The sequence below is a fragment of the Oryx dammah genome, unplaced genomic scaffold (genome assembly GCF_014754425.2).
Source record: "Oryx dammah isolate SB20612 unplaced genomic scaffold, SCBI_Odam_1.1 HiC_scaffold_8, whole genome shotgun sequence".
Lineage (NCBI taxonomy): Eukaryota > Metazoa > Chordata > Mammalia > Artiodactyla > Bovidae > Oryx > Oryx dammah.
In genome coordinates, this window is record NW_024070192.1 from 27,870,970 (window position 1) to 27,983,742 (window position 112,773).

The following is a 112,773-nucleotide window of genomic DNA, read 5'->3' on the forward strand; positions in this document are numbered from 1 at the left end:
AGCCCTCACTGTGGCCCCATGGTGAGCACAGCCCTTTGAGCCCCTGCTTTCAGGGTGAGTGTGTAGAGCTGAGGGTATAGATGCCGGGGCCCAGGGGCTTCTAGTGCCTTCAGATCCTGGACCAAGCAGAGTCACTCTTGCTTGGCCGAATTCTTGCTGTGAATACCTGGCAAGCCACACAGTTCCTCATTTAACAGGGAGAGGAGAGTCTATAGGGAGCAAGTGAGGGGCCAGGGCTCAGGCCTGCAGGTTGGTGACAGGATGTGAAGTGGAGATGAGGTAAGCAGAGCTTCCCTGTGGTCTGGCCAGTTGAGCCTGCAGGGGTAGCTACTGGGCTGGGCAGATGGGCCCTGGCCAAGCTCTGGAGCTGAGAGGAAGGTCATCCAGAGCACATGGGAGGGGCAGCTCCCTGACTCTCGGGTCACAGGATGGGCGCTTGTGTGGAGGACTGCGAGAGACTCCCCACTGCCACTGTGACAAAGCCAGACCTGGGTCCTTCCGAGTCCCTGAGTACTGAGGCCCTTTGCCTTGCAGGACTGAGGGATGAGGCTGGAGGACGGGGTGTCCAGCCCTTGGAGGTCCTGCTATGTCTCTGGCTCTGGTTTCTGTCCCTGTACAGTGGTTCCGTGCCATGCCATCTCTGAGACTGTCCCCAGGCAGGTGGGGGGCCCTATATCCGATTCCCTGAATCAGACTGTCCCCAGCCCTCTGCTGGGGCACCAGTGTCTCGGCCATGGGCCGAGTCCCATCTCTGCCCCTGCCCAACCCTGCATATAGTAGGTGCTCTAACATCTGACTCCAGCCCCTCCCATCTGGGCAGCCCATCCCATTTCCACAATCCTGTGCTGTGGTGAGGGAAACTGAGGCCTGACGTCACATCCATTCATTCAGAAAACATCTGCGTGTCTGCCTGCTGAGGGTATGAGACCGTCTGGTGTGTGTCACACACACGTGAGGTTTCTGTAGGTTGTGCTGATAGGTGCACAGCACCTACATTACCAATAATGGAGCACACAGCACTTGTAAGCTCTGTTTAGTCAGTTGTTGCTCACAGGATGCTTGTATTTGTTTTTGTAGAATTTTTATATCTGGAGCTCACCCGTGGTAATTCAGCCACGATATGGTGAATGGAGTTGTACTCTATCTGCCTGCATTGCTTTCCTGTGGCTGCAGCAACAAACAGCCACAGACCTGGTAGCTTAAAACAACAGACATCGATTTCCTCACAGTTTGGAGGTCAGAAACCCAAAATCACTACCCCTGGGCTAGAATCTGCCCATTCAGATTCAGCTGTCTCCAACAGTGCCTCATGGCTGTCGACATTGCTTAACTTGTGGGCACACAACTCCAGTCTCTGCCTCTGTGGCCACATGGCCACCTCCTCTTCTGTGTCCCACACTTCTTCTGCCTCTCCCTCATTAGAGCCCATCTGAATAACCAAAAATAATCTCCCCATGTAAAGAGCTATAATCACATCTGCAAGATCAAAAGAAGTGTCAATTTACATTCTGGACACCTCTCTTCCCAATAAATGTGTCACTAAATTTGATACATGACCTATGACCTCTCATCATTGAACAAACTTACTTGGGTTGAAATGTTTCAGTCAACACTACTTTCCAATTTAATCTGCATCATCAATACCTTCTTCATTGAAGTCTTAAGTTTAAACCTGTGCTGTCTAACATGGCAGCTGCTTGGCAGCCACTGGACAGCCTCGCTGAAATGTGGCTGGTTTGAACTGAGAGGAACTTGAAATGTCAAATATACACCAGAATCTGAAGAGTTGGTGCAAAAAAAGGATGTAAAAAAAATATTATTAGTTACTTTCTACTGATTACATTGAAATGATAGTATTTTGGACCTACCTGGGTTAAATAAAAATATGCTATTTAATTTTAACCTGTTACTGTTTTAAGTCTGGCTACTAGGGAATTTAAAATTACATATGTGGCTTGCATTGTGTTTCTGTTGGGTGGCACTGGTCTAGAAAATGAAAACCAGCCTGGCTGTGGTGGTGGCCTGTTTCCGTGGTGTGAAAGTCGCTCAGCCATGTCCTACTCTTTGCAAACCCATGGACTATACAATCCACGGAATCCTCCAGGCCAGAATACTGGAGTGGGTAGCCTATCCCTTCTCCAGGAGATCTTCCCAACCCAGGAAAGGAACCGGGGTCTCCTGCATGGCAGGGGTAGTCTTTACCAGCTGAGCCACCAGTACTCCCTTCGGGCAGACTTCAGCTGTCAGCGGGGTGGCTGTGAGCATTACTACGGTGTTCCCATCACACAGATGCTGTTAGTGAAGGAAGGGCAGCAGACGAGAAAAATAAGAAAGGAAGCGCTTAGTTCTGAACTTTTCCTTTGTTTTTAACTTTTAAGTAACAACTGTCTTTGACAACTGACTCACAAAAATTCGTAAAAGGTAATAATTGGCTGTTGGGAGCGGCTTCACATGGAGGGTTTTGAGCAGTGGAGCACTTGGGCAGATCTAGGGTCCTGCGGGCTGCAAGGCTGAGTGGTAAGTAGCAGGCACACATTAAGAGATTTCAGAGGCTAGGGCCCTCCAGCTGGGTGCTCCCTGGCGCACTTCCCCTGGTGCCCACAGAGCGGCAGCAGAGCCCCAGTGTTGGTGCCTCAAGTGGGTGGGGGTGGGGGGACAGCCCTCCTTTGGTGTAGAAGGGGAGCTGAGGCCCCAGGGGAACACCGAGGGCTCCCTGCTGCTGCTGCCTGGCTCAGCCAAGGCCCCAGGGGTGGGTATGCAGGGTGGCCCAAGGGCTTGTGGGTTAGGGTTACCCCGGCTCCATGGACCTCCAGAGAGTTCTCTGTGACCCACGGCTGCCACTCCAGGCTGGAACCCAGACCTAACTCCCTAACTCCTACCCTCTCTGGACTCATTGTGAGTGAGGCCCTTTATGATCTGCCTGATTTAATTCTCATCTCAAACTCTGATATATCTTACTTGGGGCCCAGGCTCAAATCCTGACATTGCCATGTACTAGCTCTGGGCAGATTACTTAACCTCTCTGATCTTGGTTCCTTCCTATGTAAAACAGGCATAGGATGAAAGGAATGACTATGGTGCCTGGCACAGATCAAGTGTTCAGTGTTAATAAATGGTAGGAGTTAACATTCACCCCCGTCTTGCAGATGAGTAAACTGAGGCCCAGAAAGATGAAGTGGCAGAGCAGGATTAGAACTTGGAGCCACAGAGAGAGAGACAAAGCACAGAAGTCCACGTTCCAACAGGTCTGTGACAGTCCCCTGGAACCCCAAACCTGACACCCCTACAGGGAGAGGGCAGGTATACCCAATCCCCCCGGTTCTTCCTGTGAGCCAGTTGAGCCACTCAGGGCCAGTGTCAGGGCTGGAGAGGGAGCCCTGGGGTGGAGGTCCGAAGACCCCTGTGTGGTCCCCTACATAACCTTGGGGGGTCACTCCCCTGTAAAAGGAGGACAGGCTGGGTCTGCCCCCACCTCCCCTGCCAGGCCTTCCTTCTCTGGGGCCCCGCACACTGTTCACCCTCTGTGGGCTGACGGACCCAGAGCTGCTGCTCCTCCCCTATCTGGGCTGAAACCCACCATGAAGGATGAGGGCTACCCCAGCTTGGGCTCCCAGTACTCTCAGTCAGCCCCCCAACCCCGCTAGAACCCTCATCATCTTCTACCTCCGGCCCTGCCCACCCACCCCACCCCCAGCCCAGATTCCACTCCTGGAATCCTGGGGCCTGCCAGGCCCCTGGGGGAGCCGCCAGGAAGAAGCTGCTTGTGTGGTTTGGGCAGCAGAGGAGGGTCGCGGCCTTAGCCGGGATCTGGGCCAGCTCCTGGAAGGCGGTCCCGCCTCCCGCAGCCAGGCTCTCCAGACCGTCCTCCCATCCTGGGCTGCCCCTGTTCGGCCTCCCTGGGGGGCTTTCTCACCACCCTTCTCCCTGCCGTCTCAGCAGGTGGCCTTGGACTTTAGCTTCCATTTCCTGTCTATAAAGAGGGTTGTCCTTGTGACTACCTCCAGTGTCACCACAAAGATCCGAGCAGATAAAGCACAAATGCAGAATCTATTGCAGTGCCTGCCTCTGAGGACACCCTGGATGCACGTCAGCCTGGCTCTGGGACACCCCTACTCTCCCCATATCCATCAACCACCAAGTCCTATGACCTTTGACTCCCAGCGTGGGTTATTTGCATTTTATATTTTTAATGCAACATTTCAACCACACTGAAAAATACTTAAGAGAAGCCACATTACCACCCACATGTGTTAACAGTTTGTCACACTTGCTTTCTGACTTTTTAAGATTCATGTATTTTATAAATTTGTTGAGTATCTGCTGTGTGCCAGGCACTGTTCCAGGCACTGGGGACACAGCTGTGAACAACAGCATTCAAAACCAAGCCTTCAGGGAGCTCATTCTTAAACTGGGAGACAAATAATATATATAGATGGTGGGTAAGAAGAGGCAGGCAGAGAGGAACAGGCTGGGGAGGCGTCGGAAATCTAGAGGCCCTGGTGGCATGAGGCGGGGAATGGGTTCCTTGAACAAGTGTCATCAAGTCAGGACTAAAAGGAGGAGAAAAGTAAAGTGAAAGTTGCTCAATTGTGTCCAGCTCTTTGCAGCCCCATGGACTGTAGTCTGCCGGGTTTCTCTGTCTGTGGAATTCTCCAGGCAAGAATACTGGAGTGAGTTCCCATTCCCTTCTCCTGGGGATCTTCCCAACCCAGGACTAGAACCCATCTTACACTGTAGGCAGATTCTTTACCATCTGAGCCACCAGGGAAGACTAAAAGGAGGGGAGGGATTTGGCAAAGCATCTCAGGCAAGGAAACAGCAAGTGCAGGTCTTCTGAGGAAGAAGCCCGCCTGGTACCTGTGAAGACTGGAGAGGTGGCCAGTTCTGAGCCGGCTCACCAGGGCAGATTCTGCCCAGCCTTGGGTTCCACTCCTGCTTAAATCATCTCATTGAGTCCTTACTGCGTTTTACAGATGGGGAAACTGATGGCCAGGTAAGATGGCTTACCAGAGGGTACCCAGCTAGCAAGAGGATGTCTTGGGATCCGAAGCCAGATCTAGGTCCCACCTCAGAGCTGGGCAGGGCCCTGGGATGGCCGAGGAGGAGGAGGGTGTAGGGAGAGGCCACCCCACCCAGGAAATGCCGAGAAGTCCCAGCCCATCCCTGGCCCGAGGCTGACCTGAGGCTGGGAGGCTGCAGGACGGACCAGCTTTCCCTTCCGGTGCTGACTCAGGTGCCCTCCTGCTCCCCCACCTCCAGGACAGGTATGGGGGTCACCCGAGGTCAAGAAGACCCTGTGTGTATGCCCTTGCCTCGGCTCCCCTGAATCTGCTCTCCTGCTCTGAGCAGGCTTGGCCCTGCTGCCCCGGGGCAACCGTGGTGATCACAGGCTGGGCCCAGGCTCTCGGGGTAGGGGAGGCACAAGCAGTCCTTGGTGCCCCAGACCTGCCCTGTGCCTCTCCTAACCCTGCCCCATGTCTCAGTTTACCCATTTAACTCCTTTCAACCTGATCAGATGGGGCCAAGCTGGGGCCTCAGAGTCACCTGGTAAAGGGCTGTTTTAAAAGTCCAGACTCAGGCCCCACTCCACGGGCATTCGCACAGATGTTGGGGAGCTCTGGCACTTTGGGACCCCTGCTTGCCTGAGGCCCTCGTCTCTCTCCCTCCTGTCTTCTCTACTGTTGAACTGCCCCTCTCCACAACACCTACTCTGGGTCAGATGCCTCTTCTGGGCTCCCAACACCCCTGGCATTCCCAATATAGCACAGCAAACTCCGGGTTGCTGTGGTCTTCACTCAGTTCTGTGTCCCTCTAGACTGGAGACTGAGAAAGGGCAAGGACCAGGGTGACAGAGGGGCGGAGCTCAAACAGCAATTACCAAGAACTCTAATGACAGCTGACTCCCACATGACACTTCCTGTCTGCCTGGCACAGTCTGGTCTCAGGGCTTTACAAATACTAATTCACCTCTTGTTCATAATGACCCTCTAAGGCAGGCAGAGGCTGAGCACCACAGAATTGATGCTTTTGAACTGTGGTGTTGGAGAACACTCAAGAGTCTCTTGGACTGCAAGGGGATCAAACCAGTCAATCCTAAAGGAAATCAACCCTGAATATTCATTGGGAGGACTCATGCTGAAGCTCCAATTCTTTGGCCACCTGATGTGAAGAGCCGTCTCATTAGAAAAGATCCTGATGCTGGGAAAGATTGAACGCAGGAGGAGAAGGGGACGACAGAGGACGAGATGGATGATATCACCAACTCAGTGGACATGAGTTTGAGCAGGAGATGGTGAAGAACAGGGCAGCCTGGCATGCTGCCGTCCATGGGGTCACAAAGAGTCGGACATGACTGAGCCACTGAACAACAAAAACAAAGGCAGGTACTAGGATTACCCACATTTTTTACAAATGAGGAAACCTGACACACAGCTTAAATGTCTTGCTCTAGGTCACACAGCTTCTAAAGGCAACTAAGGATGTGAATTAACACCTTCCTAACACTTCTCTGTGTGAGGCCTTCACTTTGCAGAAGAGGCCACTTAGGGCTCAGGTAGTCAAAATCAGCCAAGGGTGGGAGGGCAGGCACCAGAACCCAGGCCTCAGAGCATCCGAGTTGGATGCAGGCAGTGGCCGGAGAGGCCTGATGCTTCTCAGTGCAGCCAGCTTGCCCCTTTGCCTGTGACCATCTGTCTTAGCTTCCCCGTCTAGAACACCGGGCTTTCCTCCCTCCCAGGACTGTTGAGAGCACTTAATCAGCTGAAACCAGGAGAGGGTTGTGAACAGTGCTTGCCACACCTGCGGACACTCAAGCCTTGTTCTTATCATCTTCCCTCCTCTCACCTCCCTGCTTCCCAGCTCACCCTTTTTCCAGATCCAACCCCAAGGAAGGGCTGAGCAGGGCTGACATGGGTGGGGTGCCGGGGTTGGGCCTGTGCCTTGGCAGATGCCTGGGGTCACAAGTCAGGCACGCCTCCCTTGACACAGCTGGTGGGGTCTGGGCCAAGTCTGTCAGCCCCACCTAAGCTTCTGGGACCCTGAGCCCAGAGCAGCCTATTCTCAGCCTTGGAAGGGAAGGTTCAGCCTTCAGGCCATTGTCCAGATGAGAAAAGGAAGCCTGGGAGGTGGTTGGGGGATAGGCCATCCTCTCTCAGAGTGGAGGGGGTGCAACTTTGTTTAACAGTTCTTTGCGCAGGGAGGCCCTCCCTCCATCTTGGAGAAGGCCGGATCCAATCTCAGGACCAAATGCCAGCTCCCAAGGAAAGGTCTCTTCTCCCAACTGGGTCTCCATCCTTCTCTTCAGCTCGTGGTGCGCCTAAGAATCCCCCGTGAGGGCACCAGAGCTTCTTAATGTAGGATTCTGGAGGTGCAGTAGTTCCCCAGGGGCTGGGGGCAGAGGAGGGCATTCCCGACCGACCACCCACCTGGGACAGGAGCATGGTGTGGGCGGTATTCTGGCCCGCTGAGGTATGGTCCACGTGGGGTCCCGGGAAACCTGTCAAACATAATACAACTGAGCCATCACTGGGCCAGTAGCGCAGATGGGGAAACTGAGGCTGGGGCTAGGGAATGGCCGGGTCGGAGCTTTCTTGGCTTTAAGGACGGGGCTGCCTCAACCTGGATGTGCTCATCGCTGGCTCCTGGCAGGAAGGGAAAAACCTCCGCGTTGGGGAACGCGCGCTGCCGCTCAAAAACCAGTCCCCTGCTGTCCACGCCGAAGCCCCGCTTGCGGACTACAAGTCCCCGCAGGCCCCGCGCCGTGGCGCACGCGCGGTGGGGTGTGCTCGCGAGCGCCCACTGAGTGCCAGGCAGGGGCGGGGGCGGGCGGCTTGAGGGTCGTCCATTGGCTGAGCTGCGCGTCCGTCGGACAGCCCCGCCCCGTGCAGGCCCTGCCCCGCCGCGCCCGCGCCTGGCTCCCGCCCGCCCGCGCCTCAGGACCGGCGGGGCCGCGCGGCGCATCCTGCGGGCGGCGGCGGGCGGCCGGGCGCAAGATGATGAAGTTTCGGTTCCGCAGGCAGGGCGCAGACCCGCAGCGCGAGAAGCTCAAGCAGGAGCTCTTCGCCTTCCATAAGGTGCGGCGGCGGGCCGGGGGCAGCTGGCTGGGGGCGGGGGCCTGGCCGGAGCCACGTCGGGCCGGGGGAGGGGGCGCACGCCGGGCCGGGCCGCCCAGCTCTGCTCCGCCCGAGCCGCGCGCCTGCATCCCTGCCCTCCGCTTCCCCCGCTCATGTCTCCGCGCCTCGGACTTCTCTGGCTTCTCCCCGAGGGGCCTCTCCGCCTCTAAACTCTCGCTCTGGTTCCACTCGCTGCCTCTTTATCTTTTTCCTGGGGACCTCGGCGCCCCTGCGCGGCCCTTGGGCCCGATTTGTTTTGCTTTCGCACCCAGGCTGCTGGGGAGGAGTGCTGAGTGGGGGCAGATGTTGGGGGGGTGGGGCTGGGAAATCCCTTCCCGGTTCCTCCTCCCTTCCCCCACTGCCTGGGACTCCCGCCTGAGCTGTGCCCGGCCTGCCCGGGGCTCCAGGGGGGATGCCTGGCCGTGTAACCAACTGCACTTCGAATCCTGGGGTCTCAGTTTCCCTTGCGATGAAATGGGGCCACTGTCTTCCCTGCTGCGGACTCTGTCGCGGGGCAGCCGACCCACCGCTTCTGGAGCCTTGGCGGAGGTGGGGGTGGAGGGCTGCTCCTTCCTTTCTTTCCTGGGTAGGGCCAGAGGGGCCACGGGAAAGGGGCTGCCTTCAGCCCCGCCTCCCTACGCTGGTGTGTGGTTGAGAGAGGCCCGGCCTGCCCCTTGCTAACTCCCCCCAGGGGTGTCACTTCTGGCCTCGTTTTACACCCAAGCCCTCTGATCACATGCCCCCTTGCTGCTTTGGGGGCTTCGAGTCGTTATGCTCACATGAGGGTGACAAAGTTGAGGTTCACAGAACTGACGATCTGGCCAGAGACGGAGTGAGCGGGGGCTTGGTCTTTGTGTGCCCTTGTCAGTGGGATTTGACTTCAGCTTGAGAGCCAGGGCCCCTTGGAGGGGCTGCTGTAGGTCCTGAGCGACTGGCAGGAGACCCTGGTCCAGAGAGATGCTCTTTGGGCACTGCTCCTGCACTGGCCGAGGCCGAGACGTTTCTCAGGGCAGGCAGGGTTTCCCAGGTGGCAATAGAGGGTGCCAGGATCCTCGGGCTTGCTGGCCAAGGGGCCCAGAGGGGAGGCTAGTGCTCAGGGGTTCCCAGTGGCCCCTTCCTATGCTGAGTGACTGAGGGTGAGCCCCTCGAGGTGAGAGGACAGCGTGGTGGGGCAGGTGTCATGCTAAGGTGTCACTTCCTCAGCCAGGGAGTCGAGGTGTGAAGCTGGGGCCCCAGAAAGGTGGAGGGGAGGCGCTCCCCCATCTGGACCCTGGTGGCAGAAGCTGGGCTCCATGCTAAGGCGGGCAAGGCCGCATTCTGAGTGGGCAGCAGTGGTAGGAGGGGGTGGACTTGGGCAGAGGGTCTCTAGAGGGGCTGGCAGCTGATCACTAGAAAATAGGCCCCAGGGACTTCTCTGGTGGTCCAGTGGTGAAGACTGTGCGTCCACTTCCTGGGGCTCGGGTTTGATCCCTGGTCCAGCAACACCAACAAGCAAAATCAAAAAGCCTCAGATTCCCAAGTGGCCAGGGGTGGAGGGTGGTCAGGGTGAGTGTGAACTTTGGACTGTCTTGGGTCCAAATCCCAGCCTTGCCCCTGGTTGCCTGTTGTGTGTCCACTCTGTGTCATCTTAACACATACTGCCTTGAGGGGCCAGTGTCCTAGCTGGAGAGACAGTGAGAAATGAAACAGGGAGTGGGGTGTGCAGCTGGCAATGGCTGGGCTGGTGGTCAGTGCTGTGGAGGAAGTCAGGCAGGTGAGGGTGTAGAGGGACGGCTGCTGAGCCAGCGGTTGTCTCCTGAGGTGGAGGAGGGCTCCACAGTAGGGAGGGCATATGCCAGGTAGAGGGACTGTGGTGGGTGTTCTGGTCCTGAGGCAGGAAGCTTCCATGGTGGACTGGAGGAGAGCGGAAGGCCAGCAGCCAGGGGTCCATGGAAGGGAGGTCGGAGAGGGCCAGGTGGTAAGGACTAGGCTTTTGACTTGGAGTGAGCTGGGGGTCCCCGAGGGTCCTGAACAGAGGAGCAGGCTGCAGGACCTGGTCAGGTCCACTGGCGGTGCCAGTGTTTGCCACCCCAGCCTGGTCCAGTGGTCCACTCTGTCCTCAGGTGGGCTCCCCAGTGCCTGGATGGGAAGCTGAGGCTCGCACAGTGCTGTGACTTGCCCAGGGCCGAGCCAGCTGCTCAGACGACTCAGTCCTTGCCTGGATGGGCTGGGGCTGGAGAAAGACACAGGCCTCAGGGGACTAGGGGTTCTAATAAAACCTGTGTGTTGATGACGCAGTGCTCAGGAGGAACTGGCAGCCACATGTGGTATCCCACCTTGGTATTGGGGGCTGGGGGCCCAGGGGTGCAGCCCCTGGGGAGGGCTCCTAACCAGGCCTCGGGGTTGACTAGGGGCTCCTTGTGTCGGTGGGCGGGTGGGGGAACTAGGGCTTTGCCAGGAGCAGGGAACCTGGTGGGAGCTGTTCCACTGACACCGCCAGTGTGCAGCACCACCTACTACCCTGACCAGGGATGGGTGGGAACCATGTCCCCCAGTTTCCAGGTTGGAACCTGAGTCTGGGAGGTGCGTGACACCTTCAGGGACTAGGCAGGAAGCACCCTCTGTCTGGGCCCCCCTCTTCCTGTCTCTGGGGCTGGGAGTGGGGAGCAGCCCTGGTTCGGGGGAGTCAAGAGCCTCTGCCTAGCCAACCTTGGGTGTTGGTCTCTGACCACCATGCAGAGCCTGTGTGTGTGGGGGTACCAAGGACTGCACCCCACTTCAGTCTGCCTGGGTAAGTGGGGTGCAGAGCCTACCCCATGGGGCAGCTGGGGTTCGCATCTGTGCCCACGCATCCTCCCTTGCGAGCCCCATTCTGTTTGTTGTCATGGACCCAAGTGTCAAGTGGGACGGGTCTTGGCTGGGAAGGCCTGTGGTGGGGCCAGGGCTCAGGCCCTTCCTCACCCGCTGGAGGTGTGGTCATCCATCTCGCAGCTGAGGACACTGAGGTCGGGGGGCTGGGCATGCAGCAGGGACAGAGCTGGAGACTGCCTTGGGTGGGCCTCGGGTAGGGGCTGTGCCTTACAGACACCCCCACCTCCCTGCAGACCGTGGAGCATGGCTTCCCCAATCAGCCCAGTGCGCTGGCCTTTGACCCTGAGCTTCGTATCATGGCCATCGGCACCCGGTCTGGGGCCGTCAAGATGTATCCTTTGGGGTTGTGGCTAACGTGCAGGGCGCCGGGCCGGGCCCTTGGTGGAGGTCGCGCAGCTGCTGCCCTGAGGCGGCGCCTCAGAGACGAAGGGGTCCACAGCTGCCCATTGCTGCAGCCAGTTACCTCGGCAACCCTCCCGTTGTCCCAGCAGCTGTGACTGCGGAGGTGGGCCGGGGCTGGCAGCACACGGTCCCCAGCAAGGGTGGCGGGAGGACCAGGGTCACAGCAGGCCTTATGCTTACCCTGGGAACCGGGTGCACACACGTGTGCCGGCCTGAAGACACGTGTGTCCAGCCGAGGGCTGGGGGCAGTGCCAGGCTCGGCGTGGCAAGCTCAGCGCAGCCCCCACCTGGATGCTGGCCCCGCACAATGGGCCTGTGAGCCGCACAAAGGGCCATTTTCCTGAGAGCTCCAAGGGGAGGGGACGGGGCGGGGGAGGTTGGCAGCTGGATGCCTCCTTCCTGCTGTGGAGCAGCCCACCCCCACTGCAAGAGGTGAGTCCCCCAGGTGGGGCCCAGGTGCAGGGTCTGGCTGGCCACCACAGGGTGGGATGGGGTCTCCCCATCCGGGACGCGGGGCACTGGCAGGGCAGTTGTGAGTTTGCCAGCTCCAGGGACCAAGGGGAGGGGCTGGGTCTAGGTGCCCCCTTCTCTTCGGTGGACACCGAGGCATCGGTGGGACAGGGAGGAGACGGTCCCCTGGTCGTCTGCCCCAGGCTGCTGCCTGCCCAGGAGTCCCCTCCCTGCCTGCTGCTCCTGCCTCCAGCTGCTGCCTGCCTGTGGGAGCCGTGGTCCCATGGCCCCTTCTCCCTGGCACAGTGTATCTCTGCAGGTGGTGGGGTCTTTCTAGCGCACCAGCCCCTCATGCTGACAAAGGATGGGCGGCCAGATGGCCTCAGAGGAGGGCGAGCTCCCCGACCCCAGACCACTCCTACCCGTGCCCTGGGTTAGGAAACTGAGGCTGGCCACAGGGGCCATCCCACCCCCCAGTCTGGCCCGTCTCCCTGGCGACCTGGTTCCCGCCCAGCACTCCTGCCCCTCTTTTGTCCTGTTGTCTGTGTTCTCCCGGCTCCAGCTCCAAGCAACGGCTCCTGCCTTGTCTCCCAGCAACGTTGCTGACCCCAGCCTAGTCCTCCCCCTTGGGGCCCCTCGGCCTGCCGTCCACGGTGAAGTCTGAGGTTCCTGGGACACTGGCGCTCACACCGGGCACTTGTAGCCAGGCATCCACCTCTCCAAGTCCCTGGGGCCTCTCCCCACTCAGTGGGGGCTGCCAGCCCCACAAGGACATGGATTTCCTGGCCTGCAGGTGGCAGCGGCCTGTGGTTGTGGAGAGGCAGCTTGGACTCTGCTTTGCCCCGGGCTTCCTGGGCCTGGCCTGGCGTCTCTGCCCATGATGCCAATGTGCCAGGCCAGCTCTTGCGCCCACAGACCCGTGAGGCTGACACAGAGCCATGAGCTGGGCCCGGGCCAGGTGTGCCAGGAGAACTTGCGTTCTTAGGTGTCCTGCATCTGCCCCAGGAGGCAGGCAAGCAAGTCACTGGCTGGTTTTACAGATGAGGAAGGGAAGGCCATATGCTGCACTGACTTGCAGGACTGAATGGGTCTGCATCCTGAGTGCAGTGCTTCTTCCAGAGAGGAGCCCCCAGACCTGGGAGGGCCCCTGGACGGGGCTAGGTGACACCCCTCCCTGTGTCACCGGGGGCCTGATGCAGTGGTCCTGGGGAGGCGGGGCTAGGTGATCCCTGGTGTTGGTATCCTGGCCTGTGCCTGCTTTCCACCCTTGACCCATCACCCTCAGCTATGGTGCCCCTGGCGTGGAGTTCACGGGCCTGCACCGAGATGCGGCCACTGTCACTCAGATGCATTTCCTGCCTGGTCAGGTGAGCCTCAGCCCCGCTGCCAGCCCCCCAAAACCCCCTGCCCTGCCCCCGACCCCAGTCAGCTTAGTCCTGGTCTTACTCACCTGCCAGGGTCGAGTCCTGACCCTGCTGGATGACGACAGCCTCCACCTGTGGGAGATCGTCCACCATGACGGCTGCGCCCACCTGGAAGAAGCCCTCCACTTCCAGGCACCCAGTCGGCCTGGCTTCGATGGCGCCAGGTACCGAGGGGCTTGGCTGGCTGTGGCTGCCAGATGTAGTGGGGGGCCTGTGAAGGTGCAGTGGGGACAGGAAGCTGCCCCAGGGCTGGGACTCGGGGTGGGGTGGTGCACGTCGGGCTGGGCCTGGGTCCAGAGAGCTGCTTGGTGGACTTTGTGGGCGTCCGACGGGAGTCCCAGGTGAGCCCATGGTCAGCAGGGAGTGTCTGTGCCCTGGCACTGCCGGGGCCCAGGAGGCCCTGGGTTGGGGAGGGTGTGTCCCAGAGCCTGGGGAGTGGCCCTGTGCCCCTGCAGTGAGGGGGGCATCTGGGGCAGGAACTGGCCTTAGCACTGGTCCTCTGAACCCTCGGACAGGGGCAGGACAATGGCCCTACTGTGCAGGGAGGAGAGGGCAGGTCAGAACGAGAAGGGTCTCCCTGGGTTGTGAGGTGCTGGCGGGACGCCCCGGGGGGCAACGGCATGGGCGTCAACGCTCAGGGGGAGAGGAAGGGGCCTTGTGGTTCCTGGCCCGCAAGCCCTTGTTGGAACGGCTGCCGCAAGTCTGACCAGGTCACAAGATGCCCATCCAGCTCAGAAACAGGCTTGTCCTGCTTGGGCTTGGACCCAGCGTGGATCCGGGGTGTTCCAGCTCTTGCAGGGGAGTGATCGGGGGCCCCCTCCAGGGTTAGGGAGATGTCTGAAGACATGGGGCTTCCTGGTGGGACTTGGAGGCAGAGTCCTGGAGCTTGTGGTCCCTGCCCAGGCGGGACCTGGTTCCTGCCGCCATCCCCTCTGGGTCGGGGGAGGAGCTCCAGGGCCTGTCTCCAAGACCTGGGGACCTATTTTTATCCCTCTCCCTGCCGATGTCCTGGTGAATAATTGAGTGAGCTGGCTATGGTGTCTGCAGCCACCACTGTGGCCTTCCTGGGCGCCAGCCCCCTGCATGACCAGGGCCCAGCGAGTCCAGAGGGGCTGTAGTGAGCTGACAGTCACGGGCCCCCGTGCCCTCCCCAGCAAGTGTGCAGGCTCCCACCCTCACCGGCTTCCCCTCGGCCCCACAGTGGCCTGCCCAGCCTCACCCACATCACAGTGGTCCTGCTGGTGGCTGCGGGTGACATGGCCGCCCTGGGCACCGAGGGCGGAAGCATCTTCTTCCTGGATGTTCCCACCCTGACATTGCTCGAGGGGCAGACCCTGGGCCCAGATGAGGTTCTGCGAAGGTGAGAGGCCACCCAGCTTCCCTGCGCCCCCTCCACCAGCCCCCCGCCCCCCCCACTGGCCACCCCATCCGCTCACTCCCTCTGGCGCCTTCAGCGTGCCTGATGACTACCGATGTGGGAAGGCGCTGGGCCCCGTGGAGTCACTCCAGGGACACCTGCGGGACCCCACCAAGATCCTCATCGGCTACAGCCGGGGCCTGCTGGTCATCTGGAACCAGGCCGCTCGCTGTGCCGAGCGCATCTTCCTGGGGAACCAGGTGTGTGGGTGAGGCTGGCGGCCACCCGGGGCCTCTGCTCATGGCCGCCAAGCTCACGCCTTTCCCCCGCCCCACAGCAGCTGGAGGGCGTGTGCTGGGAGCGCAGTGGCCACACAGTGGTTAGCTCGCACAGTGACGGCAGCTACGCCATCTGGGCCGCGGACACCGGTGACTCCCCAGCAGTGCAGCCCACGGTGGCCACCATGCCCTACGGTGAGTGTGGGGGACCTGTGTAGGGTTGGCTGTGACCCCAAGCTCCAACGCCTCAGTGGGGAAACTTCAGGGGGGATGTGTGGAAGGTGGCAGGACCAGGCCAAAGGTGAGACCACCCCCTCTGCCCCACGTTGGGTAGCGTGCCTTCCCCTTGGGATGCAGGGAACAGCCGCCCAGTGGGGATGATGGAGGCAGGAGGGGAATGGGGCAGTGGTGAGAAATGTGATCCAGGGCCCTCAGGTCCCTGCCTGAGAGCCTGCAAGCGAGGCCAATGCTGTCCCCCCACAGGCCCCTTCCCCTGCAAAGCCATCAACAAGGTCCTGTGGCGAAGCTGTGCGTCTGGGTAGGTGGGGCCTACCTGGGGGTAGGGTCGTGGGGGTAGGCTCTTCCGGAGCCCCACCAGCTACTCACGCAGCTTTCTCACCCTGAGCAGCGAGCACTTCGTCATCTTCAGCGGTGGCATGCCCCGCGCCAGCTATGGTGACCGCCACTGCGTGAGCGTGCTCCAGGCTGAAACCCTGGTGACACTGGACTTCACCTCCCGCGTCATCGACTTCTTCACGGTGCACAGCACGCGGCCCGAGGATGGTGCGTACCATACTGACTCCCCCAAGGACCCAGCCCTGCGCGTCTTTGCAGCTGCACTCACCCACCCCGTCCTGCAGAGTTCGATGAGCCCCAGGCCCTTGCTGTGCTGCTCGAAGAGGAGCTGGTGGTGCTAGACCTGCAGACACCCGGCTGGCCGGCTGTACCTGCCCCGTACCTGGCCCCCCTGCATTCTTCCGCCATCACCTGCTCGGCCCACGTCGCCAATGTCCCTGCCAAGCTGTGGGCCCGCATCGTGAGCGCCGGGGAGCAGCAGAGCCCCCAGCCGGCCTCCGGGTCCTCGGTGTGTGCTGGGGGGGAAGGTGGGGCAGGGGTCCCCTGAGGGTGTACTGCAGGCTGGGCCCGAGGAAGGGATGTGGCAGGTGTAAGTAGGACACCTGCTTGGCCTTTGCATCCTGCACGTGGCACCTGGCGTGACTTCAGCTTACACCCGTCTCCATCCCCCAGAGCTGGCCCATCACTGGGGGCCGGAACCTGGCTCAGGAGCCATCCCAGCGAGGCCTGCTGCTGACCGGGTAGGTGATACCTCTCCAGCCCAGTTGTGACGGGTGTGTGAGCGCGTATATATGGGCGAGCAGGGTCTGGTGGCACCTGTGCAGGTGTGAGAAGGCCTGTCCTGGGCCTGGCGGGTGCTGACCTGCCCACTGACTCAGGCCTGGCCCCTGGTGGGACCAGGTCACCCTCTTCCACCGGGTGTATCAGGTGAAGCCTTCCTAGACTCTGGTTTAAGGCCCATCCCTCCCTCTTGGTGAAACTGAGCTCCACCCACTCAGCATGCCCCGGGACCGGAAAATCTGGGCCAGCCCACGCCGAGCTGCCCAGGGCAGGTGCCAGAGAGCCCGGCCTGGGCCTGGCGGGCGCCGACGTGCCCAGTGACTCAGGCCCCACCTTCTTGCCCAGCCCCTGCCGTCTGCCTGTGCCGGGACCCTCAGGCCTCTGGAGGTGTCCCAGCCAGCCCGCACTTTCAGCTTTTCCCGCCCTGGCTCTGGGCTGCCGCCACCGACTCGGGGCCCTGACCTGGGCTCTGTGGCTATGTCCTGGGCTGCACCCCCAGCTTCATCTGCTCCTTCCGTTTCCTCCAGGCCTCCCCAGGTTAAATGCTCCTGCCCTAGCACACTCCTCTGCTCTGGGGCATCTCTGGTCACGTGTTCTGGAGGCCCCTGGGGGCAGAACCCCCATGGTCCTCTGTCCTCTGAGTCACTTCTCCACACCTTTACTCATTTCCAGTGATATTTCTGCACGTTCTCACCCTCTCTGCGGGGAAGGGCCCAGGTGCTGTGGCCTGGCATACAATAGGTGCTCAGTACTTGCTTGCCCTATACAGTTGGTGCTTCCTGTTTGCTGTATGCAGTAGGAGTCTAGTCAGTGTTTGGCCTAGGTGCTGGGGTCCCAGTGAGCGGTTGCTGGCTGAATGGACACGAAGGGATGGGGTGGGGCCCTGGGCCTGATGCTGCCTCTCCGCAGCCATGAGGACGGCACGGTGCGCTTCTGGGACGCCTCTGGTGTGGCCCTGCGACCGCTCTACAAGCTCAGCACTGCCGGCCTCTTCCAGACGGACTGCGAGCACGCCGACAGCCTGGCCCAGGCTGCCGAGGACGACTGGCCGCCCTTCCGCAAGGTGCGAGCCCCCCTTCCCAGCCCGGGGAGCCTGGTCTGGGCTCTGCCTTGTCACCAGTTACCCTCCCACCCCCGCAGGTGGGCTGCTTCGACCCCTACAGCGATGACCCGCGGCTCGGCGTGCAGAAGGTGGCGCTCTGCAAGTACACGGCCCAGATGGTGGTAGCCGGCACTGCGGGTCAGGTGCGGCCGAGGTGTTGCCAGGGCTGTGGGGCTCGAGGGCTTCTGGCAGGTCTGGTAGGGTGCTAGAGCAGTTGGCCCGGCAGAAACCCAGAGGTGGGAACAGGGGAGGCCAGCTGGGGCCTTGGGACCCTCACAGGGTTGGGGCCGGGGCAGGAGCACCTGTGTTAAGTGAACCCTGGGAGGGCGGGGCCTGCAGGTCTTGGTCTCCATGGTGTTGCTCAGTGAGGGCCCTGGTATACAGTAGGCACTAGTCAGTGCTTATTCAGAGGATGCTCTCTAGACACTCGTGGAAGCACCCTGGCAGTGGTGTCACTGGCTCAGGCGGGGTGGGGGTGCCCTGTCCTCCAAGCTGACTGCCCCCCCCCCACCAGGTGCTGGTGCTGGAGTTGAGTGACACGCCGGCAGAGCAGGCGGTGGGCGTGGCCAGCCTAGACCTGCTGCAGGACCGTGAGGGCTTCACATGGAAAGGCCATGAGCGGCTAAGCCCGCGCCTGGGACCGTTGCCGTGGCCAGCTGGCTTCCAGCCCCGCACTCTTATCCAGTGCCTGCCACCAGCCGCCGTCACAGCTGTCACACTCCACGCCGAGTGGGGCCTCGTGGCCTTCGGGACCAGTCACGGCTTTGGCCTCTTTGACTACCTGCGCAGGAGCCCCGTGCTGGCCAGGTGGGTGTGAGCAAGCCCCTCCTGAGGTTCACAGGGGCACTGCCAGCCTCGCAGGGCCCCGCTGGGGGATGTCTGCCCCTCGGCTGCTGGACTTGTGCTTCCCTGATTGCCGGCCTGCACCCCCAGGTGCACCCTGCACCCCAGCGACTCCCTGGCCATGGAGGGGCCACTGTCCCGTGTGAAGTCGCTCAAGAAGTCGCTGCGCCAGTCCTTCCGGCGCATCCGCAAGAGCCGTGCATCCGGCAAGAAGCGCATGGTCGCCGGCAGCAAGGTGGGGCGGCGGGCAAGGTGGTCAGGGTGATGGGGGCGGGGGGCAGGATGGTGGCCTGACCTTGCGCCCCTCCAGTTGCAGGAGGCCAACGCGCAGCTGGCGGAGCAGGCCGGTCCCCAGGATGTGGAGGTTACGCCCGTGCAGCGCCGCATTGAGCCCCGCTCAGCTGACGACTCCCTCTCGGGTGTTGTGCGCTGTCTCTACTTTGCAGACACCTTCCTTCGAGATGGTGAGACTGGGCGGGTTGGGCAGCCAAGGGTGGTGTGTCCTTGGTCTTCTGGAAAATGGGTGATGGGGTGGACCCATGCCTTCTGGAAGGCTGGAAAACACTGTGTGCCTCCTGAATACCAGGCTGTGCTGGTGACAGGGTGCCCTGACCCCCAGCGGCCTCTGGAACAACCTGAGGGTGAGACTCGGTGAGTGGGTGGGGCGGGCCTTAGACCTGGGCAGAGAAGGGAGCCCAGGATCTGGGGAAAGTATGGGCTGCAGTGCCAAGGCCTAGGCAGATGTGACTCGCCCAGGCAGTGTGACTGGAGCAGAGGGCAGGCCTGGGAGGAGCTGGTTTTGACCCCAAGTGGGCAGAGCTCCGGCAGGTCCTACCTAGGGCAGTGGTGCATTGGGGTTTATGGACAGAGCTGCTGATCAATTTAACTTGGTAATGGGGCATTTCAGGCCTGCACCGACTCCCCACCTGTTCTCCATACATCGTGTATCTTGTAAACACGATTTAAACATAACTTATAACGAAGGTCATTGGGCAGCTCAGGGTATGTCTGGTGGATGTCACTTCTGGCACAGGGCCTGTGTCGAAGCCCGGAGTGTGACTACTGATGGCTGGCTACTGTTGCCCGTCACCCTTGGCCCACAGGTGACCCCATTCATCTCGGAAACGCCTTCTCAGAGTTGGGATGGGGTCGGCGTCCAGCTCGTGTGCGCGTGGTATCTCTTGCTTCTTTCCTCCTCCATCTGGGAGGGGAGCCCCCCACTTCTAATGTCATTTGTTGAGGGCCCCTTTGTCTGGGGGATCTTCCTACTGTCTACATGTGGCAGCCCGGGGAGGGGGTGGGAGGTGACCTGGTTCCACTGTCTCCCTGAGAAGCGTGGCTTCCTGTTGCTCACCTGTTTGTTGCTCGGGTATCCCCTCCCCCCAACTAAGATTGTTGCTGAGGCCACCAGGCCATTGAGGGTGCACAGTATGACTGCCCGGTTCACCTGCAACCCAGTGTTTTTAGCTGTCTACTCAAGAGCCTTCCCTTTCCTAAGGGAGTTGGGACTGTGTGGTGTGCATCCTGGATGGGCCCGGGACTTGGTGCCTGGGTGCTCTGTGGGTGGGGCCCAAGTCCAAGTCTTTGTGGGACTGGTGATGAGCTGCGTCACTGGGATGCTGGGAGAGGTCTGAAAAGGTCAGGGTCCAGTTTGATGTGCCTGTGGAGGGACCCTAGAGGTCACTCCTATGCCTGCAGGGGCCGGCCGGGGTCACCAGGGATGTAGGAGAGACAGTCCAGGATCCCAGGGCACCAGAGGGGAGGGATGGCACACATCCCCCTCACCAGCCTGTCTCCCTGCAGCGGCCCACCATGGCCCCACCATGTGGGCGGGCACCAACTCGGGCTCCGTGTTCGCCTATGCACTGGAGGTCCCAGCGGCAGTGGCGGGTGGTGAGAAGCGGCCAGAGCGGGCGGTGGAGGCTGTGCTGGGCAAGGAGGTGCAGCTGATGCACCGTGCCCCGGTGGTGGCCATCGCGGTGCTGGATGGGCGCGGCCGTCCACTGCCGGAGCCCTATGAGGCCTCACGGGACCTTGCACAGGCGCCTGACATGCAGGGTGGCCATGCCGTGCTCATCGCGTCCGAGGAGCAGTTCAAGGTGAGCAGTCTCCAAGACCCCTTGGGGTTCTCGTCTCCTGGACACCCTCAGACCCTTGGCCTGCATCCATCCCTGCTCACTGGGACCTCCTGAGAGCCTCCAGCCATGGCAGAGGCATCTTGGGGAACCCTGTTCCCCTCAGGACCCTTGAGCACTCCCTTGGGTGGTCTGGCAGGAGCTTGTGGTGTGGGGTACTGGCTTCCAACTTGACCACCCAGCGTGACTGGCTTTGCCACAGGTGGAGGGGCCTGGGAGGTTTCTGGGCTGTGGAGCTATGGTCAGGGTGGCAGCTTAGGGTGGGTGGTGCTGGGTGGAGGAGGTGGTGGGGGCCGGGCTAGACTGGGCACACTGGGGTGTGTATTGTCCCGGGCTCCGCTTAGCACCCACTCCCCACCCACCTCCAGGTGTTCACGCTACCCAAGGTGAGCGCCAAGACCAAGTTCAAGCTGACAGCCCACGAGGGCTGCCGCGTACGCAAGGTGGCCCTGGCTACCTTTGCCAGCGTGGCCTGCGAGGACTACGCGGAGACCTGCCTGGCCTGCCTCACTAACCTGGGTGACGTGCACGTGTTCTCTGTGCCGGGCCTGCGGCCCCAGGTGCACTATGCCTGCATCCGCAAAGAGGACATCAGCGGCATCGCCTCCTGCGTGTTCACGCGGCACGGCCAGGGTGAGGCGGGCCGGCGGCTGCAGTCAGGGCTTCCGGGAGGCAGGGACGTGGCCCCTTATTGTGATTCCTGCCCCCTCCTAGGGTTTTACCTGATTTCCCCCTCGGAGTTTGAGCGCTTCTCCTTGAGTGCCCGGAATATCACCGAGCCGCTCTGCTCTCTGGACGTCCATTGGCCCCGTGATGCCCCCCGTGTCAGGTGCGTGAAGGGGTAGCCCCTGGCCGGGGGTTGCAGCGCTGGGACCAAGGCTGGGCTCATTCCATCCCCCAATTCAGCAAGCAGCAGGGTGGCCCTCCCCGGTCATCCCTCTGGCCCCAGGGCTCAGGAATGGGAGGGCGGGGGTCTGGCTCTCAAGCCATGAGATGCCTGCCTAGGGTCTGCAGCACAGCCCATCTCTGCAGCCACAGGTCCCGAGAGTCGCCCAAGCTGAGCCAGGCTAACGGGACCCCGGGCATCATCCTGGCCCCACAGAGCCGTGACGGAAGCCCCGATCCCATCTGCAAAGAGGCTGGTGAGGAGACCACGTGTTAGCTGGGCAGCTTGTCTCATGGCGGTGGGGGTGCTCTGCAGGAGGCAGCTGCCCAGAGGGTCTGGGGAGGGGTTGGTTGGTGCCATGGTCCACCGTGGGCTGGTTTGAGACCAGGTCAAGTGCGGACGGGGCCTTGGAGCCCTAGATGGACCCTGTTGACTTCCTCCCTGCAGACACCGCAGAGCCACCTGAGGCTATGCTCTCACCTGTGTCCATTGACTCGGCCACCAGTGCCGACACCACACTGGACACAACGGGGGACATGACGGTGGAGGACGTAAAGGATTTCCTGGGGTGAGGAGCTGGCTGGGTCCACAGGGGGGGCTGGTCGCTCCCAACTTCCCTCCCCAACCCTTCAGCCAACCTCATACCCCAGCTGGGCACGAAAGACCGAGGAGGGCCTGACCCCAGATCTGCTGACCGCTGCCCCTCCCTGCAGCTCCTCAGAGGAATCTGAGAAGAATCTGCGGAACCTGTCAGAAGAGGAGGCTCGAGCCTGTGCCATCCTGATCAAATGAGGCTGCAGATGCGTAGCCTGGTCCCAAGTCAGTACCTCCCCAGCCTCTCCCGACACAGACCCTGTGGCTCCTTCTGTGCCGGGGTCACTGCTGCCCCCCCCCCTCACCTCGGGGTTCAGGCTGTCACTGCAGGGCCCTAGCCCCCCGTCCTGGAGACTGATGGTGGGACACGTGTGGCCAGGCTGCCTGCCCCGTTGGATCTCCCTGCCCTTCAGCTGATCTTGTTTCTCTCTGCTAGGGAGGCCAGAACTGCCAGGTCGCTCCGCCCTGCTCGGAGCTGGAGCCAGGGGCCTGGTTTTCCATGCAGACCTGCACCTGCTAACTTCGGGGTTCTGTGGGGCTTGCCAGCCTGGCCCTGAGCCGCAGGACTCCACTGGGCCCTGCCTGCAGGCAGAGGCCACCCGGAAGGTCAGGTGCCACAAGGGAGGCAGCAGGGCTCACGTCTACCACCTCCCAGGCCATGTGCCGTCCCCCCTTCTCCTTTTACAAAGAGTATTTTTCTAACGCCTGTACTGGGCACCACAGTCATTTCTAAAACTATTTTGGTACTTGCTCCTGGGCCAGCACCCTCTCAACCCCCCTGCTGCGTGCAAGTATGTGTGTGAGAGCTCCACTCGGGAACGAGGACCGAGGTCTGGCTTTGTGTGCGCGTGTGTGTGTGTGTGGGGGGTCAGGATGGGTTTCCTGTAGATTGTACTCTGGGGGACTTTTTTTCTGTCATTTTTGTTAAATTAGCATTTTAAAATTAAAAATACTGATTTTTAATATTGAAAATAAAAGCATTTAATATCTCTTAAAGGGCAGCCACACCTGCTTTATCCCTGGCAGAAGAAGGGGAGTCACACTTGAGCTCAGAATGGAGGGAGATTGCCTTGCCAGACCCCTGGAGACACTGGTTAGGGTCACCCCACTGGTGGCGCTGGGGACGGTGGCACTGGGGCACTTATCCCTCCATAGAGGTGGAGCGCGGTGGCCTTAGGCCAGGGCCTGGCGGAAGGTGCTCCAGGCGTGGAAGCAGCGGGTGAAGGCGTGCTGCTCGTTGCCCTTGCGCACGAGGCGCAGGCGGCGGGGCCGCTCGTGCTCCTTGGAGCGCATGTGCTGGATGTACACCTGAGGGGCGGGCAGGGGATTGGTGAGGGCAGCCCCAGCCTCGGCCCCTCCCCCAGGCCCAGCCTCGGGCCCTCCCCTGCTCACCTGGCAGGCCTTCAGGCTCAGCTTGATCTCCACCTGGCTGGTCTGGGACCCCACCCACATGTAGACCTGTGGGGACAGCAGGGGATGTGGTCTCCCAGCCTCAGAATGCCTCTTTAGGGACGGTCAGGCACCCAGCATGAGCAGAGTCGGGGGGTCTCACCTCTTGGCCGTTGTCTAAAAGCATGATGTCGTCGTCTGCCAGGTCATCTTGGCAGAAATCAGAGCACTTCTCAGTCACCGCGAAGTAGCCCTTCTCATTGGAGCATCTGGGGGAAGTCAAGGGTCAGGGAGAGGCTGAGGGTCATGGCAGCAGGGCCAGGACTGAGGACGCTGGGAGGAGTGGCGGGGTGACCTCACCGGAAGAGCCTCGTGTGCTTCATGTACTCAGCGTCGTCGTCGTAGGGCTTCTGTGCACCGATGCCCACCCAGAAGAAGTTCTCGGGCTCCTCGCCCTCGTTGATGACCTGGGGGGAGAAGGCTGGTCAGCTCAGGGACCACAGCTTGACCGCCCCCACCTGGTCACCACCCCCTGCCTGGCCCCCAAGTCCCCCCTCCCTGTCACCTGACCACCCGCCCCCACCCCAGTCACCTGCTTGCTGTAGGAGGCCTCAAACATGCTGTTCAGGATGTCCTCTGCCAGCTTGGCCTCATCGGGGTCTGACGCCCGGCCCACCCACGCGTACACAATTCCCTGGTTGTCCTCGCTCTCAAAGGGAACCTGGGTGTGTGGGGGTCAGGTCAGGCCCATTCTGCTCCCCATCCTGCCCCTGGGTCCCAGCCACACAAGACCCCACCTTGAGGATGAAGCAGAACTCCGAGTTGAGGAGGCTGGAGTCCGTGTTGATTTGGATGCACCTGGGGGAGGGGCGGGGAAAGTGAGAGAGGGGTCAGCTGGAAGCAGCCAGGCCCGCCCCGTGTACCCACGCCCCGCCCCGCAGCCAGGCACCGGGTGCAGAGGGCGCTGCCGTTGGTGCGGATCTGGTACAGGCTGGTCTGCAGGGTGCCCTGGGCAGCCTTCCTCTTGCCCCGGTGGATAATGAACTTCCTCTTGAAATGGGACAGGAACTTCGGGTTCTCCTGCTGCTGTGTCATACGCACCACCTGCAGGTGTGGAAGCATCAGGGGCAGCTTCCGGGACCCCCACCCAGCTCCCAGTGGGGCAAGCCTCCCCAGGAACGCCCCCCCGCCCAGGGCTCTGGGGCAGGGCCCCCACACCTCCAGCTTGCCAGGGAAGAGGCTCTCAAACTTCTTCTGCAGGCTGAAGGTGAAGGTCAGCCAGCCCATGTTGGAGGCCTCGCGGCCCTGCCAGAAGTACACGATGCACTGGAAGTCCTCCTCAGGCTGCTTCTCCTCCGCCTCCGCTGCCGCCTCCTTGCCCTCCTTGTCCTCGGCCCCCGCCTTCTCCTCCTCCTTCTCCTCCTCCTCGTACTCCACGGGGACCCAGTACCTGCAGGGTCATAGGGCGGTGGGCAGGCCTGAACCGAGGCCCCAGCACCGGGGGAGGGTCGTCTACCTGCAGAGGAAGGCCGTCTACCTGCAGAGGAAGACGTAGCAATCCTGCGTGTAGAAGTGGCCGAACTCCTCTTCCGGCAGCCGAGCGAATTTCTTGCCCTCGAGCACGAAACCCTCCATGCCGTCCAGGTCCTCGTTCCACTCCTCCATCAGCTGCTCGGCCTGCGTACGACCCCACCCATCAAGGTGGGACCGGCACAGCCGGCCCTCCCGCCCCGCGGCCCGGGGCTCGCGCCCACCTCGGCCAGAGCCATGGGCGGCTGCCGCGGCAGGAAGAGCGCCGTGAGGTCTGCCTTCATCTGGTCTTTCTTCTCAGCATCACGCTTCACCTTCCCCGAGAGCCCCGGGCCCTGCTGCATGGCCTCTGCATTGCGCGTGTAGTCCACACTCAACACGTCGTCCCAGTTCTTGAACTTGGCCTTGAACACCTGAGAAATTACAGCCGGAGGAGACGAGGTCCGCGGAGCAGGGCGGGGCCTGGGACCTGGAACGGGGCGGGGCCGGAAGGGGCGGGCTGGAGGGGTGTGGCCTAGCAGTGGGAGGGGCGGGTAGGAACGGGGCTGAGCTGGAAGCTGTGCAGGGGTGTACATAGTCTGTAACCCGTTCATGGGGCGTCAGGGCAAGAATGCGGTCGCAGGACCTCGGGGAGGAAGCCTCCAATGGCGGCTACATTCATCCGCACCTGTGCCTCGGTGCCCTCGAGGCTGCGGCTGACCATGGCGTGGCGTGGTCGGTGGAGCATCCCGCACAGTTCCTGGCCCAGCTTGAGGGCTGCAGCACGCACCAGGCGTGGGGACTTGCGGCCGAGCCAGATGAACACGTCGGACCAACAGTCCAGGATGTACACGCAGCGAGTGTCCAGCAGGCTCTGCAGCTGCGGGGCCCCAGAGGCTGGAGGTCAAGGCCAGGGTCATCCAGCAGGGAGGGATCTCGGCCCAGGGGCCCAACTCCCTGTCTCACCAGTCGCATCCGAGGCATCAGTTCCACTTTGGGCCTCTTCTTATGTTCCACGGAGAGCTTGTAGTTGATCTGTGGCAGCTCCAGGTAGCCCAGGCCCAGGCCTACCTGGCAGGAGCAAGAGGTGGGTTTAACTATGGTGGGTCTGGGGAACACAAGACCAGCTCACAGGAGTCTCTGGTTAGGCTGGCCACTGTGCTCAAGTCTACAGCCTGCTCCTCTCCAGACTAGTCTCCCTGTACCCCAACCTCCTTTCCAGGAAATCCTACCAGCGGAAGGGTTGTTAAGTCTGCCTTCCCTCTCTGGGTCCTTACAGATTTTCTAACTGGTCCCTTTCCCACCCACAACACCCCCATCTTCCCGTTACCCACAGAGTCAAGACCAGGTGCTCAGGCCAGGCACCCGTGTGCTTCTCGGCCTTCCTCTCCAGACCCACCTTCCTGGAACCACAGAGCCTGATGCTAGTTTCCATGGCCCCACTCAGACCCTGGCACTTCCTGCCCAGGAGGTGGCACCCTCTCCCCACCAAAGTCCAGAATGAGACCACAGCCACCGCAGTGGTGCAAAGGCCTGCCCATATCCTGAACCACTGATGAAACTCACCTTATACAGCTTGGGCTGGGGTGGCCAGAAGTCATCAGGCACATGCTTCTTGATCTCAGAGGGCTCCCCGCCCAGCGCTTCCCAGAACTCTGGGGGCTCCTGGCCCTGTACCAGCAGTGAGATCTCTGCCTTCCCTTTTCGCTCATTCTTGTTAATTTTCTCCGCAAAGAGCCTGAGGGCAGATGCAAAGCCTTAGTAAGGCCCATACCTCCTCAGGTGACCATGTTCCTTTGCACAAAGCACCCAAGATGTCTGGGCAGGGTGCAGTCCCCTTACCTGGCCTTGGTAGTGCTGCTCAGCGTGGCCTGGGCCCCTCGCCACACGTAGATGTCCAGCCCTCTGTCCAGCAGGAAAACAAACCTGGACAGAAGGGGTGGGAGGGGCTGCAATGGGCCACATGCAATAACTCCCCCTGTGCTTCTGACCTCACCCCACATCCCTCCTTGCTGGCCTCCTGCCAAGCAATGTGGGACAAGGGCTGGGTGGCCTCTTATCTAGAGCCCAGCTTTGTCCCCCCGACACTGGTGGGGAGAAGGTACGGGATTAAGCACGCCACCTCACATCATGGGGCTCACCTTGGGTCCAGGGAGGCCCCCTTGAGAGGCACGGGCTCCAGCTTGATGTTCTTCTTCCCATATATGCGGTACATCCTGGGGGCCAGAGCAAAAGTGGCTTGAGGGGGCACCAAGGGCAGATTTACCCCAATGCCCCCCCCATCCTCCCCAACTGAGTCCAGCTCGGTGCCACTCACACAAGCCTCACCTGGTCACATAGTGCGTGTCCTCCACAGTGTAGAAGCCACTGGCTGTTCCACCCTCAATGTAGGAGATGTCGTTGTCAAATACCTGTGAGAGGGTATGTGACCTTTCACTGAGCTGCCCCCCTACCCCCACCAAATACCACCTGTCAGGAGAAGCAGAGTTGTGTACAGATGGATCAAATACTATGAATCTATGACAATATTAAAAAAACAATGTAAGATCTATGCCTGCAGACAAACACGCTTGGGGTGTTAGTATACACACAACCATGAACCCATTTGCTCCTGTGCAAGACACAGCATGGTAAGATACAAGCGTATCAGGAGACAGGACGGCAGGTTTACAGAACATGGCAAACTGAGGTAAAAGCACCCATGATCTTGTGTAGGTGTCTGCATGTAACCAGCTGGTGGCAGGCCAACATCCCTCACTGGCCCAGTTCACTGGATGACTCTGGCCCTGCCCTTGGCCCCACCTCCTTGGTAGCCAGTCTCTTTGCAACTCTTGCTTCAATCTCCCGTCTCTGCTGGCTACACCCCCACCAAGCGGACTCCCAAACCAGCCTGGCCTCCTCATCTTCACCTGACCCAGCTCCCAACCAGTGGTCTCATCTCACTCCTCGGACCTCACCCCATCCGTCCCCACACTGGACACATCCCTGTCAGCCCCGCCCCGCCCCCGCACCTGCAGGAACTCCTCGCTCTCGTCGCCCATCTCCTCGCGCACTGTGCGGCACTCGGCACCCAGGCAGTTGCGCAGGTTGACGGCGTGAATGGCAGAGCAAGCCTTCTTGTCGAGGGTGGCCTCCCCGCCGATCCAGTAGTAGATCTCCCAGTTCAGAGAACCGCTGTCATCCAGAAAGGTCTGGAGGCCGGAGCAGCGTCTGGGTCAGCCCCTGCCAGCGGCACCGCCACGCCCTGCAGAGCTCTCCCCTCCCACCCCATCCAGAGCGATCCAAGAGACGCCCCCGCAGCCCCTCACAGCATCCAGACTCACACCTTGAGCACGATGTAGCAGTCTGCCTCATAGAACTTGCCATGGAGGTCTTCCTCCACCAGCACAGGCACAAAGTTCTCGATCTGCCAGATGGTCAAGCCAGGCAGCTGGCCCACGTCCTCGGTGAAGAACTCCGAGTAGTCAAGGCGTGGCTTCTCCAGGCCCTGGTCCCAGCGCCGCACCTTGCCCCCAGGCGCTCCAGCCTCAGCACTCTCCTGGTGGGGGCAGGCACAACACTGGCTTGACTCTGCCCATGCCCAGCTCTGGTGGAGTGGAACCCTTCTGCCCTTGTCCCCTCTCCCACCGGGCCTGGGTCCCTGCCGAGCAGAGCCGAGCCCTGGTCCAGCCGGATTACCTCCTGCTTTCTGTTTTTCTCCTGGGCCACATCTGACATGCCCTTCAGCACCTGCTTGGCCTGGTCGTCCTGGGCCGAGTCCTTGCGCCTCCGAAGCCGCATCTTGCGAGCCAGGGGGTCCTTGGGGCCACTCCCTGCTGAGTGGAGGGGCACATGGCTGACCCGGCTGGCTCTGACCTCTTCATTCCCAGGGCATCCAGCCAACCAGGGGCCAACCCCACACCCCCTATCCAGAGAGAACATCCCACCCTGTTTACAGGTGAGTAGGTTAAGGCCCAGAGAGGCATCCTATGCTCACCAGCGGCTGCCGCGGCCACCGTGGCAGGGGAGGCACCCGCCAGCCGCAGCTGGTTCTGCAGCGAGAAGTCGATGTTGTACCACTCGGAGGCACGGTCCACAGGCTTGGGGGGCATGACCAGGCTGGGGTTCTCCCGCACATCCAGGACCTGCCTCATGGGTGAGCAGAGCGAGCGCTGAGCTCCAGTTCCCCCTCAGTGCCCCCAAACCCCATCTCCACTTCTGCACCACCAGGGCCAAAGGGCCCAGGTCCCCACCCTGCCGCCTCCATGGGCCTGGTTTCCCCATCTGTGAAGAGCGGCCTCGCAGCCTGGCTGTGAGGCTTAAGTGACGATGCCAAGTGTGATGTGGATGCCGGATGCACGTCACCCCCTCCCCACCCTGGCACCCGCCACCCCTCCAGGAGCCCCTGCTGCCCTCTCCCCAGGACCCCATTGCTCGGTCTTTCCTGGGGGTCTGTCCCCACCCCTCAGTGCCAGCTGCCCGCCCGACCTCAATCTCCGTCAGGAAGTGGATGGCCTCTGGGAGGGTCACCAGGCGGTTCTTGTTCAGGACCAGCTTCCTCAGCTTTGTGCACCTGTGAAGACACAGTCGGGCCTCAGGAGTGGGCAGACAGGGGCCTTCCAGTCCTTTGGGGAGGCAGGTAGGACCAGAGGGCCTGAGCAGCCCAGCCAGTTAAGAAACCAGCCAGCTCCAAAGCGCCCAGAAGGCTGGGGGTGGGGTGAGTTTCCTTGTGGCTGAGTGACTGGAGGCCCTTTCTGTGGCTCCTACAGGGAAGCATCCTCCACTATGGCCTTCCGAGAACCAGAGACCCCTGGACACGAGCAAAAGGGCATCAAAAACCACGCTCTGCCCTCAAATTAGCTCAGAAGCTGCCAGGGGTCCTCTGTTCTCACCACCGGGGACCATGCTAGTGGGTGCTGTGACCTCAGGGAGCAGACAAAGGCAGCACAGCGTCTCAAAGGAGGCAACGGCACAGTCCCTCTGGCCTCACCCCTTGTTCCTGCAGGGTGCTTGGGGAACCCACTGGCATGAGCCCAGTGTCTTTATCCACAAATGCAACTCAACCCCTCGTGTTCTGTACAATGCACAGAGACCACGGGGGCAGGGGAGGCCCCGCTTCAGCCCAGCACCTGCAGAGGCTCTCGGGGATCAGCTCCAGCTTGTTGTTGGCGGCCATGAACTCCTCCAGGCTGGACAGCTTGCCAATGCCTGAGGGTAGCCCGTCAAAGTCCAGCTTGTTGGAATTCAGGTACAGCCTCTTCAGCTTGGTCAGTTTGCAGATGGCCGACTGTAGGGGACAGCAGATGTGGGGTCAGAGGTGGGTGCCAAGATGGCCTGTGGCCGCCCCACCCTCCCCAGACCCGCACACACAGGCAGCGAGGTCAGCTGGTTCCGGGACAGGTTCAAGGTCTCCAGGTGCACCCACTGGTCGATGCACAGGGATAGCTCCGCGATCTGGTTGCTGCTGAGATTGAGGCGCCGCAAGCCAGGCAGGGCATACAGGCACTCGGGTACACGTGTCAGGTCATTGCAGGACAGGTCCACGTCTGGGCACAGGTGAGCATGTCAGCTGGGGCCCCTAGTGGCTCCAAGGCAGCTATGTGAAGCCTGGCTACTCCAGCTCTGTGGCCTCAGGCACGTGATGGGTGGGAACCACACCCCTCCCCCTGGAGGCACCCCTCCCCCTAGAGGCTTTTAGGGAAGCAGGGTCCAGCGGCCTCCTCCTGAGGAAGGAAGGGGCTGAGGGCTCCCGGGGACCACCCACCTGCGAGGTGGCTCAGGCCCTCCAAGCTGGTGGGCAGGTTGCTCTGGGTGCGCTGTGTGTTCCGCAGGTGCAAGGTCTGCAAGGCTGTCAGTGCCGGGAGCTGCCTGTGGGGGGATGTGGGGAGACACTGCCTCAGGCCAGGGGCAGGGCCCGAGGGTGGGTGTGGGCGGGGCAGGCCGGATGCCTGGTGTTGACAGCTAGGCAGGCGGGTGTTGACCCAGCTAGGCCAGTGGGGAGGGCGGGCACCCACCGGAGCTGGGCATGCAGCAGCGGGTTCCCATTGAGCACAAGTGTCTGCAGGTGCACGAGCCGGCGCATCTGGGGGGGCAGGCTCTCCAGGCGGTTCTCGCTGAGGTCCAGGTACAGCAGGTCAGTGAGGTTGATGAAGAGCTGGTTGGGGATGGTGTCGATGCTGTGGGCAGAGGGCCAGCGGTCAGAGCTGCACTCTGCTTCTGAGGTCAGCCATCTCCCCGGCCTAGCCCAGCACGCGGCACCTGTTGTGGCTGAGGTTCAGCACCAGCATGTTCTTGGCGTTCTCCAGCTCCCGTGGGCACTCTGTCAGCTGGTTGTAGCTCAAGTCCTGGGGAGGGGGTGAGGCCGGGTCAGGGGTAGCAGGGCTGGCCCCACCCCGCCAGGCCTGCACCACTCTCAAGGGTTGGGGTGGGTGCTGAGAGGGCAGCAGAGGAGGAGGTTTCCAAGCCAAAGGGAGACAGTGGGACCCTGGGAGGAAGGGGCCTAAGTCAGGGAACTGAGCAACCTTGGACAAGGCACAGTCCATCGGACGTCTCAGTTCCTTCATTTGTACAATAGGAAAACCATGGCCCCAGGGACCAGGGCAGTGGGGGGAGGGTCACTGAATAGTAGGGTTCACTGCCAGGTGGTGGGTGACCACTGACCAGGACTGAGAGATCGTCCAGCTTGAAGATATCATCAGGGACTCCTGAATTCTTCAGACTGTTGGCTCGAGCCACAATGGCCTGGGGATAAACCACAAGAGTCCATGAGCCCTGGCTTCCACTCCAAGGAGAAGCAGAGGTCAGGGAAGGCTACCTTCTCCGTCAGCCCATGGGAGGCCAATCCTGAGTGCTCTTCCACTCTGGCCTTTACTTGTAGTCCCTCTACTTGGTAAGCCCTTCCTACTCTTCCAATGAGCTCCTATTCACACTTCAAAGCCCAACTCAAACATGCCCCACAGCCCAGCACACAGAAACACAGGGAACTTTTTCTGATGGAATAACCCCTCTTCCTCCCAGTTCCATAGGGCAAGATAGGGATGGAGCTCTGAGTCAGAGTTTCTGGCACAGATGGAAGAAGGCTGGACCAAAAGCATCAGAGTGTAGACACACAGCAAGCCTGTCTTCTGTGCCCTTAGGGCTGAAACCTGCTCAGGCTTTCATGGTGCAGGACGTTAGGGCAGGATGGCCGAGGGGGGCAGAACGGACCAGGGGAGGGCACCATGGCCACAAGTGACAGAGGAGACACAGGAGCCACCACTGCGGCTCCCTCTCCGCCCAACGTCTGAGCGGTGACACCCTGCCACTGCACGGTGGTCACTGAAGGGCCATCTCGGAAAGTGCAGAGCTCAGCTTTAACCCGACTCCAGAGGTGTGCCCTTCGCATCTCAGGGCTCCAACCTTAAATGGGAACGACCACTGGAATGGCCTGAACATCTGGGACGGGAGGGTCCATGGAGAACAGCAGGGGGAATGACCCACCCAGACCACCTCCCCTGCCCTGCCCTGCCCCAGCTATATCACTGGGGATAAACCACAGGCAAGTGACCTGCCCCCGTGGTCAGTGTCCTCATCTGTGAACTTGGTGGAGGTCGGGATCACATGAAAGATCCTTGAGAAATAGCTGAAGTGCTGCTCGGCCAGGCTCAGCTATCACAGCAGTTCAAAATGGATCAGACTTAGGTTTTTTCACCTTTTCTCCTACGTGTTACTCAACTCAGGTCATTACTGCATGCTCTCTCCCCCCAACCCCCCTGACACCAGGGTGGACAGAGGGGCTGGCCTTGCCCCCAGTCCCCACCTTGACTTCTGCAGTCTTGGGCAGCACTCACCCGCAGCGATGGTAGGCTGGACAGCTCCCCATGCAGCGTGGTTAGGTTGTTGTGGCTCACTGACAGGTGTTCCTGGGCCGGCACAGGATGCAGAGGCTCAGCAGGGTGGGCTGGGCGTCCACAGAGCCCCCGCTAGCACCACAGCCTTCCCCTGTCCAGGGACCCTCCCATAGAGCCCCCATCCACCACCAGGGCCTTGCCCCACCCAGGGATCTTCCCACAGAGCCCCTATCCGCTACCACAGCCTTGCCCTACCCAGGCACCCTAGGCCACCCAGGTCCAGTCCACTCTTGCACCTTTCTTCCTTCACAGGCCTAGTCTTCTTGCATACCTCCCGGGACAGGGTGCTCATCCTCTCTCCACCAGTTCTGCTTGTGACAGGCAATGTCCTGCACAGGCTCTGTCCACCTGGCTAGCCCCATCCACCAGGACCCTCCCCTTCCTGCCCAAAGCTTCTTACCAGCTTCTGCAGGGAGGCCAACTCCTCTGGCAGGTAGCAAAGGCCGGTGCGGTTTAGCTTCAGCCATCGCAGGCTGGTCATGGCCTTGACATTCTCAGGGAAGTAGCCACCCTGCGGGTAGGTCACAGTGAGGCTGGTCTGGGACATGGTACCCTTGCTCTGCCACCTTGTGGCCCCCACTGCCCGTGGGAGCCTTTGGGGGGCAATAGTCACTTCTAGTTGTGTGTGTGACCCCAGACACATCACTTGGCCACCCTGTCTCAGTTTTCTCACCTGTAGAATAGGGCTGATGAAAGCCCCCTGATGACAAAAGCGTCCTGAGAACCCACTGGTGATGAGGATGGCTGCTGACCTAAGACCCGCCTCTCCTGCTAGATTCTTGGCCTAGGAAGGCTTATTCTAGATGCCACCCCACAGTCAGCTGTGAGGTCGGATCAATTCAATTCAATGTTTTTGCCTTGCATCCAGGCCCCGCCTGTGCAATTTGTTGAACTGCACCTTGTGCCTCTGCCAAGGCCCCACCTGTGCCCTGCCACCCACCCCCTGCATGAGGCCCCAGCTCCCCACCCTTTCCCACACAGGCATAGCTTATTCATTAGTTCACTCACCCATTCGTCCCCCAGACTCAAATGCCCACCTCAGGACCCCCCCCCCGTGGCCAGAAGCCTGGGGAGGCTTATGCCTTCAGTGCTTTGGGCTGGTGCCCCTTCTCCCTACGGCCACATTCCCTGCTGGTGACTCACTCTCCTAGACTGAAGAGGACACTTGGGGACTCCAGGTTAGGACGGTGGGGATGGAGGCAGAGGAGTGTGCATGGTGTCAAATGTGGGTAAATACAGGAAGAAAGGGCCTGTCTCCTCTGCCCTGACCCCAGCCACTGCCTGGACCACTGGACCCTGCAGACCCAGGCTGATGCTCCACTGACGCCAGCCAGGGTCGGCCCACTCATCCACCCTGAGGACCCTCCTGGAACCAGGCCATCTCTCAGGGCCTCCTCTCTGGTCACCAGCCCTCCGGCCGGCCTCATTCTCAGTTCTCAAGAACCACTGCCCCGCCCCAGCCGCCCTGGTCCGCCAGTTCGGAAGCTGCTCAGACAACTGGCACCCAGGGCCTCGCCCACCTGCCCAACACGCCCTCCACAACTAATCCTTGCCTCCAGGGGTTTCAAGGTAAGCCTCTCCACCAGACGAGAAGACGAGGCTCCGAGAGGGGAAGTGACTTGCCTAAGACCACACAGGATGGGGGTGGCGGGTGCGGGTAGCGCAGAGCCGGCGGCGCAACCATGAGTCAGGGCCCGGCTTGGGCTGTGACCTCACAGGGCCGGGGAGGGCTGGGGAGGCGCGAGCTCGAGCTCCGACCGGGACCCCCGACCGGCCTGCCGGGGCCAGGCGCCAGGACCCGGCCCGGTGAGCAGACCCCGCGCGCCCCGGCGCAGCTCCGGGACCCTACGCGCGCCCGCTCGCCCCGCCCGGGCTGGGCTGTCTTCGCGGGCGCCGGGCGGAGGCCTGGGAAGTCGGCCCGGGGCGGGGTCCGGGCAAGCCCGTCCGCGGTCCCGGGCGCGCAGGAAGCGGAGGGGCGGGCTGGGGGTCCCGGCCGCCGCCCAGAGGCTCACCTTGAAGTCGTTGCCGCTGAGGTCCACGCCGCGAACGAACGGCAGCACCCCGGTGCCCTCCATGGCGGCGCTGGGCTGAGGGGAGCGGACCGCGGGCGGGGCCTGGCGCTCGGGGCGGGGACCGCGGAGCCGGCGGGGCGGGGAGCGCGTCAGCCCCACCCCTCAGCCCGGGGCCGCTCGGGGCCAGCCCTGGGGCGCGGGGCCTCGAGGAGCGCTGTGTCCCGGTGCCCCGAAGGGCCTTCTCGGCCCGCGGCTGTCCCTGCGCTGGTCAACGCCGGGGACCTGGGTGGTTCGGGCGGCAGTGGCAGTAGGACGCCCGGGTCCTCGTCCGGAGCCACGAGCCTCCGCTCCGGGGCCAGTGCCCACACTCAGGCGTCCTGGGTCGGAGGCCAGCCCGGGTGCGCGGTTAAGTGTCCGCTTGCCCCTCGAGGGAGGCCTCCCTGGGCCGGCACATGGCGGTCCCAGTAAGTGACAGGACCAGTTTACCCTTCACGGGAGAGGCGGCCGCAGACTACAGTGACCAGGAGCTCCACCGGATGCTTCCTTTGCCGGGCGGGAAGGAGCTCACGTTCCCACCGGCCGAGTCCTGGAGCGTGGCCCTGCGCCTTTAAGGCGGAGCTTGCCGAGGAGCCACGCCCCGAGGGGAGCTCGGCCGCCATTGGCCGGGGCCGCCTCAGGGCGGCACGTGGGCACGGGCCTTGAGCGCTCTGATTGGAGTCGGGGCCCGTCCGTCTGCGAGCCTGGGGCCCGCGCCCGCCCCAGGCCTCGGCGTTCGACTCCCGGGTCCTGCACGTTCCATTCCCAGGCGGCCCCGGTGCGCGGCCCCTCCTGAGTCCCCGGGCCGGGGCGCCGAAGCCACGACGCAGGTACGGCCGGGGCACGGGGCGTGGCCTCTATCGGCCGCGCGGTTCCGGCCGGGAGAGAACCGGCTCGAGCCGAGTTCTGGTCGCTTCTTGGGCCCATCCCGGCGTTCCCCGGGCCTCGGTGTCCTCGCAGCCGGGGCTTGGAGGAGGCTAGGGGAGGCGTGGCCTTTCCCTCTCCCCTTCCCTGGTTAGGGTCTGCGGGCCCCGGGTCAGACAGGCAGGGGCTTTGAGCGCTTCACAGTTTGGAGGCGGTTGGCAGTCCTGATGAAGAAAGACGCCGCGGGGCCATGCTGGGTCAACCCCCTCCGCCGTCTTTCCTATTTTTAGCTTGGGAAAGGGGGGTGGGTGCGGGGCTGCAGGCCCCACCTGGCAACCGGGCTCCGGCACCCGCTGGGAGCAGGGCAGCCAGAAGTCATTGGGGCTGAGTTGGCTCTGAGCTCAGCGTCATCTGTTCAGGAATCCTCAGGGTGACAGTTCTGCCTAGCCATCTGACTGGTCCCCTGGGCTTGTCTCTTGGTCACACACCCCCTCAGTGCTCAGGGCCTGAGAGCTGGGGCTCAGCCTGCAGGCCTGGCAAGGATGCCTGAGGTCCCAGCCATCTTTACTTCTGAGTTCTGCATGTCTAACGGTATCTCGTGGCACCTGCTCCATCTTACAGACAAGCTAAGAGTATCTGGCACACTCAGGCCCTCAGCTCACCTGCTGTGGCTTGGGCTCTCAGCAGCTGAGACTCCTCCCCACCCACTATTGTCCCGAGCCTTAGAGGCCCTTGTCCAGGGCACTGGACCGGTCCTGTTGTGGTCTTTAGAGCCCCCTTACACCCTGTCCCCACAGTGGGGCCTTCAGCCTTGTCTGACACATACCTGTTGACAGCCAGCGCTTGCCCCCAGGGCATCCTGGGGCATCTCACTTGTCCTGTTCTCTGACTTGGTGGCCCTGCCTCTGGGGGCTGCCCTGCTGAGATTTGGGGGTAACTCTGGCCCCCTGAATTTTGCTGAGGTTCCCTCAAAGGCCTGAGGCTGTCCAGTGCAGGCTGCCTGGGTCCCCAAGCCATGGTCTTCTCTGGGCCTTGTTTTTCTCCTGCAGGGCCTGGTTAGGAACCAGGATAAGGCTGCTTCTGGGACCTGGTCATAGGGTGGGTCTGAGTCCCCACCACTCATTGTGTGGTCCGCAACCTATTTCTTTGTAAATGGGGATGGTGCTGATAAGACCCACCTCATGGTCTTTGGCGACATCAGGGGGCCTGGAAGGTGGGATCGGGGAGATTGTCTCCCTTCTCTGACCTGCCATGGGCCTTAGGGTCTTTCTCTGTGAGCCCCTTGTCATACAGGTGGGTTGTTTGCAGGTTTTGGTTGGGGGAGGTCTCTGGGCCAGCTCCCAGTCTCCTCCCAAGAAAACCTGCAGGTGGCCCCTTTCTCATCGGAAATTCTCTGGAAGCCCCCTTGTGACCCCAACTCTGACCGTAGAGCACCTGCTGGATGCCAGGCCGGCCCCTCACTGAGTGGCCCCTGCACCCTGGCTCCCTTACAGGCAGACTGACCATGGCGGAGTTCTCCCAGAATCGGAGCAAGCGGCGTGACGGCGAGGTGCTGGGAGGCGCTGTAGACTTCCTCCTGGCCAATGCCCGCCTGGTGCTGGGAGTGGGCGGAGCTGCGGTGCTGGGCATTGCCACCCTGGCCGTGAAGCGGGTAAGGCTGGGCTGGCCCGCTGACACGGACTCCACAGCAGGGCTGGGGAGGTGGGACTGCCTGAGACTGCACCTGCCCCCGCCCCTTCGCCTGGTTGGCTCTGCCGTGGCTGCCCAGGCCTCAGATGCCCTCACCTGTGTCCCTCTGCCTGCAGCTCATTGACAGGGCCACCAGCCCCCGGGATGAGGACGATGCCAAGGGGGATGCCCCATGCCTGGAGGACAGCTGGCAGGACCTGAGCCTGCTCAAGGCCACGCCACGCCTCCAGCCCCTGCCCCCGCCCGCTGCCCTCAGCCAGCCGGTGCCGCCTCCAGCCCCCTCACTCTCTGCCCCAGGTGAGCGGCACCCCTTCCACTCTGGCCTGGGTGGGTCCCATCTTGGTGGTTACATTCGGGAGATGTAGCCCAGGCCCTGCCCTGGTGACCGTGTGACCTGCTCAGGTCCCTGCTCCCTGTGGGCTCCCTTGTGTGCTGGGTGCCTTCTCCCTCCTACGTGGTGCTGAGGCTCCAGCCACCAGGACGTGAGACCATGGAGGCTGGCACCAGAGCGAGGTGGCAGCATTGTGATGGCGGGGGCCCTCACCTGGGGAACTGAGACCTTGGGTTTCAGCCTCAGGGTGTTGGGAGGGGTCTCAGACGGTGAGAATTCATCACTGAGCTCAGTGCCATCTCAAGTCCCATTACAACCCCTCTGACCGGCCCCCGGTTCCTTCCTTCTTCAGAAGGGTCTGCTGATGCAGGGCCCCAGACGTCACCTCAGCTTAGCTCGCCGCCACCACCGCTGTGTCTGACGTTCCAGGAGAGACTGCTGGCTTTTGAGCGGGACCACGTGACTGTGCCAGGGGCTCACGTGTCTCTGGCCAAGCAGCTGGCGGGTGACATTGCCCTGGAACTACAGGCCTATCTGCGGAACAAGTTCCCAGACCTGCCCTTTGGGGCGCTTGTGCCCGGCGGGCCACTCTATGAGGGGCTGCAGGCGAGGGCTGCCGACCCTGTGCGGCTCCTGGTGCCCTTGGCACTGGAGCCAGGCCTGTGGAGCCTGGTGGCTGGCTCGGACACTGTAGCCCAAGACCCTCGCTGCTGGGCTGTGCGTAGGACTCAGCTGGAGTTCCGCCCCCGCGGGAGCAGCCCCTGGGACCGCTTCCTGGTGGGTGGCTACCTCTCCTCCCGGGTCCTGCTGGAGTTGCTCCGGAAGGCCCTGATCAGTTCCGTCAACTGGCCAGCCATCGGCAGCCTCCTCGGGTGTTTGATCCGGCCACGCGTGGCCTCAGATGAGCTGCTGCTGGAGGTGCAACACGAGTGCCTGGAGCTCACCGTGGTTGTGCTGCTGGCCGTGGCTGGAGCCCAGGATGGAGACCTTTTGCTGGCCTGGCCCTTGGAGGGGTTGGCCGGGAACCTTTGGCTGCAGGACTGGTACCCAGCTGAGGCTGCTCGGCTGCGGGCCCTGGATGAGCAGGACGCTGGGACCCGCCGGCGGCTGCTGCTGCTGCTCTGCACTGTCTGCCGCAGTCACTCAGCTCTGTGGCGGCTGGGCCGGGACCGCCTGGCTCAGGTGGTTCTGCACCTGGGTGAGCAGGAGGCTGACTGGGCCGAGGAGGCCCTGGGGGAGCACTTCCTGCAGGCTCTGGAGCTGCTGCTCAGCAGCCTGGAGCAGGCCAGCCTACCCAGCCACTTCAACCGCAGCGTGAACCTCCTGGATGGCCTGCGGGAGGAAGAGATTGATGACTTGGGCTTTGCGCTGTACCGTGGCCTACAGGCCCCTGAGGGGCTGCTCTAGAGGATGGATGCAGCTGGGCAACAGACACCACTTTTAGCTGGAACGAGGGGTTGTGGGCTGCCCTCTCGGCTTGCAGGAGCTGCCATGAGTCCCGGGCAGGGATGAGGCCACTGTCATTTTCTGTCCCAAGGGTGTCATGCTTCCTTTGGGTGCAGGCATCTCCAGGCTGCTGGTGCTTGCCCATGGACACTCTGTTTGGTAACCCCCCCGGGGCTGGAGTCACCTGGGATCCTCAGAACATGGCTTTTGGCTGACCCTCAGGCTTGTTTTCTGTGCTATGTGCCTGGTTTGCTCTCTAGCCTGGACTAGCGGGGGCTAACCTGGGGGAAGGTCCTTCCGCTCTAGCCTCGGAGGCCCTGGGCGGGCTCTGTCCTCACTGGGGGAGCCAAGGCTCTCGTGTGCTGCTCGCTTGGCCCAGAGCCTAGGGTGCCCCTGGCTGCTGCCAGCCCGGCCCCCACTGTGCCAACACCAGTTGTCCTAGCTGACCTTGTGTGCTCCCTGGAGCTGGCAGGGGCTTGGGCCAGGGAGGGGGGTGTTGTCTGCCTCCCCTGCCAGGCATCTCTCCTGTGGTATCCTTCCTGCTGAAGTAAAGCTATGCCACAAGGACTGTGAATGAGAATAAAAAACTCAAAAGTCTGTGAGATGCGTGTTGGGCTCTTACATGCAGCCATTTGAGGCTCTGTGAGCTTGGCCAGAGGGGCTTGGACTCAACCTGGAACCAGGAGACTGACCTGGAGTGACATCAGGGTTTTCTTTCTTCCAAAAAGCCTGACCCCTGGAGCCCTGTAATCTCCTGGATGGGCAGGGCTCCCGGGGGCCCTTTGGCCAACAGTGGTCCACATGCAGAGAGACACCCTCAAGTGGAGGGCAGGCTCCCTGCTTTGTACAGATGGGGACACAGGTGTGTCTAGGTGTCCCTGTGGGAGCTGTGGCTCCCATGTAACCCCATGTGGCAGATGAGCCAGGGAGGGCTTGGGGCCACATGGGCTTGGGGTGAGGCCCCCACAGCTGTGCCAGGCCCCTCCTTCTTGTCCCATGTGTCCTGAGGCAACCCCCTCCCAGCTGGGACGTGGGGACAAGACTGGAGGTGCTCTTGGGCACTCTGGTTGCAGGGCCAGTGGCCTCTGCAGATCAGGAGGGGCCTGCCTCCCAGGTGTTCCCATGGGCTCTGTGGCTCTGCAGAGAGGCAGAGGGCAGGAGACTGGTTTCCCCAAGCACTGTTAGGTCACATGGTTCAGAAGCTGCTTGGCCTGAGTGCCTTTGGCGGTGAGCAGCTATGATGGTAGCAACAGGACAGGCTGGGGGTGGGGTGGCCTTGGCCTCCTCCCTGTAAGATGAGGGTTCCAGAATACCTACTTCACAGGTCAAGGTGGGGTGTTAACCCAGTGCTGGCACAGAGCAAAGCGCCCCCAAACCAATGACTGAGACAGACAGTCCAGTGTCCGTCAAAGTTGGGGGCCTCCAGAAAGCCTGTCCAGATGAGATAAGTCCTTTCATGGATTAACTCGCGAGCAACCCCTCGAGACAGTGCATCACATCCAGAGCCGACCCAGCCAGTGGTTTCAGGCTGAGCAATTACTAAACAGAAAAAGCCCTGATGAAAGTCTGCATGGGCACTCTTTCGCTGAGGCTGCAGACTGGCCTGCTGGGCACATCCACACTCAGGTCCCTGGGGATCTCACCAAGCCTCCTGACGGGGTTGTAGTCAAGGTCCAAGGGCCCTGACGGGCCAGGCTGGAGCCAGATGGGAGGGGGAAGCCCTCGCCTCTAATCCAGGACCACTGCTGCCCCCAGCCTGGTCCCCTCCAGGATGAGCAGCCTTCAGCCTGGTTTAAGTCGCATACATCTGATGCATTTGCATTTTTAAGCGTATTCTTTTATAATCAGGGTAGTCTTTTAAATACCGTCCAAATAAAAAAAAATTAAAAAGTTAAAAACCCCAGTAACATGACCATTTGGTGGCACTCAGTTCACTGAGGACAGACACCAAAGCTGGTGTCACCAGCCCAGTGCTCCCAAGGCCACCACAGGGCCTGGACACTGCTCCGAGTGTTCTCAGCAAAGCCACCCACTTCCTGAGACAGCAGTTCAGCTCGTGGGCCTCAGGCTCGCCTGCCTGTATGACCTCAGGAACTTTCCAGGCCAACCCTGCACCCCTGCACAGCATGAATACTGGTGGACAGGATGGTGCACCCCTGCCCTGCAGAGCAGGCCCCTCCCACCTGTGAGCTGAACACAGACGCAGCTCAGGAACCCGAGACAGAGGTCTGGGGGGAAAGGTGGCCGATGCACCCAAGGGCAGCAGGGCCTCTTCCCAGCGTCCTGGGAGGCCTGTGTGGAAAGCTCCCTCAGTGTCCACCCATCTGTGTGTGATGGTCTCACCACCTGGGCTGACAGCAACTCTGCCCCCAGAACCCAACCACCCTGTGAAGGCCCAGCCCAGGACCCCCAGTCCCACCCAGCAATTCTGGTCCTGGTGGGCACGGGGGCTCCCCATGGAGAGACTGCAACCACAGCAAAAGTACAAACAACCCCACTGGAGAACAGGCAAAGGTCTTGAAAAGACCTTTCATTTCTCCAAAGAAACATGAAAGGCCACATGAGTGGTGAAAGCATGCCCAAAGTCAGCGATCACTGGGAATATGCAAGTCAAAGCCACGAGATACCACCTCAGGCCCACGAGGATGGCAACATGGGCAAGGACACGATGGCAAGGACGTGGAGAAAGGGGAACTCTGGTGAGAAGGTAAAATGGTGCAGCTGTGGAGAGCTTAGTGCATAGAATTAGATGACCCAACAACCGCACTCTCAGGTGTGGATCCCCAAAAATACATGTGTTCAAATAACTTGCACACAGAAGTTTACAGCTATACTGCTCCCAACAGCCAGATGGTGGGAACACCCCCGTGTCCATCAACTGATGACGAGTGAACACGGCAGACTAGCTCAGTCAGAAAAACACCCAAGGCACCGATGAGTGACCATGAGGGCCACCGCAGGAAGCAAGGCGCCGAGAGGGAAGCAGAGAGGGGCCGCGGCTGTGCGGCTGTTCATGTGAGATGCTCAGCCCAGGTGAAAACCAAAGTGGGCTGGGCCATTGGGCTAAGACCAACACCCAGCAAGCAGACGCTCCAGGAGCAATTCTGCACAGCCCGTTGTCCAGTCCCGGTTCAAGGGCTGCTCTGAAGGAAGGGTGTGGGGCCAGGAGTCCCAGAACAGGTTGCTGCTTCACCAGCCATACAACTCAGTCATGCTCAGCTTACTCCTGCTTATCATCTGAGCTGCAGGGCAAAGTCCACCGACTCCCGCTCAGCTCCATGGTTCTTGGGAGGCCGGAACGGCAGCATCTGCACCAGTTCTTCTCTGGAGCTAGGGGAGGCCAGGCAGGTCAACACTGCCCAGTGTCCTGCCGAACTTCCCCAGACACTATACCATCACCTGCCAGGGTCAAGGGGCTGGATTCTTTACTGAGGCACCTGAGCTGTGGGGCGTCCTGGCTGCAGCTTAATAAAGAGGCAAGAACCTTCCACAGACACAACCTCCAAACAGGAGCCTCTCCCTGGCATCCCACCCTTTCTCAGGCCATCTGTGGATGGAAGCCCCTTGCAGACAGGGCCAATCTCCACTAAGGCGCTGACAGCACAGCCCCTGTGAGTCACAGAAGGCAGCCTCTGTGGCTTCTCAGCCGTAGACACGGCTGTTCCTGGGTCCCGCACACGGGGCCACTGTCCAGCAGAGAGAGAGATCTGGGCCTGGATTCAACACACAGGCCAAACCCCAAGAGCCGCTGGTGGCCCCTGAGAAACAACATGCTTCCTAAGACATAAGAGCGGGGAAGAAGGTCAGGTGGCCCCCTCAGCCTGACGCTGCCTCATCTGTTCTGAGGACAGAAGGGACGGGTATGTCCAGGCTGGTGGCAAAGGCTGCACTTCCGGGGTTTCTTGGCTGCAGACCCCGTGTCTGAGGAGCCGGCCCGAGCCCTCTTGCTTCTGGCCTCCAGCCCCTGGGTTCCTCCCCTTCTTCCTGGCCAGAGGGGGCCTCCGAAAGTCCCTGTGGGGAGAATGAGAGGTTGCTGAGTGCAGACGGGAATGCCCTCCAAGAGCCTTGCCACCATGGTCTTGGTTAGGGGCCCATGTCACCTCACATGCAGAGACTGGGACCTATTAGGAAAGCTGCCTCATCGCGTGTGGATGCAACAAAGACAAGCCGGCTGTAACCAACACTTGCTCCCACCTGCCATGCGAGAAGCCCAAGCTCCGAACCCTCCCCGTCCCTCAGGAGCCTCACAGCATGGACTTCCCTGTCACCCAGGACCAAAGATACCACCTCCTCCCAACAGGAGACCCTGACGCCCGCCGTGCAGGAGGTGGTCCAGCCCTGATGCCTCCTACAGACAGACTGCCGCCTACAAGGCAGACGTGGGTCCCTTGGAACAGTGGTGTCTCCAACCCCTGGCCTGCACCCAGGCTCTGGGCTCTTCCTGTGTGTGCAGACCTGCCACATATGTGTCAGGATCACAGCTGTAGGTTAACAGGAACAAGAGAAAGGGAGAAGGAGCCTATCTTACTGAGGAAACAGGCCGAGAAACCACACCCAATGGTTCAAGGACATACAGCCGGGCTCACCACAAAGCCATTTGGTCTCCCTCAGACACACGACCAGGTATCTGCCGTGTCCCAGGATGGCCAGGTACCTTCAGGTACCTCATCTACCTTGACCCTCCGTCCAGGCAGTGGTTCTCCCCACACCCATCTGCAGGGGGCTGACCCAAACTGCATAACCTGGGGCAGGTTCCAAACGTCAGGGACAGGGCTTCCGTCTTACTACACCAGGCCCCGACACAGACCCTGCCAGCTTCACAAAGGTAGGAGGGGCTCCCAGGTCAGGCCCGGCTGTGGGGATCCCAACAGGCCACGTGGCCAGTGTGGGCCTCATGGTCCCTGTCTGGGAGGCATGACCACAACCACCACTCAACGGAGACGAGCAGCTGTACATGGAGTACTGTTCGGTGCCGGGGCATCTGCCCGGGTCAGAGCAGGCTGCCTGTGACCTCGAAGGCGTGAAGTCCTGGTAGGGAGGGCAGCCCCACCCTCTCACCTGGGGCCACGTTCTCGTCCACCCACTGGAAGAAGCCGCACTGCTGTTCACGGGGCTGGGCACATGTGTGGAACTGGCGGCCCTGGTTGGGCCCCTCCTTCTGCACGGTGCGTGTGACAGCCGGCTGGCCACACAGGCAGGACGCGCCAGCGCTGCCACCACTGCCGGGCCTGCTGGACCCACCCGGGAGAGTCCCGGAGCCCGGGGGGCGTCCCAAGGGGCCGCCTGGAGGTCTGGACGCCGAGGAGGGAGGCCCAGCTCCCGGGTGGCCGCTGTCAGCCCACAGAAAGAAGCTGCAGCCACCACCGCTGCACTTGTAGAACTGGCGGCCTTGGTTGGGCCCCTCCTTCCGGACAGTGAGCAGCAGGGCCTCTCGGCCACAGTTGCAGGTCACCGAGTTGTTCTCGCTCTCAACGGCGGGTGGGGGCAGAGTCCTGGTCAAAGCCTTCGAGGGCCTGGTGACAGGGGGCCAGGGCTGGCCCTGCTGGACACTGTCCATTCTGTTCAGGGACTGGCTAGCCTGCAGGTAGCCGGAGGTCTGGCTGGCAGGCTGGTTGACTCGAGGGGCGCCCTGTGAGAATCTGAGGGCCAGGATCTCCCTCAGGGTCTCGTCACACCCGCCGATGCAGCCGACAAATTCCAGGGGCATGGTTGGGGGCAGGCTGCCTCGTTTAAACTTGAACTTCAATCTGTGAGGACAGAAGATGACAAGGCACTCAATCCTTGGGTTAAGCGTCTTCCCCTGGGTCCACAGGGGGCTGTCCCACACCCCCAACCCAGGGAAGCCACACAAGGCACAGCCATCTGGCCCTCCAGTCGTCACAAGAGGGAGGAGGGGGCTGGCGGGGGATGAGCTCTAGGACCCAGTCAACCGCCCACACCAAGGTGCCTCTGGAAAGTGCCCGTCCTCGGGCCCCAGTGCAGCAAGGTCCAGGGCCTTTTGGTGTATGGCTTGGTAATGGAGCCCAGCAGCACGCGGGCTCTGTTCTACTGTTAAGCCAGATGTTACTCGGGCAACATCGCAACACAACCTGTCCTCATTTTTTTGCTTTGAAAATAAATAAATTTTATCCTAAAGATCTATCTGTTAGTATGCAATTGTTACAAATTAACAAATATTTAAAAACCTGCTTTCACTTTGAAAATGTGGTAAATCTTCATAAACATAAGTTCTCTGAGATCCTTGTGATTTCTGACACGTGACCAAAGGTCCGAGGACCAGTCCTGGGCATCCATCTCACCTGTAAACGGGGCGTGGCTGACACACTGGGCACACGCTCGCGTCCCTGCTGGCCTCCAGCACGCTGTCTGGGAACCAGACAGCCGACCGACACTCAGGGAAGCCCGTGCAACTGAGGTAAAACCTGGAGAGCAAGGCCGGGTCAGATGGGCGTCCCCGACCCTGGGACGGTGCCATCGGTGGAGACACTTCTGTGTGATCACAGGTGATACTCAAGCTTCTGGAGACATGGTCCATGACACCAAGTGATGGGAGGCCCAGCCTGTACTTGGGTCCCTGAAACCCCCTCAATCACTGCTGATGCTGTCACCTGATGAGAAACCACCAAGCCACCACCAGCGCCCAGACTGAAGTGGGGCCTGGCTGCCCAGGGTGCCCCCCGAGCCCCGAGCTGGACGCGCCTCAAAGAACGCAGGCCTCACCATCCTGCAGCTCTGTGAGGAGCAGATGGGCTCAGTGGGTCACTGATCAGGAGGCCTGCGCCACCGTCCACACATGGAGCATTGTCCATCCCCGGGGGACAAGCCCTGCCTCCACCAGCCCTCAGTTCCCACGAGGCCTCACACCTGAGGCCACCATTTCAGCATCAGCACCCAGTCCGGGAACTGGTGAAGCAGGCCTGCTTTTAAACAGGACACAGAACCAAAGGATGGGCCTGCATGGCAGTACTGGGTCTCGGGCAGGGGTGGGAGTGAGGCATAGCCAGACACCGACCCGCCACTCTTCCTGGTCTTGAGAACCATGTCCCGGCCGCACTGTGGACACTTCCTGATGGGCTCAGACACAGCCGGGAGGGCTTCCTGTGGGGCCACCTCTGCAGCCGCCCCGAAGTACTGGGACAAGGCCTCGTCCAACCTGAGGAAACGGAAAGCGTTTCAAGTCAGGCACCCACCACGCACGTGTGACTCACAGCATTCTCCCACAAAAGGGGCAGTGTGGGCCACTCGGCCTGCTCCCGAGGTGGCCGCTCCTGGGAGTAATCCAACTGCAGGCAGGTGCCCCTGCCTCACCACCTGCCCCACAGCAAGCAGACCTTAGGCCACGCACACACTCGAGTTGGTCTGAAATCAAGTCTAAATGGCTCATGCATTTCTTTTCAAAATTGGCGTGGGTAAAAAAATGTGTTATTTCCAACAGAATACAGACACGCTACCAACGACGGGCACCCCGAAGGCCCAAGAAAACGGGGCACACACCCACACCTGGTGCACCCACAGGCAAACCGCCGCCTGCTAACTCAGGATGGGATGGAGATGGCGTGTCTAAAGCCCAGAACGACTGGACCAGACCCTTCTGGTTGCGGCTGCTAGGCTGACAAGGCTCCGGGGTGAGGAGCCAAACAAACAGGGGAGGAGAGAGGGGAGACTGCAGGCGGGCTGAGTGCCCGGCAAGGCCACAGTGCACGGAGCGGCCATCCCCACGGCCTAGCAGGCCGCCCAGCACTCACTTCCTGGCTTTGGCCACAGCTTCAATGAACACCTGCTTGTACTTCTGCACCTGCTGATGCAGGACCACCAGCTTGTCCTTCTTCCCCTCACAGATGAGCTTCAGGTCAGCCTCCAACTCGGCCCGCAGGTCAGGCTTGGACATCTCGTAGCCCATGGAGTCATAGCCTGTGGATAAGAGTGGTGTCATGTGGCCTGGATACACTGTGGGGCTTCATGACCACCACCCCCAAAGCCCCCAGCTCCTCACCTTCCACGAGCCCCATGCCCAGGTGCCCAGGGAGAAAGCGCTTGTCTGGCGTAAGCCCAACATACATCCGGGCCTTGATGGTCTCAATGTGCTCGGCGTGCGTGGCGTCCGTACCTGCAGGCCACTCCCGTCACTCAGGCTCATCCTTAGCCCCCAGGCCCACAGGCCCCTTCCTCTGCCTGGACTTCCTACTCCAGGGGACACACCTCCACTCAGAGCCAGCCGTGCATAAGCCTCGTCAGCAACCTCACCTCTCCTTCACACCGACTCACTCCAGGGGTCACGTCCCTCTATAAACCCCTGTAAGCTCCTCCCCCACCTCCCTCTGCAGTGAGGGCTGAGGCCCTGCCCCACTCCACCTCTCCCTATAACCCCACCCCTTGTGGCACTGGTTGCCCTGGACTCAGCTGCCCTTAGAGCTGTGGTGAAAACTGAGGGGCAGCAGGTCAGTCACAAGGGACCCACCTGTAAAGCCTGGGCCACAGGACTAATGGGAAAAAGTATTCTGGCCCAGTTTCTTTAAAAAAAAAAAAAAATCTGATTTTTAAACAGCTATGGGAAATACTTTAACAGAAGCTAAGCACATGGTCATCCATGGAGAACCCAAGAGGCAGACTCAGATCACACGGGGGCCCTGCATGTGCTGAGCAGGTGAACAAAGCCAAGCACGAATGCCAGAAAACAACCACACTCTCGGCTGCCAAGCTGCCAACCCCTGATGCTCCTCAAGAGGAAGGTACCCGTTTTTACGTGGGTCTTCACTTTTAAACGTTGGTACCTTGCTAAATATAAAACAAAACCCAACAAATCCCTGTGAGGGCCAAGAACGCTGGTCAGCGTGGCCCAGGTGAGCCCGAGTGATGGGGAGCACCTGTGTCCACATGTGGATGCACAGGGCTGCGGCCAAGGGCGCCAACTGTGGCATCACCTGGACCCAGGGGTTCAGGGCTCACACACTCTGTGCCCTGAGGCAAGTTCTTCACTACTCCTGAGCCACCCTTCAGCTACAAAGTACAGAGGAGAAGACAGCCTCCCTTCAGTTAAGAAGTACTAGTTACTATGACAACCAGCTACTGACCAATGCCGTGCTTCTCCATGAGGGCAATGAGGTCAGCCTCGGTGAGCAGCTGGGGGGGACTGGTCTCCCCATCCACCATCTCCACAGTGCTGGGCTGAAAGCAGGTGCCTTGCTCATAGACAGGGAGGGTCTACAGGGGCAGAGACGCAACGGTCAGCCCACCTGGCCCGAGCCAGGACTAGGACAGTCCCCCGCCCAGATGTGTCACCTTGTCACTCCAGCGATCATACGGGTACACGTCCAGATAGTTCCGGGCCAGGATCATGAGGCCATGGGCCACGAAGCGCTCCTGAGCGATGTCTATCTCCACAGTGGTCTCCTGGCCCTGGGCATCCTGGGAGCAGCAGGCCAGGAAGTGGCGGACGATGAGCTCGTACAGTCGCTGCTCATCCCCCTGGGGGCAGAAGAGGAACCCAAGCTCCTCCAGATGCTGTCTGGCCAGTGCTGCCTCCCAGCCCAGAGCTCCGCACCCGTGTGCAGGGCAGGCAAATCCCCGCTGCTTGTGGGTTCAGGCCCATAAACTTCACAAGTGGAGTCCCCTTCCCTCAAGACTGGAAACCAACTCCTCTGATGTAAAGCCTGTCTGAGCAGGAAAAAAGGTGAAAGCAAGTTTCCAAGAGGGCCCGTGTATGCAGGACATGCAGAGTGAAGACACTCAGGCAGCCCCAGACCTACCACAAACACAGGGTTCACAGCAACCTCTGCCCTTTCAGTAACTAGAGACACAGTGAGGCCCCCTGGCAGGAGTCTGTAAGACGTTCACACTCAGATCCCAAATCCTCCTCTAAGAATGTCTGGAAGGGAGACGTGACATCCACACACACAGCCACTGTGCAAATGACTGTCGAATACAATCCTTCAAAGCCAAACCCAGCGAATATAGCACGTGCACACAACCATCAGACGTCATGCTGCACGACCAGCCCGGTCTCGGGGAGAGAAGCTGGGGGCTGTGTGATGGCTCAGCGAAGGGCTGCTTGGGCCGCGGGAGGGTCAGGGAAGCAGTGGAGGGAGGGGACAGCGTGGGGCAGGGCCTGGATGGGCCACAGCCCCTGTGGGATCCCTCAGTGAAGCCGGGCGCAGACTGTGGGAGGAGAGTGTTGATATGACATCTTTTCCCCACAATGAAGACAAATTTTCAGTCACGTTGTTCCTGAAGTCAGAGCCCACAGAGCAGATTCAACCCAGGCCTGAGCCCTGACCTCCTCGTGGGTCCCGCAGCAGTTGGCCAGGAATACCCACCTGCAGGCTGTCAGTGTATTTGGTGGGGTGGATGGGAGGGTGCGCTTGGTCAGACTTATTTCCATTGCGTGGGGTGGGACCACCACGCTCTAGAATGTTTCGAGCAAAGGGCCCCCAGCGTGGATCCGGGATCTGCTGCTCCACCAGCGCTGCCAGGTCTAGGTCTTTGGGGAAAATGTTCGTTTCAGTTCGAGGATAGCTGATGTACCTAAAGAAGGCCAAACACACACAATGAGAAACAGCTGAAGTGGTCGAGAAAGGCCTGAACTGACCTAAGTTCTGCTACTGGTGACCCCAGTAGCAGCCTGTCTGATCCAAGACATCGTGGTGCCCAATGCTGGGGAAGTCCCGAGACGAGGTCCCAAGGGGAGGAGCAGCAGGCACTCCTGTGGGTCACTCCCAGGGGTCAGAGCTGGTTCCAGGCCGGCCACTCTAGCCCCACCCTCCCACAGGCACACAAGTGCCAAATGTGCCGCCTGCCCCTGCCAGGGTCCCCGCGCCCCGTCTATAAGAGGTCAGCAGCGGGATCTGAACATACTCTGTGGGTTCTTATTTTAGGTTGTAAGTGACCTGACATGCCTTTTCCATCAGAAAAGAAGACAAGGCCAAAATCTCTCCATGGAGAGCTGGTGACATCTAGACAGTGTGGCTTCCCCACGAGCTCAAGTTCTAAGATGCTTCACCCTGATTTAGACGCATCAGACTCTCTTCCCAAATGAGCACTCAGGCTTACCCTTGGGTGTAGAGCTTTTCTGCAATCCTCATGGTTTCTTTAGCATTTATCCTCAACTTCCGAGATGCCAGCTTCTCCAGCTCCTGTCAGACGTGTGGCAGAGCATGGGTCAGAGAACACAACATCCACACCCTCTTCTTCAGCACCCCTCGGCCATCACCCTGGCTGCATCACACACGTGTAAAAGGCTGTGCTGGGGAAGGACTCCGGGCCCATCGGGCATTCAGGCCACCGCCCAGGGGTTGTCGGACTCTGAGTGCAGAAGCCAGAATGAGTGGGGACAGGAGTGGACACACTCCTAGGCACAGGTAGTAGGGGATCTGACAAGGAGGGCTGGACAGGGGCCGGGCCAGGAACTGCATTTCTAACAATGGCTAAAGGACTTATTCCGCTGCCGCAGTCTGGGACCTGCACTCTGGGGACACCATCCAGACCTTGGGGCCTCCCCTGGTGACAAACATCTGTGCAGGCATTCAAGGGGTCACCAGCTATCCTGTCCCTTGGTTGGGGGGGGTCCCTCTGAAAACACTGCTGGCTACACGTCTGAGTATGTCAACCAGCAAGGGATGATGCATTCAGGTCCACTGCACACAGCCTGTAACCCCCACTGCCCCTGCTGTCCCACAGGCTCTACCTTCAGAGTGAACACACCCTGGACTCTCCTGGAGAGTGGGGACTGGGAAGCGGCACCCTAAGGTGTCCTGCTAGGCAGCTTTTCCTGGGGTCACAAAATTTGAGATGCCCTATTTGGAGGCAGGTTCATAAACTGGGTATACAAAACGAGGTTTACACAGATTTTGCAGAAACAAAGAAAATGCTTTTCCACTTCGTTGGAAAAAACTAGCTACCCCAATAACAACACTTAAAAAAGACAGGGAAAACAGAGGACAACACCAAAACCGCAGCAGCAACCACCTAAGGACGGGACGCGTCGGTGACTTCTCTCCCTGCTTGTTCCCCACACCCCGCACGGAGCAGTTATGTCATGTTTATTAGCTGCTCGAGCAGGTCCTGCTCTGGGGTCTGTTTTCCTTCCTGCGTGGCACCAGGAAGACAGATGCCCCTGGGCACCTTCTGCAGCAGAAGCTGGTGCCCCCCACGGACGCCAGGGCTCCTTGGGGCTGGCACAACTCCCCCCACCAACTCCCATCCAGAACGTACCACAGTGTCCAGAGCTTGAGGCCTCCACTTGCTCTTGGCTTTGGACTTGACCTCTACCACTGTCGCCCTGGGATCCTGGGAAGATAGGGAAAGCTGAGGTCACCGTGACTGGCCAAGCATCTTCCCCAGCTATCAGGGCCTGCAGAGGACCTGCTTCTACCCAGTTCCCCAGCTTCCAGCTCCAGGATCTGTGGTTCCTGATTGGCCTAGCGGGTCCTTATCTGCCTCTGGTGAGAGTGCACTGTTTAGGGACAGATTCCAACTACATATTTGTTAATACTCCTGGTTTCACCTGAAAGTTCTACAAGTCTTTCCTTCCACATCAAAACTGTTTTCATGGGGTCTTACTGGTGCCAAAAGCTAATGCCCTGAGATGCATGCTGAAAACTGCAGTCCCGTGGGAAGAGCAGCTTGGGAAGTCCCAGGACAGTCATCATCCCAGATCACCACCTTCTCAGACCTTCTCACCTCCATGCACAGCTGGTAGAGAACGAGACACGCCGTGTGGTTAAAGAGACGATGCCTCTTCCAGCTGAACTCCACCACACCGTCCCTGTGGTCATGAGTCACTGTCGGGGACACAGGAAGGCCATGACTCGGGGAGAGAGGCCCATCACAGGGAGAGCAAGAGCCACCTCAGACACATGACAAGGGGGTGAAGATGGCGAGGCACAAACCACCCCCTGGACCAGCACCCGAGCTGCCCCACAGGTCCCGGCCCAAACCTCGGATCTTGTGGAAGACTTCCGGCACAAACGCCTGAATGGCTTTGAACCTCTCCACCACGAACCCCAGGGTGGGGAACTGGCAGCTGCCGTAGCTGATAAGCTGCTCCGCCAGCACTTCGGGGAAGATCTTCTGCAGCCGCAGCGTCTGGAACCTGGTGAAGGCCGCCCCTGGCAGAGAGGACGGACGGAAGAAGACACCGCAGATGGCAAGGTCACAGCTGGATGCGCGCCCAAGCCCTGGCCCCCCACCCCCACAGCCCCCTCCTCACCGATCCGCAGGTCCAACTCCTGCCTCACATCCACGGCGTCGCTCACTCTCTGGTCAGGCTCCGTCAGGTTTTCACATGCCGTCTGGACGGCGCGGGCGGTGATCTCAGAGAAACGGGCTCGCAGCACCTGCAGGCTGGGCTTCACTGCGCAACAGAAGGGGCACAGGGCAGGGCTGGTTACTAGGGATCGCTGCTCCCAAACCACCCTGAACCCTGGGGGTGGTGAACCAGTCCAAGAGGCTGTGGTGTCCAGCTTCACTGATTCAGTTAAATTAGCCATGTGCCGCCTAAGAGGGAAGCATTGTGGTGGCCAGGCTGAGAGCTGTCAGAAACAGGGGCTGAACGCATCTCAGCCACCAGCTGAAGCAGCCTGGTGAGCCTCGTGAGAAAGCCCATGTCCCTTGTTATCTTGGGCCTTTAGGGAAAAGCACCCCCACTCTCTGAAGCCCAGCAGTGGCCTTCAAGTCACCCTCTCACTTACCTAAAATCATTCAGCGGACGTCAATGGTTATTTAACATCCAGGTATCGTACAGCTTGGACCAAACAGGCAACGAGCCCCGGGCTGTGGGGGCCGAGCCCCTGACACACGGCTGGTGAGTCTGGCAGGGGGACCTGGGCTGAGCACCACCCACTGTGGCCTCAGATACTCACCGGCCTTGCACACGTGGATGACCTCAAACCCAATGTTTTCACCCTCTCTGTCACAGTCGGTCCAGATCACCAGGGCCTGGCATTGCCGGGCCTCTCGCTCCAGAGTTTTCTGAAATGCCCGGTTGGGATCAGAGGGTAAGAGCAAGACCTGCAGGGCGACCACCCGACAGCTCTGCACTGGACCCGCCCAATGCTGCTGAGGCTCCTCGAGACGCCAGCTCGGTGAGGCCTGTCCCCACCGGGTGCACTGAGGAGGCTAGGTCACCAGAGCAGCCAGCCTGCCCGGGAGCTCCTAGAAGACGGGGTTTATACCACGACACCCAGGTGAAGAGCTCTGAAACTTGGCTCTAACATACACTTTCAGCTCTAAGAGTTCTGACCATGTCCTGGGTTAAAAAAAAAAATCAACCGTGAATTGAGATTCATCCCCAGAAGGGCCCCCAGTCGGGAGTGGACCAAGGACAGGTGCTCCAACAGCCTGAGAACCCAGAGCTCAGGACCAGATGGCCACTCAGGGGCTGCAGGCTCTCCCTCCAGTGTGGTGACAGCAGGAGCTGCTGACCAAAGCACGCTCATCCCCAAGATCGCCTTGGCGGCCACGGTCCACAAAAACTCACCTGGGCCCTAGGCCACTTAGCCGAAGTGGCCTCACCTCTACAGAATGGACGGGAATGTTTTAAACTATGGTGCCTTGTTTAGTGAAAAACCTCAGTTCTAATGCCATCAAAATACAGAAATCTCTCTGTTTAATTACGTGGTGGTTATTCAACTGCAGGGCCACGCGTCTCCCAAGATCCTACCTTGATGTCTACAAAATTCTCTGGGCAGTACTTTTCAATTTCTGCTTCAAAGAGGACAAGAGGATTGCAGCTCTGCCTGGAAAGGAAAACACAAAATCCTAACTCAGCGCAGGAGGGAGAAAGCCATCCCAGTGCCCTGGTGGTGCATCCCCCCCAGACACAGGCCCCGAGAAAAAGCCAGAGGACATGAGTGAGACTGTGACCTTAGGAGAAGCACTTCCCCTGGGGATTAACAGGAGCTGCTGAGAAGAAATTCTGGAGCTCTTTCCTGCATATCCGCAACAGGGTAAATGTAACCCAAGGTCTGGGTGGAGAGTTCCCTAGTTGTCCAATGGCTAGGACTTGGCATTTTCACTATACATCCCTGGTTCAATCCCTGCTCGGTCAGGGGTCTGGGTATTTGGGGGAACACACCTGAAAATGTGTATTTATTCTAAGCATGTGGTGAAAATTCACAGCAAACAAGTTAATCCTAGGTCACTGCCATGGTATCTGCTGTTTGTGTCTTCCTAGATTCACAGGCTGGAATCCCAACAATTGTGAGACGTTGCCAGAAGGTGGGGCCTCCTGGAGGCCACTTGAGCTCTTATGAAGGACCCTGGCCGGCTCTCGAGACCACCCAGCACTCCGACCTCTGGCGTCTATAAGTGGGAGAAATGTGTTTCTGTCCTGCACAAGACACCTACCACCTGTGTTTTGCTACAGTAGCCGAATGGACTCAGTCATCTTACTGCTGTAAGTTACCTAACACTGACATGCCTCAGACTTCCCGTGATGCTTTACAGGTCACTGTAATAATCAGAATGTTCTGCCCCCAGGGATTGAACTGACCATTTGCGAAACTGCATCCGGAAATCATGGGCCAGCAAGTGTCCTGAGACTGAGGTCATTACCATGGTGACGTTCTGAATGAGGACAAAATTCACGTTAGCCTTGTTTTTCTTTAAACGTCAAACTTTTTATTTTGAATTGGGGTACAGCCAATTTAACAATGTTGTGACAATTCAGGTGAACGGGGAAGGGACTCAGCCACACACAGACGTGTATCCATTTCCCCGCCAAAGCCCTGTCCCATGCAGGCTGGCACATAATATTGGGTAGAGTTCCACGTGATACACAATAGGTCTTTGTTGGTTATCCACTTTACATCAGCCTTTTAGCAATTAGATTTGCCAAGTCAAAGTAGGGAACTTGTATAACTTCTATCAAAGAGAAAAAAGTGGTTGTCGGGGGAGTGGGGGGAAGGGAGGATGAACGGGCAGAGCACAGGGGCTTTGGCGGCAGTGAGAATACTGTGCATGGGGTCATAGTAGTGGGTACAGGTACACATTCACGCAAACCCATAGAATGCACAAGAGCGGGGTAAACCCTAATTGTCAACTTGGGATTCTGGGTAAAGATGATCTCGTGTATCCTGTCAACTGTAACAAAGGTGCCATCCGAGGGGGTTGTTGGGGGGCTGTGTTGAGGCAGGGTGTGTGGAGCTAAACACACACACAAGCACACGCACACGCACACACACACACCCTCCCCAAACCAGCAGATTGAAAAGAAATAAACAAATACAGCTCTTCAAAGCAAAAGCCATAGTGATATGAATACCATTCTAATTCTGGCTCCATGATGCCTTTTATATTTAAACGACGGTATACTAGCTTGTCTCTTGTCATAAACAGCTAACATTGGGACCATGTTTTATAAAAAACAGACTTCCTTATGAGTTATAAAATGATAACCTGTCACCAGTGATCTTTAGGTCATAGAAACAGTTTTTCTTAAAAGACACTGTATTGTCTACAATGGGCAGGCTAATTCTCCTTGATTAAATAATTCTAAAACACAAGCTCTCTTTTCAGCCATCACTAACACCCCAAGGAATGTACAGCAAGACAGCACGTGGATCCAAAAGCACCTTTCAGCCACAGGATAGAAGCCCTGCAGCACCTACCTGGCCACACAGATGATAATCAAACTCATAGATCTTGTTGAATCTTGAAAGTCCTTCCCTCTAGAAAGCAAAACAAAAATAGAAAAAATATATAAAGCACATAAAAGACAAACTGAGTCCTCACATAAGGATCAAGCAAACTCCTGCAGAATATTAAAAATGCAACAGAACTTCCTACAGATAAATATGAGGCGAGATCACTAGGCCCATTTGTGAAGTGGCCCCTCCACACTCAGGGAAAAAGCAGGGACCTGGTCATGTCCACTGCGGTCAGTGAACATATTTCTACAGGTGAGACTGGACTTGTCCAATATCACGTGACAATTACTCCAGACAGGATTACGACGTGTCTCATCCACCAGTTCTCTGTTCTTCACACACATCTCTACTTCCCAGCCATACAACTGCACCAATAAACTGGGGACCATGGGCAAGTCATTCACCTTTCTGAACCTCACTTTATTCTGAGTAAAGTCATCTGTAAGGTCCCTCTGGCTTTGAAATCCAGCGAAGCTGTGAGTCCCAGTCAGGGCTGGGAACCAGCCTACATCCGCCTCCTTAGCTGTACTTTTCCATGAATGAGACCCTCTCAGAGAAGATCCCAGCCTTCAGAAAGGTGTTAAAAGTAACTATGTGTGAGTTTCACACCAACACAGCACAGAAGACAAGACACAGGCAAAGTGGGACTCTGGGAACCTGTAAGCACCAAGAAGGAGTGTGTCCAGAACATTCTCCCCCAGCCTCACACAAATTTTCTGTATGGAGAGAGTGCAGATCCCTTCAAGGCACAATGGCAAACTTAAAGTGGGAATTTATTTTCATATCTGATACTCGAGTTCACTGGGTCTAGTGCCGCTGCTGCTAAGTCGCTTCAGTCATGTCTGACTCTGTGCGACCCCATAGACAGCAGCCCACCAGGCTCCTCTGTCCCTGAGATTCTCTAGTTAAGAATACTGGAGTGGGTTGCCATTTCCTACAAACTGCAACTGCTGGTTAAGCCTGTTTAGTCCAGAGAAGAGAAATAGTTGAATCAGCAGCATTTCTACCTCTTTCTAAGAACGCATTAAAGCTTCTCAGACAAACTCCTGCATGGGCTCTGATACGTACCAAGGCCCAGGCTCTCTGGCTGCCACAGGCTGAGTCCAGCCAACAGCCTGGCCCCAGCCCAGCCCCCATCGTCTGTGTCCATGGTCCCCACTCCCCTGGGAACAGTCTGGAAACTGTGTTCTAATCCTCTTCTGGGGGATGACCTGTCTAACAAGATGTGTGCGCCCCAGGGCAAGGCTCTTCCAGGCAGTCTCCGCTAGTGGACGGTCCTGAGGAACTAAAACATTTTCCTGGCATTTCAAACTTGCCCCTGACCGACTCCCCTAAGTTCCCAGCTGAGGACAGCTCTCAATTATGCATGATTCCATTGCCTGGGTGAGGTGATCAGGAGTGGGCTGCTTAAATTCCAGCAGAGTTCTGGAGCCTAGAGAAAGAAGAAAACCGCATATACAGACCAAGAAGGTGGCTTCAGTGATCTCTCTGCAGAGCCATCCATGTTGTCAAAATTAGAGAAAACAAACAAACTCCCCCCAGAGGCCAGAGCAGTCCCTGTTCTAAGCACTCTGCAGGAAGTGATAATGTTGCTGCCACTGAATTTACAGGACTTCTGAATATAAATCCTCAAAGATCTATGAGTTACTAACAGTGGTCACTGTCCGAAGTGGGGCTGCTCTGCTTATTTATGTTCTCTGAACTATCTTCAGTAGTTACTACCGTTTAAGCACTACTGTTAAGGAAAAAAAGATTTTATCTTAATAGTGAACTTCTCTCAAACGTATATATGTTTCTACATACAAGTTTTTTCCATGATGAGTATCTAATTACCTATCATAACTACAACTTGATTTTACCCCCTGGTGCCGTTACTTGTTACTTCCATTCTTTTCTATTACTAAGCTGCAAAGGCCATCCCCTGATTCTGAGCTCTGCGTGTGGATGTCTGGGCTCCTCCTTCAGAATTTACGTTCCTGAAAGGCAGGGATTATGCCATGGAAAGCAACCCCTGTGTGACGGCTAAATAAGTGAACAGACCCATCTCTGTCTTAGAGAGTGACACACAGGGGAGAGAGGGACAAGCAGCTGGAGGACGTGACCCAGGACAGAGATCCCCAGCATCAAGAGCTGTGAAAACGCATCTGGAAACAGAGAGAAATGGATGGAGAGGAGCCTGAGGAAAGACTTCACAAAACAGGTTACTTTACATCACACAGAAAAATTAACCCAAAATGAATCAATGACCTGAATATAAGAGCTAAAACTCTTAGAAGAAAACACAGGGGCAAACCTTCATGACTTCGGTTTGCCAATGGTTTCTTAGACATGATAGTAAAAGTATAACCAACAAAAGGAAAATTAGATAAACTGGACATCATCAAAATTAAACTTTTCTGTATCAAAGAACACTGTCAAGAGAGAAAACAACCCACAGAATGGATGATAACATCTGCAAGTCATACATCTAAGGAGGACCTAGTATCCTGAATATAGAAAGAACTCACAGCTCAATAACAAAAAGACAACTCAAAGCTGGGCAAAAGACATGGACAGACACTTCTTCAAAGGAGACACAGTGGCTAACAAGCATATGCGAAGATACTCAGTGTCATCAGTCACTTGGGAAGCACTAACTAAAACCACAAGATATCTCACACCCAGTAGCATGGTGATGGTTTTGACTATGCCAAAGCCTTTGACTGTGTGGATCACAAAAAACTGGAAAATTCCAGAGTTGGGAATATCAGACCACCTGACCCGCTTCCTGAGAAATCTGTCAGCAGGTCAAGAAGCAACAGTTAGAACTCGACATGGAACAGACTGGTTCCAAATAGGAAAAGGAGTACGTCAAGGCTGTATATTGTCACCCTGCTTATTTAACTTATATGCAGAGTACATCATGAGAAATGCTGGACTGGATGAAGCACAAGCTGGAATCAAGATTGCCAGGAGAAATCAATAACCTCAGATATGCAGATGACACCACCCTTATGGCAGAAAGTGAAGAAGAACTAAAGAGCCTCTTGATGAAAGTGAAATAGGAGTGTGAAAAAGCTGGCTTAAAACTCAACATTCAGAAAACTAAGATCATGGCATCCGGTCCCATCACTTCATGGCAAATAGATGGGGAAACAGGGGAAACAGTGACAGACTTTATTTTTGGGGGGGGGCTCCAAAATCACACTGAAGATGACTGCAGCCATGAAATTAAAACATGCTTGCTCCTTGGAAGAAAAGTTATGGTCAACCTAGACAGCATATTAAAAAGCAGAGACATTACTTTTCCAACAAAGGTCCATCTAGTCAAAGCTACTGTTTTTCCAGTAGTCATGTACAGACTGAGAGTTCAACTATAAAGAAAGCTGAGTACCGAAGAACTGATGCTTTTGAACTGTGGTGTTGGAGAAGACTCTTGAGAGTCCCTTGGACAGCAAGGAGATCCAACCAGTCCATCCTAAAGAAAATCAGTCCTGAATATTCATTGGAAGGACTGATGCTGAAGCTGAAACTCCAATCCTTTGGCTACCTGATTCAAAGAACTGACTCACTTGAAAAGACTGTGAGGCTGGGAAAGATTGAAGGTGGGAAGAGAAGGGGACGACAAAGGATGAGATGGTTGGATGGCATCACCAACTCAATGGACATGAGTTTGAGTAAACTCTGGGAGTTGGTGATGGACAGGGAGGCCTGGCGTGCTGCAGTCCATGGGGTCACAGAGTCGGACACGACTGAGTGACTGGACTGACTGAGGATGGTGATAACTGGGCTTCCCAGGTAGTGCTAGTGGTAAAGAACCCGCCTACCCATGCAAGAAACTTAAGAGAAGGAGTTCAATCCCTGGGTTGGGAAGAACCTTTGGAGGAGGGCATGGTAACCCACTCCAGTATTCTTGCCAGGAGAATCCCACGGACAGAGGAGCCTGGAGGGCTCCGGTCCAAGGACTTGCAAAGACTCAGACACAATACAACTGAATCAACTTAGCACGCATACAGAATAGTGATAATTAAAAAAAGAAAAAGTGTTGACATAATATGAAAAACCTAGACCATCAATGGAGAGAATATATTATGTTTCAGCCACTGTGGAAAATAGTTTGGCAGTTTCTCAAACAGTTAAAGATAGAATTAACTTATGACCCAGCAATACCACTGCTAGGAATTTACCTCAAAGAACTGAAAACGGGTATTCAAATGAAAATTTGTGTGTAAGTGAACGTTTACAGCAGCTCTATTCCCAAGAGCCAAAAGGTGGAACCAACCCAAATGCCCACCAACTGATGAAAAGATAAACAAAATATGATCTGTCTATACAATGGGATATTATTCAGCTGTAAAAAGAGATGCAGTGCTAACACACGCTACAACGTGAAGCTTCCAAAAATGCTAACGAAGCCTGACACAATAGGCCACGTATCACATGAATCTCTTCATATGACATATCCAGAACAGACACATCTTTGGGGACACAAGGCAGATTAATCAGTGGCTCCCAGCGGCTGGGAAGAGTGGGGAAAGGAGGGTGACTGCTTAATGGCTACGGCATTTCCTCTTGGTGTGATAAAACCTGGAACTAAATAGAGGACAAAACTGGGGGTGTTGTGAACACTGATGAACTGTACTTTCAAGACAGTTGATACTCACCCATGAAATACGTGGCTCTCTCGTCCTCTCTTGCTATGCCCACTGGCTCCTTCCCCCAGCACCCCACACTCTCAACTTTCCAGTTTTGAACTTGCCAAGCTGTTTCAAGCCAGTGGGTTGCCCTTTGTACATGTGGTTCTCACTGCCTGGTAAAACTTCAAGACTGAGGTCAAATGTGCACCCAGAAGTGCTGACTGAGGGCCTGCTGTACTCCAAACACATGTTGGGTATGAGGGATACAGCAGGGGACCCAATAGCCACAGCTGTTTTCTTCGGAAGGGCAGCGGGGACTCGGATGAGATGAGCAACTCGCACAGCACATTATGGAACTGTAACCAGGAGGTGCCTTCCAAGTAGAAAGGGACACAGTGACAGTTTATCACACTGCACCCTGACCCTTCTGGGGGAAAGAAACGTGAAGAAAATGTTCCCCGAAGAAGAGACACTTAAACGGAGGCTGAAGGATACACAAGTTAGCTGTGTAGGCAGGCCAGTCTCAAGGAGCCTGGAGCCCTAGGAGTCGGCATAGTCTGGGGCTGGTCACCAGGACACTCAGCTCTGGGAAAAGGTGATGCTGTCAGCCAGCACCCGTACAACCTCTGCTCCAGTTCCCACCACCTACAGGCGAGAAGCAGAGGCCTGAGGACCCTGAGATATAAGAGAGCCGGGGACTTCCACCCGCGCGCTGAGAAATGTCCAGAAAACCATTTCGGGGCGCACTTTTGTAACTGAGAGCGTCCTGAACAGCTTGTAAGGCCTCCGGTCACCCCCTTCTCAAACCTTTTCACCGTCTCTCTCCTCTGCGCCTCCCGTGGTCCAGAACAGAACCGATCTCCACCTCGCCCGGCGGGACAGGCACTCGGGGCGGGTCGCCCCGTCGGATGCGCCCAGACGGACGACCGCTAAGGCTCCAGAGCAAGCCGGGGGAGTTCGGCCGGCGGTTCCGCGTCTCAGACCGGCTTGGCACCCGCCGCCGCGAAGGTCTCCAAACAAACTAGACATTAACTCCGTTTCTAAACGCCCGTCGCGGACGCTCTGCTCCGACGGCGGGAACGCCCGGAGGGAGCAGCGGCCGCTCGTCCCCGTCCCGCCCGCCCGGGGACCTCCTCACCCGCCGCATGCGGCCGCCGGACAGCAGGTCGGCTATGCCCTTGGCCGCGTCGTTCTTCTCGGCCACGCAAAGGATTTTCCGCACCCCTCGCAGGGCCACCTCCATGGCAGCGCGAGTCAGGGCCCGAGCACCGGGCCGCGGGAGCCCCCGAAGAGCGCGGCGGAGGGCCGGAAAGATCATCCCCGGGCCCAGCGCATCTGTGGCGCCCGCCCCGGGAACCGGGAATCGGGAATCTCCAGCTGGCCCGCGATCCCGCGCACAGCCTGCTTCCGCCCGCCTTCCAGCCGCTTCCGCCAGCGCTAGTCGCACAGCCCCGTGAACTACAACTCCCAGGCCGCCCTGCGCGGCAGCCTCACTTCCCTGCCTTCCCGCTCGCTCTCGGGAGACGCAGCTCTCCGGTTCGGAAGTTGACGCGGACGCTTCCGGGTCACGCGGCACGACAGCGCGAGTCATGTGATACCAAGATGGCGGCGCCGCGGTAGCTGGATCCGGGTTGTGGCGTCCGAGGAGCCGCGACGGTTTCTGCCTTCGGGCCGTGGGAGTCGCCACGCTTGGCTGGTCCGTGCGGCAGCCCGTAGCCCCGCACTGGGCAGCCGTCCAGAGGTGGGGCTGTTGCCGTGGCGGTGTGCTCGGGGGAGCGCCGGTGACCTCGCTGCGAGTGCCCTGCGCCTGCCGCGGTCGCGGGAGGAGGCGAAGGGCAACCAGTCTCCTGGGTCTTCCTGACCTGCGGAGTTCCTGAGGCCTCCGGAAGCCTTGAAGGAGCCACACCTTTGAGGGGCTGCGGGAGCTCGAACCTCTGGTTTATGACCGGCAGCCTCGGACCTCTGAGGACGCAAAGAAGACTGCTCCGCAGGGACTTTGCTTCCTCCTCCAGAGGCCTGGCTCCCCCGCGTTGGCTGCCTCCGCATCTGTGCTACGTCCTCTCCATGTTCTTCCCATATACCTGGAAATATGATCAGCGCCCCTGACGTGGTGGCCTTCACCAAAGAGGACGAGTACGAGGAGGAGCCTTACCATGAGCCGGCACTGCCCGAGGAGTACTCGGTGCCGCTCTTCCCCTTCGCCAGCCAAGGAGCCAATCCATGGTCCAAACTGTCCGGGGCCAAGTTCTCTCGGGACTTCATCCTTATTTCCGAATTCTCTGAGCAGGTGGGACCCCAGCCCTTACTGACCATCCCCAATGACACCAAAGTTTTTGGTACTTTTGATCTTAATTACTTCTCTTTGCGGATCATGTCTGTGGACTACCAGGCCTCCTTCGTGGGGCATCCTCCTGGCTCTGCCTACCCCAAACTGAACTTCGTGGAAGACTCCAAGGTGGTGCTAGGAGACTCCAAGGAAGGGGCCTTTGCCTACGTGCACCATCTCACCCTGTACGACCTGGAGGCCCGCGGCTTTGTGAGGCCCTTTTGTATGGCTTATATCTCGGCAGACCAGCACAAAATTATGCAGCAGTTCCAGGAGCTCTCAGCTGAATTTTCCAAAGCATCAGAGTGCTTGAAGACAGGGAACAGAAAGGCTTTTGCCGGGGAACTTGAAAAAAAACTGAAAGATTTAGATTACACCAGGACAGTGCTACACACGGAGACAGAGATCCAGAAGAAAGCTAACGACAAAGGCTTTTACTCATCTCAGGCCATCGAGAAGGCCAATGAACTGGCTAGCGTAGAGAAGTCCATCATCGAACATCAAGACCTTCTGAGGCAGATCCGCTCATATCCTCATCGCAAGTTGAGGGGGTCCAGTTTTTGTCCTAGGGAATCGGAGCACACCCAGGATCCGCCCAGCCAGGCAGCCACTACCTCTGACCCTGAAGAGTCTGCTGACACTGACCATTATGCTTGCAGACCCTCCTACACCCCGAAACTCATCAAAGCAAAGTCCACCAAGTGTTTCGACAAGAAGCTCAAGACCTTGGAGCAGCTCTGTGACACTGAGTACTTCACCCAGACCCTGGCGCAGCTCCGCCACGTTGAGCACATGTTCAGAGGGGACCTTTGTTACCTCCTGACCAGTCAGATTGACAGAGCACTCCTGAAGCAGCAGCACATCACCAGCTTCCTTTTTGAAGACTTGGTGGAGGTCAGCGACAGACCGGCTGAGAAACAGGAGAGCACAGTCTCTAAGCCCCATCACTACGGGCCGCCTTCTGAGTCTCCGGAAGACTGTTCGGTTCCTCAAGTGCTAATCAGCGTAGGCTCCTACAAATCCAGCGTGGAGTCTGTGCTCATCAAGATGGAGCAGGACCTTGGGGATGAGGCGTCAAGGGAAGTGGTGGTGATGGAATCGAGCAGTTTTGACCCCCAGGAGAACTTGGACTACCTGGAGATGGACATGAAAGGGAGCGTTAGCAGCGGAGAGAGCATCGAGGTTCTGGGCACAGAGAAACCCACCTCTGTGCTGTCGAAGTCTGAGAGCCAGTCCAGCCTCACAGTGCCCTTGAGCCCCCAGGTGGTCCGGAGCAAGGCGGTCAGCCACAGGACCATCAGCGGGGACAGCATCGAAGTCCTCAGCACCTGCCCCTCTGAGGCCCTCATCCCCGACGACTTCAAGGCCAGCTATCCAAGTGCCATTAACGAGGAGGAGTCCTACGCAGAGGGTGGCCAGGGGGCCATCCACTTCCAGGCAGGCATCAGCCCACCGGAGCTGGGGGAGGCTGAGGAGGGCAGCTCGGGCCTCACTTCGCTACAGACAGATGCCTCCTGCTGCATCGGGAGGGAAGCTGGTGCTCTGCTGGTGCCACTCTCCACCCCAGGCCACACACTCTCCGATGAGGACGGGGTCGTGAGTGTTCCCCCACAGCGCTACCGGCAGAAGGACCAAGGGTTCCACGTGGACTTCTCGGTGGAAAATGCCAGTCCTTCTTCCCGAGACAATAGTTGTGAAGGCTTCCCTGCTTACGAGCTGGACCCGAGCCACCTGCTGACCAGCCTAGACGGCAGTAAGACCAGCCTAGATGACCACTCTGACGCCACCAGCTATGGGAGCAGCGTAGCCTCCACCAGCTCCGACAGGACTCCCTCCTCCGTGCCTCCTGCTGGCCCCTCTTCCGAGAGGCACAAGAAGAGGGCAGGCCAGAACGCCTTAAAGTTCATCCGCCAGTACCCGTTTGCCCACCCAGCCATCTACTCCCTGCTCAGCGGGAGGACACTGGTGGTCCTGGGGGAAGAGGAGGCCATGGTCAGGAAGCTGGTGACTGCACTCTCCATCTTTGTCCCTGGCTACGGCCGCCATGGCAAACCCGTGAAACACTGGCTCTCCTCCCCTTTGCACATCACAGACTTCCAGAAGTGGAAGCTTATTGGCCTGCAGAGGTAACTGGTCACAGGGTGGGACGGGCCCTGGCCATGAGAGATGAGGTGTCGGGTGGCTGTCCCTTGGGTTGAGGTTCATGGGTCCTGTGGGGGGCAGCACACCAACTCACTGTGTCACTTTGGGCAGATCCTTTCCAAAGGGACTTCAGTTGCGAAGTGGTTCCCGACCCTGGTCTGTACCTTGTTGTATCAAAACTGTTTGGGAGCATTTTTTAGAATCCCGGGCTCACTTGCAGAGATTCTGATCGGGTTGGCTTGGGGTATGAAGTGGAGTCACATGGTTTGCAGCAAGGTTTGGGAATGACTGGACTTCTGGATCTCAGGTCCCTGCTGAGTCTCTAGTTCACACTATGGTGTAAATGACTGAGGCGAGGTCTGGGTCTTAGGAGGGTAGCGGTGTTGGGAGAGGCATCCTTCCTGGCTCCCCCTCCACTGTCCTGTCGGCTGTGGGAGCCGATTCCTCCGCCTCTTGAAAGCTTTCTGTCTCCACTTCACTCCCTTGTGCTTTAGCAGTTCCTTTTGGGGTTTTCTACTCTGCCTGGCTTGAGGGACTCCTGCCCTTGAGTGTGCTCTGGGCTCAGCCTCCTTGCTCCTCTCCCCACACCTGCCTTTGCTTACCGGCAACATGCAGGCATTGAGAGGGGTGATAGCTGGAGTCCAGTCCCTGGACCATAGAGAAGGGCATGCTTGAGTTCCTCCCTTGCAGTGGGCACCCAGGCAGGGCCCTCCTCCCTTTTGGGGAAATAGGAGGGTTGCGTCACTGAGCAGTCATTTGCCAGATGTTTACTGAGGCTGTTAAGTGGCAGCCACTGTGCCCAAGACTGGATTACAGATGTGTCCACAGTGGGGCGTCCCTGTGACAGGCTGCCCTGCTCCCACCCCAGCTGTGACCTCTCCTTGGGCTGGGTGTCGGGCCAATTGCGTCTGATCCCCGTCTGCTGCTCTGATGTCCCCACGGGGTGAAGACCTGCCCTGAGGAAGGTAGGCTGGGCGGCAGGGGCGGAGCCAGGCCCTGGTCCCTGGCCTTGTAGCCATGGAGGGTCCCTCCAGGAAAGTGGGACGCTCGTCAACAGTGACAGCTGAGACCTTGGAAGTTGTCTGATGACTCGTGCCATGAGCCCTCCCTCCCAGAGCTCCTGAGTGCACAGAGGTTGAGAATTGACGTGTGCCCCCAGAGGGTCCTGCGTGGGTGTGAGCCACAGTGGACAGGCTGGGGGCCTTGCCCTCCAGGGCACCTGTCGCTGGAGGGTTGACTGAAAGACCAGGAGGAGAGTGGGGACTGGCCTTGCTGCGGCTTCTCTACAGGTGTCCCGGGCAGTGAGCAGCGATGAGGTGGGGGCCACTCTGAGGGGATGAACCAAGGCTAGGCCGGGGGTCCTGCAGCTGCCCTTCAGAGCAGAAAAGGGCTGCCTGCGGGATGCATGTTGAACCCGGGCCCCAGGGGTGCTCAGAGCTGAGGTGGGTGGTGAGCCAGGCCGGCAGGCAGGTTGGACACTGAGATAGGAGGCAGATCGAGGCCCCTGAGGGTCAGTGCTAGAGGGTCCAAGCAGAGGGTGCCTCTGTGTGTCCACTGGGCTTGGTCCCATGTGCTAAGTCAGTATGGAATCTGAGAGCTGGACCCAGGACAGTCCCTCCCCTCCCTCCCCTGGCACTCCTTCCCTCACTGAGCGAACCCCGCCCACTTTCCCACCTCTGACATGCAGGGTGGCACATGAGTTACAGATCCAAGTGTGCAGAAGCTCCTGGCACCACACTGGTCAGCACCAGGCTGGGGGTAAGAGCCAGGCGCTGTCCTGAGCAGCCCGGACTTGGCCTCTGAGGTAACCCAGTAGCTAGGACCAGCGTCTGCCAAGACAAGGCTCAGAAGTGAAGGAACTTGACCAGGTCACAGAGGAAGAAATGGGTGCACACGGGGGTCAGGGAGGCTGGGTGAGGTTTGAGTTGTCCTAAGCTGGGCACAGCAGGAAGGGCCTGGTGTTCAGGCAGAGCAGAACCTGCCCCCCGCTGGAAAGCTTGGCATGGCTGCAGGGGAGTCCCCGGAAGTAACAGCTGGGCCTCAGAGACCAGCAGAAAGCGGGTCATCAGAGCTTCATGGGCCACACTAGGATTTGACCTCCATCGTGAGGGCTGAGGAGCCATGAAGATCGTCGTGACCACATTTGCCTTCCAGAGAGCACCAGCGAGTGGGGCTGGCCGGGGCTGGCCTCTTGAGAGGGGGCCCCACCCCAGCTTCTGCCCCCTGACCTTGATCTGTGTGTTTCAGGGTGGCATCCCCCTCCAGTGCCGGTGCCCTGCACGCCCTGAGCCGCTACAGCCGCTACATGAGCATCCTTGACCTGGACCGGAAGACCTTGCGCTGCCCACTCTACAGGGGCACCCTGGTGCCGCGGCTGGCGGACCACCGCACACACATCCGGCGGGGCAGCACCTACTTGCTGCACGTGCAGAGCATGCTCGCGCAGCTGTGTGCCAAAGCCTTCCTCTACACCTTCTGCCATCACCTGCACCTGCCCGCGCACAGCGGCGAGGCCCCGGAGCTGGCTGCTGGTCGCCAGGCCAGCTTCCTGCAGCTGACGCTGGGGCTCGTGCACGAGGACGTCAAGGTGGTGCGGTACCTGGCGGAGTTGCTGCGGCTGCACTACACGCAGGAGCCACGCGGGACCAGCCAGCCCGCCCTCAGGTTCGACTACGTGCCCAGCTTTCTGTATAAGATCTGAGTCCAGCCCACCTCGGTGACTGAGACCTGTGACCCAGGGTTGGGGCTGGCGTGACTGAGCGGTCCTCTGAGCTGTTCGGACTCCTGCTATTGTCAGCGGGAAGGACACCAAGGCAGCAGCCATGGTTCCCAGGTGCCTCTGGGCAAGGGTGGAGGGCCTGGCCCTCTGGCAGCATAGCTTGGAGGAGAGTGGTTGCGGTCGGGCCCAGAGGCTGGGATAGAAGAAAGTCTCTGTGGTGGATTAGGGTAGTGGGGCAGAGCCCATGTGGAGGACCATGCTGGTTGCGGGCAGCTTCTCTGGACACTCACACAAGCAAGATTGGGGGGGCAGCTGTTGCCTGGAGGACATGGTGGGAACCAGGACGAGGCCCTTCATTTGGCTTCGTGGAGCTGCCCACTCAGGGAGGTCCCTGAAGGCACCCTGCCCAGGCGTGGAGGCGCCTGTCGCTGGGCTCCCCAGCTCAGCAGGAGTAAGCGGAGTCACTGGCACCCCATTTTCAGATCTGTTCTTGGGGGTGGGGAGCCCCAGAGACAAGCCCACGGGGTTCCTCAAGGAAGAGCCAGCCCTGTCCACCCCTCCCTGGACAGGTGATTCTACTCTGTTTTTTCAAAGGGCCTGCCGACAGGCTGGAGCTCAGTTGGCAGAGGTCACCCCAGGCCTCACACCCACAGCAAACCTTTGCAACCACTTCACTACCTCGTGGGGTGTCGCAGGCCTGGCGGCCGCTGGGTCCTACTCAGCCAGCCACCAGGCTGGGGTCTCCAGGAAGGCTGTGTGGCAGTCTCAGTGATCTGCCTCAGGGGCTGTGCTGGCCTGGAGCGTGGGCACCTTACGGCAGCGTGCTCTGCTGCACCCCCCCCCCCCGAGTCCCCCACACCTTCACCCACCAGGACCCCTAAGGCTCTGACAGTTACCCCTGATGTATATAGATGGATGGTTTTTGCAATCTTGAGACTTTGGTACTTTTTTTCCTTATGCTGTTTTTCCTGAAGTAGAGAGAACTCTTGGTGTTACTGCTTTACGTTTCCCCACATTGTGATAAACACAGCTGAACCAGCCACAGTGGTTGCTCCTGAGCATGTGTGTGCAAGTCTGCTGGGGCAGCATCCGTGTTGTTGGCTCCATGTCGCCTCAGTCCCGTGGCTTCTCCCTGCCTGGGCTTCTGCTCAGGGTCTCCATTGCTGCTGGAGGGCTGTGACTGAGGCCCCTCGGGGGCATTGTGTCGCCTTGTCTTCTCGGCTCTGTGTACCTGTGCTGTCACCTGTGTTCCCCCAGAGGCGCCTCCGGGGATGGCCCGGCAGCTTTTAAACGTGCAGTGTGGGCGCAGGCAGGAAGGCTGACTCCCCACTCCCCCTCCTTGTGTTCTGAGGCTGCTTTGTTTCCAGGTAGGTGGCTAATTGTGTCTACTTGGGCCTCCTGGGACATGAGCTTTTGTGACACCTTACATCCAGGGAAGATTGGCGGGCTGTGGGTCCCCAGTCACCAGATACAAGGTGATCACTGGCCCACCTGTTTTGTTCCTGGGCTATCAGCACAGACTCAGCGGTTTACATCTCTTACTTGGGAAGCTGGGAGGGGCACCAGGTCAGTCACACTGGCCTCTGTGAAGCAAAAGTCCAATTCTTGGGAGTATTTGTGCAGAAGCTACACCTTAAGTGGTCAGGAGACCCCCAGGGTCTGGAGGGCAAGCCTGGCTGGTGTGAGCAGGCCTGGCCATGGGGCAGCCACAGAGTGGGCACCCGGGAGCCAGTCCCTTGAGCTGTGTCTTCACTGAGAAGTAGCCTTTGCTAACTAGTGGTTGAACTCCAACATTTAAATTTTGGTTAAAAGCCAGCTCTGCAGTTTTGCTGTTTCACAGGCTGGCTTGATAGCAAGTATGTTTCTCTTTAGAGGATCTCGAAGGGGAACCAGGCCCTCCCTGTCCTGCCACAGTTCCGGAACCTGCCGGAAGTGTCAGATGCACCCACAGTCTGAGCAGTGGTAGCCTGTGCAGCAGCTCATCTTGTTTGCCCTGTAATAAGTGTTCAAACACCAAGACACTTAAGAAGTCAGGGTTCAGCGCCCCTTCTTCAGTCCTGGTGTCACCTTGGAGGCCCAGGCACCGAAACCTTGAGGTTGGTTTCAGCTTCACTTCCAGTCTGTTACATACACTGCGCCCCCCCCCCCCCACCCAGCCCCCACTTTGTTAAAGCAGTCCAGGTTATGAAGAACCTGCTCAAGCTGCTGGCAGTTAAGAGATTTCCAGAAGCTCCACACCTGCAGAACACTTTTACAGCCCCTGGGGGTCTTGCTCTTTCAGTAGAATCTGATCCCGGGTCATTTCCCAGTTGGTTCTTAATATCTTGTTTTAGGTCAGTTACCATGAGCAGAGATTGTAAATTTCACCCCCAAACTAGTGACAAGTCGCAGGAAGGCTGCTAGATTCTCCCCCAAGTGCCAGCGCTGCTGCAGCTTGTGACATGTCCCTGGAGGCCAAGCAGTCCAGACGACCCTGCACGCAGCTTGCCACCCTCTCCCTGGCCTGATGTCGCCTGCCCAGCCAGCTTCTCCACTCAGTCCATGATGCTGCCGCTGCCACGTGGTCTCCACACAGACAGGAGCCCTCGGCTAGTGGACAGCCTTTTCCATCTCCCTGGAGGCTTGAGAAAGTGCCTTGGCTCGTGTTGTGAAGCAGATCAGCTGGCTTTCTGGCTTTTTCCCACTGTTGTGATAGAAACTGCTAAAACTGGAATTTTTAAGAGAGACAGCATTAACAGACTGCAAAACAGAAAGGCATCGAATCTCTACTTCTGCCCAGAAGGAAAACCAGCTTCAGCTAGGGTTTGAGCACACTGGCCCTACCTGAGGAGGTTTCGTTACCACTGCTGTGGGGAGGAGGGAGCAGGCATGTGGGGTGGGTGTGCGGCAGCCTGGGGATGCGCCTTTGTCTCAGGCTGGGCAGTGTGACGACCCCATAGCCTCCAGAGGTGGCGGCTGCCCTGCCCACTGCGCTGGAGCCCCCACCCACGGCTGTGTTCAGGCTACAGTGAGAAGCAGAGGGCGTGACAAAGTCGCATTTGTCACTTTTTTAAAGGCTATTCTATCATTGCATGTTCCTTGTCATGTGTGAGTGTGGGTCCCCCGGGTGAGCTGTGGGCACTGCAGGATGAGAGCACACTGCATATGTGTGTGCCCACAGCTCTCGGTGTGGCTGCATCAGTTTAACCAGTCATGCCAAACAAATAGTATGAAAAGTGTACTTTTTAAGAAATTAATTTATTTGAGTTGAGATATTTTTGAAATATAAAAATTGGTTGTATTTTTTAAAACTATAATTCCTGTGGTTAAAAATTGACTGTGCTTATTAAAAATGGTCATCTATGTTTTGCACTTGAGATTTGTGGAAAATAAAGTTTCTCTGGGAAGGTGACCTCTGGTTTCCTGATAGGGGGAGGGAGATGGTCGTCTGGACCTTGGTGGCTCCAGACTGGCTTCCAGGGTTGCCCGTTCCAGACTGGGAGAGGAAACCACACACGTCCCCGGCCTCCCCAGGTGTGAGAGCCGGACTCCCACCTAGCTGGGTGGCACCCGAACAAAATCACCTGACTTGGGATTCTGGTTGAAAGCACAGGCCAGGATGCTCCCACCTTGCCCACATCAGAGCTGAGCCCTTGTCTGGCGTCATAGCACCTTCTCCCAGCTGCAGCTCAGTGCTTCTATTTGTCGCAGTGTCGGGAAGCCCAGGGGATCAAGAGTGGGGTAAAGGTCCCAGTGTCTTCCCAGCAGCTGTGCCCACATTCGTCTGGATAATTAAGGTGGAATGGCTAAATTGTATTCCATTTTCCCATGATAACTATTTGCAGCTGTGAGAAAGTTAGGTTCAGATTTATACTCCTTCATAACTTGTCCCAGAAGCTTTAAATGTTGATTTGTGAAGAAGGTAAAAAAGGTAGCAAATTCTGAAAAGAGGCCTCTGGGAGGGCCTGTGTGGGGCCCGCAGGGCGCTGGGTCCCTGGGCAGGCAGGCGCTCCTCTAGAAGCCAGGCAGGCCAGGCAGCGGGAATAGGGTGGCGAAGCTCTCCACCTCTGCTCTGAGGGCCGTCACGGCCCGCTGGTGCTCCTCAGCCCCTGCCAGCTTCTCCATGAACTCCTTCAGGGTGGCCTTCACCCCTACAGCGTCCTGGATCTGCAGGGTCAGCTCTATGCCTGTGCCAGCGAGAGACACCACTGCCCACGTGCCTAGCGGCCAGCCAACCGCTCTGCTGTCCAGGCTCCAGTGTGCCTCCCACCCACGCCCACCACCCTCTCTGCCCACGTATTTTGCTGGGCGAGGCTCTGTCCCCTGGCCCATCACCGGCCCTGACACAGAGCAGTCCTCCCCACCCCATCCCACAGCCCGACGTGGCCAGTAGCCATGCCTCCCCTCACCTCTGTGAATGAAATGGGCGACCTTTTGGAAATCTTCTTCCAAGAACCCTCGGGAGGTCAGTGCTGGGGTCCCCAGGCGCAGCCCACTGGGCCGTAGCGCGCTTTTGTCACCTTCAAGATAAACAGGCTCTGTCCCCCACTGACCCTACTGAACCAAAAAGGGACGCGTGGACAAAAGGAGTGGGCCTGAAGATACCAGTTCAAGCGGACACAGCCCAAGGGGGCCAGAGCGGAAGGCAGAAGCCAGGACGTGGAGTCAGGTGTCAGCTGCACTACTCTAAATACGAGGAAGTGACCTCCTGGACGTGGTCCTTGCTCCTGACACCAGGCGTTCATGTCTGCATCTGAGATGCATCTCCCACATCTTATTCATGAGCCGCTGAGAAATCCAGTTTTCCAGAGGGACCCCACCTCCCGCACTCTCTCCTGCTCTGTCCTGGGCAGAGTCAGTGTCTCATCAGAGGGGGCAGGCAGGGCGGGGAAAGCCTGGCTCTTGTCCCACACAGCACATCTTGTCCCCAGAGCAAGTCACCATCAGTCCCAAGAGGTCCAGACAGGAGAGGACCAAGGATGCTCACCTGGGCAGGTATTCTTGTTGCAGGCGATGGAACAGGCTTCCAGCACCTTCTCTGCCCTGCCGCCATCTGTGCCTTTGGAGCGGAGGTCCACGAGGATCAAGTGGTTGTCAGAACCCCCTGGAAACCAGGTGGGAGACATGGAAGGTGATCCTGTGCTGAGCACAGGGATCCCTCTTCCAAAGAAGTGGCAGGGTGCAAGGGCACTACAGCAGGTGAGGTCAGGAAGGTGACCCCTCCATGTGTCCTGCAGGGCTGTCAGGCCCTGCTAAAGACCCAGGGCCTCAGGGTTTGAGATGAAGCACTGAGTAGTTTAGAAAGGGAACCTGAGGATGCAGAGGGGGCTGAGGGCATATGGCCAGCCCAGATGGCCCATGGCTGCATCCCAACCCATCAGCTCCTGGAAGCCTGTCGGGGTGACGAACCCCCTTGGGAATTTCCCACTTGTCTCTAGATCCATCTTCAAGGTTCCCTCTAAGGGGCCTCAGGGCAGCAGGCAGGAGGCGATGGAGGTGCCAGGGTAACTGGCACGTCAGGTGCTATACCCCTAATCCTGCCAAGGTGATTATATCTTCAAAGTGGTGCAGGTAAGGGTATGGAAGAACTTTCTGGAACAGCCCCTGGCCTCCCAGGAATCTCTCAGGCACCTGATCTTCACTGTGAATGAACCCTGCTTAGTCCCCAGGCACTGACTTCAAAGATGCTCATGGCCTAAGCTGACCCTTGGCCCTCGACCCATCCTCCCACCCCTACCCTCACTGCCTCTGACTCCAGCAGTCATGTGGCTTTAGGAACCTCAGATGCCCATTTGTAAAACAAGACCAGTGATTCGCAAGGCTGTTTCAAGGTTCGAATCCAGAGGTCATGTGTCCAGAGCTGGGAAACCTGAGTCACCCCAGAGCTGTGGCCACCTGCCCAGGCCACGACCTACTGCCATACCCTGACGGAGATGGGATGAGGAGCAGGGCCACCCCATGGGCTCACTTCCTGCTGTACCTGTGACCACTCTGTAGCCCAGTCCCATCAAGGCCTCAGCCAGAGCCCTGCAGTTGGCCACCACCTGGCGCTGGTAGGCTCTGAACTCCGGAGTCATGGCCTGCTTCAGAGCAACCGCGACCCCTGGCAGAAGATGGAAGGCAGACCATGAGTCAAAGAGACACCTGTCTCCACTCGGGCACCCAAGCTTCCCAGTGTCACCAAGGCAGGGTTACATCTCCTCCCGAATGATCCCATTTTACCCCTGCCGTTCCCTGGCTGGCTCTCCAGACCTCTCTGAGCAAGAGTTTTTCAGGCAGCCCCTGTCCAGCATGAAGTTCCAGGCTAAGATCGCCACGGGAGAGCTGCTCCCTGTCCCCAGCAAGGTGGATGGGGGACATGCTTCACTTAGCTGCCACTGCTTTGATGCGAAGTGAGGCAGCTTTCAGAGCAGAGCTGGGGAGAGGAGTGGCCGATCCACCAGGCTCCTCTGGATTTGTTCCATCCCAAGGGCTGCTTAAAGGGGCACCGAAGATGGAGGAGGATGCAAGCTACCTTCCCGAGTCCTGGCACATGAGCCTCCAGTCAGCACGTGGAAAGGGCTAGAGTGACCAGTGGATGGGCACCCCACCATCGCAGAGCTGGGGCACCTGGGCACTGAGCTGGGGGTGGAAAGGGAGCCAACCCGCCCAGCCCAAAACCTAAAACTCGCCCTTCACTGCTTCCTCCACATCCCTCCTTGCAAACACCGGTTGAAAGGGAAGTGACACCTTGACCCCGGCTCTTCCACCAACTGCTTTTCTCCAAAGATGGAGAAGTAACTCTGAGGTCATCACAGATTCTCTAAGGCTTGTGTACTACCAGAGAACTGCTTCTGCCTGGGGTTGGGTGGGGTCATGAGCAAGGTGGGGATCGGGCTGCGGGGGGGTAACAGCAGGGAAGCCATGAGGTAGGGTGCATTACCAGCAATGGCGTGGTTGTGGGGTCCCCCTTGCAGGCCTGGGAACACAGCAGAGTTGATGAGCGACTCCAGGTTGTAGCGAGTCTCTTTGCCTGTCTTGGGGTCCACACTGCGCACTCCTGGATGAAGGACAACATGGGACATGGGACAGGCCGTCCCCTCTGTCTTCTCCCTGCCTGGACACAGACCCGGCCCATCCCCCACTCCTGGAGCTGACACTGTGGACCAGGGAGGGTGCTTGCTCCTGAGGGGTCAGGGGAGGGGGAACCAAGCTTCAGAGATTAAAGGAAGGATGAAAATGTCCCTTCATCAAGACAGGAACAAGGAGTACACCTTGCGCAGTTTCTCAAAGAGCCGTCCAAGATAATGCCTCTGGAGGAGATGGGGCTCCCTGGGCCAGAAACGGGAAAGAAGCTTCCTTTCTGAGAAAAGTTAAGGATCAGGGATGGGAGCTGCCAGCATCTCCACTGAGCTTCTTGTGAGCCGGGAACTGCTCTGAGCAGCTTCCCTAAACTCATTCATTTAATCCTCACAACAGCCATCCCAAGGGACAGGCGCTACTGCGATGACCTGGAGGTGCGGAAACAAGGCACAGAGGAGCTGCACAACCAGCCCAAGACCACACAGCGCTTCTGTGGCCAAGCCAGGCCCTGCTCTGCGACTGCGTCAGTCAACCACCACCAACATACAGCAGGGAAAACAAATGTCTCCCAGGTGGGTGGGAAAGGCTGCTGGCCTTGGAAAGCTTAAAGCAGCTGGGGAGGGGCCTCCATGGAGCAGCAGGGCCCTGGAGGCCCAGTGGGCAATGGTGTGTCCAGCCCTAGCCAGGGGCTGGGCAAGGGGGTCTTGCAGGGGTCAAAGAGACTTGGTCCCCAGAGGGGGTTGTCTCTGCTGACGGAGCTTAGTCACCGGTACCATCGCCTTACCTGGCTTCTCGGGAACGGAAACCCCAAACAAAGGCTCCGCCATCCAGACCCCTCCCCGCCCTCCTGCCCCATGACCTGGACTGCCGTGCTCTCGGCCCCTGCTCTTCATGGGACCCTGACACCCCCCAGGGATAAGCGCACCCTTCCTGTAGAAGATCATGCCAGCACGGCAGCCCCGCAGGGTCTTGTGGGTGGTGGTGGACACCACGTGGCAGTGCTCGAAGGGGGAAGGCACCACGCCGGCCGCCACCAGCCCGCTGATATGTGCCATGTCGGCCATGAGGTACGCCGCGTTGTCGTCAGCGATCTTGCGCAGCCGAGCGTAGTCCAGGTTCCGGGAGTAGCAGCTAGTCCCTGAGATGGCAAGGGTAATGTGCAGTCACCCTTGGAGAGACCTTGGCTGGCAGTCAGCTCCAGCGCAGAGCAGAGCCCCGGCCCCGCCCACTGGGGGTGCCTGCCTGAAAGCCGGGGCTGCTCCCTCTAAGGTTCGAGAAATCCCATCTGTGCCAAAGGCAACCCTGCCCTCTGCTCCTGTGTCACAGGATCGAGGGGACAGGTTCTCCACTGTTACCACTCCAGCTTGACAGGGGCCAGTGTGTCCAGATGCTTCTGGAGAGCAGGGCAGTACTAACAGTCCCGAGAGAGACGGAGATACTCAGACCTGAGCAGCCGGGCTACACAGCAGAGCCTGCAGGGACCAGCACGTGGTGGAAGAGCACACCTCCCGTGTGGGGGGCTGGGGTCCTGCCCTGCTCTCACCTGCAATGATCAGCCTCGGGTGGAAGAGGCGGGCGTTCTCCTCCAGCTGGTCGTAGTTGATGTAGCCGGTATCGGGATTCACCTGTGGATGTCAGAGACCGGGCTCACGCTGTTCCCTCCAGCCACACGGGCCACTCCACCAGAGCACGCCCAGCCGTTGAGGGTAAGAGGACTCCCTCCCCTTGCCTAGACCCCTCTGCTGCCCTCGCCCCTGACCAGGACTCGAGGGCATGACAGGCACAAGTGTTTAAAACAGTTAGGTACATCACTCTCGGACAGGATGCCGCAGGGGGTTCCAGCGAGCCATGAACACCCAAGGGTCCTCAGAGCAGGGAGATGAGAGACAGTGATGATGAGACTTCCTGAGGTGCTTTGGAAATGAAGCTCCTTATTCCTACAGGCACGGCCAGTGAGGAAGCTTTGAGAATCAAGCCACAGAATGGAGACACATACACCCGTACCTTGTAAGGCATAGATTCAAAAAAGATGGACGTGGCAGAAATCTTCTTCTTATCAGTCATGAACCCATGGGTCAGGTGGCCCCCATCTGGCAGGTCCAGGCCCATGATGCGGCCATGGGGCTCCACCAGGGCCGTGTACACTGCGAAATTTGCTGGGGAGCCTGGAGTGGACAGACCCGAGAGGCACAATTACTCCTGCCCACAAGGCCATTGATCACAAGTGGCCCCAACAGCCTGGCTGCTGCCATGCCCTCTCCCGGACCGAGGTGCCCCTGAGTAAGTGGAAGGGACATTCAGAGATAGGGGTGGGGTACCCAGGAGGCATGCATGCAGTAGGCAGTTGAGGGTGATAGGGGAGACCTCATCTCCCCCATCTGGCAGGGTGTCCTGCTTATACTCCCCTTTTCAGGGAGCCCCAGGAAGCTGGCAAGAAGGGGGCCACCCAGGCCTGTCTGGACCTGGCCATTACCTGAGTAAGGCTGGACGTTAACCCCCCAGCACTGGGGGTCCAAGCCATAGACCTGCAGTGCTCGCTTCTGGCAGAGGACCTCTAGCTCGTCGATGAACTCCGTCCCACCATAGTACCTGTGGAGGGAGGCGGGAGGTATAGGCGCCCTGGCGCCACTTCTGCATGCAGGACAGAGGCCAGGCTCCCAGTGGGATGAAGGAGCAAGGGTGAGAAAACGCACCCTGAACCTACAAGAAGGCTTCCACCAGGCCCAGTGGCCGTGTCTCACCGTCCGTGGGGAGGTCTGGCCCCACATCTCGGGTGAACCCTGAGGACACTGTCACAGCCACGTGATGGCCTCTGCCAGCTGCCCAGGGGTCAGTTCAGAGCATGTGGAGCAGGACAGTGGTTTCCAGGGGCTGGGAGGGGGAGTTACTGGTTTTGGGGGATTTACTTTGCATTTCTAATAAAATTTTATTTTTTGTTTAATAATTGCATATCACAATGTATCATGCACTTATTTTTTTTATTATTTGTGACTAGTTTTGGCCTGGGACGGAAGCCATGCTCTTCAAGTCAACTTGACGTGCCAGAGAATGGGTGCCCCTCTCTCCTGCCGTTGTGGGAACAGAGCTGGGGGCAGGGGTGGTATGCCACGGTCACCATGCCCTCAGTCCCAGCAAGAAGCAGCAAGGCTGCAGCACCGCATCTCTGGACAGAGGCACCAAAGTATCTCCTCCAAGGTCAACTGGAAACACTGGGACCCCAGGCAGCCTGGGGTTTGAACACAAGCTGGGTGTCCCACAATTCCACTTGGTTCCCATACTGACCACCCAGAGTCAGTGCAGACCAACATGCTGAGGGCTCAGGCCCACAAGACTGCCCCCCACTTCAGATGCCAAAGGCAAGTCCCTGGTCACTGGGCCACCAGCACTGCTGCCCCAGTTGGCTACAAATGACCCCCTCAGTTCCAGTAATTCACTTGAAAAACTCAAGACTCAGGAAAGCGCCTCACTTGTGATCCCTGGTTTATTGTGAAGGACTCAATTTATGAACAGGACAAGGTTCAGGAGGGCATGTGACGTGACCCTACAACCCCCTTCCAGGGGAATGGGTATGGGGGTCCAAAAATTATGACCCTCTAATCAGTGTAGAACGGCAGGTGACCCTCCCTTTTCCATATCCTCTGGGACACAAGTGTGCAATTTTGCAAAAACCACATGTTAAATTCTGTCATCACCATCTCTGCCTGATGACAACTGTAAGAAACACAAATGAATATGACTTCTGGTTCTCAAGAGGAGAAGCTGACTGAAATCTCTTGTAGGTAAACCCAGCATTTAAAACGCTGACCCAGTTTCCAGTGTGGCGGGTCAATCTCATCTTGGGGTCCCTGCTCACACAACCTTCCTCTGGAGGCTCAGCTGCACCCAGCAGCTGCTCCTTCGGGCCTGGTTGTTATTCTAGAAAGGCCCAGGGGGACTGTGCAAGTGACCCGAAGTATCTTGCCCCCAGAACAGGGGTGCCACCACCCACTAGGAATCGTTAAGAGAGGAGGGGATAGGAGGCGCTGCCATTGAGAACCTGGCTGTTTTCTGAAATGTCCACTCCCTTCCTGGGAGGCCAGCCTGGATGACACTCACATACCTCTGGCCTGGGTACCCCTCGGAGTACTTGTTGTTCAGGCAAGAGCCTAGGGCCTCCAGAACAGCCCGGCTGGCAAAGTTCTCGGAGGCGATCAGCTCCAGTCCAACCCTCTGCCGGTTACTCTCCTTCTTAATGATGTTGTAAACCTGACAAGAAGAAAACAGGAATGGGGACACTGCAGCTTAACATCTGCTCTGATCCAAGCAATAACCGAGCAAAGAGAAGAGACACTTATCCTTTCATATTTTGCCCTCAGAAGCCAAGTGTAACCAGACTAAGATGACCCCCACAGCACCTGAGGAACAAAGGAAATACTCCTCAAAGCTTTTAGGAAGGAATTAATAGAAAGTGAATTAAGGAGAACAAAACGATGGAAGAGAAGATGATCCTTAAAACACGCATCCCACGGAATTTTAAAATTCTGCGCCATCTTGTTATTTTCATTCCTAGATTTCACCAAGTTTCCCTCCTGAGCTTTGTTCCTTATTCCTTTCCTTAAAATAACAGATACCTAGATGAATCTACAGAGACGGAAAACAGACCGGTGGTTGCCAAGGGTTGGGAATCTGGGGGATGGAGGGGAGCAATTGCTAATGGGTTTCAGGTTTCTTTTGGAGGGATTAAAATGTTCTAAAAGCAATCATGAATACACTAAAAACCACCAAATTGTGTACTTTAAATGGGCAACTTGTATGTTAAGTGCATTCACTTATCTCATGTGTAAAGCTGTTGTAAAAATACATAAATAAAGGATGCTTCTAGAAATGCTCCCCTGAACTGTAAGAAGAGGGTCAAGTCTCAGTGACCCCACCCCTTCCCCTTTCCTCAGCAGCAGCCAGCACACTGCTCTTCACAGAAACTCAGATTTAAATGCACCCTCAAAGGACTTGCAGCCACTTTGCAGCCACTGCCTATAAACCTGTCCTGTATCCAAACCACAAGGCTGTCTCAAACACAGCTCATTTCTAGTGAGAATCAGAGGCCTGAACAAGGACCTCCAACAGCAAAACTTGCGAGAACACCCACAGCCTCACCTCGACATCGTTGTCCTTCAGGGGCTGTGCCAGCATCTTCTCATGCAAGGACCACAAATCGGCATCTCTGGGTGCCTTGTTGACTGGAGCTGCCATTGTGCTGGTTCAGAGGCACCTAAAAATGGGAAAACTTCAAATATTAAACTCAGTCACAGCTCATCATCACCTGTCAGTACCCAAGTTGCTGAAGTACTGACACACGTGTGGGCCTTGTCCCAGAACCACCTGGAGAACATGAGGACTCTGCTGCAGATCTGCCACGTGGGACCACCTGTGCATCCCTGCAGGTCACTGGCTCCTCAGGAGACCCGCCCTCCTTGCCTCGAGGCTGCTCCAGCCTCGGGGAGCCCAGCAACCCCTCTTCCTACCTGAACTTCTCCTGGTTGTGGCTTAGCTCCCCAACTAAGCCAGCTTCCTGAAGGCAAGGGCTGATGGTTACTTTGTAAAAAATTTCCCACAGTACCCAGCGCAGCCATATGAGAGTAATATTTGCCAAATGAACAAGTGAATTGCTGACTTATGTACTACTTTTTCTATTTCTCAAGTAATGAAAATGAGACTCAGAAAAGTATCTTAGTGGAGGGCTGCACAGCCCACTGGCCTTGGAGGAGAGTCTCAAACCCTGCAGAGGCTCCACCTGGTGTTCCGCGGCTGGGGCTGCAGGACACGCTCTGGGTTGACCCTGGGCCTCTGGTCAGGTCCACAGGCAGAGGTACACACCTGGACTCAGCATCATCACAATACAGCAGGCTTGTGTCTCCACATACATCCCCACAAAGAACAAGAGTCTGAGCTCAGTGGTATTTCAGCTAAAGGGACAGCATAAATGTTTACAGGAACTGACCTCCTTTAACCGAAGGTTGGCAACTTTCAGTACTTTCTACTAATTAGATAAGCTTTCATTTCAAATTCATTCCCATAACAGTTACTTATTGAGGCCCTTCCCCTCAGCAGCAGCCACAGGTTGGGACTGGGAACACAGTGGGACCCAAACAGACCGAACCTTCATGGGGCTTCCTGGGGGAAGGTGAGCAGGAAGCAGCGAGCACACTGAATGCAGACAGATAAGCGGGCCCACGAGGACAAGCGCTGGGGGTGACCAGAGGACACCAGGCTGAGAAGGGGCCCACCAGACACAGTCTCCTGAGAGCACCGTGAGAATATAAATAGTTATACACACACACAGGTCCCTGCGACTTCCCAGTGACAGGAGCATCTCTTGTTCCAATGATGGAACTCGGGGTGGGAGGCTACCAAGTTGGGGCTGGTCCCAGAAAGACCAGGTCATGATGAGAAGCATTTCCAGCCCCCTCAACTCCTCCAGAGAGGGAAAGGGGCTGGAAATGGAGTTAATGACCCCCTCACAGGGTTCAGAGAGCTTCCGGGTGGTGCACCCCAACTCCACAGTGACCCTCCCAGCCATCGCCCTGAACATCTCTCTCTTCCTCTGGCTGCTTATCTGTGTCCTTTGTCATATCCTTTGATGAACTAGTGAACGTAAGTTAGTGTCTGCCTGGGTTCTGAGAGCTCTTCTAGAACATGTTCGAGTCCAAGGAGGGTCCTGGGAGCCAAGTCGGACAGAAGCTGTGGGTCCCTTGAGGACCTGATACTTGCGACTGGCCTCTGAAGTGGGGAAGGGCGGCTGTCTGGTGGGATTAACCTGCAGGTCTGTGCTCACTCTGGCTCATGTTAGAACTGAGCTGAAATGAGCGACCAGCCAGTGGGGCAGAACTGCTGGGTGAGGGAAAGCCGGCTGGTCATCTGGTGTCACAGGTGCCATCAACAGCAGCTGGGAGAGTGAAGAGCAGACACAGCAGGAAGAGCACGGTTCTCCTGCACCAGGCGCACGTGCAGTATCACTTGCTAGACACATATACTCACTAAACAAACCAGCCACACAGTCCCCAGTCACAGCAGCCTCCTTAATCTCTGGAGAAGCAAATATCTACCAGCAGGAAGCTTTAACCAGGAAATCCCAAACGGGGGTTTTTGAAGCAGCCATTATTTTAACATAAGCACAACGGGATCAGAAACACGGCCATTCCCACAAAACCAGCAGTGAGTGCAGGACTTTTAGGCCACAAATGCATCTGAGGCAGAAGTGGCCCCAACCCCGGTGCCAGGGCCTCTGCCACACCCCCAAGAGGTGCAGGGAGACGAGGTGGTCTGGACACCTGGCCGATGGCTTCTCTGAACTCAATGGCTGCTTCCCATGTGCCCTCAGCAGGTGGTGGCAAACCCACAGAAAACCAGAGACCAAAAGGGTACACTCGTCCTACAGTTTTTTCAAAGAGAAAAGTTTTTTTGAAATTCCAACTGCTCAAGGTTAAAAGGATTCAAGCAACACAGAGCAAGTATTTCTCAAGCACCAAATAAGTAACTAAAGTCCCTTTGGAATGCTTTCTCCCCCCTCTCCCAGGAAAGTTAGATTTGCCTCAGCTCCTAGAGGCACTCAGATCCACTCCGCTCCACCTCCACCTGTGGTCTCAGCATCTCCTGTCAGCATCGCCACCCACAGCCCTTTGCCCTCATAGCAAACTCTTTCTTTTATGGCCACACCGCAAAGCATGTGGGATCTTTTGGGATCAAACCCGTGCCCCTGCATTGGGAGCATAGAGTTTTAACCAATGGACCACCCTGGAAGTGCCAACAAACCCTCCTCTCATCTAAGATGCGAACTTGGAGTCCCAGTTCCTTCTCAACCCCTGGGTGAGGGCTGTCTGTGTGGTTGGCCCCCCTCCAAGGCTAGCAGGGCCCCCTTGCTCCTGCTGCCACTTTCTGGGGGTGTCTCCCACCCTGCATCCTGTTACCACTCAGGTCAAGTCACTCCCACCCACAAATAGAGTGCTCGGTTCACACTCATTAAATCCACCCAACTTGAGTTCTTTTTAAAGTTCTTTTTTAAAAAACAAAAAAACAAAAATCAAAGAAGTCTGAATTCTTTATTAAAACAATAACTTCAGTATTCTTTGTTTTGTTTCAGTTAAATCTGTAATATCCATTACAGTATAATGCATATCTTGCAGCATTCTAAATTACAGTAAGAAAGGCAGAGATCCTGAATGTGATGGTTAGCTCACACATCAACCTGGCAGGGCCTGGGGGGACACCCTGACAGCTGGCAAACAAGTGAGACAAAGATCCCGAGACTGTCCTCTTTTACATCAGAGGGAAGACCGGAAGATACACTGAGCATCTATCCTTCAGGTCTGGATGTTGGCTGAGAAACAGGACACCTTGCACTTTTCTCACTTTTTTTTTGAACTGTGACAGAAGTGTACAGCTCAGTGACATTAAAAACACCCACGCTGTCATGCAGCTCCACCACCACCATCTTCAGAATGCCTCCACCTTCCTAAACTAAAACTGTGTCCCCATTAAACACGCTCCATTCCCTTCCCTTCCAGCATAGGGTAGCAACTATGCTAGTTTCTATCTCTATGAATTTGACTATTTCAGGCACCTCCTGTAAATGAGGTCACACAATATTTGTCCTTTTGTAGCTGGCTTATTTCACACAGCACAATGGCACCAAAGTTCAACTGTGTTGGCGCACGTGTCAGAGTTTCCTTCCTTTTAAAGGCTGGATAACAGTCCACTGTTCAGAGAGACTACATCTTGTTTATCCATCCACCCATCTATCTGATGCCTGGGCTGCTCCCACCTCCTGGCTATTGCAAGGAACACTGCCGTGAACACAGGTGCACAAATATCCAGTCCCTACTGTCAGTTCTTTTGGGTTGATACCCAGAAGTGGAATTTCCGGGTCAAATAGTAATTCTACATTTAATGAGAAATAAGCTTTTGATATTTAGGAGCTTTACTTCACTATCATTAACCTACAATGGATTCATTCGTTCCTTTAACAAATATTTATTAAGTGACACCTGTGTCCCAGGCACTGAGTTAGGAGCTCAGAATACAAGGGTCAACAAGACAGAGGCCCTGCCATTATGAGAAGCAGTATCTAAAAAAGTAAATAAGTTCACAAGAGATAACATCAGGGACTGATGACTGCTGCTGCTGCTGCTAAGTTGCTTCAGTCGTGTCCGACTCTGTGCGACCCCATAGACGGCAGCCCACCAGGCTCCCCCGTCCCTGGGATTCTATAGGCAAGAACATTGGAGTGGGTTGCCATTGCCTTCTCTGGTGATGACTGTTAGAAGGGTAATAAACAGTCAGAGGGCTTGTTTAGACCTGCCATAGAAAGCGCCTGAGCTGAGATCAGAACAGTGGAAAGGAGCCAAGCTTGTGAGACGTGGGGCAAGAGCAAACACCAGTCCAAAGGCCCGAAAATGGGAAGAGGTTTCAGTTGTCAAGGGTCAGAAATGAGGAACACAACAGAGACGAGGAGATGAGATTCGAGGGCCTAAAGTCCAGTCCAGGGATGAGATAAGATCCTCACCTTGGCAGAATAGAGCTCACAGGTTTCAAACTGTGCTCAAGGACCTAGGTCTCATGTCGTTTCCCAATGTACCTGTTTGAGAAATACCTGTCTGAAACTAACAACTAGAGAAACCCGACTGGAGAAGATCAAGGTTCCTTTCGTGAGAGCAGTGGACGTTCCATGGGTCGGACCCCCGCTATGCCCCACTTCCCACCAGTGAAGGCCACATCCAAGGGAGCTGCACTGAACTCACTGCAGAGCCAGCCTGCAGAGTTTGAGTCCCGCTCTCCACTTCCTAATGTGCTGCAGACACCTGTTTCTCAGTCTCCTTGTGCATGACACAGGGATGACGACAGTCCTGAGCTGGTTGGAGTTAAATGAGGTATACAACACAGAGCACTCAGACAGGACCAGGCAGAGTGACTATTCAACAATCAGCAGCTACAGGACATCACCAGCGGTCCAGTGGTTAAGACTCCAGGCTTCCACTGCAGGGGCCATGAGTTCCATCCCTCGTTGGGGAACTAAGATCCCACATGCTATGTGGTGTGGTCAAGAGATTTAAAAAAAAGAGAGAGAGAGAGAGCAGCTACTGTTATTATTAAAGAGACTTGGGTACCTTAGGGCCATCTTTACTACCTCTAAGCACCCTGGGAAACACAACCCACTGCAGCTGTCACTGTGTCATGCTGTTGGTGTTTCTGTTGGAGAAATGTCACTTACCTGTGACACTGTCCATGATCAACACCTCAAGCCCAGGGAAACAATCCGAGTAAGTGAATTCACTTCCCAGGGTTACCATCCTTCCCACACCCCCAGATCTTTCCTGGGTCTTTGTCACACAATGGGATCAGCCCCCTGTTGGTCCTGAGGAGATTACTGTCTGTGTGTGTGCCCTACTTATAATATAATAGTGGCATATAATAGGTGGCATATAATAGTGACAGAAGGAATCTGAACTCTTTTCCCTGACTCCCTGGGAGCCTGGTGGGCTGCCGTCTATGGGGTCGCACAGAGTCGGACACGACTGAAGCGACTTAGCAGCAGCAGTGCTAAACAAAACCATAATCGCCCACGTCCACTGCCCGTTCCGTCAAGTAAAAAGATTATGAGCCCATAAGAACGTGAACTGGTGTTTCCAGTCTGCCAGCTCTAATCGCGTTTGTGCTTGCCTCAGTTGACCAAAGGTCGCTTAACTTCCTGGACCTCGACGCTCAGGGCCCTGGGCCACGTACCCCACAGGGCAACGCTTGTCTCCTAGGCCGAGGTGAGGGGTGGGGAGCCAGGCTCGCCGCCCACCACCATCCCCAGGGCAGCCGCAAGTGCAATGGGACCGCGCGGGCTCCATCGGGCCCCCTCTCTGAGCCTCCCCTTCCCCGTCTGCGAAATGGGCTACAGGGAAACACGTGGATACAGCCGCGCCGGGAAGATACTGGGACAAGGTGACGCTCTGCACTGGTATCTAGAGTTCCACAAGGAAGGCTGCCGCCGGCACCTGCACCGAGCCTTCGAGGTGCGGTCAACCCAACCGCACGGGTCTCGACCGGGGCGCGCGGCCCTTCACCCCAGGCGCCAGCAAGGCGCTCTGCACTCACCCGATCCCGCTTCTCGGAGCCGCGGGGGAAGAAGCACAGCCAGAAACACCAAGCTCCCAGCTGCTACCACCACCACCAGAGTTGGGACCCGCGCGCTAGCCTCCACGTGATCCGCGCTCCAGACCCGCTCCCAAACTTGGCGCGCCCCGGCCCCGCCCCGGCCCCGCCCCAGAGACACCCAATCAGATCGCGCATGCTGGAGAGCCCCCGAGTAGCCCAATCAGGACGCGGAAACGGGAGAGCTCCGCCCCCAGAGGAGCCCGCGCTATTGGCTACCGCGGGGTCGGGCCTCACCCAGTACAGCGAGGTGTGTCTTTGCTCACCTGGGCCAGGGGGCATAGTGCCATCCCCTAGGGCTGCAGGCCAGGGGCTGGGGTTTCCGGGAAGACAAGAGGTTTAGAGGTGAATTCTGTTGCTTATATCTGTCTTTTGCATTGTCCTACTTACAGGTTACCACAGTGGACATTTAAATAGGACAAAGAGGGGTTCCAACTCCGACACTATTACTCTGCACATATGGAACCCTAGACCAGTCACTTCGCTTTTTAAGTTTCATATTCTCATCTTTGAATTGGAGATAACTATATCTTCCTGACAGGGCTGTGGGGAGGTTTTGTAGATATATCTAAAACACTTGACTTTGTGCCTGACACACAGCAAGGGCTCAATAAATAAAAACCGTTGTTGTTATTCAGTCGCCAAGTCGTGTCCGACTTTCTGCCACCTCTTGAACTGCAGCAGGCCTGGCAGGCTTCTCTGTTCTTCACTATCTCCTGGAGTTTGTCAATATGTTAACATTTTAATATTAAACCATTGTTAAGAATAATAAAACCAAGGGTCTGCACAATATAGGGAACAAGCTGATGAAGATTCTCTAACTGAAGGAAGGCTGACTTTTGGACTTTCCTTTTTGTCTCTGTGTTGTCAGATTTCAGGAAGAATCCTGCTAAGTCAGTTTAAACAGAACAGCCCACTTCTCCATATCTGATTGGATTCCTCATCTACCAGCCTTGGTGATGTCTGATCCCCCAGGCCTAGTCAGCTCAGCCAGAATTCCCTGTTCCCTGATGTTTCCCTTAGCAATTTTCCATCCACCCACCTCATCCTGCTCCTGGCTATATAAATTCCCACTGCCCCTGCTGTATTCAGAGTTGAGCATAACCTCTCTCCCAAACTGCAAGGTTCCATGCCAGTGGTCCCTACACCAATTGAAATGATGTGCCCCGACACCCCCGCCCCCACCACTGAATAAGATCTGTCTTACTGTGTCATTGAATTTTTTTTCTTTAACAGCTCTGGATTTTTCAGTACTCAGGGTACCCACAACACTTTACCTTTTACAATGTCAAGCAATTTCCAAAACATTGTAACAAATGTGGCTAAAATGTGCCAGTGAATGGATTCAAAATTGATTCAGAAAAGTCCAGGGAAAGACAGTGAGAGAAAAGGATCCATAAGAAAGTCAAGAACCTTTAGTTCTTTTTCAAGGGCTCTATATAAAATCCTGAGCCATATCCTCGAGCTGTTGTGCAGATACTGAAACCCCCACAAGGTGGAAGAAGTTAACAGCATGCTGACCACCAACATGTAGACCCCACACTGGTTAAAGCCAAAACATTGATAACTGAAATTCCCAAAACGCCACCCTGTTACCACCACCAACTAAGAAGAATGATCACGAGCTGATCACACACCCTTGAACCCTCACCCCTAATGTTGTTTTTGAAAGCCTTCCCAGAAGCCACTGGGGAGTTGAGTCTTTTGAGCATGAGCTGCAGTAAACTTGGTCCTGCAGTAAAGGCTGTGTTTTCCTTCAGTACCACTTGGTGCCAGTAGGTTGACTTTGCCGGGCATCAGGTGAACAGATGCAGGCTTGGTTTAGTTATGTCTGTTGTTGTTGCTATTCAGTCTCTAAGTCATGTCCAGCTCTTTGCGACCCCATGGACTGCAGCACGCCAGGATCCCCTGCCCTTCACTATCTTCCAGAGTTTGCTCAAATTCATGCCCATTGAGCCAATGATGCTATAGATAGATACTAACAACATCTCTTTGAAACATATATAAATCCATTTGAAGATTGGATAGGCCTTTTGTCAAGTTTATGACCCAGGAATGTCTTTGTCAAGAACCTGGGAGCCATCACTTTAAAAACAGAAATGTGAAGGATCCAGTAGCCATATCTCCAAGTGTCCGTCACTGGGTAAGAACCTCCTTCTAAGATGCAGAACTACTTCCTGTCATAAAGATAGGAGAAGGTTGTTATTCCTCTTGAGACAGGTAGGAAGGGGAAGGGCACAACCATTAAAAGCAGTTCATGGGGTCGCAGAGTCAGACATGACTTAGCAACTGAACAACAGACTTTGAGGATACAACAAAAGCTAGTTGGAACCAATCAGGTCCAAGATAGTGGAAGAGTCGACTTCCAGCAGACTCTGAGCCTCAGTCTATGCTCAATGTAATGCATTAGCATCTAAATGACACATACACAGGCAGCATGACAGTTTTGAGGCTGACCATAAGAGGGCAAAAAGTGGGCGGTGGCCCAGTTCCTAGAAATCCCTGCCCCTTCTCCAACCACTTTACTCTTAAATTGTTTCCTATGTGAAGCCAAGGTCTTCACTTGTGACTCGCTAGAGACCTTGTTCACTCCTCCTCACCCTTCTGCAACATCTTTTGTGGCAACCACAAAAGGGACATCAAAGGGCATAACCTGGATCCATCTACTAGGCTGTGGCTGCCCACTGCAGAGGACGGCTGGGACTTAGTCCTGAAGATTTGAGTAGCCATTAGGTGGCAGCTAATGCTGCCTGAGAGATCTAGTGGAGACCAGCTCTCTGGCCCCGAAGGAGTCCACCAAGCCCAAGGCTCTTCTCTTCATGTTTGTCATTCTCCCCATCACTCCATTTCTTTGGACCTGAGAAGATCCACAGAGTCCACCACTTGGACTTCCAAATTAAGACTGTGGCAATTGGCAACCTGACTGGGTTAGTTTCCCCTCACGGCTCCTCAAGTCTGATTCCTCCTCCCTCCTCGATCTTAGTCTTGGCCCGGTTCCAGAATGTTAGAAATGCATCGGGGGCCCAAATAAGGAGACAATGGGAGTCTCCCACTACATCTGTGGCCCAGCCCTCTCTGAGTGCCTCTCAGGGCTCACAGCCTCATTGCACCCCTGGTCACATGTGAGGGTCTCAGACTTTATCAACCCCTGAGCAGAGGAAGTGATCAAGCACCCTCCTCAGGGGGCCTGTGAATCTTTGGCTGAGGAAGCATCCTGGCTGGGCACCTTCTCTCTTTGCCCTGGATTTCTCTCATATCCTCCTTCTCTCATCCCCTGATGGTTTCTTAGCCTGTCTACCGGTCCTTGCACCTCCCTGCCAGCTTTCCCAGTGGGTGGGGGTTATCTCTGTCCTGCTCATGTAAAGAAGTGCCCACCCTCAATAGCACAAGGACAACCTCCCAAAGAGGGCTTTGACCTTGTCTTGTTTCCACTTTCTGGCTTCTGCCCTACCCTGCAGCTCTGTTTGTTTGAAAAGTGAAAGTGAAGTTGCTCAGTCTTGTCCAGCTCTTTTCGACCCCATGGACTGTAGCCCACCAGGCTTCTCCATCCATGGGATTCTCCAGGCAAGAGTACTGGAGTGGGTTGCCATTTCCTTCTCCAAGGGATCTTCTCAACCCAGGGATAGAACCCGGGTCTCCCGCATTGTAGGCAGACACTTTACTGTCTGAGCCGCCAGGGAAGTCTCTTTGTTTACCTTTTTCTTTCTCTGAAAATGAAGGTAATCTGCTTAGTGATACAGGGCCTAGGTCTCCTCCCTTTCTCCCTGAAGGGTGTAGGACTTGGGACTCTAGTCACTTTTTCTGGCTCTTGTTCCTCCCCTTGACTAACCCCAGGGGTCTCCTCAGGCTCACCAAACTGATTTTGGGTGCTTACAGGGCCCTCGCTGTTGTCTTTGCAAGACAAATCTTTTCTCATGGTCTGATGGCTACAAGCCCAGTTTCCCCTGCTTAATTAGACACCTCTTCTGCCTCGATCCCCTAACCTGATCAGTTTGTTCAGTCACTCAGTCATGTCCGACTCTTTGCAACACCATGGACTGCAACACACCAGTCCTGGACAGCACTTCCCTGTCCATCACCAACTCCCAGAGCTTGCTCAAACTCATTTCCATAGAGTCAGTGATGCCATTTAACTGCCTTTCAATTTCTCCCAGCATCAGGGTCTTTTCCAATGAGTCAGTTCTTCGCATCAGGTGGCCAAAGTATTGGAGTTTCAGCTTCAGCGTCAGTCCTTCCAATGAATATTTCAGACTGATTTCCTTTAGGACTGACTGTTTTGATCTCCTCGCTATCCAAAGGACTCTCAAAAGTCTTCTTCAACATCACAGTTCAAAAGCATCAACTTTTCAGTGCTTAGCTGTCTTTATGGTCCAACTTTCACATACATGACTACCAAAAAAACCATAGCTTCGACTATACGGACCTTTTTCGGTAATGTCTTTGCTTTTTAATATAACATCTAGGTTTGTCATAGCTTTTCTTCCAAGGAGCAAACGTCTTTTAATTTCATGGCTGTAGTCACCATCTGCAGTGATTTTAGAGCCCAAGAAAATAAAGTCTGTCACTGTTTTCATTGTTTCCCATATATTTGCCATGAAGTGATGGAACCAGATGCCATGATCTTAGTTTTTTGAATGTTGAGTTTTAAGCTAGCTTTTTCACTCTCTTCTTTCACTTTCGTCAAGAGGCTCTTTAATTCCTCTTTGCTTTCTGCCATAAGAGTGGTGTTATCTGCATATCTGGGGTTATTGATATTTCTCCCTGCAATCCTGATTCCACCTTGAGCTTCATCCAGTCCAGCATTTCACATGCTGTACTCTGAATATAAGTTAAATAAGGAAGGTGACAATATACAGCCTTGATGTACTCCTTTCCCAATTTGGAACCAGTCCATTGTTCCATGTCCAGTTCTAACTGTTGCTTCTTGACCTGCATACAGATTTCTCACAAGATAGGTAAGGTAGTCTGGTATTCCCATCTCTTGAAGAATTTTCCACAATTTGTTGTGATCCACACAGTGAAAGGCTTTGGCAAAGTTAATGAAGCAAAAGTAGATGTTTTTTCTGGAATTCTCTTGCTTTTTCAATGATCCAACAGATGTTGGCAATTTGATCTCTTGTTCCACTGCCTTTTCTAAATTCAGCTTGAACATCTGGAAGTTCTCTGTTCAAGTACTGTTGAACCCTATCTTGGAGAATTTTGAGCATTATTTTGCCAGCATGTGAGATGAGTGCAATTATATGGTAGTTTGAACATTCTTTGGCATTGCCTTTCTTTGGGACTGGAATGAAAACTGACCTTTTCCAGTCCTGTGACCACTGCTGAGTTTTCCAAATTTGCTGGCATATTGAGTGCAGCACTTTCACAGCATCATCTTTTAGGATTTGAAATAGTTCAGCTGGAATTCCATCACTTCCACTAGCTTTATTAGTAGTGATGCTTCCTAAGGCCCACTTGACTTCACACTCCAGGATGTCTGGCTCTAGGTGAGCGATCACATCATTGTGATTATCTGGATCATTAAGATCTTTTTTGTATAGTTCTTCTGTGTATTCTTGCCACCTCTTCTTAATATCTTCTGCTTCTGTTAGGTCCATACGATTCCTGTCCTTTATTGTGCCCATCTTTGCATGAAGTGTTCCCTTGGTATCTCTAATTTTCTTGAAGAGATCTCTAGTCTTTCCCATTCTATTGTTTTCCTCTATTTCTTTGCATTGATCACTTAGGAAGGCTTTCTTATTTCTCCTTGCTATTGTTTGGAACTCTGGGGTCAGGCCAATAAATGCCTATAGGACTTATCTTTGTGACAATCCCTTGAAGAGCCCCACCCACTAAAGTCCCTGGCAGCACACTCCTTTCTTACATTTTGGGCTATCAGAGTAAAAGTGTGTCTGACTCTTTGTGACCCCATGGACTGTAGCCCATCAGACTCCTCTGTCCATGGAATTCTCCAAGCAAGAATACTGGAGTGGGTAGCCATTCCCTTCTCCAGGAGATCTTCCAGACCCAGGGATCGAACTCAGGTCTCCTGTGTTGCAGGCAGATTCTTTACTGTCTGAGCCACCAGGGAAGTCCTGGTGGGCTATCAGGGAGAAAAATAAACTGCAGCTCCCATGCCTGCACCACCTCAGGGCTACCTTTCCTTGTGAAAACTCATGGGAAGGACAGGGTCCAGGAAGCCCGGATTGGAGTCCTGCCCTGTGTAGAAGGGATGTGTGTGAAGTGCAGCCAGGAAGGCTACTGGAAGGATGAATGTCACCCGTGGGGAAGAGGGCCACTAGGACCCTGTCCAAAATATAAACAGGAGGATCACTGGAAGCGGGACTGCCCTCAGTCCTGAAGGGGACTCAGGGCTCCAGAAGACTGACAGGGCCCAGGACCCTCCCTGGCTCCCAGAGGACACCTGGTCATCCTCCAGGGGACCTGCAGCAGCCCTTGATGTGACAGGTAGGAAGATTATTTTCTATTACGTACGGGGGCAGCCTGCTCTGTGCTGACTGGTTTCCCTGGACAATCCGGTCTGATTCTCAGGAATGATGTATGGCCCCAAACCAAGCGATTCAGAATCCCCTCTTCCCCACCCCATGCAGCTGCTTGTTAGGGTTTTACCTCTGCACATCAGTCTCTGCTCATGCCTGAGTGCCACCCCACCTCAGGGATCACTGCCTTGTCGTAGCAAAGGGGCTTGCATAACTCAGTGAAGATGTGAGCCATGTCATGCAGGGCCACCCAAGACGGACGGGTCATAGTGGAGAGTTCTGACAAAACATGGTCCACTGGAGGAGGGAATGGCAAACCACTCCAGTATTCTTGCTGTGAGAACCCCATGAACTGTATAAAAAGACAGAAAGATGTGACACGGAAAGATGAGCCCTCCATGCTGGAAGGTGTCCAGTATGCTACTGGGGAAGAACGGAGGACAATTACTAATAGCTCCAGAAAGAATGAAGCTGCTTGCTGGGAAGGGATCACTCTATTCCAAATGATACACCACTCTGGAGACCCTCACAGAGAAGGCACCCAGCCATGGTAACCTGCCTTAGTCCCAACCAGAGGAGGTCTCCATTCCAGCCCACATTATTTCTCAAGTGGACCCCACTGTCTGGGATGCTGAAGTCCCTGGGAAAGCTACTAATCTGCTCCCGGTTCAGAGCCCGTTAAACCCAATGCTGATTACCCATGCAAGAGACTCTGATACCTGAGGCCCAACAAGGTATCCAACTTCTAATAACCAAGTTCTTAAAATATGGGCTATGACCCTGCCATTTGGATAATTCACTTGTGTTAGACAAAAGCCCACTCTTGGGCCCTGGAAGGAGTCCCCTTGCCTGCAACAATTCTGCTTATAGAAAACAGTGGAGAATACAGGTTTGTTCAAGTCCTGAGGATGTTACTGAAAGCCCAACTTCTCTGTACACTAGCACTGAAACAAATCCCACAGACAGAGTTTTGGATGAAGTCAAAAAGGACAGCTTTATTGCCTTGCCAGGCAAAGGGAGGCACACCAGGCTTCTCCTCAAAAAGCCTGTGTGCGTCTACTTCAGAGAACTGGATAAAGGTTTATAGCAGTGGGCCAAAGGTGGGGCCAGACAAGACCAGAGGTCTCTCAATCTCAATGAGCTTCTTGAGTTCCTTTAATCTTGCCTTAGCTTGTTTCTTGGCTGCTCCTCCCTGAATTAGCTCCAATCTGCCTTTTGGAACTCCAGGAAGGTCAGGGAGGCTGAAGTCTTACCTACAAGAAATGGGGGACACAAAGACCTCCATGCCTGGGAGCCCCACAGGGTCCAGCTTGGTTTTAAGGGCAGTTAAAGGGGCACTATTCCCAGTTCATCTGATAGTCCCCCTGGGGAACTCCCCTGGTGGCTCAGCTAGTGAAGAATCCACCTGCACTGTGGGAGACCTGGGTTCAAGCCCTGGGTTGGAAAGATTCCCTGGAGAAGGGAAAGGCTAGAGAATTCCATGGACTGTATAGTCCATGGGGTCACAAAGAGTTGAACACAACTGAGTGACTTTCATTTAGCCACATTTGTACTGAAGGAAATCAACCCTAAATATTTATTGGAAGGACTGATACTGAAGCATCACCAACTCAATGGACATGAATTTGGGCAACCTCTGGGAGATAGTGAAGGACAGGGAAGCCTGGTGTGCTGCATTGCATGGAGTCAAAAAGAGTTGGATGAGACTCAGCAACTGAGCAACAACAACAATAACAACACCATATTGACTAAGTTCCAGAGACTGTAAACTGATTCCCAGAGCTAGACCTAAAGGATGCTTTCTTTAGGATTCTTCTGCACCCAGACTCCCAACACCTCTTTGCTTTTGCATGGACAGATCCAGACAGCCACATAATGCTGTGAATGCTTTCACTCTGTGGCATTCAAGCAGAGGGAAGCCATGCAGTTCCAGGATCTCAGTCAACCACAACTTTGTCCACTACTGCTGCTTCATCGACGTTCAAGGGTCACATGGTGCCCAGCATGGACTAGGCCAGAGGCCTGTGTCTGCTTCTACACACATTATTGGCATCCACAGTGCATTCATGGCCTTGATCCCTAAGGACTACTCTGTATATCACGCTGTGTACCCTCCTACCTCTTTGGCTGTGTAATGCCTTGTGCCCTCTCCCCTGTGCCCACTCCTTCGGTGCCAGGCCCCTGACTATCTCTACTCCACAGGGTAGACTCAGACCCCTGGGTCTTGCCTCTCCCTCCTCCAAGGCCATCCAAAGCTATCTGGGGTCTCCCTTCACCCACTGCTCACATTGGCCTGCTCCACAGCTCAGCGGGGGGCAGAACCCTTCGCAGGAGCCTGGTGTGCCCATCTGTTCCCCTCCAGACTGCTTCTCTCTCCAGCCCAGAGAAAGTCCTCTTGTTTTAGAGGCTTGGTAGAATGGAAAATCATCTGGCTCACAAGTGTATTCCCTACTCTAAATCACAAGGAGAAGAGGCCTTTGTAATCCCAAGGCCTCCTCTCTGCCACTAAACCCTTTTCTCTCAAACCATCTGCTCTGTGAGGAAGTTCCCAAACTATCTGAAACTCAAGAATTACGACCTTTCTTCTCTCTGCCTGATCTGCTAGCTCTTCCTGATGCTATAGTGGAACAAGGACCTGGAGTTTCAGCCCACATTGGGTGACAAGAGTACACATATGTAAGTAGATCAAAACACTACCTTCCAGGGGAGGAGGTCTTACTCAGAGTGGATGCTAGCCAATTAGGAGAGGCCACACAGCTCACTGAGAGTGGACGCCTTTGATTTTGCTGCAAAGGCACATCGAGGCATGCAAGGTCAATGTGCTGTGTGGCCTTGAGTAAGATGTTTGACCTCTCTGATTTTTCATCACGTCCACTTTGGACTCCTCTCTTCCTCTGCTTTCCTCCAGGCTGTGGGCTCTCCAGATATGATCTATGATCTTCGTTCTCCTACACATTCTCCCAGACCAGCTCATCTACTCCCAGGTGGTGCTGACCATCTGAGCGAAGGGTCACAGGTGTTGGAGGAGAAGGAGAGAGAAACTCTAGGGTGGGGAGGTGCGCAAGGTGGGAGAGGGGCTGGCAAAGAAAAGACCCACTCACTCTGCCTGTGGAGGGTAAGGAAGCCTGCCCCAAGGAGGGTCACATCAGACTCACAGGTCTGATTTCTCTGGACAAAAGGAGGTGGAAGGGAGATAGGCAGGACAGAAGAGCAGGCAGGATGCTGGAGTTCAACCCACTGTTTCCTCCTAGACATCAGGCTGCCTCTGTAACTTTTTCTCTTTCCCTATTTAGCAACACTTAAAAAGGAACTTAAAACTCCACTGTCATCACTTCCCTGTGTTGCCATGTAAAAGCATTATTCTCAGAATGTTAAAAATATGAAACAGACTTCCTCCTCCAAGCATGATACGGTAGAAAAGATCGCACTTAACCTTCCTTGATAACCTTCCTTGCCTAGGAACTGGGCAAAACCTATCAAAGAGCCCCTTGCAGATACTGAACAATCAGGGGTTGGGGGTTTGGACACTCTGGGAAAAGTGGGGTCTTCCCTGGTTGGGTGTGTGGAGACGATCCTTGATGAGGGGATGGCACAGAGGCTGGTGGTCTCGGCGGGTGGAGGGGGTGGAAGTCAGGGCTGGGGAGAATGAGGCATTGCTTTGTGTGTGGAATTCCTTTGAGTTTGCCAAGTATGTGACTTGCATGTACAGAGAAAAACTCTTCAAAGAGGCAGAACTGCCAGGGAATTGTGAGCTGACAAATCCCCAGAGTTAACAGGGAAAGATGTTCAAACTCTGAGCACCCAGAGGAGCTTCCCCAGTGATGGCAGGGGCCATGGGGTGGACACCCTGGAGCCAGCATACCTGAGTAGTAAATCCAAACTATCCCCAGATGGAAGTGAATCTACTCTCCTCTAGCAACTTTGAAACAAGCCTCAGGCAGAAACCAGAGAAGATACTGAAGGATCCAAAGCTGCCCTCAGCCGGCTCGATCCAACTGACATTTATAGGACATCCCACCTAACAACAGAACAGGAGATTACACGTGCTTTCAAGTGATGGCGAACAAATACCAAGATGGACCACATCCTGGGCCGTAAAACAAGCTTCAAGAAATTTAAAAGAATTGAAATCAGAGTGTGTTCTCTGATCACAATAAAACCAAAATAGAAGTCAGTAACAGGAAAATAATAAAATCTCCAACAACCTAAATGCCCATTGACAGAGGAATGGATGAAGATGTATACATACACAGTGGAATATCACTAGGCCACAAAAAGAATGAACATTTTCCATTTGCAATAACATAAATGGACTTGGAGAGTATCATGAAAAATGAATTAAGTTAGACAAAGACAAACATTGTATGATATCAATTATGTGGGCTTTAAAAAATAAAACTAGTGAAGATAACAACAATAACTAAAACAGACTCACAGATGCAGAGAACAAATTAGTGGTTACCAGTGGGAGAGGGAAAAGGGGAGGGGCAAGATATGGGTAGGAGATTAACAGGTTCAAAACTACTACATATAAAATAAATAAGCTACACGGATAGATTGTACAGTGCAAGGAAAGTGACCAATATTTTATAATGACTAAGCAGAATATAACCTTTAAAAACTGTGAATCACTATGTTGGACTTCTGAAACTTATATTGTACATCAACTATACCTCAATTTTGAAAAAAAGAAGTCTTTCTTACCGTAGATCTTAGCAACCTCAGCATATGATTTCTTTCTTTCCTTATTAAGTTGAGAACTTTCACCTTTTCACTTAAAGGAAGCGTTGTATGGTGTCTCTTTGGCAGATCTGAGTTGCAGCATCACTACTCTCACGCTTTGGGGGCAGTTGTTAAGGAAAAAAAGGGTCACTTGAACACAAGGTCTGTGACACTGCGGCAGCTGGTCTGGCAGCTGACACAGGACAAAGGCATGATTCACGTCCCAGGCAAAACGGCGAGAGATTTCATCATGCTGCTCACAATGGTGTGCGATTTAAAGCTTATGAATTATTCATTTTGGGAATTTTCTTATTCAGTGTCTTAGGACCGTGGAAAGTAAAACCATTATAGGGAAGACAACCACATATGAATCTATACATGTGATAAAATGGCACAAAATTATACATACATTGTATCAATGTTAATTTCCTGACTTTGATACTGTACAACAGACAGTTGTGGAAGAAAACTGGGTGAAGGGTTCAATGGGGCCACTCTGCATGATCTTTGAAATTTCCTGTGAATCCATAATTATTTTTAAATAAACTATTTTTAAAATCTCAAAGAGACTGAACACATCACGAATAATTTAACTGCTTTTCAGACCAAAGTCCAACACCCTTTAAAGGAAGACACCAAAGTCCAGATATTAAAAAAGTAACACCTACAGTGTCCAATGTCCAATAAAAAATTAGCAGGCATGCTTGGAAGCAGAAAAAGGCAACCCATAACTAGGAAAAAAAAAATTAATGACTAGTAACAGATCCAGAATAACAGAGGTGCTGAAGCTAGCAGACAAGGACATTGCTGCTGCTGCTGCTGCTAAGTCGCTTCAATCGTGTCCAACTCTGTGTGACCCCATAGACGGCAGCCCACCAGGCTCCCCTGTCCCTGGGATTCTCCAGGCAAGAACACTGGAGTGGGTTGCCATTTCCTTCTCCAATGCATGAAAGTGAAAAGTCAAAGTGAAGTCTCTCAGTCGTGTCCGACTCTTCGCGACCCCATGGACTGCAGCCCACCAGGCTCCTCCTTCCATGGGATTTTCCAGGCAAGAGTGCTGGAGTGGGGTGCCATTGCCTTCTCCGGGCAAGGACATTAAGACAGCTTTATTTTTGGCTGCACTGTGCAGTATGCGGGACTTCCCCAATTAGCGATGGAACCTGTGCTCCCTGCAGTGGAAACAGAGTGAACCACTGGACACCAGGGAAGCTCAGGATAGCTTTTTCTTTTAGTCAATTACTTTAATGAAAATCCCAAAAGATGGTATGGTTCCCATGGACTTAACACCTTTGTTAAAAAACTAAAGATAGTCCCAAAGATCAGCTCCATGGAATATGCTTGTCTAAATCTTCCCCATCCTCTGAGACCACCTCTGTGTTTTCCCTTGGGCATGCACAATGACTTTCTAATTTCCTCTGTACTGCAGTTGTTTTTGGATATCTTCTTTTTTTAAAAAATTACACTGGGTCTTTGTTGCCATGCATGGGCTTTCTCTAGTTGAGGTGAGCAGCAGTTATTCTTCACTGTGATGTACAGGCTTCTCCGTGTGGCGACTTCTCTTGTTGCAGAGCACAGACTGGAGGCACACGGGCTTCAGTGGTTGTGGCTGGCAGGCTCTAGGGCACAGACTCAGTGGTTGTGGCTCACCGGCTTAGTAGCTCCAAGCAGCATGAAGTAATCTTCCTGGATCAGGGATCAAACCTGTGTCCTCTGCATTGTCAGGTGGACTCTCATCCGCTGAGCCACCAGGGAACTCCTGGATGTCTTATTTTCAATGTCTGGGTCACAAAATGAGGAAAAGAGAAGAAATAAAGGAAGGGGAAAAAAGGCCTGGTCCTTTCCATTCCCTGGAAGTCGCTTTAGTCAGAGAGGATGTGGCTTGCAACACTAGGTGGAGGAGCAACAAGAGCCCCGTCTGCACATCTGTAATCAGAAGCAGCAATCGGTGATTAGAGAACAGATGTGCAGTTCCTGAAGCATGTGGTTCTCCCCTCTGCCTGGCTCCTGCCGACCGCATACCAGCTGCTCTACACACCCATGCACAGCACCGGTGGGTAGGAGGTGGGAACTGCTATTCTGCTAAGAGCTAAAATTTACTCTGATTAGCCATCCTTTTCTGTCCAAACCTTTACTTGGAAGTTACAAGCCTCCAATAGACTCCAGAGTTCCAAAAGAGTTACCTGAGACAGAGTTTGCCTGGGCAGTTCTAGGTGGGGTGACAAATTTCTGGCTCTGCTACCTCTCTAACTTTTCCAAATTCCTGTATTTGATTTTTGACAATTTGAATATAATATGCCTTTTGTAGATCTTTTTGGATTTGTCATACTTTTAGTTCATTGAGGTTTTGAATATGCAAGTTATGATTTCATCAAATTTGGAAAGTGTTTGGCCTTAATATCTTTAAATATGCTTAACTCTGTGTGTGTGTCTCTCCCCGTCTCTCTCTCTCTCCCTCCTGGGTTCTCATCATGCATCTATCAATACATATAGTGATGTCCCATACACCCCTTAGGCTCTGTTCATTTTTCCTCATGATTTTGTGTCTATGCTCCTCAGACTCAATGATTTCACTTGCTCCATCTTTACATCTGCTGATTCTTGATTCTTTCCTCAGCCTGCTCACATCTGGTTCTGATCCCCAGCGAACTTATTTCAACTGTTGTACTCTTCAGCTCCAGTATTTCCATAGTGTTGCTTTTCATAATTTATACCTTTTTAGTAATATTCTCCATTTGTTCATACATCATTCTCCTGGATTTCTCTAGCTTTTTAAGTACGTTTAAGACAACTGATTTCAAGTATTTGTCTAGTAAGTTGAATATCTGGGCTCTGCCAGGGACAATTCTTGTTAATTTCTTTTTTTCTGTGAATGGGACATATTTTTCTTCCTTTGCACTGCTCATCATTTTTTGTTGTTGTTGAAAATTGGACATTTTTAGTATTATAATGTAGAAACTCCGAAAATCAGATTCGTCCCTCTCTTCAGAGTTTGTTGTTATTTATTGCTAAGAACTGACACATTCTGTTTGTTTTTGGTGACTTTTCCAAGGTATTTTGTAAAAACTATATTCTTTGCCATGTGTCATGACTGAACTCTCTGTTCTATTATGTCAGTGGACAGAGATTTTCATAAATGCCTGGAGCCAAGGAGAATAAACAATCCTCCTCCCAATCTGTGCAGACTGGATCTGAGCTGGATGCTCCTACAACCTTGGCCAGACCACCTAGGACTTTGCTTCATCTTCTGCTTATGCAGAGCCCAAGGGTCCGCTAGATTTGTAAGCCTAGGACCCTGGCAGATCTTTTCTGTGTATGCATCTGGCCCTGGGCATGCTCTTTGTAGTCCAAACACCCTCACACATGCCTCAGTCCTTCAAAGCCTGATTCCATCCACCATCTTTCTCCTCAGCCCCCTTCCTCCCAGGCCTTTCAGTCCATCTGCTGCCATTTTGTCCACTCACCCTTGCCCCAGATGGCTTAGGGGACTCTATATCTGTAAATGCTTTTGACTGTCACTTCCAGGAAAATGGATTTAACCTGAGGCGGGCAAAATCAAGAGACATCTTGGCACCAGGGCCTTATGGAACTGCCAAACTGGTTAAAACATTCCAGGACAGTGTTTAAGAACAAAGTCCACACTGACCCTTTACCCAACAGGCCACACCAGGAACACGGGCTGTGGTTTCCACAGCCACCTGTGGCAATAAGGGAAGCAAAAACACCACAATCCCCTCATACTGAAACTTAACCCCCCGCCCCCACCTTCATTAAGCACTCCCCTGGTTGCTGTAAGCGCTTGGTTGGATTCCAGAGTTCCAAAATAAGTTAGTTCTGTTGATTTTTGCCTAATGGTTGCTCCATGGAGGGGCTGGCCCCTTGAACTCCCTATACTTCTATTTTCTGCTGCTGTCATGCTCTCTTCCTTTGCTTTTTCAAGACTTTTTAAATTAGTCACTTGTTTTCTTTCCAATTACTTCCTATCATGAATAGTGCTATTAAAAACATCTGCAGAAAAATTGCATATCTTCCCCTTGGGAATCATTTCCTTGGAATATATTCCCAGATGGGGAATTTCCAGGCCAAAGCAAAGAACAGCTGCCCAGGTCTTGTTAAATATTACCAGTTACTCCAGAAGGATTGGCTCAACTTACCATCCTGCCCACACCTCCAATTTTTCTTTGTTTTTCTCTTCAATCTGTTGACAATGGTCTTATTTTTTATTTTTCTCATACTTATTCTTAACTGTCTAATACGTGCTGAATGCCTTTATCAGCTATCTCTAAACACATCTCCTCAAAGTGAGCATTTTCATTTTTGAATGAAAAAAGCTTGGAAAGTTCAAGCCACTTGAGGTCACATAGCCAAAGGCAGATGAGGGTTCACTGGCCAGAACATTCCTACAGTTTTTAATGAGCCCTGTGGCTCCCACACTGGGTGACGACCTGTATCAGGAATGAAAAAATATGCAGATCCAAATTAAAACCCAGAGGGAAGAGTCCTGGATGATGGTGGCAATGTTAGCGTAGTATTTAAATATCCCCAAATTCCTACATAAAAACAGTTCAACCAGGAAAGCACACCAAAATCTCACAGCCTAGATCTACAACCAAGCCAGGTGGCAGGGAAACTGTCATGACGGTACAAGGACTCAAGAGGGAGCAGTGTACCTACCAGCCCTTGTCAAGGGAACCTATCAGACCTTTTTGGAGGATTAAAAATGGCCCCCAATTTTTTTCTTTCTTTATGGCTACACTGCGTTTCGTTGCTGCACTCTTTCTCTTGTGGTGAGCAATGGCTTCTCTTGTTGCTGAGAACAGGCTCTAGAGCAAGGCTCAGTAGTTGTGGTGCTCGGGCTTAGCTGCTCTGTGGTATGTGGCATCTTCCCTGACCAAGGATGGAACTCGTGTCCTCTGTATTGGCAGGCGGATTCTTATCCATGGTACCACAAGGGAAGTCCAAAAAATGCCCCAAATCTCTTTAAAACCCCTCTCACTGAGGAGTTATGTGATCTCTCCTTCAACTTGAGTGGGCCCTGCGACTACTTCAACCATTAGAACACCAAAGAATGATGATAATGTACCCATTTCTAGGCTCAGAGACAAGAACCCTGAAGTTTCCACTTTCTGTGTCTTGGGACACTTATTCTGGGAAAATCTATCTGCCATGTCACAGGGCAGACTACTCTAAGGAATGTGGAAAAGTAGCCACGTGGAAAGGTTGCATAGAGAGAGGTCAAGGCCTGTCTAGTCCCTGGTGGTTATAGCCATCCCAGCTGGAGCACCAGACAGGTGAACCCAGGTGAGCAGCCTTAGGAACATTCCAGCCCCAGTCACCATCTGTCTGACTACAACTGCAAGAGAGATCCTCCATGGAAAAACCATCCAGCTGAGCCCAGTCGACTCACAGAACCGTGACATGGAAACAATTGTTTTTCACGGCTCTAGGTTTTGTGAAGGTGACATAGCAGGAGATGACCAGCACTGCCTTGCTACAGCAAGTTTGGTCCTAAGACCAGCAGTGCCAGCATCACCTGAAAGGGCATGAGAAGGTTAGGTTCTCTGAACTAAACCCTTAGAATCCAAATCTGCACAGCAGCCTGACCTCCTACATTTACATTCCACGCTCCGGGCAGCCCTGCCACAACTTGGAGTGGACACCTGGGCACAGCTGCTCTGGCTTCCTTTTGTAGGCAAACTCCGTTTATTTTTGTCTGTTTCTTGTCTCTAAGTACATTCCTATTGCGACCTACAGGGTGGTAAGTTTTTTTTTCCCCAAACTTTAAAGCTTTTATTTTGTATTGAGATATAACTGATTAACAATGTTGTGGTAGTTTCAGGTGAACAGCAAAGGAACTCAGCCATACATACACATGTATCCATTCTTCTTCAAACTCCCCCTCCCATCCAGGCTGCCACATAACATTGAGCAGAGTTTTATGTGCTATACAATAGGTCCTTGTTGATTACTCATTTTGAATATAGTAGTGTGTACATGACCTTCCCATACTCCCTAACTATCCTTCCCCAACCCCAGAAACCATAAGTTCATTTTCTAAGTCTGTGAGTCTCTGCTTTGTAAGCAAATTCATTTGTATCACTTCTTTTTAGATTCCACATATAAGGGATGTCATATGCTATTTCTCCTCTATCTGACTTACGTCACTCAGTATGACACTCTCAAGTCCATCCATGTTGCTGCAAATGGCATTGTTTCACTTTTTTTAATGGCTGAGTAATACCAGGGTGGTAAAGTTTTTGTTTCTCTTTTTGAAAAAATTGAGAAATAATCTGTATACTGTAAAACTCACTATCCTAAAGCATAAAATGCAGTGGTTTTCAGTAGGTTCACAAGGTTATGCAACCTCACCCCGATTCAACCTCAGAACATTTTCATGATTCCCAAAAGGAGTTAGTAGTAATCCCCACTCCTCACCCCCTCCTACACCCACAAACCCAATATCTAGCAACCGCTAATCTGCTTTCTATCGCTATGGATTTGCCTGTTCTGCACATTTCACTTAAATTAATAAAATATGTTGCCTTTCCTGTCTGTCTTCTTTCATGTTACATAATGTTTTCAAGATTAGTGTTCATTTCAATGGTTTAGTAAAACTTTGCTCCTAAACAGCTGCATCCTCCCCCTCCTTCATGCTGTTATTGTCACAAAGTACATCTTTGTCCATGATATACCCACCTGCATAGATTGCTAATTATTGCCTGATGTAGTTGTCTTTTCAGAGAATAAAAAGGAGAGGAGTTATAAACCAAAAATGCAAGAATTCACCAGTGTAGCTCCCAGGATGCAGAGTGGTGCAGAGAAGGGTGGGGAGTCACTGAGTTGCTGCAGGACTGTCTTCCCTGGCTGCGGAAATGTCTTTCCACCCTGGACTGAATGAGAGGAGTTGTCACCCTGGTACTGCCGACGGTCAGGGAGGATGCTGACACGAGGGGGCGAGCCTGACACAGCACTCCATCACTTGGGCCAAGCAGCCCCTCTTGGTAGATCTCTGCTGCCTGAGCCTGTCAGCACCCCACCACCTCTGCTCCCCTCTCTCGTCTCACATGGCCACGGCCAATCTACGGCTAAGTCTTTGCACCTGGAATTCTCCTCACTTGGAAGCGCCCCCACCCCAAGCCCATCTGGTACAAACCTAATTATCCCCCAATATCCAAACCTCCCAGCTCAATCAGAGGTCCAGGACACTGCTGCTGTGCCTACGCTATGCTGTCATGACTGGTTCTGGACTGGGGGCTCATACGGGGAAGGGCTGGGCCCTCAAGCTCCAGCACAGAGCTCAGCACAGCGTTCTGCAGGGGTCTTAGCCGTGCTGATAAATGCTTCCTTTTCATTACTGTATAAGGTCCCATGACACTAGACCATTAATCTACATTCTCCAAAGTCAGCTGATCATGGATGTCATTTCCAATCTTCAGTTATAATACATAATGCTGCCCAGAACATTCCTTTCCATGTATTCTTGTCTGTTCACTGGGGTTTCCTCTCAGCACAAAGCAACAGAGACATGAACAACAGTGGCTGGACACTGCTCCCCAAAGACATCAAGTCTTCATCCTTGGAGCCTGTAAATATTCCCTTACTTGGTAAAAGAAATGGCAACCCACTCCAGTATTCTTGCCTGGAAAATTCCAAGTTTTCCATTCTTGCCTAGAAAACTCCTCCTAGACTGAGGAGACTGGTAGTCTACATTCCATGGGGTTGCAAAGAGTCGGACACAACTAAGCAATTTCACTTTCACTTGGTAAAAGGGTCTCAGCGGATATGATCAAGTCAAGGATGTTGAGATGAAGAAATTTTCCTGGATTATATATGTGGACCCTAAATGTAGTCACGTATATCTTTCTGAGTGGGAGCCAGGAGGAGATTATACACATATACACAAAGTTGGCAGCATGTTGTTCAGTTGCTAAGTCGTGTCTGACTTTGCAACCCCGCAGACTGCAGCATGCCAGGCTTCCCTGTCCTTCACTATCTCCCTGGATTTGCTCAAACTCCTGTCCATCGATGCCATCCAACCTTCTCATCCTCCACTGCCCCCTTCTCATCCTCCCAGTCTTTCCCAGCATCAGGGTCTCCAAGGCAGAGATCAGAGTGATGCAATCACAGTCCAAGAAAGGCTGCTGCTCCCAGAAGCTGGCAGAGGCCAGGGGCAGATTCTCCCTTAAAGCCTCTGGAGGCAGGGAGGCCCTGCTGATTCCCAGACATGGCCCAGCGATGCTGAGTTCAAACTTCTGGCCTCTAGCACTGTGAGATAATACATGCATGTGGCTTTAGTCCACCCCTGGCGATCTGGTATACAACCATGGATAGAAGCTGGTGTGTCTCACACATCTAAGTCCAAGTACGGACAGCCCTGGCTGCTATGGTATCTCCACAGACAACCATGATTCAGGCTGACTCAGCGGTTTCTGCTCTCTCATCCCTGGGGTGCAACCCTAACTTCATGCTCCAAGAAGGCACTCCAGCACCACATCTGATTTCTAAGCAACAGACAAGAAAGGGCAAAGGGCACCCATGAGCTGTTGTTTGAGAGAACTTTCTAGAAACTGACATGTAACACTTGCACTTCATCCCGCTGGCCAGAACTTAGTCATGTGGCCTCCCTCACCATCTGGGAACTGGGAAGTGTAGCCTCTACTCCAGGTGACAACCTGACTAGTTGAAAATCAGCAGATGTAAGATGGAAATAACAGATTCTGGGGTTGGCAACAGCTCTCTTTTGGGGCTATTTCCTTGCACTTGTTTTCCTTTTACAACACCATGCATTATTTGACTATTTTTTAAAAATGTTTGAGGTGAAAAATGAAACAAAAAATTAGGTTTAAAAAAGTTTTTAAAATATCACCATGCATTATTTGTAAATACACAATGAAATGTTTGAAAGGAAAACAAGTTTTTTAAGTTTATAAAAATCACCATCTGTTATTAGTGTACTTTAAAAGTGTTTGAAATGAAAAGGCAAGGGGACCTGGGGTGTAGTGACTCTCTGTGTCCAGGGCCTGGCCCTCCCAAGGGGGGCTGGTCTGGGTGCACCCACAGGAGCTGATTCTAGAGGAAAACAGATTGAACACCCAGGAGATATGATCTAACAGACTTCCTGGACCCCCACCCCAACCCCATCAAGGTGATTTTCACACCAAAGCCAGCAGCAGGCTCCACAGTGAGTGCTAGCTCAGAGTACGAGGAAAGGCAGGCATCTTCCAACAGGCTTTCTGAGCACTGTGTTGGGCTGCATAGTGGCCCCTCCCCAAATTCCTGTTTATCTGAAACCTCACATGTGACTTTATGTGGAAACAGTGTCTTTGCAGGTGTACTTGGTTAAGATTAAGTTATACTGGGGTAGGGAAGCCCTAAATCCAATATGACTGGTTCCTCAGAAGAACAGCAGAAACACAGAAATGCATACACAAAACCTCCCTGTGATGAGAAGGTAGAGACTGGAGTGATGCAGCTACAAGTCAAGGCTCCCGATGGACTGCTGGTACCATCACAGCTAGTAGAGGCAAGAGAGGACCTCCCTGCCGGCTTCAGAGGAAGAGGAGCCTTGGCCACGCCTTGGCTTCTGACTTTGAGCCTTCAGCACTGTGAGAGAATACATGTCTGTCACCTTAGTCCCCCCAGCTTGGGGCACTTTGGAAGCCTCTGAGACACTGCTCAGAGCCCGAGACACATAGTGAAGAAAGTCAAGATCCTGTCCTCACTGCCCTCAGTCCAGGAGGGAGGCAGACCTGTATCGAAGCCCAGGAGGTTCTGGGGGTTAAGGGCAGAGACTCCTAACCAAGCCTGTGGTTGGGAAAACCCCCAAGGTTTGGAAGGATGAGCTCTTCTTTGGAAGGTCATTTTCCCAGGTGGTGGTCAAGCTGATGTCCCTTCCCTGTTGTCTTACACTTTGCCCCTGCTCCCTCCCCACATTTGCAGTTAAAGTGTCAGAAACCCTTGTCACTTTGTGGGTCACTGCACATCCCATGCTACTCTGTACCTCCCCAAGATTACAGCAATCAGGTTATGTCTGACTGTCTGTAGGCTGCAAGGACCAGGTTTTCCTGATTTTTCAGTTATTCATATTGCCTAGAAAAGTGCCGGGCACCAGACAAGTGCCCAAAGACTGTTGAAGAAAATGAGGTTAAAAAACAAATTAAACAGGGCATGAGGGGTCTAGGAATGATGGAAATGTTCCATAATTGATTCACTGTGGTGATTGCACAAGTTTACTTAAAAGCATTGATTTGTACACATAAAAACAGGTGAATTTTACAGTATGTCAATTCAATCAAGCTGTTTTTTTAAAAACCTATTGAGGGACTTCCTTGGTGGTCCAGTGGCTCCCAATGCAGGGGGTCCAAGTTCGACTCCTGACCAGGGAACTAGATCCCACATGTCACAACCAAGACCTGATGTAGCCAAATAAATATTGTGTGAAGTCGCTCAGTCGTGTTCGACTCTTTGCGACCCCATGGACTGTAGCCTACCAGGCTCCTCCCTCCATGGGATTTTCCAGGCAAGAGTACTGGAGTGAGTTGCCATTTCCTTCTCCAAATAAATATTACTGCCCCCCCCCAAAAGAAAACCCTATTGAACTTGAATGGCTAACAAGGAAAAGACAGAGAGTACCCAGTGCAACTGGACCCTGAGTGCAAATCTGCTCAGCCTCCTTGGAAAGGGTGTGGCAATCAGTATCCACTGACACTAAAAAATGTATACAACTTATGGCCCAGCAATCCCATTCACAGGTGTACACCCAACAAAAGTGCATATATATGTGTCCACTGAAACATATGTGAAAGGTTTCCAGCGGTATTATTTATTCATAATGGCCCAAACCAGAAATCACCCATCAACACTAGAGCAGACAAATAAACGCAGGGACCGCAGAACATGAGAAAAAATGTGTTCACATGGAAACACACAACGGCGCAGAGGAAGCTCACAAGGGAGTCCATACTGTAGAGTGGCGCCAGTGTAAATGACATACTGCGAGTCAGGGGAGCATGGGCGGCACCAGGGGCTCCTGAGGCCTCGGTTGCTGGCCTCACAGATTTGTCCAGTTTGCGAGGACTCGTCGACTGTACGAGGCACTTTTCCATATACAGTTAAAAAGCAAAACCCAAAGGACTGACTTGGTGATGGACAGGGGAGCCTGGCGTGCTGCTGTCCACGGGGTTGTGAAAAGACACGACTGAACACCTCCTTGGAAGAAAAGTTATGACCAACCTAGATAGCATATTCAAAAGCAGAGATATTACTTTGCCAACAAAGGTCCGTCTAGTCAAGGCTATGGTTTTTCCTGTGGTCATGTATGGATGTGAGAGTTGGACTGTGAAGAAGGCTGAGCACCGAAGAATTGATGCTTTTGAAGTGTGGTGTTGGAGAAGACTCTTGAGAGTCCCTTGGACTGCAAGGAGATCCAACCAGTCCATTCTAAAGGAGATCAGCCTTGGGATTTCTTTGGAAGGAATGATGCTAAAGCTGAAACTCCAGTACTTTGGCCACCTCATGCGAAGTTGACTCATTGGAAAAGACTCTGATGCTGGGAGGGATTGGGGGCAGGAGGAGAAGGGGACGACAGAGGATGACATGGCTGGATGGCATCACTGACTCGATGGACGCGAGTCTGAGTGAACTCCGGGAGTTGGTGATGGACAGGGAGGCCTGGCGTGCTGCGATTCATGGGGTCGCAAAGAGTGGGACACGACTGAGCGACTGAACTGAACTGAACTGAGCACCTGAACTGAACTGAAAGGACTGAATGGAGTCTTGCCTCTAGCCTCTCCATCGCCCCCTGACGGCCTCTCTTGGAACTACAGCCCCAGCGGCGCGGCTCCTGACAGGACTGAGCCGAACGGAAGCGCGTTCACCAGGACTCTCAGAAGACAAATTCAGCCCCTGTGGCGTCCAAAAGTCATTCTGGGGACTCACAAGACGAAAACCCACTCAGAACCAGCGAGCACCCTAATGGCCTCTGAGGTGGGCTGGACCATGTCACCAACTAGGTCCCCCACCCCTACCCCACCCTCCACCGCATTTCTGGCCTCATCTCTCAGATGCTGGAACCACAGCGCGAGTCACCTGCCTCCTAGAGTCACCTGCTTCCAAATCTTCGAGGGTCGCTGACATCGCTGACTCGCCTCAGGGCCAGGTGTGGAGCATGTGACCCAGACCCACCAACCAGGGTCAGACATTCCCTGATTGGTGGGCATGTGATAAGCCTGCCCAATGAGAGCAAGCCTTGGGACTTTCGCTGAGCATGCTGTGGCAAAGGCTTCCGCAAGTCCCTCCAGAGAGAAGCGTGCCTAGTAGCTGGTAGCTGCTACCTCGTAGTGGCTGCAAAGGGAAGCCACCGGGAGGAGCAACAGCCATGTGATAGGGCTAGAGCCGCGGGGCCTGGCCGCCTGCTTGGAAGCCTAGGTCCAAGCCTGCCTGACATGGAATCTAGGATTATTTGGCTATGTGACAGAGTTTCCGGTTTTTCTTTTTCTGTGCCCTGCAACTGAAAGAAGGCAACAGGAAGAGTCCAGAGGACTAAGCACTTGGATTGGAGGGAGGGACGGAGCCTATAGTCGGAGTGGGGGAGGGGCACTACATAAAAGAGGGGAGATTTGCGCTGACTTGAGAGCAGGGAGCTTTAAACAAGGAATTAACTTACCGGTAAACCACACAGGAAATGAAAGCAGGTGGTGAACACCTCCATTTTAGATTTTATTTCTTTTGATTCCCTATCATAAAAATTTTCAAGCACTGAAGCATAGTTTGATAAACTCATTATCTGGCTTCAACAAGTGTCAGCCGTTTTGTCTTATTTAACTTTTTTGTCCAGTGATTTCAAATGTTGCAGACATCCGTGACTAGAGGGAGAGCTTTCACAGCTGTGAATCCCTCCTCCAGGAGCTGACTTGTAGTCTGAACTCAGATGGTGTTCCTGTAGGACCTGTGTGTGCTGTGCAACTGCTGTTGAAGGCTGCCTCTCAGCTTGCTGTTCTTGGCTGCTGGTGTAACTTGTAACTTCAGCCGTAGCTCTGCTGAAGAATGCATGTGACCTCTTACTGTCACATTGCCACCAGAGAAGCAGGGAGCCACAGAGCCAGTGGGTACTCTTTGCTGAATCCTCTGGGGCTAGAAGCTAGCCCCTATGCAGTCATCAGAGCCGTGGAGAGCTGTATAGAGTGCTGCTGTACTTCCTGTACCGCATCCTTTCTAAGTCAGCCCGGTGCTGCGTGAGCAGTTAGTATTGTGAGTTTGGATGTCAGCCCTAAACCAAACCCACTGCTGGGGTCTTGTGTGACTTTTCACCTCTAACTAATTAGGCATGCATCTCTCTCTCTTCTCTTTTGGCTGGGTTTTCGTTGCTGCGCTCAGGAGCTTTCTCTAGTTGCGGTGACCAGGGCTACTCTCTAGTTGTGGCATGCAGGCTTGTCCTGTTGTGGAGCACAGGCTCTAGGCAAGTGGGCTTCAGTAGTTGTGGCTGTCCAGCTCTAGAGTGAGGGCTCAGTGGTTGTGGCACATAGGTTTAGTTGCCCCATGGCATGTGGGATCTAGGTCCTGGAGCAGGGATTGAACCCGTGTCTGTGCACTGGCAGGTACTTAACCACTGGACCACCAAGGAAGTCCCGGGCGTGCATCTTTTAAATGCAGGGATATCCTGTGCAACCAAAGTGTCGTTATCACATGTAGGAAAATATAAAATTCTATAATGCCACCTCACAACCAGCTTATTTTCAAGTTTCCACAACTGTTCCCAAAGTATTCATTATAGCTGCTGTTTAAAAATAAGGATCCAAAGGAATATTAGCAAAGATTCTCTGCTTGACCAAACTTTACTCAGGCTCCTCTGATCCTCTTTGGCCTCATCATTGGGCGTGTCCTCCAAGAGTCTAGTTTTAGCAAGAATCCTGCCAGGTCAGTTTGGCCAGAATTTCCCATCCTTGATCACCCTGGTTATCTGACCAAACTTCTCATTCTCCACTGAGGTGATGCCTGAAGTGATGCCCTGCCTGCCTTCAGCAAAAATCTTGTTTAGCCAGAATACTTCTGTATCCCTGATGCTTCCTTAATAATTCTCCATCCACTGGCCCCACCCTTGTGTTCCCATGGCTTCCTCTTCATATTGAGAGTTGAGCCCAGTCTTACGATGAGGCCTCTTTCCCCCTGCTCCAATAGTTCCTGAGTAAAATCTGCTTTTACCACTTTAGCTACTGGCAGGCTCTGGTTTTCTTTGCTGTTGTTGTGAGATTGGAGCGTTTTATGGACCAAACCCTAAAATGGTGTAAATTACTTCTGCTCACATTCCATTGTCCAGAGTGTCACACAGTCCCACTGGAATGAGACTAGGAAATGTAATTTATCTGAGTGCCCATGAGGACACTTGAGAGGTGTCACTTTTACTGCAGGAAGAACAAATCACAGTGGTGAATGTTAATGGCTATTGCTGGTCATTTCCCTAGTATCCATTGTCCTCCATCTAATATTACCCTAGTTTTTGTATCCTGAGGGAAATTGAGCCTGCCTTTGAGTACAGCTAGGAGAGGGGACAAGGTGTTCAGATTCCACCTGCGAGGTTGGCAGTTAGAAGCCACTACAGGTTCTTATGTAGACAAATGACATAAGTAAATGTCACTTATAAATGATAAATAAATGTGAAAGTAATTTTTTAAAATTTTTATTTATTTACTTTTTTTTTTGCTATTCTGGGTCTTTGTTGCTGTGCAGGCTTCTCTCTAGTTATAGCAATTGACATGGCTTCTCTTGTTGCAGAGCATGGCTTCTAGGCGCACAGGTTTCAGTAGTTATGACATGTGGGCTCAGTAGTCGTGACAGTGATTTTTTTTTTTAAGGAACTAATCAAGATTCATGCATAAAATGTCTTCAATCTGAGGCAGGTTACCTTCATCTCATGCAAATAGGCTACCCCAGAAGAGAGATTTTTGTGCCTCCCCCCACCCCGACCCCAGCTGAGTCAGGCGGCCTTTCACACCAGTTTGAGGGGCAGGTGTGTGAATCAGAAACGATTCAATGGAGGGGAGGGAGAAGGGACTTCTGATGACCTCCGGCACGTGACTTCCCCTCCCCACCCCCCAAGATGTGGTTGTCTGAGACCTAACAGGCAAGACAGCTGTCTTGGGTGGGACCTGCTTTACAGAGGGTTGTCTTCAAGTTTCTCTGTAAGAGGAAAATGGTAAAAGGCTGTGTTACTGTTCACAAGCACCCACTGCCACTTTCTGGAAAACTCTCCTCCCCAGCCCTGTTAACAATCGCCTTGGTCACTTGCCTTCCTTTGGCCAATGGATGTGATGAGTTGAAGAAGAAAAGACTCACTCTGACTCTTGTTAAAGAGTGGTAAGGCAGGCTTTATTCAACACGGGTTCTCGGGATAAGTGGGGGTTTGCAGTGGGAGAGAGAGGTTGGACTGACTGAGCGGAAAAGTGGGAATTCATAATCGAGGAGCAGGATAGAGTCACTGGATGGAAAATTAATCAAAGGAAACAGGAGGACCAGAGGATTCTGTGTGTGTGTGCTCGGTCATGTCCAACTCTTTGGGACCCCATGGACTGTAGCTCACCAGGCTCTTCTGTCCATGGAATTTTCCAGGCAAGAATACTGGAGTGGGTTGCCCTTCCCTACTTCAGGGGACTTTCCCAACCCAGGGATCGAACCATTATCTCTTGTGTCTCCTGCACTGGCAGTCAGATTCTTTACCACTAGCACCAGCTGGGAAGCCCACAGGAGGTTTCTGATTAAACAAGATTTTTGCTGGAGCCAGGTCAGGGAGATTGCACATCACCTGGGGGATGGTGGAGGATGAAGAACTTGATTAGATGTGGAGGGTAGTCAGATATGGAGGATGGGGAATTCTGGCTAAACTGACTTAAGCAAGATTCTTGCTACAATTGGACAATGCAGAGATGAACATGGAAGTCCAAAAATCAAAACCTAGTAGAAAAAGAACTCAGAGGAGCCTAAGCAGAATCT

The 112,773-nt window shown here is 55.3% G+C and overlaps 6 protein-coding genes across 12 annotated transcripts; 3 read left to right on the top strand and 3 right to left on the bottom strand.

Moving 5' to 3' along the window:
• The first annotated feature begins 7,940 nt into the window (after positions 1-7,940).
• LLGL1 (LLGL scribble cell polarity complex component 1) lies at positions 7,941-22,320 on the top strand. 4 transcript variants are annotated; one of them, XM_040245825.1, is made up of 23 exons: positions 7,941-8,072; positions 11,195-11,292; positions 13,099-13,180; positions 13,271-13,401; positions 14,439-14,597; positions 14,692-14,854; positions 14,932-15,067; positions 15,356-15,410; positions 15,501-15,655; positions 15,733-15,956; positions 16,121-16,188; positions 17,138-17,291; positions 17,369-17,473; positions 17,845-18,137; positions 18,264-18,408; positions 18,484-18,637; positions 19,977-20,272; positions 20,677-20,941; positions 21,023-21,137; positions 21,341-21,450; positions 21,642-21,762; positions 21,908-21,994; positions 22,225-22,320. In XM_040245825.1, exons 1-22 carry the CDS (start codon positions 7,992-7,994, stop codon positions 21,984-21,986), a joined length of 3,189 nt encoding a protein of 1,062 aa, XP_040101759.1. In that variant the 5' UTR covers positions 7,941-7,991; the 3' UTR covers positions 21,987-21,994; positions 22,225-22,320. The 4 variants fall into 4 exon arrangements, with proteins under 4 accessions (XP_040101759.1, XP_040101761.1, XP_040101758.1 ...); XM_040245827.1 differs by having other exon boundaries at positions 21,347-21,450; XM_040245826.1 differs by having other exon boundaries at positions 7,956-8,072; positions 14,935-15,067.
• A 424-nt stretch (positions 22,321-22,744) lies between these two features.
• FLII (FLII actin remodeling protein) lies at positions 22,745-34,945 on the bottom strand. Of its 2 annotated transcripts, none has more exons than XM_040245823.1 (30): positions 34,567-34,945; positions 32,955-33,065; positions 32,495-32,566; positions 31,326-31,406; positions 30,924-31,009; positions 30,680-30,841; positions 30,430-30,533; positions 30,036-30,211; positions 29,795-29,952; positions 29,154-29,238; positions 28,663-28,810; positions 28,365-28,498; positions 28,012-28,224; positions 27,698-27,877; positions 27,015-27,097; positions 26,828-26,902; positions 26,529-26,612; positions 26,253-26,424; positions 25,653-25,757; positions 25,375-25,566; positions 24,932-25,120; positions 24,715-24,854; positions 24,396-24,627; positions 24,127-24,281; positions 23,975-24,035; positions 23,770-23,898; positions 23,538-23,644; positions 23,341-23,446; positions 23,181-23,246; positions 22,745-23,096 (listed from the first exon to the last, which is right to left on the bottom strand). In XM_040245823.1, exons 1-30 carry the CDS (start codon positions 34,627-34,629, stop codon positions 22,962-22,964), a joined length of 3,804 nt encoding a protein of 1,267 aa, XP_040101757.1. In that variant the 5' UTR covers positions 34,630-34,945; the 3' UTR covers positions 22,745-22,961. The 2 variants fall into 2 exon arrangements, with proteins under 2 accessions (XP_040101757.1, XP_040101756.1); XM_040245822.1 differs by having other exon boundaries at positions 28,365-28,501.
• Positions 34,946-35,073: 128 nt separating this feature from the next.
• On the top strand, positions 35,074-39,534 carry MIEF2 (mitochondrial elongation factor 2). The gene is made up of 4 exons (XM_040245828.1): positions 35,074-35,432; positions 36,960-37,117; positions 37,272-37,452; positions 37,839-39,534. The coding sequence occupies exons 2-4, from the start codon at positions 36,971-36,973 to the stop codon at positions 38,891-38,893; spliced, it is 1,383 nt and encodes a 460-aa protein (XP_040101762.1). The 5' UTR covers positions 35,074-35,432; positions 36,960-36,970; the 3' UTR covers positions 38,894-39,534.
• Positions 39,535-41,447: 1,913 nt separating this feature from the next.
• TOP3A (DNA topoisomerase III alpha) lies at positions 41,448-61,599 on the bottom strand. 2 transcript variants are annotated; one of them, XM_040245829.1, is made up of 19 exons: positions 61,330-61,599; positions 55,537-55,596; positions 54,420-54,493; positions 53,589-53,664; positions 52,789-52,897; positions 52,137-52,280; positions 51,865-52,035; positions 51,608-51,708; positions 51,140-51,214; positions 49,979-50,061; positions 49,246-49,453; positions 48,212-48,397; positions 48,004-48,133; positions 46,926-47,039; positions 46,678-46,843; positions 45,945-46,085; positions 45,232-45,354; positions 43,991-44,679; positions 41,448-42,943 (listed from the first exon to the last, which is right to left on the bottom strand). In XM_040245829.1, exons 1-19 carry the CDS (start codon positions 61,507-61,509, stop codon positions 42,765-42,767), a joined length of 3,009 nt encoding a protein of 1,002 aa, XP_040101763.1. In that variant the 5' UTR covers positions 61,510-61,599; the 3' UTR covers positions 41,448-42,764. The 2 variants fall into 2 exon arrangements, with proteins under 2 accessions (XP_040101763.1, XP_040101764.1); XM_040245830.1 differs by lacking the exons at positions 52,789-52,897; positions 53,589-53,664; positions 54,420-54,493; positions 55,537-55,596; positions 61,330-61,599 and adding an exon at positions 52,618-52,707.
• A 44-nt stretch (positions 61,600-61,643) lies between these two features.
• Positions 61,644-70,769, top strand: SMCR8 (SMCR8-C9orf72 complex subunit). The gene is made up of 2 exons (XM_040245832.1): positions 61,644-64,643; positions 66,907-70,769. Exons 1-2 carry the CDS (start codon positions 62,281-62,283, stop codon positions 67,358-67,360), a joined length of 2,817 nt encoding a protein of 938 aa, XP_040101766.1. The 5' UTR covers positions 61,644-62,280; the 3' UTR covers positions 67,361-70,769.
• A 75-nt stretch (positions 70,770-70,844) lies between these two features.
• SHMT1 (serine hydroxymethyltransferase 1) lies at positions 70,845-96,968 on the bottom strand. 2 transcript variants are annotated; one of them, XM_040245834.1, is made up of 12 exons: positions 96,775-96,968; positions 79,553-79,667; positions 78,519-78,664; positions 76,893-77,008; positions 76,424-76,584; positions 75,963-76,044; positions 75,345-75,557; positions 74,280-74,396; positions 73,338-73,460; positions 72,345-72,461; positions 71,767-71,877; positions 70,845-71,544 (listed from the first exon to the last, which is right to left on the bottom strand). In XM_040245834.1, exons 2-12 carry the CDS (start codon positions 79,646-79,648, stop codon positions 71,372-71,374), a joined length of 1,455 nt encoding a protein of 484 aa, XP_040101768.1. In that variant the 5' UTR covers positions 79,649-79,667; positions 96,775-96,968; the 3' UTR covers positions 70,845-71,371. The 2 variants fall into 2 exon arrangements, with proteins under 2 accessions (XP_040101768.1, XP_040101767.1); XM_040245833.1 differs by lacking the exon at positions 96,775-96,968 and adding an exon at positions 85,535-85,656.
• Between the last annotated feature and the right edge of the window lie 15,805 nt (positions 96,969-112,773).

Excerpts from the sequence above, each read along its gene's own strand:
- LLGL1 (XM_040245824.1), top strand. The coding sequence starts at position 7,992 with ATGATGAAGTTTCGGTTCCGCAGGCAGGGCGCAGACCCGCAGCGCGAG. Across the intron at positions 11,293-13,098 it reads CGGTCTGGGGCCGTCAAGAT|CTATGGTGCCCCTGGCGTGG; the intron begins GTATCCTTTGGG and ends CATCACCCTCAG. Across the intron at positions 15,957-16,120 it reads AGCCGGCCTCCGGGTCCTCG|AGCTGGCCCATCACTGGGGG; the intron begins GTGTGTGCTGGG and ends TCCATCCCCCAG.
- FLII (XM_040245822.1), bottom strand. The coding sequence starts at position 34,629 with ATGGAGGGCACCGGGGTGCTGCCGTTCGTTCGCGGCGTGGACCTCAGC. Across the intron at positions 30,842-30,923 it reads CTGAACCTCAGCCACAACAG|CATCGACACCATCCCCAACC; the intron begins GTGCCGCGTGCT and ends CTCTGCCCACAG. Across the intron at positions 24,036-24,126 it reads GGCAGCGCCCTCTGCACCCG|GTGCATCCAAATCAACACGG; the intron begins GTGCCTGGCTGC and ends CCCCTCCCCCAG.
- MIEF2 (XM_040245828.1), top strand. The coding sequence starts at position 36,971 with ATGGCGGAGTTCTCCCAGAATCGGAGCAAGCGGCGTGACGGCGAGGTG. Across the intron at positions 37,118-37,271 it reads CCACCCTGGCCGTGAAGCGG|CTCATTGACAGGGCCACCAG; the intron begins GTAAGGCTGGGC and ends CTCTGCCTGCAG. Across the intron at positions 37,453-37,838 it reads CCCCTCACTCTCTGCCCCAG|AAGGGTCTGCTGATGCAGGG; the intron begins GTGAGCGGCACC and ends TTCCTTCTTCAG.
- SHMT1 (XM_040245834.1), bottom strand. The coding sequence starts at position 79,648 with ATGGCAGCTCCAGTCAACAAGGCACCCAGAGATGCCGATTTGTGGTCC. Across the intron at positions 75,558-75,962 it reads CCCGAGGCTGATCATTGCAG|GGACTAGCTGCTACTCCCGG; the intron begins GTGAGAGCAGGG and ends TTGCCATCTCAG. Across the intron at positions 71,878-72,344 it reads CAACAAGAATACCTGCCCAG|GTGACAAAAGCGCGCTACGG; the intron begins GTGAGCATCCTT and ends TTTATCTTGAAG.
- SMCR8 (XM_040245832.1), top strand. The coding sequence starts at position 62,281 with ATGATCAGCGCCCCTGACGTGGTGGCCTTCACCAAAGAGGACGAGTAC. Across the intron at positions 64,644-66,906 it reads AAGCTTATTGGCCTGCAGAG|GGTGGCATCCCCCTCCAGTG; the intron begins GTAACTGGTCAC and ends TGTGTGTTTCAG.
- TOP3A (XM_040245829.1), bottom strand. The coding sequence starts at position 61,509 with ATGATCTTTCCGGCCCTCCGCCGCGCTCTTCGGGGGCTCCCGCGGCCC. Across the intron at positions 51,709-51,864 it reads AGTCTTCCACAAGATCCGAG|TGACTCATGACCACAGGGAC; the intron begins GTTTGGGCCGGG and ends TGTCCCCGACAG. Across the intron at positions 50,062-51,139 it reads CTCAAGCTCTGGACACTGTG|GAGCTGGAGAAGCTGGCATC; the intron begins GTACGTTCTGGA and ends CACGTCTGACAG.